The sequence below is a fragment of the Tiliqua scincoides genome, chromosome 5 (genome assembly GCF_035046505.1).
Source record: "Tiliqua scincoides isolate rTilSci1 chromosome 5, rTilSci1.hap2, whole genome shotgun sequence".
Lineage (NCBI taxonomy): Eukaryota > Metazoa > Chordata > Lepidosauria > Squamata > Scincidae > Tiliqua > Tiliqua scincoides.
Genome location: NC_089825.1, coordinates 90,948,581 through 91,088,278, shown reverse-complemented (window position 1 = coordinate 91,088,278; position 139,698 = coordinate 90,948,581). Strand labels below are relative to the sequence as shown.

Sequence of the window (139,698 nt, the reverse complement as noted above, 5' to 3'; positions counted from 1 at the left end):
GTCATATAATAGAAGACCCTATTTCTGACTGTTCCTCCCCACTAAGCCTCACTAGTTTTTCTGCTAATAGTTAAAACAACAGCAGAGCTAGTAAAAAAAGTTTCAAAGAAAACAAAGTTACTTACAATTTTAAAACATGCCCTTCTCTCTGAGAAGTACAGGTCTTACACTTGGAACAGGGAATCCCAGAGCTATTGCTTTTGTATTTGCGTGTGAGACCCTGAGGCATGGTGAATTCCATGCAGCTGGTCAGAGATCACAGAGAATGATCTTGCAACTTGGGAGATCAGGAGGAGGAGGAGGAAGGAAGCCAGGTAGGAACACACCTGCATGGTCAAAGAGGACAAGAATAAAGGTCTGAGGGCCCAATCCTATCCAACTTTCCAACTTGGGTGTAGCCACAATGCAGCACTGTGTAAGGGAACACATGATCCCATACTTTAAGAAGGCCCCAGTGATTGCCTCTCCACCACAGGATGCAGCACCATCCCACTGGCACAACTGCACCAGCACTGGGAATTGGATAAGATTGGGTCCTGAGACAGGTAGCCTCCAAGACATTTCCCTCCTGAGCAATAGACTGCCTCCTAGTGTCCTCCAGGCAGCATTGCATCAATTTTCCCACAATACTTAGGGTCTCCTTTCCAAGCCCTATCTCACCCCAGACTTGCTTAGTTTCAGGGGGAAAGAAGCCAGTTTTATGGGCCCTCAAACCTGAGATGCTGAAACTTCTCTTATATTTGATCAAAATATAAAGGTGGCACACAGAAAAGCAAAACAATTTAGACATGTTACAGTACACTCATGTAAAGAAAGAAGTAAAAAAAAATAAATTAGATAATGTAACTATAGATCACTCCCGCTAATAATCCCCCAAGATTCATGCATTTGTCACCTATATTGGAAGCCAAACCCAAGAAAGCACCCAGTACATGACGGATCACTGGCTGCAAGTCATCAGTGTTATTTGATTGCTGCTATGATTATCAGCTTTTTAAAAATAACCGTTCTACTTCCTAACATTTCACTGTTGCTTTCCAGGGTCTTGCACAGATTGAGTAACATCCACGAAATGTACAAGCATATATACAGTATAAGTATATAGATAAGCATGTATACACCGTTCCATTGTATATGCTCATCTACATTCAGCATGTTGTTACTGACCTATGTATCCTTCTCTCCCTCTCTCTATCCTCTCTTCATGTGTGATTGAAGATGAAGTAATGTGTGCATGTGCAGCACACAGAAACCAGTGCGCCTGTGGTATGCAGACTGGGATTGCCCATGCCTGCCATGTCTGAATAACCTCCATTTGATTACATACAGGTGTTGGGCATTTTACAAGGGCTGATTGCACTGTGTGAGCTCATCCGGGACCTGCAAATGCCTCTATTTTAATCTGATAGTTTGGGGACTTAGGGGGTGAAAAGATCTTTTCCATACATGGAATCCGTGGAATTTTCAGCGACCCTTTCAGTACGGCGCAACCTAGGGAGAGCCCCTCTGGGCTTCCATTTCCTTCCTCCCTGTCTGCCCCTGCCAGCGCTGATATGATATCACCTCAACCATTAATTGATACTCCTTGCTATGTGGAAAGAGTGTGTGGGGAGGGAGGAGAGGGGAGGGAGATTAGGTCCACCATCCTTGAGAAATATTAAACATTTTCTTCCATGAGCCAGGGTGCACAGGCCAAGGTCTCTATAAGCCTGTGGAAAATTCCATCTTTCCCCCTCTTTTTCATAGTTTACCAGTATAGAGGTTTCCCTTCTGGCTCTAGAACTTGCCAGAAACTTCTGTAAGCCACCCCCCCCCCCCGGGCTACCCCAATGGCTTGTTGATTTGCAACAGAAGAATGTCTGAATCATAACAAACCTGTTTGCCATATCCATTGTGAGGTTGAGCGCAGTCAGGTGGACTAAGCCTTGTGGTTTCCTGTCTTCCTCCCGCAGGGACACAGTGTTTTAATTTAGCTGTATAAAGGAGCAGCTTTGAGTTGGTTTTGGGTGTCCTTGCCTCCACTTCATCTCACCCCAAATGAGGTCCATGGCTCTCAACAGCTGGCCTTTGGGGGTTTGCCCTGATCCACCCAACACAATCCACAGGGGGCAATCAGCTTCTTTTACATGGGTCCGCTGTGCATGTTTGTGTGGGGGCATCCCAGAGTCCGTGGCCCTTGACACAGAACCACAAGCACTTACCTATACACATCCTTAAGGGGCAGCCTCTGCAGTTGCTTGTAAACCAACCACCACTGTATATCCATGACAGCTCCATGCCTGTGTCCTGCTGCAGAATGGTTGGCTCTCTAGGCTGGGGGTGCAGATTTACTAAAAAGGGCCAGTAGGTATAGTCTTTAAAATGTTGGATTAGGATTGGAAAGAGCTGTGATCAAACCCCCACTTTGGCCATGATTTGGGGCCAATTCATTATTTGTCCCTCAGCCTATCCTACCTCTCAGGATTGTTGTGAGGATAAATGCAAGGGCAGGAGTGTCAAACCTGTTTCATACAGAGGGCTGAAGTTAGCATTCATGGTGCCTGCTGAGAGCCAGAAGTGACATCATTAAGCAGATGATGGCCAGAAATAAGCACTTTGTTCTCATACAGAAACTCATTAAATCCAAATGACAGAAGAGAAAATGTGCAAATCTTATTCATAAGAACATAACAGCCCCACTGGATCAGGCCATAGGTCCATCTAGTCCAGCTTCCTGAATCTCACAGCAGCCCACCAAATGCCCCAGGGAGCACATCAGCTGACAAGAGACCTCATCCTGGTGCCCTTCCTTGCATCTAGCATTCTGACATAGCCCGTTTCTAAAATCAGGAGGTTGCACATACACATCATGGCTTGTAACCCGTAATGGATTTTCCCTCCAGAAACTTGTCCATATTTCCATGTGCCATGGAACTTGTCTATGTTCATATTTCCAAGATATGAGAGAGCCCAATTATCACACTGGGACAGCCCAATTATAATAGGGGTCAGATAAATTGCTTCTGGGGTTTGCATTCTGCCCACGGGCCATATGTTTGACACCCCTGTCTTAGGGTATATGCTGCTCTGAATATGTTGGAGGAAGGCTGGGATTTAAAATGCCATAAATAAAAAAGACCTAAAGGCAATCCAGGCACTTGCCTCAGATGCAGGACTGCCTTCAGGTTTCAGGGGCACCTCGGCAAACTGAGTGGCCCTTATAAGATTTATAGTAGCCCCTCCAAGCTTTGGGGGGGGCTTTATCCCGACAAATGGGATGTGTAGGTGAGGTGATGGGAGTCCCTTTACTAGCACTGGACAAAGCCAGTAGACACAGAGATGGTCTCCGGGATTGGCAACAGGCCTGTTGGAGTGTGTTCAACTCTGGGGAGCTACCCCACAGTGCAGAGCCCTGACTCCACCCTCAGATCTGTAGGGCTTCCGAATATTCTGCAAGAAGATTCAGGGGGCAATCCCAACAGTGCCCCAGGCCAAAGCTCGTCCCTTGCACAGCCTGAGATGGTCGTGAAAGTGCCATAAAGCACTTTCATGGCAACTTAAGAGGAGAGAGGCCAACGCAGGACCCACTTGGCCGGCCTAATTGGGGTCTGGGGGGAGGGAAGTGTTTTGGGACAGAGGGAGGACAGGCAGTGGGTGTGCCTTTGGGTGGGAGAGAGGTAAGCAGGGACTGGCGCCAGGATCCGACACTTGTGCTGGATCCTATCCCTGTTCCCAGGCAGCCTGGGGCAGCTCCAGGCAGCTCAAATCTCCGCCACTTCTTGAGGTGGCACAGATCCAAATAGCCCCACTGGGGCTGCTGCAGTGTCACATGGGGTAAGGGGAAGTGATTCCCCTTGCCCTGGGCTGCGCCAATTTCAGCCCCAACCCTGCCTTGGATGTGGGGCTGGTTAGGATTGTGCTGTCAATTAGCTTCAACTCTACCCCCTCACCACCACCACCACTGTAGTCTGGATCTGAATCGGGTCACTGGTGTTTGTTATCCCAGGGCAAATAGCAGGCACAGGGAATCCAGATTAGACTCCAGCAGCCTTTGCACTCTTAGCCAGACCTGGAGAGAGAAGGACAGTGTTACGTGAACCCCCACCCTGTACAACCCTGACTGAAAATCGACACACCAACAAACTCTGAAATAACTTTATTAACTTGTGCACAAGCAATAGGTTACAAAAGTATCTGCAGAGAAGCCAACTTCCCCTTCAGTGCCTGCATGTCCCTTTTATAGGTTCAACAGCTCCTCCTTCTCTTTCCTTATAGGGGCACGTTCACATGTTCTCAGACTGCCATATGTTCCCTCAGACTGGTTCCAGCTGTTGAGACCAGTCTCAGCTGTCCATTCCCGCTCAGTAACACCTCACTCAGACCTTTACTTGATACAATATGGCTGACATTTCCAAGATGGATTCACTTGCATCAATTTTTTCAACCATTTCCAAGACGACTCTGATGCTTAACCAGAGTCACTTGTCATCATCTCTCCTCTCCTGCCCTCCAGAGAGTGGGCATTGCAGGGACCTCTAAGGTAGCCCAATTCTTGAACTTACAGCTGCTACGATGCCCTCAGAACAAGGAAGTGAATGTTGATGATGATGACATGAAACGCATCATGCAGTGATGTCACCGCCATTCACTTCCAGGTTCTGATGCCTAAAGTGACCCTAATGGTGGTAAGAGAGTCGGGATGGTGGGATGGCTTTTTGCATGCGTGGTTTTTGTGTGCTTCAGTTCTGTCCGCCACGCTAAGCCTCCTGCCACTGTCTGAAGGCTTGTGCCATGGTCTTGTTGCTGGGCAGTGGGCAGCCCCCAATGCCCTGGCAAGTATCTCACGATGCCCCAGAGCATCAGGTTGCAGATTGTGAACCGCTGCCTTATGAGGAAGTGGGGAGAAGGCAGTGATAATGCACGATGCTCAGTTGAATCACTTCCCCTCGCCCTGGGAGGCACAGGGTGACTGGTGAAAAGGCTCCTTTGTCATTGTCCTGCAGAAGAAGCCAGCAAAAACCTCATAGCTTATGAAATATTTTGTGACATACACAAAGGTGAATCCAGTTGTCCCTTGGATTTCTTTCATCAAGTGACAACATTCAAAATAGCATTTTGGTCTCTTTTGCTTTAGGCAGATTTTTTTTTTTTTAAGCCTCTACCAGTTGCACATCAAAATAGCAGATGGAAAGGAGTTAAAGTATGTGGGATGCTCTAGAAACCACAGCTTGGATAAAGACAAGGCCCTGGCCTTGACGGCTGCTCCTGCAGATGTTCAAGGGAGTTCTTTGTTGCTTTGCCATCTCTTACGCATGCCAGGAAAAATAAAGGGATGTAATACAGCACTTGAAATACCAATGTTGGATTCATAGCATTGGATCTGGACACAGTCTGAAACCAGGAACCTGGAAAAGGAACCAGTCACTGGCCTGAGACAACTCAACGAGCATCATTCTAGGGAGCAAATGCTCTTTCCATAATATGCCACCACCACCATCAGCTTCTCCATACAGCCCAATCCTAATGAAATCCCCGTGCATCCTGCAGGGGATTTTTGGCTGCTGGAGGTCATCTCAGGGTAAGGGGACATTTGTCCCCTTGCCCCAGGGTAAGCCCCAGCTGCCTCAGTGGGTCAACTTGGACCTGTGCCAGTAACTACATTGATCCATGCAGGCAGATCAGGCCCAGCACTGCCCACAAAACCCACCCCCCCTCCCGGGTCTGGGTTACAGTGCCAACAATATAAATCTTGGTGCACTTGCACCAGATCAAAGTGTTGACTTAGGACCACATGACACATTATGTTAAAAGATGAGGTGCTGGGTTTGTTTTGTAAGTTTATCTCCTCGATAACAGCGATCATCTAGTTTGGCCCTTGGTTAAGATCGACTTGGCAAGCTCCATTTTGTCACTGGAAATCCTAAACCAGCTCCATGTCTCAACCTCAGCCTGCTGGTATTTGGCTCTCCTTCAACACATTCCGCAAGGCCAAACTGATATCGGCTCCCACTAGAGGCAGGTGGGTGTGACTCACATTTCAGATGCTCGGGACAATCTGCTGCCTATTCGTTCCTACTGTCCTCCGTCAAAGCCAACCTATCAAAGTCATCTTGTATATTGATTGTCTCACAGTCATCACAAGGTCTGCGGCGGAAAGGCAGGGGTGAGCTATGTTGCTCCATAGAAAAGCAAGAGGCAGCAACATGTATTCTATTGCATTGCTCTGAAGGTAATGTGGGTAAATGGAATGCCAAACATGGCCAGGAAAGGAATGGAGGAAATTGCCCCATGGTTAGAAGCCAATCTAAATAGGAATGTACGATCATTAGAGGCAGGTGCAGCTCTGCCTCACCTGATCCTGCCTGCCCTCCCCCATGCAGCCGTGTTCCTAGGGCCGGAGAGGCCGTGTGTGGTCGGAGAGTTTGCACCCAGAGGTACACTGGAAGTGACACCACTTCCAGGTCACGGGGCACTGTGATGTCATGTGCCTTACCGGCACAAGACATCACTGCACGTCCCTGATTCTAAATGAGAGGTGTGTGTTTGTGATCTCCCTCCCTCTTTGCCAAGCAGCCCTGCTGCTCTCTGGAGGAATATGGTGACAATGGTAGCGAAAAAGCTACCATTTCGATCTTGCAGGGGGGCTTCCTTCTGTCCCTGATCCTGCTAGTGAACGGGGATGTTATTTCAAGAAAGCAGCTTCCCCATATTCCCATTGGCTAGTGGAGATAAGGGGAAGAAGGAAGCCCCCCCCATGACTCCCACATGGGCTCTTCCTCTTTCCCTTCATTTCCATTTATCAACTGTGTATCCACATCCAGTAGTGAGCCCTTTTAAGGCTGTGCACTTCTTCCACTTGCTCTGGTAGACCCACCCATTGACACCATCCTGATTGTGAGGGTTGTCAAATTAGATGAATTCCAGAATTTGAGATTTCAGAGGCCGGGCCCTCTAAAGTGCGTCCCCAAATATGATGACAAATCCAATTGATGTTCAGAGGTTGCACAGAACACATGTGCAATTTATGCAAAGCAGCTCTCCACATACCCTTGATGGAGAGCATGTTCGGTGTTTCTCAGCCAGCCCTCTGTGTTTGTGAGGCAGCTTGAAAAGTACAGACCAAGGTCTTCATGCGTCAGCACCCAGCCAAATCCCATCAGCTTCCTCAAAAATCTCCACAGCCCATCTTTCCTGTTGGATTCCAGATGGATGACATTTTCCTGGCGGTCTTTGCTCCTGGCAGCAGAGCAGCACCTCTTCCCCTGAATCACAGTAAATCAGGGCTTGAGGTTGATTCCTCCCCCACTCCCACCTCCCAATTTAAGACAGTCCTTGCACTCTCAGGTCAGTGGCTTCCTTAGAAGAAAAGTTGGCATCTACCAAGTGGAGGGCATGACGATGACTTCACTCATAGGTTGTACAACCCCAATGGAAAGTCCCTTGTTTTCTGGGCTCCTTGGGAGAGATAGTCAATAAAGAGAGAGGTCAATGGGAAAATCCTTGGGAGAGAAACAACACCACCAGTTCTCCTTTGAACGAAAAAAGCAGGAGCACTTGACAGTGTTTTGAAAAGCCGAATGCTGCTGTCTTACACTCAACTTCTGTGTCGCCAGATAATCAGTTTGGATGCAAAATTCACAGAAATTCTCATGGAAGGGAAGGGGGGGGATGACATCCAAATTCATGTAACAATTTTATTCTTCCCCCACCCCCGGCTGATGCAGCCACACCATGGAGGCTTGAATCTTGTGGGGAGCAGGGAGTTGCCATGATGCAACGGGAAAAGGAAGTGGTTCTACTTACCCAGTACAGACTCACTTGTGACACAGGTAGCTAGATACAGTAAAATGGAAAACCAAGCACACTCCTAAGTCTCTCTAAAATTTTTTAAATATAGAAAATCACTGCAGAAAATTAGCATTGTCCTATTTAGGGTCACACTAGAATGGAAAGTGTCCTGTGTGTTCCAAAATGTACTTCTGCGGCAGCTGTAGCCCCGCAGCTGCGTCTCTGAGCTCCTATACACTCCTTCATGGTAAGCGGATCCATAAGCCAAAGAGCTAATGTAGTAGTCCAGATTCCTTCCAGGTCTGACACTGTGTTAAGGAGAGTCATGTATGCATTCCTCAAGTGGCTCGTATGGCTTGCGGCAATCATATATCCACAGTAGTGTCCCCAGTGTCCCATGTGGGCAGTGAGTTTGGAAAATGTAAGATCCCAGGAAATTTCTAGGTCCCCTCCTTTGGCTCCTGGGCCCCCATTTTAACCCTGCGCCCGGGTACAAATTACCTCCTTTACCCCCCTCTCATGAACCCTGGGTGGGAGGGCTCACTGGACACTGGGTGGGTCATGACCCACAGTTTCAAAAACCCTGCTTTGGGGGATTTAACTCCTTTCCTGAATGACTGCCAGGTACCTTATAGCAATTTCATTATACGGAGCACAGCCCAGTAACGCAGAACCACAATTGTAGGGTTGACTCTCAAATATTGGGGGGGGGGGGGGAATGGAATGCATTGCAAATTTCAGGTTTCTGCCCAAGGAGGAACATCTGATAAAGTTTGTAAAGCGTGTGAAATGTCTCAAGAGGTTTCTGCATACTCTTAAATGGGCACATATCCTGGGTATTGTTTTGCATCACTGAATAAACTCACCTAGCTGCACTACAAGTGAGAATCTTCCCTTGGGACTGGAAGCAGAGCTTCCAAATCTAACACGAAGCCTTTTCCCACCCCATCCTCTGTAGCACCCAGCCTTGCTCTTGGCAGCATTCAATCACGCTGACTACAGGCTGCCCCAAAGAATAGGAATGAAGGGATATATCAGTGGTGATGCGCCTTTCTTTCCGGTATGTCCCGTGCTGCAACTACAAAGACCTTCTCACCCCACATCTCTGTTGATGTGTCCCTCTGGTCTGTTTTCATAACTCCAGTTCCACCCCTTGGCCTGGCCCAGCAGGCAGGATACCTGTTTATTCAGCTGCCTGCTCTGGGATCATTAATCATGTTGGTTTTGCTCTCCAGGGAATAGGAGACACTGCGGGGACTGGCCGGGAAGGGCTGTCTCTATGAGAGTTCCCTAGCTGGGATTGGATTCTGGGGGAAAAAAGAAAAAAGCAGGAGGTCTTGTACAAGCCACAGTCTCCCTGCAGTTTTTAGTGAAAATCTGCTCTCCTGTTGTTGCCTGCAAAAAACAGTAGGTAAGGGAGCCGTCACAAAAGGTAAGGGGGCCAGGCCCCTTCTGCCCCATATAATTCAAGCACTGTTGACGCATTTCTTTCAACTCTCAGAGAGAATTCCACGGGGTCCTAGAGCAGTGATTTTCGACCTTTTTCATTTCATGGCACACTGGCAAGGCACTAAAGTTATCAAGGCACACCGTGGGTTTTTTGACACTTGACAAGGCACACTGTGCTGTCAGTAGGGGGCTCACATCTCCCAATGGTCCTATTGATAAATGACCCTCTCCCAAATTCCCACGACACACCTGAGAACCATTCGTGGCACACCAGTGTGCCACGGCACAGTGGTTGAAAACGGCTGTCCTAGAGGCACGCACCCAGGGCATTTGCCCCATAGACTGAATGGGAGATCTGCAACTGCCCCCCTGCCCCTTCTTCTCAGGCCTGCTCTCTCCTCCCCCTGCCACCATCTCCTGTCATGTATTGGCAACATCCTAGTTAGGTAAAAAAACAGCTACATGTATCACCCCAACCACAAACAACAGCTTTGGGTTCAGAATGCCTGAACACAGTATATGTTAAGATGGCTTGTGGGGAAGGATAGTTGTTTATGTTTTTTACATCAGCCGTTCAATTTGAGCAATGAACTTCGGTGTAAGAATAAGAACATGAGTTTCTCAGAAGTGAGGCTAATAGCCCAATCCCAAGCCAGCTCCAGCCGGCAGGATAGGAGCGTGCTGTCACAAATATGCCGTAAGGCACGTTTGACTGCATGAAGGATAGTGCTGCCAACAGAGAGGACTGGGCCGACAGATCTCCACCAGTGTTGGAGCGGCGACCACCAACCGAGGTTAGTGAAGGGAACGGAGGGAGGGAGGGAGGGTTTTGGGGAAGGTAAGGGTGGGAAGGATGTGGTTCAGGCCCAGGAGGGAGTAAGGATGGTGGAGAAGGCCTCTGCTGCATCCTAACCCAGATCCTGGACCAGAAAGCCCTACACGGGACTTCTCCATTCTGCACCAGCAATTTAAGTGGCATGGATCTGAGCAGACCCATAGAGGCTGCTGGGGCAAGTCACTGGATAAGGGAATAAATGGTCCCTTATCCCAAGGAGACCTCAAGCTGCTTCTTTACCCATGCAAGATACAGAGGCAGCCGTTTCAGTCCCACTGTATCATGGGAATTATCAGAATTATCCCATTCTGATATTTTTCTTTCATTTAATTTCCATCTTGCTCATGCGAAGTTAAAGCTATCAATTAAAAATCTGTAGTATCATCTGGTTTGTAGGAAGATTTTAGGAAGGGGAGGGAGGCAAAGCAATCAGGCATCTTGCCCTGGGCCCAATGCCAGCTCTCAGCGGTCCTGGGAAAGAGTAAATATTAGGATTTATGTAATAGACTTTTCTGTTTTATTTTTAGGCATTCATCTTATTAGCTGCCTTGTACAGCTTGTGCTAGAAATGTGGGATCAAAGTATTTTTAATAAATAAAGAGGGGGTCACAATTATACCCAATTTACAGATGGAGAACTGAGGCTGTGACTTGCTTAAGGTCACCCATACAGTGTCCACTACCCCAGGTCTCTCCTGGGTTAAGCTCCCTGTTGCCTGCATCTCTACTGCGGGCAACAGTGCAGTGTGGGGGATGACTGCAGTGTGGGGGATGACTTCAGGGTGGGAAATGCAGTATGCGAAAAAGTCTCAAGGCAAAGCACTATATATATATATACTGTGTGCGCAAAAATGGCTTCAGTCCTTGAAGGCTTCCTGCTGCTTCTGATACTGCCACCTAGTGGCTCTATAACACCTTGCACTATAATGTAGCAGAACACTGTATGACACTCCTAACTGAAGTCTGCAGGAGTGTGATGGTAAAACTAGATGAAATGTGTATTATTAAAAGCTGAGAGAGGGCAGGGATCAGATTGGCAGGAGGGATGCAGGTTAATCCTTCCTTCATACCATTGTCCTTATTTAAATTTCCTGTGGAGAGATTTAGACTAGGAAAATGCACTGGGGAAAGGTGACCCCCTACTTTCTCCCCAATGTCACAGCCACTATACAATTTGTCTCCACCTCCATCCAGGGCTGGCCTATCCAAATATGCCGTAAGGCACGTTTGGCTGCATGAAGGATAGTGCTGCCAACAGAGAGGACTGGGCCGACAGATCTCCACCAGTGTTGGAGCGGCGACCACCAACCGAGGTCCACCAACCGACCACCAACTGAGGCAGACATCTCAGGGAGCATATTGATAAGGAATGTCCACCTCCGTCCACCCGTTCACCTCTGCTGCCCCTCCTCCTCCCTGAATTGGAAAAGGATCTGCTGGATCCAGAGCTCCGTGTGAGACTGCATGGCCGGACACAGGACTCCTTGATTCTGCGCTGGCAAAAGAGCCGCTGCAGAATCAAGTAGCCCCATTGCAGGGCTACTTCCCTTACCTGGGGACAAATGCCCCCTTCCCCCAAGGAGCAGCCAGAGACTCACTGGTGCATGCAGGATACCACAGCAGCCATTTTTGGCACTGCGCAACCCCACGCGATGGGCAGCCCAGGATTGCGCTGCCCATTGGCCAGAGAATCAAAACTAACAGTATCAGTGGGCCAAATTTCTCTGACTTTTTCATCTGTGTTTCTACCATACTTCATTCCAGGACTTTGCCAATGTGTTCCTCTCTGGCCATGACCAGAGAGAGAGAGAGAGAGAGAGAGAGAGAGAGAGAGAGAGAGAGAGAGAGAGAGAGAGAGAGAGAGAATGTCTCCTGTGTAAGAAGCAGTCCAGCAGCCAGGGTATTCAAGAACCAGGACAGTATAGTGGTTCAAATCCTAGGTGAGCTTCCTGGGTGACCTTGGGCCAGTCCCTATCTCTCTGCCTCACCTACCTCACAGGGTTGTTGCGAGGGCAAAAGGAGGAACTATGTATGTATGTACACCACCCTGAGCTCCTTGGACGAAGGGCAAAATAAAAACACACACAAAAATAAAATAGTTAGGTCACTAGGTGACAGACTCAAGCAAGGGCCCACCAATACCTGTTTGGATTAGTGTCATTTTGTGATTCAGCCACTAGGTGGCACTCGCAGTTGTATCAAGTGTTTGGTCAGGAGTTGCCTGTTTGCTATTTTTTCCCTGTTACTAGATAATAAAGTTGCATTCAGCATTCCTGATACTCCTCCAGAAACCAATCTTTCTCTCAAAGCTTTCTTGCATCTTGACTAGCCATAGGCACATTTTCAAAGCAGCATGATCCCCAACTTAGGCCACTGATTATGCAACATAGGGCACACGCCTAACCAGGTCTACTCAGAAGTAAGTCCTATTTTGTTCAATGGGGCTTACTCTCAGGAAACTGTGGTTAGGATTGCAGCCATCGCCTGTAATGTGCCACAAGCAGAAAACAAGTGCTGAAAGGAGGCAATACTTTCACTTTCAGAGCAAGAGGTGTTTGTGTTGTGTGAGCAAAACACACAGAAGAGAAATAGAGAGAGTCACAATTCATTTAACTTGGGTATAGAAATAACCAGTTAGATAACCTTCCCCATTCCTTGCGGGCTCTGAGTTTCCCTTACAGCACTGTGTCTCAAACTGTGGGTTGGGACCCACTAGGTGGGTCGTGAGCCCATTTCAGGTGGGTCACGTAGCACCTAGCTCTGTCACCATTGAAAATATAGAGTTGAAAATACAGGGTACAGAGCTGCTGGGCAGGATGGACTCCCAGTGGGAAAGAGACATGGTGCTTTGCCCTGAAAAGGTGGGAAGATTCCCACCTATTCAGGGCAAAGTAACAGGCTAATATGTGCAGTATATTCCTTTAACAATGGTAGTCAATGGGTCTTATTCCATGGTAAGTGCGGATAGGATTGCAGCCTTTGGGATGTTTGGGGAATTTTTTTTAAAACAAATCAGCAACTGCTTGGGAATGTTCTTTGTTATTTTGAATACATTTTTTAACTTATAACTATTGTAAATTTTTTTAATTTTTGATTTGATTTTTTTCATATGGGGTTGTTAAAAATTTTCCTGCCATGACATCATTTCCAGGATAATGACATCACTTCTGAAAACAGATTGTCATTCTAAAAAGAGGTTCCCAATGCTAAAAAGTTTGAGAACCACAGTGTTACAGCATGGCATGATATCACTGTACAGGATCACTCTTCCTTTCCAGTGTGAATTTTTCTTTCTTCCCAGTGGAAAATGGACTTGAAGGGATAGCATGGTGAAACATAGCCATTTGGCCAGTGCCCTCTTGTGGACAACACAATGTAATGCACAAACAGGTGTTTCGTCCATGTCTCATCTAGACCAAATGCAGGATGTGCATGAGCCCTGCAAAAGGGTACTCTTAATATTAAATGCAGTTCAATCACATTTTCTTGCCTCCACGATTATTTAGGATGCCCGAAGCCTTTTCTCATATGTAGTGGTGCCAGCATCTCTGAGGCTTTTAGTTAAGGAATTTCCTAGTTCACTATAGTATCAGGAAAGTTGTATGATCAAGGACCAAGAGCTGCCTTTGTACTGGCAACACAGGTGAGTGTATCTTTTCTGGTCTCTCCTAAATCTCTCTGGGAACATCACAGCAGTGGGATTCTTAAAGAACTACATACACACACATTTCACAGCTGCAAAGTGATCGTCCTAGAGCTAAAATGAGGGACTCCTGTTCTTATGAGAGGGAGCCAAAATTTTCGTCCTTGCTCCTTTGAGCTTCAGTTTGGTGTCTTTCCCAGCAAGAGGCCACCATGTCTTTGGCCTGCAATAACTGTGAGACAGGGACCGCATTCGTTTATCAGCTTTCAGTGCTAGAGAACTGTGTTTTTTTCTCCTAGCACACTATGGTTGCATTTGTTTTTCAATTTCTAGCATGCTCACCACACTAGCAATCCACCCTTAGAGCTTGAGGCTAGGAAACATGGTAGCCTCCATGAATAACTTTATCTTTGGCTCTGTTCTGAGCCAAAGCAACTGGACGCAGCCATATTTTACGGCAAATAACGCTGGAGGAGGGGTTTTTGGACTTGGACAAAAGGAGCCATCCATTTTCGAGACTTTAAAAGCATTATGCAGAAGTTAATAACTTTAAGGTGCCTATAATAACTATAAGACAATGATTAAATGTTGCAAAAACACCCTGAAGTACGTTCAACGTCATGCTTGTTTCGTTATTCAATGAAGCATGCTCGAAGCATGCTAGAGGCCTGCTAGTGACATTACCTCCAGCTGTCTTCTAGCCAAAAAAACAAACACAGCCAAGGTTTGACTTTTACTTATGCCCCAAAAGGAGTGCTATACAACAGTAGGTCATGAGAACACTTAACAGTGGCCTGCACATGCCCGATCTTGTCTGATCTCTGAAGCTAAGCAGGGTCAGGCCTGTACTAATACTTAGATGGGAGACCGCCTCGGAATACCAGGTGCTGTAGGCTTATACCATAGTCTTTCGAGATTGAAGGTTGCCAACCAACCTATGGCAAAACTCATGAATATACTGAAGTGAAAGAGGGCTAGAAGCCAAACACTAAAAGATTGGGCCACTATATTCTAGCGCACAGGACATGTTAGGACTAGTCCTTCGGGTGCTAAGACTCTGTGTATGTGTGTGTTTTATACCACTGTCCTTACCTGATGCTCCTGTTCCACCTTCTCATGCTCCTTGAATTCAGAACTGAGGAGGGGAACAGTGGAAAAGGAAGCGTGGTGGAGGGGAGGGGAGAGCTGTGTGCTTGAGTCTTTTGACAGGTGGAGGAGGTGGAGATAGGTACGTAGAGGCAGGAGCCCCCACAAACCTGCCACTCATGCTGGCTCTGCCCGATGTATTAGGGTGCCTGAGGACAACCAAAATAAAACATGAGAATTTTGAGACTCCAGGAGGACTCCTCAAGGATCTCTTTCTCTTCCTCTCTTCCTCTTCACACATACAGACACATTTTTCTGCATGACTGTATATTCAGGGTGGCTGATAAATATTTTAAAGCCAATGCCCTGGAAAACGGTCTGATAATAAAATAATTTAAAGCCTCAATTTTCAACAGCAGTGACAGAGCGGCTGTCGAGTAAAATCTATCTGTTTCATTTAAACCCATTGTACACCCTGCATCTTTTCTCCAGGAGAACTCGGAGCAGCTAACAATTAATGACAATGAAACGACACCGGTACATACAACACAATTCAGGAATGCAAGAAGAGTGAGGGAGCGGGGAAGCAACAGCAGTCAGACAAACTTTCCCCACCCCCATATCACAACCCACGTGATACTAGCTCTCAGCCCCCCCCCCCCAACATATATGCATCAGGCTGGATCCAAACCCACTCTTGTGCAAGTGTTGTCTCCCGCTTATGCAAGAGAGGGGGTACAATTTTCAACTATTCCCTCTTTCCTCTCCTTTACCCTGAACCCCTGAAAATCTGCTCCTAAGAGCTGGGGATAGCGCAGGGACTGGGAAGAAAGGGTGCTTTTTGCTGAGAGAGTAAATAACCCAAAATCATGCCCCTATCCTTCTTGTGTGAGTAGGAGGCAGTGCTTGGAGCCAACCCATTCAACCTAATGCAGTGTATCTCAAACTGTGGGTCAAGAGCCCATTTCAGGTGGGTCACGTAGCACCTAGCTCGGCTGGCAGGGAAAATACAGAACTGAAAATATAGGGTACAGAGCTGCTGGGCAGGGCAGGCACCTGATGGGAGAAAGGCATGGTGCTTTGTCCTGAAAAAGTGGGAAGATGGGACGCTGGAAAAGGGAGAGGGCTGTGTGGTTGGAGAAGGATTCAAGTCGAAATTCAGCTTTTCCAAGCTAGAATGTTTGAATTCTGAGCTATGCAAAATAACAGCGTGAGCGCACCATGTAGGTGATGATGTCACTTCTGGCTATGACATCACTTCCAGGTTAATGACATCACTTCCGGTGGATCCCGACAGATTGTCATTCTAAAAAGTGAGTCCTGGTGCTAAACTGTTTGAGAACCACTGACCTAATAAGTAGTTTGGCTCTCAGCTGATGGGAGAATATGGAACAGTTGATCCATATTGATCGGACTTTATGGGGAGAGAAAAGAATGGGAGAAAGTGGCCCTTAAGAAGAGACTGCAAATCAAATGAGAGGTTGCTCCAGATACAGGCCTCACATCTGTTCTCATCCTGCACCCGAGTCCACCTATAGCTTCAGGGCTGGCCTTAGGAGCTGCCAGGCCCCATCAGAAACCTTTTTTGCGGGGCCCCAGGTTCACAGCCAAGGTCCATAGAATCTTAGAGCTATAAATTAAATTCATTCTAAACTTTATATCTCTACGATAGAATGGAAAGCAATCAAAATGTGTGCCGAAAATGTGCATGCAAGTTAATGGACCAAATAAAGCACAGTTTAACATAAAATAGCATACAAGAGTAGATTACCCAAATGTGGGGGGAACCATAGGTGTGGGGCCCAATCTGGAGCAATTTGTCCAATTGGCTTAAAGCTGGCCCTGGATAGCTTTGTTATCAAAAAGAAAAAGGGAAAGAAATCTTCCATGTCCTGGCAAAATTAGTCATCCTTACCAAAGCATCAGTGCTTCACAAAAACTACAAAACGGTTTGTAGACTAGAGCCCCTTTCCTTAGCTACTTGAAGATAGTCTGCAAAAACGGACGCTACAATATTGTTGCTGATCTTCAGGGCACCACAAGACCCTTGGTCATGTTTGCTGCCACAGACTGTGCATTCTGAGGCAGGTTGACTTGGAAGTCAGGCCCACTACAGTATTTTCAATGGGACTTACAGAGCGCATAGGATAGCACTATAACACACAGCTCCCCCTCCAAACGCTTTGCAAATTTTACATGATCTTGCGTTTTCTGTTCTCCCCTTGGGCTCTCTCTGCTTCTTTCCTCTGTAGGTCTGAGGGCCAAATTTGGTGCAATGTAGTAGAACCAAGACTGGGATTTCCTGCAGTTAATAACACAATAACAGCTGCTGAGTTGAGGGGGATGGAGGAATTGATATCAGTAGCACTGATATGTTTTATCCTGCAGGGCAAAGAGTAAAGGGCATTTTTAACTGGTTCAGGGGAAAGGTTTAAAGGTAATAAAATTGGCTGCTCTTAACATTTCTAGAAAAACAGGAGGTCCTGCTCTTGCTTCTCCCAAGCCATGTTTAGTTATGCCTTCCTCCCAAAGTTGGGTTCATTTACTTGTCTATAAATCATGTTGTTTCTTTGAAGCCAGACTGCATATGCCTGAATCAATTTCTTCGTCCCAGTAAGTTACAGAGGACTGGTGCAGTGTAGCAGCGAAGAAACCGAATTGTGTCAAACATCCCTGATTTGACTCTGCAAAGAACACACTTGGTGGTTTTAGGCAAGTCCTCCTCCCCCCCCAGTGTAAATGGCAGTATGTGACTAGTAATACTGAACTTGCAGGGTTGTTGTGAGAGGGTGACATCAAGATGATGCATATGAAGTGTGTCATACACTCAGAGCACAAGCCTAGGCATGTCTACTGAGAAGTAAGCCCCATTGAGTTCAATGTGACTTATTCCCACGTAAATGAGTTTAGGTTCATAGCCTTAAGGCACAATCCTAGCCTTCCCTGGAACAGGTAGGCCAAGAGACTTGTGCTGTATCCATCACAGGATAGGGGCCAGAATTGGCTCAGCAAGAGGCGAGGGGTAACTCTTCCCCTTACTCCTGGGTAAGGCACCCTGGCCCCAATGGGTTTCCTCGGACTTGCACCACCTCCTGAGGTGGCACAAGTCCGAGGATATTGGAGCGGCTTCAAGCCACTCCAAACTCCCTGGGAACAAGGGTTGGGATCCGGCATAACTGCCAGATCCCAGCCCCGCCTCTCGCTCCCCGCCTGCCCTCAGGGCTGCCCACTGCCTGCCCTCCCCCTGCCTAGGAACGACTCGCTCCTGCCTCCTCCCTACCACCTCCCCGCCCACCCCAGAGGCTTGCGTCGGCCCAGGTGGGCCGACGCAAGCCTCAGTGAGGAAACCAATGTGGAGGCTTGTGTCAGCCTCTAAAGGCCGGCACTACTCTGAGCGCCGGCCCGGCTTCCTCCCAAGGAGGCGCAAAACGTGACTTATGGCACGTTTGCAACCTTCCTAGGCTGGTGCAAGGGATTTGTGTCGGTCCATGTGCACTTCAGGAATGTGCCCTTAAAGAAGGCACTGCAAATACTGTGATTATTTGTTTGAATCACAAGCCATAAAAAGAAAGGTTTGCCTAAGATTCTTGGTTCCTGAGGTGGTGTGCCAAGTGCTGCCTCCCCATGTGTGGTGATGTGCCTTTCTTTGCTCCTCCCTGGATTGGAAAAGGAAGAAAGGGTTTGGGGCAGAAAAGGAAGGAGAGAGGTGGCTAGTGCATCAAAATGCTGTGGGCCCCCCTCCACTTTCTTCCCATACACAGTCTCTTCTGGCCTGTCCCTATCTTTTCTAATTCAGGAAATGAGAGGAGAAGAGGCGAGAGAGGGGACAGGGGTGGGCACCCTTTGCCAATCTGCTGCCTGAAGCGAGAGTCTCAGCTGGCCTCATGGATGGGCCGGCCAAGGTGGCATTGCTTAAGGTTGCTGCTAAGTGATCTCCCACACAGGTAGTGATCCAACCCAGACCTGCTCAGAGACAGCAAGGTTGCTACATCAGGTGCCCAGTTCGTGTTGTGGGACTGTCTACAGCTGCATAAGGGCCTGGGGCATCCACAGTTCCAAATCTGGACTCTTGTCATTCATTTATCACATTTTTTGTACCACCCTTCCTCCAAGGAGCTCAGGGCGCTGTACATAGTCCTCCCCTCCTTTTGTCCTCACAACAATCCTGTGAATTGGTGAGGCTGAGAGAGAGTGACTGGCCGAAGGTCACACAGGAAGCTTCACGGCTGAGCAGGAATTTGAACCTGGATCTTCCAGGTCTACATCCAACTCCCGATCTGCTATGCCATCCTGGCTCTTGATCTCATTCATCTCATAACAGGTGCGGACCTGCCATTGGGTTTGATGGGGCAAATGCCCCAGGCACAAGACGCTAGATCCCCGCCGAAGCCTCTCTGAGGCTCCAGACGGGGTCCGAAACGGCGCTTTCGGTTTCCCAGAAGCACAATTTATAGTGTCAGGGAACCTCAGAGAGGCTTCCCCAACATGGGCTAAGGTCATGCAAGGCTCTGTGAGCCTCAGGTGAATAGGAGGGAGAATTTTCGTGCGGGGGTTGGGGCGGCGACAGCCTGTGGGGGCACCATCATGGACCTTTGCCCCGGGCTGGGGAGGTCTGCTATTGTCTCATAATGAGATTTAGGATCGCATTATGAACACATCACAATCCCAGTGAAATAAAAAGGGTATGCATGTGTTACTGTCCTAAGTAGGCCAGGGAAGGAAGGCAGCTTTCCTAGGCTATCCACACCGGCCCGCAACTCTCTGGGCCTTGCAGAGTTAAAAGCCTGCACACAATTTGGTGGCGTCTTTCCAAGAGAGGTTGCTATTAAACCACAGGTCCCCTCATTGCTTAATCTCGTTAATAGATTTTTCCCATTGACTTCTCTCTTTATTGACTATCACTTCCTTTTTCTGCAGGGGAGCTATTAGCTGGGTCACTGATCCATCGCAACTTAAAAGGCAGTCCATTGATTAGGTTTTATTGGAGGCTTCTCCAAATGCGAGGGGGAAGCATTGCGAGAAAGATCAGTCTCGGTTCCTGCTGAGAGTCGGGTCTTCCCGCCCCTTGCAGCCAGCTTGTGAGTCTCTCTCCAGCAGGAGTGGATCGTCATGCTTTTTGGCAAGGAAATGGGGACAAGTTTCTACACATGCACGAGTGTATGTTCCCTGTCCACTGCATGCACACACCAGCTTCACCCCATGGGACCCAACAAGGCACATGTCTGTTTGAAGATCTATTTGCAGCAACTGGTCTGGAGACCCAGCACACTTTGGAGGGAGTGATTTTTGCAGAGGAAAATCAGCACAGAGGACAAGGGTTCAATACCATAGGAACCTAGCAGAAGCCCTGCTACCAGGCCAAAGGCCCATCTACACATTCTCCTGTTTCCACAGTGGGGCACCAGATGCTTCTGAGAAACCCAGGGCCAGCCCAAAATCTACTGGCACCTAAGACAGCATGCTGAATGTGGTCCTCTCCTTACCTGGTGATGTGTCAATCTCTGCTCCTTTCACTCCATAGAATGGAAAAGGAAAAGGTGGACGAAGAGGAAGTGTGAAGGAGCAGAGTGATGGGCTAGAACAGCCATTCTCACTGGGAGCCATATGGCCCCCTGTGGAACCCTGGTACATTTGAAGTTTAAAAACTGTTAGAAAAGGATTTAATGCTTATCCATTCATGTTGCATCCATGCTTGATGGGAGGGGCCCTGGAACCTAAGAAGCACTCCTAAGGGCCATATCCAAATCAAGGTTGGGAATGGCTGGGCTAGAGCGGGGGGGGGGGGTGGTGGTTTCAAACATAAGGCCCATGGGCCAAATACAACCCGTGGAAGCTCTTTATCTGGTCCTTGTGATATGATAACTGGGCTCTCCCAGCACTAGCGTCAGCTGCTCTAAGCTGCTGAGCTGTGAAGTAACGCATTGGTAGAAGTGACACTACTAAAAGGGTGGCACTGGGAGAGCCCAATTATTATTCAGGCCACGCTTTCAGCAGCACCACTTCCGATGCGTCACTTTGCAGCTCAGCAGCTAAGAGCAGCTGACAGTGGTGCTGGTGTCACTGCTGAAGGGGTGGCCTGCCTGAAAATTGGGCTCTCCCAGCGCTGCCCTTTCAGCAGCACCATTTCTGCTGTAGTGCTGGGAGAGGAGGATGGAAGGAGGCCTCAGAAGGAAGGGAATGGTGTGGGGGAAGAGGTAGGCCACAAGGGGTGAGAAATAGAGAAGCTGTTGAGGTGCTGGGAGAGCCCAATTAGCATGCAGACCACCCTTTCAGCAGCTTCTGAGGCATCACTTTGCAGAGCACCTCAGCTGCTGAGCTGCCAAGTGACGCCTCCTCAGAAGTGGCGCTGCTGAAAGGGCAGCCCATGTGATAACTGGGCTCTCCCATGTCTTGAAACTATGATCAAGATTTGTATATTTCTTTTCTGTCATTTGCAGCCAGTGAGTTCCTAAGTGAGAAAAAGAGCTAAGTATTTCTGCTCATCCCCTGCTTTATGACATCAGTTCCTACTTAATGACATCACTTCCAGCCCTTAGCAGGTGCCATGAATTTGACCAGCTATCCACCAGCTGTATGAAATTAGTTTGACAACCCTGGACTAGAGCATTTCTGACTCTCCTCTCTTTCACACATCCCCTTCGTTGTGCTTCCAGATTTCATGCTAAGCTTTAAAACTGTGAAGACAGCAAAAAATTAAATGTGCAGATACAGAGGAGGGGAGTAAACCATTGCTAGCCATGTTAGGACGCAATCCATACCAGCAGATGGGCTGGTGCAAGTTCCTTGCTCCGGCCCAACAGTGTCATGAAATTGCCGTAAAAAGCACTTTTAAGCCATCAGGAGAGCAGGGAGGCTGGTGCATGAATGTGCGCTGGCCTCCTGAGGCTGGCCCAAGCAGCATTGGGCCGGCGCAAAGGTAAGCCTGCGCCAGGAGGGCAGGATGGAGGCATTTCTCGGTGGGGGAGGGCAGGCAGCAGGCGGGTCTGTGGGCAGGCAGTGGTTGAGCAGGGGGCGCGGCCAGGATCCAGCACTTGTGCCAGATCCTAACCTCAGTCTTGGGCGGCCTGGAGCAGCTCTGGACTGCTTGGAACTGCACTGCCTCCTGATGTGGCGCAGATCCTCTCCATTCCACTTATTCAGCCTGCTGAAGTTTTTTTTTTCTTTTTCTGGAGAACCTGAGAACTTGCTAAGTTTGTTACTGCTTGGTGGTTCCTGATCAAGGTGTTATTATATTGTGGCTTCTTTTACTACAGATTTGAGTTAAAAGGAAAATAACTGGTTTGTCATCTTCAGCCCCTGCCCTCCACTTGTCCTTCAAGAATTGGGTGATGGTTTCAGAGATATCTTCAAGTGACTGTTTTTAGTTCAATTTCCTCCTGTCTAATTGGGCAGTGAGGAACTGGGGCAGAACTGATTTGCAGTACCAGGGATTGTATCACAAACTGCATTTTTCCATAGCCTGGCCTTTTTTTTGTTTGCTGAACCAAAGGGTGGCTGGAAAACCGAGGAAGACTTTTTTTTTTTGTAAATGCTTTTCATTGATGAGAGAGCACTTGATTCTGTATAATTTTGCATCAGAACAAAGCAATCATCCTGAAGAAGAAGAAAAAAGTCTTTGCTTTTAGATTGTGGATATATGCATTAAATTATGGGCGTTATCTATATAGAAGAGATTTTCCCTACTATGCTGAGAGAGAAGAGATGCCACATACCACCTTATGGCTTTTGTTAAGGACTTGTATTAAAATTAATCAGCCATTTTTTTCCTTATTTTTTAAAATGAATATCTCACCAGCAGCATAATTCAACAGGTCAAATACTTTTCAGTATGACCTTTAGCTATCTATTTGTATTTTGCCTTTCATCACACATCCCAAAGCAGGTATACTGTAGTATGAAACCATAAAAAAAAAGAAATAGGGAATATATTAAAACTACAGATAAAAATCATTTTTTTTTAAAAAAAAAGAGACCAGTTACAAAAACAGCAACAGACCTTCACTTCCCCCATCTGTCATTATCTAAAGGCCTGATTGGACAAAAAAGGTTTCAGTGTCCTTCTAAAAGATGAGAAGGAAGGGACCACATGGATCTCCTGCCTCAGGGAGTTCCAGAGCCAGGGGGTCACCACTGAGAAGGCCCTGTACTACATGGACAACAAACGGGCCTCCAACAATGATGGCACACGGAGCTGGACCTTCCATGATGATCTCAATGGAGGGAGAAATGTCATTCTGAAATGTAACAAATAAATCAACATTCTATAAAACACTTTTCAGTTAATCAACCCTCCCAGAGCAAAGTGTTGTTGTTGTTAAGAATACATATATACTGCTTTTCAACAAAAGTCGTTCACAAAGCAGTCTACGTTATAAATAAATCCAGCGTTTCAATGCTATCTATTGATCTATTGATCGATCCTCATCATCCTCATCATCATCAAGTTTTGTTTTGTGCAAAACCATCACTGAACATTCAATCAGGGATTCCTTTCTGAGTGATTAAAACTTGATCAATTAATGTGGCTAGACATTGTGGTTCTACTTCTGAGCATGCACTGAGGCCTTTTCAGGCACAACCTGTCTTATCACTGAAGATTTCTGCATATCTAGAATTAAGGGCAAGAACTCCTAGGAGTTAGCTATACATCACGAAAAAAACACATATCATGGAGCCACCAGGTGGGTGGAGAGCCCATGAAAGGCTCTTTGGAAAGGACCTCTTAAAGCTGGAGCTGGCTGTGAGCAGAGAGTTGAACCCAAGTCTTCCTGGTCCACAGCCAACATTCTATCTGGTAAACCAGGGATGTCCAAACATTTTGGCAAGAGGGCCACATCATCTCTCTCAGAGCCTATGAGATGAATTCTATCAGGGGGTACAAAGTTTCTTCTGGGCACCTTCCCAAAGGGGAAGGGGGGCAATGGGGGCACGCAGAACGAGGTGGGCAAAATAGGACGGGAGAGGGTGCTAACAGCCACAATAGTCTTTGGAGCTCAGGTCTACTAGGCTTCTTGATGCAGAACCCAGGTCTACCCGACCATGCGGTATTGGCAGCTAGATAAAGTAATATGGAAAACCAAACAGTCCTAAATCTCTCTAAAATTTTTGAAATATAGAAAATTGATTGCAGAAAGTTAGCATCATCGTATTTAGGCTCACACTAGAATGAATCAAAATGAACTTCTGCAGCAGCTGTAACCCCACAGCAGGGTCCCTAAGCTTCTATGCACTCCTTCATGGTTATGGGATCCACAAACCACTGTAGCAGGCCAGTGTAATGGAAGATCAGAAGATTACCAGGTGGATGATGTGGTGTTGACAGCTATTCCCATGTGTTGACAGCTCTGGGAAGGGCAGGGCTGGCTCAACAGCAGTAATCAATCAAGGTCAATGGAGACTCTGATGGACACCTGAGCTTCATTTGACCTTGAGGGGACTTTGAATGGACATGGACTGAAGAGATGGCTCACCTGAGCCTAATTTGGACTTAACAAGGGGCTAACAAGGTAGCTCACAGCTGAGCTGCACTTTGAATAATGGGACATCCAGGAATAAGAGGCAGCTTCAGAAGGACACCAAGAGGTACCCTGACCAAGCTACCTGGACCCAGACCTACAGGATACGGATGGACCAGGACCTACAAGAGAAGGGGACTGCCAAGACTTTGCTGGAGGACTCTGCTACAGAGGAAGGGACTCTGCTGCAGTGGACTGCTATGGGAAGGATTGGACTGCAGATGGACTGGACTGGACTATGCTTTGGAGACTGGATTGGACTTTGACTGGAGGCTTTGGACCTTTACCCACTGAGATAAGTGGAGTTTTGGGGAGGGAAAGCCTCTGGACAAGAGGAATTGCAGGGAAGTGTTTGTAGCAATAAAGTTGGTTAATTGCTATAGATAAGGAGTTCTGTGTTCATTCCTTTGCACACCACAGCTGTTGCTTCTTGAGATAAGGACGTATTAATTAGCCAAAAAGCTGTGAAGGGAGTTGGAATATTTGGTTGGCACAGCCAGTTTCCTCCCAGATTTGACACTGTGTTAAGGAGAGTCATGGATGCATTCCTCGGCCTAGTGTGCATGGCTTGCGGCAGCAGTTAACACTGCATGCACGTGGCTGTACCCTAGCATTATGCGCTGGCAGCAAGTTCAGGTGAAATAGAAAAATGTCAAGTCCCAGGAACTTTCTGGGGCCCCTCCTTTGGCTCCTGGGCCCCCTTTCTGACCCTGGGCCTGGGTACAAATTACCCCCTTTACCCCCCCCTCCTAGGCCCTGATCTCTCTGACACTGTGTGAAAAAAAGAATTAATTTACATTTCAAATTTGAATAAATTTACATAAATGAATATATTAGAGATGGAACTTACATGAAAGAATGAAAGTCTTGCAGTAGCTCAAGGCCTATAAAAGGCCTTGCACAAAGCAAGGCTAGCCTTTCCTTTGCTGCCACTACTGCATTGCAGATGTGAAACAGCAAGTAGCGGAAGGAGCCCTCATGACACAGCTCAGTTGAAAGCTGAGACGTTCTCATGCTGAAAGCAGTTGCGTCGGGCCAGCACGGGCTCTAGCAAGTCTCTGGAGGGCCAGAGGCTCATTGGAGACTGGGGGCTTCCCGCGGGCCTGATTGGGAGCCCCCGAGGGACGCAAGTGGCCCACGGGCCGGGGTTTGGGCACCTCTGTGGTAAACCATGCCAGCTGTCAATGACCTAACTCAGCGGTTCTCAAATTGTGAGCCCTATCATTTTTGGTGGGTAAGGAAACTGACAAGCTGATAGCTGAAAAGGAAAATGTAATGAGCCCTGCAGAAAGCAAAACTGAGCCACATGTGCATGTTTACTCATGGATAGGTGAATGTGCCTCAGTCCACTTTGAAGAGCAGGCCAAAGGGAAAGCAAGGCCATCAGAATGGTCCCAATCTGATGAACGTGAAGCTCAACAAATGCTCCAGAAGGTGATCCCTCACCATAGTAAAAATGATGGAAGCAGAGGCCTGAATGACTTTTTTTTTTAAGTCTTGGTGGGTCCTGATTGGTGTTTTTAAAAGTGGGCCCTGGTGCCAAAAAGTTTGGGAACCACTGACCTAACTCTGGCAACAGTGTGGCATGAACTGCTTTTCTATGGGTTTCTCCATGGCATGGCTGAAAAGTTAGACACGCCAAAACAACTGTATCGTAGTGATGGGGACAATTACATGGGTGTTTCTAGTAGAATTGGCATCCCAATATGGGGGGCGGGGAGAGGTGATTCAGTGGGAAAGACCCATGCAGTCAGTTCTACCCACATGGGCCTTCTAACACTGAAGTCCCGTCATGGGTTGGAACCACTGAAAAGCAGCTCCTCTGGCATTTATGGAACATGCGCAAAGTATGTGCACATACTTGTGTATTTCTTAGCATAAATGTTCTTTGGAGACCTCTGGAGTGGGGTGAAAGCTGGTTATTTGTGGTGCAAGAGGAAATCACATGCTCAAATCACACTGTTGTGGCTTGCTGTTATTATATTACATAAATGCAAGCATGGAAAAATAATGTTGCTATTGGATATATGAAAACAGCACACAGCAGACTTCGCTAATGAAACAACTTCTGTTTATTGCTGACTACTCACTTGAAAAGTCCAGTGCATAAAATATAGATCAGGGGCAGGGTTAGGGGAGAGAGTAACCAGATACAATGGATGACAGAGTGCCTATGGCTGTAACTATTATATAGAAGAGGGAATTTTGGCAGGTGCAGCTTTTTCAACCCTTCCATGTTGAGCTGCACCTGCCAAAATTCCCTCTTTTATATGATGGTTAAAAGAGATGGGTACTCTGTTCTCCATTGTATATGGTCACTCTGTTCCCCCATCTATATTTTATGCACTGGACTTTTCAAGTGCATAAACTATAGATTTTACTGGGTAGATGGGACTCGTCAGCCTAGGAAGGCAGCTCATCTAAGAGAAGGAAACTCTGACCTCAAACCTCCACTGCCTTGTGGCTACATCCAGTTGTGGAAAAGGCTTCAGGAGTCAACCTCGAGGCAAAATCAGGAGCCGGAGTCCCTGAGGCAGTTCATGGCTGAACACAGTCACGTTCTGGCAACTCCTGCGACGCCGCTGGAACCAATCGTATTGGCTTCTGCCTTTCCATTGGACCATTCCAGCGACGTGGAGAGGGGGGATTTGCTGCATGGGTAACAGCCTATCCTCCATACCTTCTTTACCCAGGCTTCGCGCACTGGAGAGGACACTCCAACTTCGCCATACGGCTTCGGCACAACACGGGAAGCAGCAGTTTACCGGTTATAAGTCTTTGCTCGATTGGCGTAGAGCATGACGCCAGGGGCTGCTTCCGACGGTGGGAGAGATCATTGCATCTCATTGGGCAGCTACCGCCCGCCTTAAGCTGGGCAGTCCCCAGCCAGTAAGGTGTTGCCTCGCCACGGTCCGTTAACCTCATGGGGTGTGTGGGGTTTAGGGTGAAAACCGACAAGCGGATCGACAACTCTGCACCATGCAACAGAAAACAGAAGTATTCACACTAGACGCTGTGCCAGAACCACCTTTCAGAGCGCGATACCATAGTCTTTCGAGACTGAAGGTTGCCAATACTAAACTATAGATTTTATATATTATGGGGGTGGGGGTGGGGGTGGAAGCCAAACACAACTTGTCTGCAGACCAGCTCTGTTTTGCATCTGGGCCTCAGACTGTACAAACCTAATCACTTACACAGGTTCTCTGCAAGGCCAAAACTGTTTCCTCCAGTGTATCACATGGCCTGTCTCACCCTGAGGCCTTCTGAACTTGGTTCTTAAAGCAACACTTTACAACCTTTGGATATACACTTCTACTGGACCTGGATTTTTGGGTGGGTAGGTGTGACCTGTTCTTTGCCTGACCCACTTGGTGTCCTGCACAAGATGTGTCCCACTTGGTGCCCTTTCCCTTCAGTGTATACATTACTCTCCTTCTATCCATCCCCCGCCCCTGCAACTTCAGCCACAATGATTTTGCGCTGAGCACTTCCTGAGCCTCTGCCATTTACTGCTCCGCCATCCCTGCCCTCAGTCCAATCTTACAAGACAGCAATCAATTAACGGCGCACTCTGTCACAATAAAACCGCTGCCCACTCTTAGATAACTCTTTTTAATTGTTTTCTTACATTATAACATTTTGCAGAAACTTCAGTGGCCATAAGTTATGGCATTTAATCTCTCAAAGTGCTAAGAATTTAATGGCTTCCTTCCTGCATGAAAAGTGCCCCACACGACTCCCTTCTCCCACTCTGAAAATTATAAAAAAGGACTTGTGAGGAATATCAAAAGAAGGCACCCAGGAGTGCGGGGAGGGGGAGATTCGATGAGGAAGGGCTGTAGCAGGTCCCCTTCTTGGAGGGGCCCCCAAATGCTTGATTCTCATGAAACAGAGTCATATCTATTGCCTTTAGTCTAAAGCAGTGGGGCTGCCCAATTGAGTCACATGGGGGGGGGGTTTGCAGCAATCTTTCAAAGCCATAAATCATAAACCTGGGCAAGAGAGGGCTTGGATCCAATCCAATAATGATACTGCCTTATCAAATATAATCCTGCACAGCCTCTTCTTGCTGACGTGCCCTGCAGTTGCTAAGACCAGCCCTGCTTAGGCTGCTACCACACAGGTTATGAAACAAGAGGAAGGGGGAAAGGGGTGGTAGTGGGGATGTGGATTGGGTGGGTTGGGTCCTTGGAGGTGGGCAGGATTTGCAGTGGGTCCCCAGGCTCATGCTTTCTTTATTTATTGAGATCACGGCACAAGAAAAGGTTGAAGGCCACTATTCTAAAGAATATTAACAGTGCAGTCCTATGTGTGTCTCTTCAAAAGGAAGTCTCACTGAGCACAATGAACCTTACTCCCAACTAAGGGCCCAATCCTATCCAACTTTACAGCAGCAGTGCAGCAGCAATGCAGCCCTGAGGTAAGGGAACAAATGTTCCCATACCTTGAGAAGGCCTCTGTAACTGCCTCCCCACCACAGGATGCAGTGCGCACCCTATTGGTACAGGTACACCCCCACTGGAAAATTGGATAGGATTTGGCCCTAAGTGTAGTAGGATTGCAGTAAGTAGGATTGCACCTCAAACTCTAGTTACCCTCCAGCTTTGCTAATATTCAAGACAACCTCCCATTTCTCTTTACTTCTGCTTTTTGCCTTGCAAGTGATCCATGCATTCTGATCAGTGGCGTCACTAGAGGGTGCGAGCTGTACCATGTAACAATACAGTGGGGGGGGGGGTAACACCACTACTGGCCAAAATTTTAAAAATCTTGGTATTGTTATATATCATTCAATGCATAATTTCATGTAGAATGCAACAAATAAACTGCATTTAAATATCTCTATTCTACCAAAAGTTATAGCAAAAAACCCCAGTAGGGTGAAGCAACACTGCATCATCACGCCCGCCGCCCAGGGAGGAGGTCCATCATAGTGGTGATGCACTGGCCTCCTGCACTGGGGTGACACAAGCCCTAGTGACACCACTGGTTCGGATGAATGCTGGAGACAGATTTGGGTAAGTGCTCCATTTTATAGTTCCACCCAGTCAAATGGCATGGGGAACAGTCCATTTTGCTACTTTGTCCATGTAGCTCTCCCTCTTGTATCTAAGGCTGCAGCCCTATACACACTTACCTAGGAGTAAGCCCCATTGAACAGCATGTGACTTACTTCTGAGTAGAAGCAGAGAATGCTGTCATGGAGGATAACTGAATTCAGGATGCAATCCTATGCTCACTTACCTGGAAGTCAGTCCCATTAAACTCAAAGGAGTACGTCTCTGAGCAGATGTACATAAGCAGAGATCAGATGCATACTTTCTTGGATGTAAATTCAACTGAACTCAGGCAGATTTACTTCTGAGTAAACACACATCACTGTAAGCCTGCATAAAACTTCTTGTACTCCACCTTAAAACTGCTGCACAAACTGAAGAACTTGGAGGTTTCCCAGCACACCCAAATGTGTCTCCTCAATCCACCTTTATTATTATTTTTTATTAATATCCAGTCTGAGGAAGAATTCAGGAGCCTGCTACCTATTTGGTTAGACGCTGTTCCAGAACCACCATTCAGAGCGAGATACCATAGTCTTCCGAGACTGAAGGTTGCCAACTGATTAACTATTTGATAACATTTTGCTTGGTCCTAATAAAGGTCCTTACTGTGCAGTGTTCTCTCGGTTTAACGGACCCTGATTTATCAGACTTTAGAAATAACGTGGACTGCTACATATATATAACCCTAGACATATATGCTTCGCGTATGTACTTTGTCATAAATGCAATCTGATTTAACAGATTTTTGACATTAATGAACAACCCATTCCCCAATTAATTTAGTAAATCAAGGGTTCTCTGTTCAGTGGCATAGCTAGAGGGGTGCAAAGCACTAAGTTTTTCTGGGAGCCTCACCACAGTGTGCAAGCAGCCTCTCTCCCTCCCCTTCAGAGCCATGGGGGGGGGGAAATGGAGGTGAATGCAAAACTTAGTGCTTTGCACCCCATCTAGCTATGCCACTGTCTCTGTGCACTACTTTGATTTTTGGATGTTCATCTAATGAACCAAGATGATGATCTTAGATGTTTGTTTATTTTAAAGAAATACTCTTGCTGTGGAAAATCAGGGTGGAGTTTGTTGTTTTCTGCAAGGAAGGAGGTAAAGGAGGGAGGAGCTTACCTGGTAGATACCACAAATGAAAACAGGGAAATGTGTTTAACAATTTGTGATGATCTGGTGGAGCTGCATAACCAAATTAAATGGGTTTATGGCAACCACAAGGAAGCTCAGGACCAAAAGGAATGTCCTGCCTCACTCCACCTCCTATCTGGGACAAACCCTGTTACCAGGCTTCTTTCAGTACAGGAGCCAGTTACTATAGGAGCACCCCAGAAAGCCAGCCCCAACTCCTTAGCACCTATGCTTGTCCTGTGTAGCATTAGCTCTGCCAGGGACTCTGAGAGAAATTTTATCAGGAACTACAAAGTTTCTTTTGGCAGTACAAAGTTTCTTTTGGGCTCCTTCCCTTCTGAATTCTGAATTCACACAATCATCGGATCATAATTTCTACAAATTACAATATTTAAAATCATGTAAGTTTGCACAAAATGTGAATGCTACCCTTCACACAATCTATGCAAACGTGTTCTGAGCTCTCAGGAAATTTCTGGCTCCCCTTCTTTGGCTCCCAGGTCCCCTTTTTGACCCCAGGTCAAAAGACCCCCCATACCTTACCCCAGGTATGATGTACCCCCTGCAATCCCCTCTCGTGAGCCTTGTTGAGACTGGAAAATTTAAGATTCCAGGAAATTTACAGGCCCCCTCCTTTGGCTCCCGGGCCCCATTTTTAACCGTGGGCCAGGGTACAATTTATTCCCTGCACGTCTCTCTCATGGGTCCTGCATGAGCAGCCAGGGAGCGAGAGCAGCAGCCCTGACCTCCAGGCAGAAAGAGACAGGCAAGTTAACTTGTGAAAGAGTTTACTGAGATTAAAGGGAACCAAAAGGTTGAACGGGAAAGGGTCAAAAAGGCAAGAAGTCACACTTGGAATGAGACAAAAACAGCTCCTAGAATGCAAGTCAAAATGAAAACAACAAATTCTGAAGCCTCCACCCTCCACCTCCTCAACTGGCTACTGTTTAAAAAATAAATAAATAAAGTTGGGGCAAATGGCGCGATTACCTTCACATCTACAGGTAGGGCCTCCATAACCGTGGATTGTACATGTCACCCTTGAGCCTATACTCAGGTCTGAGGGCAACAGTTTCTGCAGATCTCATTCAATGCGGGTCCCTCAGACCGACGTTGAGCCAGACTCGGCCCCACCTAAGTGCAGCTCCAGTTGCCTCTGGAGGGCTTCCTGGAGCCCGCAGCAGTCATGCGTGTCCACACATGGCCTCGGTGGGTTTTAGAATGGCCTTTTTGACTAAAAAAGAAAAACGCTACTTCCAGTTTCCCTCCAGGGGTTTCCCAAGGCCTCAGAATGCCTTATATGGCATTTCCAAAGGGAAATCAGAAGTAGTGTGTTTTTTGGCTGAAAAGGCCATTCTGAAGCCTACAGAGGTCACAAGTGGACCCGGGCAGCCTCTACAGGCTTCAGAAAGCCCTCCAGGGGGAACCAGAGCACAACTCCAGTCCCCTTTGGAGGGCTTAAGGGACCAAAGATCACTGATTTGATCATCTGCAATTTTCAGTATCCGCGGAGAGGAGGGGTCCAGAGGTGGGGCCTCAATATCTGCAGGGGATCCGTTTTCTGGACCACCACCCCCCGCAGACTTTTTTTGGAAAAAAAAATTTCTTCAAAATTTGCCCCAAAGGCAAGAATAGAGACAGTGATTTCACACCAGACTGGCCCACCCATGAAGTCAACTGAAGCAGTCGTCTCAGGCAGCAGATTGGTGAGGGTGGTGCACCCATCTCTGTCCGCCCACTTGCCTCCACTGCTTCTCCATCTCCTTCCACTCCCTGGATTGGAAGAGTGAGGGGGGGGGGGACAGAGAAGGAGAGGAAATGGGGAGGGGAGGGGAGGAGAGTGCTGAGCTAGAGTTTTGGAGAGCAGAGGCTGGCACATCATCAGGGAAGGAGGGTAGCATTAGGCATGTTGTCTCAGGTGTTGGGAGCTCTTGGGCCAGCCCTGATTCTGGAACAAGGATCAGACAATTGAGACTGTCCTTGGTAAATAGGGATACTTCAAGGGGAAGAACTTCAGTCCCAGGAGGTATTTGATGAGCCATTCACAGAACCACAGAGACAATTGTTTTGTTAGGCTTGCTTGCTATTTGAGCAGCAGCATCTACATTTTTGAGTGTTCAGGTCTTTGGAACTTTCTGTTCTGCCTTCGTTTTGCAGTAGCAGAGAATTCCTGGTAGTATGTCTACAACCCACACCTTCCTCTTCCGGTTATTACATTCCACAGCTCCTTTGACTTTAGCAGATCAGATGTTGCAAATCGGATGCTGATTCTTATTTGAGGGCTTGCAATACTGTGCTCTACAGGCCATGCAGAGAAGTCATGAACCTTGCCTTGGAAGGATGTAATAGAGTCAGAGGTCAGCGCGGTTGGGCTAGACTAGGACCCTCATCAGAGGGTCCACCCAGGTGAACTGACTCCTGAATATTCCCAGAATTGGTAGTCATGGTGGCACCAGTTGGCCAGACAACAGCAGCTCCTGTTCCTCTATCCACTGCAAATGAGAGAAGGAAGAACTACCAAGCTGCCACCACTGATGGTACCTCCCCCCACTCCATTTGTCAATTGGGAGGGCAGGAGGAGCTGTCTGTAGATAACCCTAGGGAGAGTGTCATCTGCACTTCCTTCTCTCACAAGGCAAATTCTACCTCAAGGGGCCTTGGGAAACTCACCAACATCCCCATCTGGTTTGTGCATACCATACTGGAAGGTCACATTAGATCCGTGGTTCCCAAACCTTTTCGGCTGGTGGCTTCCTTGACCTACTGGGCCACTGGCACTGGCTCCCTATTAGGGCTGCAAAAGAACTCCACAGCTCCCTTGCTGGTTTCTGTGGTTCCCTGGGGAGCCACAGCTCACAGTTTGGAAATCACAGCACTAGACATTCAGAGCTTGTTGGAATCCTGCATTAGAGTTCCATGGTTGTTTTGTTTTGTTTTACAAAAAGCAGCCACAGGGCCTCTCAATCCAATGGGGAGGGGGGTTAGCTCTTTTCCCAGGCTACTTTCCATGCTGAAAATTACACATGCTCTCTCTCTCTCTCTCTCTCTCTCTCCCCCCCCCCCCCCCAAAGCTGCTGATTGACAAAACTTCTGTAAGGGTTAATCTCTGCTCTTGCACTATGATCTCCCCCATCTGAAGTTTCTGAAATTTAAATATATGGGGAGTCCCAATCATATGAACACAGAGTGAGCTGGATGTCACACCCAAGATCAATCAAATCCAGTATCTTGGTTCCCATAGTGGCTAATCAAGCCTCACTGAAAGTTCACAAGCAGGAGTGAAGGCACCAGCCTTGCCCCCTACAAATGGCCTTCAGAGGTATCCCTGGGTTTCAAGGCATTCTAAAAATGCAATCCAGTGCATGTCAACTCAGAAGTAAATTCTACTGAGTTCAAGAGGACTTACTCCCAGGTGTGTGTGTGTATACCCTTTTCGGCCTAAAGGGTATCTTGTTTGGTCCTCAAGAACATCTATCCCCACATATCCACTCTGCAGGATTTTAATACTGAAGACTTTGTGGTGACCCTGATCCAAGAGATGTTCTCAGGAGTGACTCCTGATGTCTAGAACTGACTCCCCACTGCAGCCCTAGAGACTCAGGGCTCAATCCTATCCAACTTTCCAGCACTGGTGCAACCTCAAATGTTCCCATACCTTGAGGAGGACTCTGTGACTGCAGCTGCAATCCTATTCACACTTTCCTGGGAGTAAGCCCCATTGACTATAATGGGACTTACTTCTCAGGAGGCATGCCTAGGATTGGGCTCTGCCTCCCACCACAGGGTGCAGTGCATACCCCATTGGCACAGCACCACCAGCACTGGAAAATTGGATAGGATTGGGCCCTCAGCACCTTATACCCTTTCATCAAGTGGTTAAGACTGTTGCATTCATCCCGGCTGTTTACGCTTCATGTTCCCTTCTCATTATGATGATTTGTTGTGGTTCTTTTATTAAAATTCTTTCTCTCTCCCTCGGAGAATCTCAGATGAGATGCAAGTCATAAGTGCACTAAACAAATAAATCCGTAATCTGGGAGGCCAGTAGAGAGCAACTGTGACAACAGCTCTAAAACTATACTTAAAAATATTGGGGTATTTTTTTTTTTTTTGAGGGAGGGGGGAAATTGAATCTAGAACAAATGCTTATGAAAGTGAGCTTTTAAATCCAGTTGAAGATCTTGTCATGTGTAAAGCCCCCCCCCCCCAAAACTAGCTTTTTAAAAAAAGTTAAATACTCATGTTTCAAACTCATTTCTGCATTTCCAAGGCTTTGCGACCTCCCTTTGGTGTTGATGGTTGGGGGTGCAGGCGATATTAATGCCTTTGTAAATGCAGCAACACATCCAGTTTGAGGCCAGGAGAAAAGGAGAGAGAGAAGCCCAGCCATCGTGTCTACTACCCGTGACATGTTCCCTCCCTCTCAAGCCTTTTATGAATGAACTTTGGGCAGGCTCTGGGTTTTTTTTTTATGAATGGGAGTTCCAGCCTTGAATGAATCCCGGAGCGCCTCGTGCCGATTGGCCGGGAGCACCCGGACCACGCCTTCTCTCGGGTGGCTGAGGACAACGCGGCGCCTTGATTGGCTGGGCGTGTCGCAGCGAACTCAGGGAATCCCCCCCCCCACCTTCTCCATTCACAAAGTCAATGAAACAAAGAGAAACAGAACAGGCTCTGTTTCTGTGAAAGAGGAAACGTCTCCCGGCTGGAGGCGGGAGCAGCTCTGCCCAGCTCCATCCCACGAGAGGCAGCGTAGCCCTGTTTGTCTGGGACCAGCTAGCCTGTTGTGGTAAGATCTGAACTGACCTCCCCTCTCTACTCTCAGGTGAAAGAGCAGAGTTATAAGTTTGCAAGGAGGTGGGGGAGGTATTTTCATGCCTCACTGAAGAAGTTTTGGGAACTGAACACTAAAAGGATCTATGGGGCCTAGTGGGGTGGGGAGCTGATTTTGGACAGAGGGTGAGGATGTAGGAAAGAGGGAGGACAGATCCAAGGATTGAGGTGGGGGGGGGGTCAGTTGGGGGGTGCAATGGATAGGCAGCCAAGTAGATACATGAGTGCATGATCGGGGAGGGGAAAGGCATTAAAGAGGGTGCAGGGTGATAAAGCAGATATAAAAATGAAGTTCAGCTCAGATGGATTTTGGGTGGGTGGATTAAAAAAAAAAAAGGCATCAAGCCAGTGCAAGGAATGGAATATACAACCTTAGCATTCCCTGCAGTGGAAAAGTCAGGAGATCAGGTCATGATTGCACAGGCTAGGAAGGGCTTTGGGGCGGAGGAAGGGGTTGCCGGGGGTGAGAGGGGGCAGGAGCCTGGAGTGGGGGCACCAGATCAGAGCCAGAGCAGCAGGGAAAGTTTCAGGAGACTGGTAAGGCAACAGGGGCCACGTGGTACCAGGACTACACTGGAAACCGGGACTAGGAGGGCTTGAGGGATGTCCTGTAGGCATTTATGGAGATGCAATTTCAGTGCTGCCTCTCTTGGGTCAACTTGCAATCGTAGGAATATGCCCAACTTCCACGAAGCCCCTCATCCCACCTCTGTTTCTTTTGAGGTGGGTGGGCGAGAAAAAGCAGAAACTCAGAGTCTGTGAAACTGACTAACACCCTTGAACCTCCACTGAGAAATTCCATCTTGCATTCTTGAAGTAGGTGCTGCCTGCCCTGCCTGGGAGAGTGCTACAAAACATTTCCCTCTATTTATCGGTGTCCCCTTTCTGGGATTCTCCTCGCAGGGTGTGCTGCCTGCCCTACATGCCAGTGAGGAGTTTGCACCCATGACCGATGGGAGGATGAAAAGGTATCTGGACCAGCAAGTGCCTTATACCTCTGCACAGGTGAGTGACTAACCAGCGCCAGCTCTTGGCCCTCCCCCTTACCATTCAGCTTTGCAACCGGTTCATGATTGAAATGAACCTTCTCTGCATTGGGCTTTGTGTTTTCTTGCAGAAATCATCAGGGAGTAGAATCCTGGAGGGCAGAGTCGTGATGGCTGCACGGAGGAGGCCCATGGACCCAGGTGTGCCCCATGTCCCAGATGCAGAAGGTGTGTGTGTGGGTGGGTGGGGGGGAATGTAGGGGCATGACTGATGAGAGACAAACGTGATGATTTGTGTAGATCACACAAACTGGTCATGCAATGGAGTCTGAAAGGAGATTTTTGACCTGAAGTAGCATCATGACAACTCACTACAGTTGTTGTTCCCATTTTACAGACTGAGGCACCAAGGCTGGAAGAAGGTATGCCTTCTCCAAGGGCACTCAGCATGTCTTGGGTTAAGGTTTCTGGAGTTCAATGGCAGGATTCTACCCACTGGACTGTATTGATTCTCTTCTTTTTGATACCTCTGGAATGGGCCTGATTCATTAGTGATCATGTTTCCAAACTGTTCCTTGTCAGCCATGCAGCTCCCTTGCATTTATCTGCCACTCTGCCTGAAAGGCTGTGAATGATGACTGCAGCTTTTCTTTAACCAACAGCACAATGCTCCTTAGCCTAGCAAGGCCAACAGAGTGAGCAAATGGATCTCCTTTCCTAATGTTCTTACTCCAAAACCGAGTTCCCTGGTCCCATAAAACACTCAGATCACATCTCCTTACCCCTGCGAATGCCCAGTTCTTTCTTTGACGTTTCCTGGCTTGTGCAAGGACCCCACTGTTCTCCATCATTCACTTTTTAAAACACCAACCGTGATTGCTTTCTGTGCCTCACTTCAATGTCGGGCGGGGGAGGTGGAGAGTCCTCACCGGACATTGTGCTTCTCACCTGCATGTCCAAAGATTTTTAGCCTTCTAGGATGGGATTTTGATAGACAGGACCACACTGTAGGAGCTTGTGATGATGTAGGATAGGGATCTGGGATAAAAATAATAATAATCTCTTGGGAAGTGGGGAGCTCATAGGGTTGAGCAGTTGACGGGGGACAATGACACATGACTCTGTTCGATTTTGGCACAGAGTGAATCCCTTCCCCAGCTTCACTGTTGTTGTTCTTGAACCTGTCTTCCTCGTCCTGCTTTCTCTGCTGTTCCAGCCATGATGCTCCTTCTTCCTTTGCAGATCTCTTCCAAGACCTGAACCAGTTTCAGGAAGCATGGCTGACTGAAGGTAAGCCTGCCTTTTGGTCTCTTCTGTTAGCAGTTCCCCTCCTTTTGCTCTTGCCTACAACTGCTTTCCCCTTTGCCTCCTGCTTCTAGACCTTGCATCTGTCTCTGGGCTTGGATAAACTAAGGGATATGAATCACACCATTGTGTTGGTATTTGCTTATGAAAGGAACTTGGCTTGGGGCCGGCTTTTCTCTCCCCAAATGAAAACTTTCTTTTCCAGTGGTTGGTTGGCGACTGTTGCATTGGAAGGCATGTTTATTTCTCTTCACTGGAGGGGAGTGTTCAGTCCCCTTTGCAACTCTGAGGATCGCCCAGCTACTTGAAGTGTTGGGAAGAATTTGAGTTTCTGTGCCTAGTAGCGGCTTGTTTAGTTTCGGTGTCTCTTGGCTGTTTCTCTCCTGACTTCAACCTGGGAAGGGAAACCTGTGGATTCCCCAAGAGCCCAATTAATGTAGATGTAGTTAATTGCAGTTTGAAGCGGGTCTTATATTTTTGTTCTGGCAAGCCTGGATCTAGGGACCTGGCATTTGGAAAAGGTTAAGAAGGGTATCGTTTTGTCTTGTTTACTCCAGTCATAGAGAGAATTGGGTTCAACTGCTAGTCCAGCAAAACAGTGAAATGTTCTGGGCCCATCGCAATAAGTATTAAGTCATAAAGGCCTCCTACTAGCATCAATAGCGAATAAGCAGAGCACATAATAAGCTGAAGGGGGAATTCCACCAGGATGACTCAGAACGATTTTCATGCAAGAGTCGGCTTTTTTATTTTAACTGGAAACTTATTGGCTAATTCGGCTTGTAAGATGAAGTTTTGTGTCCACCACTGATTAAATAGTTGGTTGCCATCCTGTTTTTTGGGTGTTTAATAACTGCAAAAAAAAAGGTGGGGGTTTGCTGGCAATCTTGCATTTTTTTTGCTTTCTTTTAAAAAGCATTGCTTGTGTTAGATTCAGAGAGAGAGAGAGAGAGAGAGAGAGAGAGAGAGAGAGAGAGAGAGAGAGAGAGAGAGAGGTGTTATTTTTATGGGTTGAAACAGAATTATTTGGGACACAGTTTTCAAAAGATTCACAGTTATCAGAGGTCTTGAATCACAGAAACGGAGGATACCAAACCAAGCAAATTCATGGAATCCGTGTGCATAAAGTGTTCTAATTTTCCATGAGGTCTAAATAACATGCTGGTAGGGGATGTGGGAACTGCTGGTATGATCACAGCCTGCATGTTATTGGATATGCCATAAGCAGTGTGATAGTAATGAGGGCTAGAGGCTTGGGTGTTTAAAAAAATGAATGCAGAGTTTGCCAGGAATGTAGTTGCTGGACTTGGGATTCCATGCTTTTAGAGCTACAAATCTACCTATATGCTTGTGGGCACACAGGCAAATATTTATATACCACTTTTTAAATAAAGATTTCACAAATCAATGGCTATTAATGTTGGCAATGATTTGGGGATAAGACATTTGTGAGACGTGATAAGGTGTTCTTGCCTTGTTTTCTGTGCAAGTGGAGAGCTTATAGCATCATAAAGAGAGTGGGCAGTGAAAATAAGTTGCTTTTGGGGGGGGGGGTCTTGTGGCTAGTATGCCCCATGTAGAAAAGAGAGATCAAATGAATATTGGCAATATACTTTTCAAAATGTGAATTCTTTTCCTTTGAGCGTGCATGTTGTTAGGCTTGGATGCTGCAAGCTCAACATGTTGGCGCCTTATAAATCTCAATCCTAAATACTTAATGTTTTCAAATTCGATGTGTACCAGCAGAAGTGATTCAGTCAGGAAATGGACTGATTGGCAGGAGATGCAGGACAGACAAAAGGAAGCTTTGCTTCACCCAGTGCATCATTAATTGATGGAATTTGCTGCCACCAGATGTGGCAATAGGCTGACCGCTTGCTTAGATGGCTTGAAGAGAGGATTGGGCAAATCCACGAAGGACAGTTCCACTGCTGGCTTCTAGCCATAATGGATGTATCTATCCATGATGTTGTCTCTAGGATCATATGCCCCTGAATGCCAGTTGCTGGCAATCAACAGCAAGATAGGATTATTAGTCTACTTGTTCGATTTCTGCATATCCTAGGCATTGTGTGGCCACCATGAAAGACCAGATGCTGGACAACGATTGCCCTTTTGGTCTGATCCAGAAGAAACTTTCTTGGTTCTTAACCAAAGTGAGAGAGTTTGAATTCCAGAAGCCCCAAAGGGAAGAGTTGGAACAGAGCCTGAATTTAGCAACTAGTGAACATGGTGGGAGAACAGGGATATACTACAGTTAGAGAATGTTGTGTGAGAAGGTCAGGGTCACAAAGTGGGCTGAGGGAGAACATGTTTACTACCATTTACTACTGAGCAAACCAGGACAGGTGCAAGGAAAAAAAAATCATTTCTTCGCTGGGCAGGGAGTCTCCAGAGTTTCAGACTGGGATCTTTTCCAGCCCTATGTGGAGATGTCAAAAGATTGGACCTGGGACCTTCTGCACACAGAATATGAGCTGCAGCCCCTTCCAGTCAATTCATAATTTTTAAAGGAGTATGTGTTAGGAACAAACCTCCATCGATTTCGAACAAGGAACCCTATCCTCCAACATCTCCCATAGGAAGATGTGCGTTTCACACCCTGATGCACACATCAAGGATCGGTTCTCCAGTGTCCTCCTTGTCAGTACACCTTGTATGCACGTGCACCAGTGACATGGTATTGGTGCCTGAGCCGGGCTAAGCAAGGATTGCGATGAATTGTGAGGTCCAAACATGCCTCCAGGATGAGAGGGAGGATGCACGTGAGCTGGGATCATCAAATTAAAAAAGACATTGTATAGCATTCTTTAGGTGAATTACTCCATGTGGTTTGCTCAGGATTTGGAGATATCCTTGTGATGAGAACCAGAAGTCTGGTGCTTAGAGCAGCAAAATATGTGAAATAGAAGAATTCCCTTGCTGGATCTGATCAAACATCCATCTGCTTCAGCACCTTCTCCAGCAGTGGCCAACCAGATGCCTCCACAGAAGCTTACAAGCAAGTCATTTTGGAAAATAGACACCCCCCTCTATAATTTGTCTTCAGCATCTGGTGGTCGGAAGCTTATATTGCCTCTGATCATGAGGTTCCAGTTAACCATCATGGCTAATAGCCATTGATATTCTCATCCTCCATGATTTTGTCAATATAAAAAGATGCTTATACCATCTAAGCTAGTGGCTGTCACTGCTTGTGGCCATGAATTTTGTGAGTGATTGCGTTGTAGGAAGATCTTCTTGAGCTTGGTTTCAGCTGACTACATTGTTGATTTTGGGTGCAATCTTAAACAATTTTCCAGCACTGGTGCAGCTTTGCCAGTGGGGCGTGTGCTGCATCCTGCAATTGGGGGGTAGTCATGGAGGCCTCCTCAAGGTAAGGCAGTGTTTGTTCCCTTACCTCAGAGTTGCATTGTCCTTACCTTGGTGCTGGAAAGTTGGTTAGGATTGCACCCTCAGCTCTCCTATAATTTAAAGTGAATACTAATTTTTCCCTTTCCAAACCAATCATAGTTTTAGTACGTCTTGAGTCATCTTCATTTCCTCAGTTACAATCCTTAACTTACTCAAACTCTTTTTCACAGAGATTCTATTTCCTGATTGTTTGGATCTTAAAAATGTTACATTTGTGGGCAAATGGGGATGGGATGGGACAGAAGAAAAGGGAAGGGAGAGTTTAACCCTTCCCCTTCTGGTCATTTTTCTCCTGAAACTTCTCTTTCTCCCTGCTAGCTGTTTTTATTGCTGCCAATGTTCTAGAACTGCTGGGGATGGGATGGGACAAAAGAGAAGGGAGAGCTTAACCCTTCTCCTACCAGTCGCTTTTCTCCTGAAACTCCTCCTCTTACCCCTGCTAACCGTTTTTATTGCTGCCAACGTGCTAGAACTGTTTGCAGTACTTTGCAAATACAGGTCCTGAACCCAGTGTGTGTTGGGGGAAGGTAGCAAGGGAAGAATGGCTGGCACAGGAGAGAATTAAACGTTCCCTGCCTTCCTACTTCTTCTCCGAAGAGGCTTCATAATATAGTCTGCCCCTGAATTTAAAAACGACATGTTCCAATTAAAATGCAATTTCTTTTCTTTTTTTGTGACTTTTAAAAAAAAGTTCTTGGTGTCTTGTAGAGATATTTCAAGTGGACAACCAAATAAAATCTCAATGAGAAAAAAAATAAGTTTAGTAAAAGCAGCCTTTTAATGGTTCTTACTTACTGATGGTGAATTGGAATGGTTGGCATTTCTTAAAACTTCTCTGCCGAAGGACTCTTGAATGTCCTTATTTTGCTAGTGATGAATTGTCCTTCATGAACATCCCAGTGTATTTAAAAAAAAAAAATGCACAGGGGGCAGGGTGGATTGATTTTTATATCAAGGCAATTTAAAAATTGATTTTAAATCATGATTTAATAAGTCTCCCCAAGAGAGGGCTGATGTGAATCATGGATTTAATTCAGGTTTCCAGCTTTCAAATTCCCGCAGTTCCTCAATAAGCATACATATTAATTGGTTGTTTTAATTGGTGGTTTTAACGATTACTGTATATAAAAACTAAGCAGATTCTGCACCTGGGAAGCTATAGGGGAAGACATTTCAAAACTTCTGGTTATGCAGTCTTGTGCACAATGAAATTATAGCTGCTTAGGGGAGCAATTGTGAAACTGAGGATTTTTCTTCACAAAGTGTTTGAGTAGGCAAGATCACTTACTTAGAAACTACCCTAAGTTCCCAGAACTTTCTGAAAATAAATCTGGTGGTTTTTGCATTGAGCAGTGTTTCTTCAATGACACAGAAAGTTGATGACATGCCGTTTGGCTGACGGCGTATTGAATGTACAGGGGTAAATGTCAGAATTTGTGTATTTATTACAATGTCTCATGTCATGCTAGCTCTTAAGGGCCAAATCCCATCCAACTTTCTTGTGCTGATGCAGCCGCAATGAAGCCCTAAGGTAGGGGAACAAGCATTCCCTGACCTTGAGGAGGCCTCTATCACTCCCCCCCCCCGCACAATGCAGCGCACGCCCCATTGGCATGGCTGCATCGGTGTTTGAAAATTGGGTAGGATTGGGCCCCAAGTCACCTATTCTTTCTCTTTTCTTTTCCATTGACAAGCTAGCTTTAGCTCAGGGTGCTTGACAGAAGGATTTGGTTTGATGATATCACCCATTAAAGTATTAGTACGTATGTTTAATACACCAAATATTATTTTTAGGAGATACTTTATACAAGCTAATTTAAAGAATCTAATTAAAATTTAAATCCATTTCATTTTTTAAAAATCTTAACATTAAAAAAAATGATATAATTGTGTGTGTGTGTTTTTACCCACCTGGGATGGAGCTAACATGAGACATGGAGACACTTGAAGTGTGTGATTTGGTAAATTGGAAATGGATCCTGCCTGCTAAAACTATCAATATTCTACTCCTTAAGTTTTCTAGTCTCCTACAGTCTTTGGCCCAATTCAGAGAACAGCCAATGCAAACCTGGAAAGTGGATCCAAAGGGATCCAAAGGGATCCATAGTGGACAATACATATAGCCTGGCATGTATTATTGCAGTGCTTGACATAGCCTGCCATGGAGGTGTTGTTGCCCTTGCAACCTGTGTTTTTACACCTGGCAAAGCAAACCTGCTCAAGGAAGCTGGATGGGGATGTGGGGGGGTGGCTGCATGGTTTATTATGTGTGAGTTGGCATTTAGAAAGCAGATTCTCAGAAATCCATTCATGTCTCCCACATCCATTCAGTGTGTGGGAACAAACATGCTTAGGTGAACTTAGCATGTGAAAATAGGAATTAAGGATTGAACTGGCTACAAATTTCTCTTCTGATCCTAGTTACTGTGATCCTGACATTAAAAAGAGTTAAGATGATCGTCAAGGGCTTAGGCATTACAGAACAGCCATGGCGAGTCAATTTCTCATTGTCCTTGCGCTGGGTCCCTCTAATTGTCCTGGCAATTAGAAACAAGTAATGTAGAAACAAGTTTCTGGTAGCAAGTGTGCACCACAGCGTCTGGTATGCAAAAATCATTTTCATTCAGGGATTTTGCTTTTGTGCCTGGGTGGTTCATCCACTTCTTTGAAAGTACAGTAGTTGGTTTCTTTTTTTCGTTATAAGATCTTGGGAGGGAAGTAATGTATGATGAGCTTCTTGGTCACTGTGCATCACTAGGTGATCTAATTATTTAGATCGTTGGGATGCAGAGGTCAAAGAGAAGTGTAAATTTTTGTGGTTTCATATTTTTGGGAGTTTTGGAAGTGGAAAGTCGTGTATTGATATGGGTACAGTGCAGTCTTGCTGATGCTGTGTTGTGAACCTCATAACTATCTACATCTTGGGTCAAAAGGGAGAGTTTGAATGTCTTGCTTTTCAGCCAACCCAAAGTGTTTGAAATGCCTGTTAGAGAAGGAAGTTCACCATATCTAGGGGGAACCACTGAGCTCACATTGTCTGACTTCATTCAAATGCTTGTTCTAGTATAGATTAAACCAGGGCGTGCGGAATTCTCTCCAATCTTGGTTTCAGGATTCCCCCAAAAAATGAGTTTTGAAATTTGAGTTGAGAAACTTGAATTTTTTTTTAGTTGAATTTGAATTTCGAAATTGCCTTTAAAAAGTTTCTCTCTGGTTTATTTTGTGATTGGGCTGATATGCTCAAACATTTTGACTTGATGACAATTTTTGAAAACCTATGAAGAACTGGCTGGGGGTGAGCTTTTCCATTAAATGTCTATGTTTTTCAAAGGGGGTTCCTGTGAAGGTTTCCTATGAATGGAAAGGTTCACCCAGATTTTTCAGAAACCGTAATGTAAGCAAGATACCAGAATCCCCCCAACTACAGGGCTCTTTCCTGAGAAACTGAACAGGATTTCTGATGCCAATCTCCTTCGTTATTTACTTTTTTTCTGAGAATCAATCCTTTTCCCAAGGAAAAGACTGCATCAGGAGAAACCCTAGGATTCAGCGGATCTGTTTTGCTTCCTAGATTCTTCTCCATAAAGAGCTGCCATGTCAAGATTCCTTCTTGAGATTCAAGATGAATTCTAAACTGATGGCAATAATGTTTGGTTTGGGTTTATTTTTGCAATGCCTGAGATACTGAGACGCTCATACTGTAAATGGTGTAGAAAAGAACCACGTGGATTGGGATGTCTGTATCGTTTGAAAATGTTTCCGTCTCGCATGGGGTGCTGTTCTTCACCACCTTCAGAAGTGACATGCTGAGTGACAGAAAAGGCGTTTTGGGCATGGCTTGGGGAAAATGGCCTTCAATTCACAGTAAGTGGTGTTGATGCCAAATGATCCTCTTCTGGTATGAATTCCTGAGTTTTGGTTTTGCTACTCGGTAGCATGTTCCTGGGCAGTACCAATCAGAGCATGGTTAAGTTCTTGTTGGGGAGCTCAGAAGATGTTTTACTCAGAAGGCCTTTTCACTGTTTGTTACTGCAGTTTAGCAAAATCCTATTGGAAAGTCTATGGCGGGGTGGCCAAACTTGCTTAATGTAAGAGCTACGCACGATAAACTCCAGATGTTTGAGAGCCACAATATTTAAGAAGCATTAAAATTCTTAAGTCTATTTACTCCCTGTGAACATTAAATGTATACTTTAATCCCGTGAACCTCTTGGTTTACACCCGGTAAATAATAGAAAAGCTTGAAAATTTGTTATTTACCTTTTATATTAATTGTGACACAGAAAGGAGCTCAGCCAACATATATCTGAGAGCCGGATGTTATATGTCAAAGAGCCACATGTGAGTTGTGGTTTGGCCATTCCAGGACTATTGTATTCAATCTTGTGTTCCTTATAGGATATAGTATTCACTTTTGCCTAGCCAAGAAGAGTAGGGGGTTTTACGGCTTGTCTGCTCGGATCATAAGGATCCATTGACCCATCGGAATTGGCATTAAACACTCACCCAGTCGCCGCTGGTGAGCGGGAACTGGCTGAGTAGCTTGGGTGGGGATTTGTCACTTGTGGAAATTGTTTTTTGTTGTTGTTGTTTCCGTGCCTCTGTGGGCAGACTTGTGGTAGCTTTAGCAGTGCTTGAAACGTAGGTAAATTTTCCTGCTGTTTGCTATTTTAACCCCCTCTTTAGGTTGTGTCAGGAAGTAACCCTTTGTCATCTTGTCAGTTAATTTCCTGGAGCATTCTAAGGGGGGGGGGAATTGGTGATTGGCAGGAGCTGGTCACCGGGAAAGCCATCTCAAGGGCTTCGAAAGCCTCTCTTGTGTGTGCAAAAGCGTAGCAAAAACTGTTTTGAAACTGAGGAAACCGGCAACACAGTGGTTAAGAAATACTGATAAAGCCACTACTCACAGAAGGGGAGTGTTCTGATACTGATACTGATAAAGTTACTACTCACAGAAGGCTGCTAGATGTAATGGTGAAGATCCATGATTGGATCTCCTGATCTCCTTTAAGGGCTTCAAATCAAGTGGAGAGATAAATTTGATTGACTGGTAGAGGTCCATCCTTTTCTCTGTGCTGGCTCCTTGAAGGAAATCCCGTCCTCCAAACCTGTTGGCTCCACTGGGAGACAAAAACTTCACTCCGCTTTTGTCTCACCACCCCCCACAAAATCAGGGCTAGCAGCATTTTGGTGCATCTTTTATACTTTGGTGTATAGAATGCTCATAATTAGCTGCTTTGTAAGGATCATGTTCTCAAAGGTGGGATCAAAACATGTAAAATGTAATAAAGCAAATAAATTGCAGCAGAAGATTTTGGGAGACAAATTTGAGTGGGGAAATGGTGAAGAAGGGAAGAGTTCCCCCCTTGAACCTCTATACCAGGGGTGTCCAAACTTTTCGGCAGGAGGGCCACATCATCTCTCTGACACCGTGTCAGGGGCCGGGGAACAAAAAGAATTAATTTACATTTCAAATTTGAATAAATTTACATAAATGAATATATTAGAGATGGACCTTACATAAATGCATGAAGGTCTTGCAATAGCTCAAGGCCTTTCAAAGGCTTTGCACAAAGCAAGGCCAGCCTTTCCTTTACTGCTGCATCACAGATGTAAAACAGCAAGAAGTGGAGGAAGCCCTTGTCCCATAGCTCACTTGAGAGGTCAAACAGTTGGCCATCATGCTGATAGCCATTGCATTAGGCCAGCCTGGGCTCCAGCAAGTCACCAGAGGCTCATTGGAGACTGGAGGCTCCCTGAGGGCTGAATTGAGAGTCCTCGAGGGCCGCAACTGGCCCCAGGGCTGGGGTTTGGGCACCCTTGCTCTATACTGATCCAATTCTTCCTCCCCAGTGTATGCTTCGAAGCATTAAAAAAAAAATTCCAAGAAATGTCCACATGGCTAGTAGTTTGGTCCACAACACATTCTAAAGTGGTTTCCTATCCGATTCACTTCAGTGCAAACTGAGTCAGGGGCCAAGGGCTCTTTTAAGCACTCCCTCTCCTGCAGTGTGATTAGCAAGGGAGACTTTGGCACACTGGGGCAACTGAGCTGTTCCCTGATCCTTGGCTTGTGCAGGGGAGTGAGCAGCTGAGATGCGCAATAAGAGGCTTTGGCAGACCCCCCTCCTTAGCAGAGGAGGGGAATTAAAGAGCCCTTTGCCTAGAGAGAGTGGCTAGTTGAATGATTGTGTGTGTGTGTGTGTGTGGGGAGGGGGGAAGTTGGGATCAGAGGGTTTGATAGCACCCCCCTGTTTCCAGTTACAAATATTTTTTTACTCCATTTTTTTATCCTAATGTCCTCCCTGGAACTAAGGAAGGTCTACACGTTACGTGAATCTTCCTTACTGTATTATTTCACGCAACAGCCTGCAGTGTAGGTTAGGCAGAGAGAAAGGGAAGGATTGACTCAGCCCAGGATCATCCAGCAAGTTTCACAACTGAGGAGATGTAGGACCCAATCCTATCCAACTCTCCAGCCCCAAGGTAAGGGAACAAAGTTGAGGAACAAAGTCTGTGACTGTCCTTCCCCCACAGGATGCAGCGCATGCCACATTGGCATGGCTGCATCAGCACTGAAAAGTTGTATCGGATTGGACCCTTAGCAGCGGCATCACGAGGGTTTGTGTCACCCAGTTTGGGAGGCCAGTACATCACCCCCATGATGAACCTTTTCATCATGGGTGGGTGGGGCGGTGACCTGGGCAGTGGGCATGATGATGGACCATCGCCCCGCCCTGCTGGTTTTTTGGCTATAACTTTTGGATAGAATACAGATATTTCAGTGTGGTTGTTTCATTGCATTCTGCATGAAAATACGCATCAAATGACATCCAACACGATGGTATTATTCGAAAATATCAAGATTTTAAAAATTTTGGCCAGCAGTGATATCAAGCCCCCCTGTGTGCATCACCTACTGCAACCCACACACCACCACCCCAGTGATGCCACTGGCCCTTAGATTGGGAAGGCTTGGGTTCAAATTCTGTTTTCTCTCTCCCTGATACTGCACTAGTTCTCAGTCTCTGCTGGACAAGGTTTACAGGACATCCAGAGTTGCTGTCATGTTGAGTTTCATTTCAGCTGGCTCCTTTGCCATCCTGGAACTACTCTTGATGGGTTTGCAGGCACATCTGCTTTCTTCCCAGAATCACAACCTCTGTTTTAATTTTTTTAATTATTATTATCATCATTTTTAAAAAAAAAACAAACTGCTGAATCCGCACAACTTCCCACACCCACCAAACAGCAATATGAAGTCATTGGCTTCCGTTTGAGGAACTTTTGTAAATGACTGCATGGGGTGAACGGATGCAGTTGCATGGATTCAGCACGAAAAGAACAACCTCAAAAGGAGAGACCAGAAAAAAGCACTGATGATGATGGAGGAGGAGCATGACGACAATGGTCTGAAGATGGGATGGCATAAGACTTCTGTCCAGACCACTTGCAGAAAGGTCTATATTTATTTAATGGAATATAGGAATTTAGGGTGGGGGTGGGGGGGAAGGAACTGCTAAAACATTAGACATTCAATAGTTGTGAGCTGCTGGGAGTCACAATGGTATGTGGCTAGGCTGTTGGACAGCCTTCCATTTCATCAATTGCTTGAAGTCATAAGAACATAAGAAGAGCCCTATTGGATCAGGCCAAAGGCCCATCTAGTCCAGTTTTGTGTTTCTTACAGTGGCCCGCCAGGTGCCTCAGGGAACACACAAAACAACAAGAGACCTGCATCCTGGTGCCCTCCCTTGCATCTGGCATTCTGAGAGAGCCTACTTCTAAAACCAGGAGGTTACACTTAACCCATCATGGCTTATAACCTGTAATTGACTCTTCTAGAAGTCTGTCCAATCCCCTTTTAAAGGCATCTAGGTCAGACGCCATCACCACATAATGTGGTAAGAAGTTCCATAGATTTATTTTCTTTCCTGTTGTGGACCTGTTGTCAGACAAGTATGCTTTCTCTAGCAGGCAGCGTGGTGTAGTGGTTGGAGTACACTAGGAATGGGGAGACCTAGACTGAAGTTGCCAAACAGCCGCAAAGTTTACCGGGCAACCTTGGTCCAGCCGGTCTCTCTTCAGCCTAGCTTTTCCACCTACAGAGCCTTACACTCCTCCATATTATACACTATTTCCTGGCAACACTTAATAAGACCAACTGTCCATTTACTGAAAATGCAAACAGCCCAAGTTAAGTTGATGTGTGCCCCGATCCTGAGAACCAAGGACCAGTCTAAAGGCTATGCAATTGCTGTTGCATCCGTAGACAAATGTTGCCTGGTTCTCTCCCACAACCACAAATGGAAGCCTCTTTCTGTACAACAACTGCATGGGTAGGATCAGGGTGATGTGAAGATCCACACTCACCCAGATTGGAGGTATTGACACATTGAGAGGAAGGAATGGGATGGCTCTGGTTGATCAGTTGAGTGTGAAGGCAGACTGCCTAGTTCGAGTTCTGATAATAGTTGCCAGCCAGGTGGCTCTGGCATCTTGCAAGCAAGGCACACGATGGTGATGGCTGCACTTCCTCATTATTCCCAAGCATTTGGTACTTGGAGACATGCTGCATCCAAACATGGAGATAGGCCTGACATGCTGTCATAGGCCTAGATGCAAGGAGCTGCCTTATATTGGCTCAATCTATTGGTTCACCTAGGCTAGTAGTCCTTCAAGGTTTTTACCAACCCTGCTACCTGAGATGAAAAACAATTGAACCCAGGCTTTCTGTGTGCAAACCAGGTGGCAGAGCATGAAGAATGTGCCAATGCATAAGCACGAGTTCCCCCCTTTTTCCAGCCTACCGCCATATATATGTGTCCTGTGGAAGCTTGACAGGAAACCCCAGGATGTTACCCGGAGGAAATGTGTTTTCTTCTGGCAAATGGTTAACTCAGTTCAGCTCTTAAAACATGTCAGGGGATCCATCTTAATTTTTTCTGGCAAGCAGCAGAGCCTCAATTAGAGCCACAATGTACCCCTCTCCCAGTAAATCCTGGGTCACTTGCCCCAAGGAGATAACTGTGCTGTGATTGACAGAGCATTCAAATAAAATGGCAGCTGGGAACTCTGGCCGCTGTGAGATACAGGAAGCTGGACTAGATGGGCCTATGGCCTGATCCAGTGGGGCTGTTCTGATGTTCTTTTGTTCTAATGGAATCCAAGACCTCATGAGGAAGGGTCACATCCTGGCTCCACATTTACCTGGCCCTGCTGTGGCTGGCTAAGTGGGAGCACAAATCCTGTGCATGCCTACTCGGAAGTACGTCCCATCAGAGTCAATGGGGCTTATTCCCAGGACAGTGTGGCTAGGATTGGGCTGTGAGTTTGCCTCAGTTTCTTGGTGAACAGCAGAGCCAGACTGGACAAGGTCATATGGGAACCTCTTCTCCCCCCCTCCCGCCTTTGCCAGTAGTTGTTTGGGGATGATGTGACCCGAGTCAGGGAAACAGTTAAATCTTTCATCTCAGACCAAAATAGCAGGCTGTTCGCTGCCGCCGCCACCACCCCCGCCTGGACTAGCTGTTCTTTTTAACTGCTCTGGACTAGCTGTTGTTTTTAACAGAAGAAAAAAAAAATGTTGGGGCATTTAGTCATCGATCCGGCACATCGCTTTGCTTGGCCTTCCTTTCCTTGGTCTGTCACCTTGAATGCCAGAGAACAGAGCATTCCCCATTTTGGTTCCCTTTCTCGGCTCCTGTTTGAAATTCAGAGCCAGATCGAAGTGGCTTGAATTCAGGCCCATGTGGAAGGCATTAAAAAGCAGTTGCCTGCTAGAGAATCTGAATGTTCTATTTATACAACATAGGCAGGAAACAAGGCATCCAAGTCTTCAGGAAAAAAAATGGTCTAGCTGTAAAAGATGGGGTGGTGCAGGTAAAGGCTCAAAAAAATGGTCTAGCTGTAAAAGATGGGGTGGTGCAGGTAAAGGCTCGCTTGTTACTGTCCAGGATATACAAAGCAAGCGAACCGCTATGAGAATGATACAGTTTTTCTAAGGCACATTGTAGTGATGTTTACTATATTTTTGGTGCCACCGTTATGGTGGGGGGTGGCGGAGAGAAGCTAGAGGATCCCTTCCTTCTACTGCTTATGATCTTAAAGGCGTGATGACACTATATCATGCCATCATTGGATAGACACACTTTTTGCAAGTCAGACCCTTGGTCCGTGTGTATCTCAGTGTTGTATGCCTGATCTTTGAAGCTAAGCAGGGTCAGGCCTTGGATGGGAGACTGCCTGGGAATACTGGGTGCTGTAGGCTTATACCATAGTCTTTCGAGACTGAAGGTTGCCAACCAGCCATCTCAGTGTTGTCCTCACTGCCTGGGAGCCTCTCACCAGGGTTTCAGACGGGGATCTCTTTCAGCCCTATGCAGAGACAGTCCAGGGGTGGAATTAGCATACAAAGGAGAATCCTGACCACTGAGCTGCAGCCATCTCCTTTTGTAGCTTCTCACTTTCGGTGGGCCTGTTCAACCCACGCGTGGACTGCGGCAAACATGTTGATCACTGGTAGCCCAAGCAGGGTCGCCACACATGGGTTCAGCAGCCTTAGTACTTAGCTCTAAGACGAAATCTTCTGGCAGCCTCTTATGTACTTGGGGTACTTGCACATCCTGCTCCCCCTTCCCGTCATCACTGAGGCAATCTCTTGGCTGGATGCAGCCTCTATATTTTACCTTTTGTCCCTCTGTTCTTCCTTTGCTGTCTTTGCCTGTTTTCTTTTTAATTTTATTATTATTAATATTATTAGTAGTAGTATTTATATACTGCTTTTCAACGGAACGTTCACAAAGTGGTTTACAAAGAATATCAAATAACTAATGGCTCCCTGTCCCAAAAGGGCTCACAATCTAAAAAGATCCAAAAGAACACCAGCAGGCAGCCACTAGAAAAGACACTGCTGGGGTGAGGAGGGCCAGTTACTCTCCCCCTGCTAAAAAAAAGAGGAGCACCCACTTGAAAAAGTACCTCTTACACAGTTAGCAGGGGTTGCTAGCAGGAATTTTATTGATTTCCTTTTGTCTTCCCATCTTTTCTTCCTTTATTAGTGAACAGATTTTATTGCTTTCTAGTTTCATGTTATCCTTCTACCCAAGAAGCCCAGAATGGCATGCATGGTTTCCTCCCCAAAAATCCATTAGGAAGGTGAGAGTGAGCGACTGATTGAGCCAAGGTTACCTGGATGGTAAGTTGAGCCCAGGTAGCCAGTGCTATATAAATGTAAGCTGTAGAATAGCGACTGATAAGCAATGTATTGAGAGATGAGGATGCCAAGTAAACATAAATAATAACTAATAATAATTAGATATTTATATACCGCCTTTCTGGTCACCGGATTACTCCTCTGACTTTATTCAAGGCAGTTTACATAGGCAGGCATTTCTAAATCCCTCAAGGGGATTTTGACAATCATAGAGGTTCTCTCTTTCAAGAACCGACAACATTTCAGAATGGATCTTCCTGGTTTGGTCTCGCTTCTGGCCTCCAGTTCTCCCACACAGGCTGACAAGCAGCTCCATCTTTCACATGGAGGGCAACCAAGACGCTTCTTGCTCACACCAAGAGCAGGTGGAATAACTCAGCTGGGCTTGTCAGCTGCTTCAAGGTCTCGCCATTCTCAGCCGTTCAGGGAGCTGCCAGTGTCCTCGAACTGGAGAACTTCTGATGTTATCTTTGGGCTAAGGGAGGCTCTACCCTCTAGACCAGACCTCCTGCCCAAACATGCCAAATCGGAGAACCTATGTCCGAGTAGTTCTACTTATGTGTTGATTTACCAGCTTGACATTTGCGATGAGGTTGTAGTCATTCCATCTGTCCCCCACTCCTACCTCTGAGGCATCAGGAAATGCCATGGACAGAATGTGTGCTGACTTGGAGTGATTGATTATTGTGTAGGCTTTCAAGAAAAATTGTTTTGTCCAAATTTGAGAATGTTAAAAAAATGTGTTTTTTTCTTCTCTTAAAATGAATGGACAGTAAGACAAAAAGCATGTCATTTTTGCTTGTGTTATCAAAGAAAATGTCAGATTTCCTTATTTGACTCTAGTATACTTTCCACAGTTGGGGCAAAGGTTTCTTCTCTATCGCATAAAAAGGACTGGGTGCCCCTCGCTTGTGTGATGCTATCTGGTCGTGTCTATTTCATCAGAGGCCAAAATGCATTGCTTACAGCTTGCTTCCCCTTCCTGAATACCAGAAGCTCTCTTCCCCGGCAATCTAGCTTACAGGGGTGAACTGGCATGGACAGTGCGCTTTCCACAGCTGTGGCTGCCAGTTGGGTGACAGCTCTAATAAAAAATGTAGCCACAGGAAAGTTGCCATCAGTGTAGAGAGATCATTGTCTAATACGGTCTCTGACCAGATCACCTTCTATGCTGCCCAAAGACAGCAAGTGCAGTGGACTGCTGGGTTGGGGAATTGTAAGGCCGGAAACATTTTGACTGTCTCAAAAACAATTTGGCAGAGAGCCACAAAAATCACCCAGCCAAGTTGGTGACTTGGCTCACCAGCTTGAGCAATGGGGGTGGGTGGGTGGGTGGGTTGGGGCTATTTGCTCAGTCTGCAGGCACTTTGGCCCACTTTGTCTTCCCAATTCTTGTGCCCAGCTGTGGCAGTTATTTGGCTTGAGCTGTGGGGTGGGCAGATTGGCCAACTGGCCTTTTGAGGAGGTGGTTAGGTTAGATAGCCTTGGCTGTTATTCCAGTTCCGTGACTCAAATGTGTTCAGATTATCCTTGCATGGTAAAAATGAAAGAGTGGAAAAACACCAGGGATTGTCACTTGAAGAAGAAGAAAGGAAAGGAGCCTGACTTAATGGGTGAATCTACTGGGGAAAACATTACGTCGAAGCGATGGCAGTCCCGAAGGGAAAGCCGGCTCTTGTCTCCTGGCAGTGATCCCTTCTGTCTCTGATGTAGCCAGTTCCTTTCCTCCTGCCTGCTTTTAATAGAGCATCGAACTGGATGCCAAATGTTACCCGTCTTCCTCTCTTGCACTTTGCAGCTCAGGTTCCAGACAGCGATGAGCAATTTGTGCCTGACTTTCATTCAGAAAACTGTAAGTACGGGGAGGAGTGGGAGGGAGAAGTTGCATAGGCAGCATCTGACCTGGATGCCTTTAAAAGGGGATTGGACAAGTTTCTGGAGGAAAAATCCATTACGGGTTACAAGCCATGATGTGTATGTGCAACCTCCTGATTTTAGAAATGGGCTGTATCAGAATGCCAATGCAAGGGAGGGCACCAGGATGCAGGTCTCTTGTTATCTGGTGTGCTCCCTGGGGCATTTGGTGGGCCGCTGTGAGATACAGGAAGCTGGATTAGATGGGCCTATGGCCTGATCCAGTGGGGCTGTTCTTATGAGAAGAGGGGAAGGCAGGGCCTCAGTGGGGGGAGCTTTGAATGGTCTGAACTACTGGAATGATGGACTTGCCAGCAGGTCTCAGCCTAGGACAAACAAGGGGATCACATTGATGCATCTCTGCATAAGGTTGGGCTGTAAGGCTCTTTCTGCTGCAAGCATCAGTTTCCTCTTGAACTGTAATATTTTCTTGAATATTTAGTATTGCTGAATTATTATTTTATTGCTACTCTTATTTTTTCCAAAAAAAAAAATGTTTGTTGCTTTATTTAAAAAAATTCATGGCAACTTTCAAACAAAATGTAAGGCAACAATGAATCTATAAAGCTGCTTTATACTGAGTCAGGGCCCAATCCTATGCAGCTTTCCAGTACCAGTGCAGCCACAGTGCAGCCCTGAGGTAAGGAAGCAAACGTTCCCATACCTTGTGGAGGCCTCTGTGACTACTTCACCACCACAGGATGCAGTGCACACCCCATTGGCATGGCTGCACCGGCACTGGAAAATTGGATAGGATTGGGCCAGACTGTTGTCTGTCTATCTTGGTATCTACCTGCACTGGCCTGGCGGTGACTCTCCTGGGTTTGAAATGGTTCCTCTCTCTCCAGACTAGGAGATGCCAGAGTTCTGCTGCATTTGGAGTAGGTTCTCTGCCATTCGGAGTAGGTTCTATGACCCCATAAAAAAAATAACCTAACAATACAAATCTAAATACCCCTCCCCAGCAGTAAAATAATGAGATCTAAAACAGCAAAGGCAGCTTTAACTGAGCATTACTCCTGCCTACGAGTATTGATTCCCTTTTCAGTTCATTCCCCGCCCCGCCCGTCACACATTTGTTGTCATTGGGTGTGCAGTTCGGGATTGGTGAGGCTGATCTATTTTGTTTTTATCTTTTTAATATCATTTGGTGAATCCAGTCGTGGCTAAATGATGCTGTCTGACTTCACTTAATATAATAAAGGTGGAGTCCTAACTTGGCAGGAAAGTGTTCTTGTTTGTGCACACTGAATTCAGAAGGTACTTACCATGCTTAGATATGTACACATAGTACGCATCATACTTGGATAGCCCAGGGCACGTATTGCACAGAAAAGGAGCTGGTTGGGGGAATTTTTGTAGAACTTGCAACCAATCAAGAAGAGTGGAGAGCAAATCCTTTATTGTAATGTTATTTTTTTTTACCCAACTTTCCCCACAGATAGCACCCTACAATAGTAAAAATGCAAAAACTCCAAAAGATCCACCTCTCAGCCCTTGCCTGTAGAAGCTCTACCTGTCTGTGTCCCCGGAAGGGATCTGCCCTGACAACTGTGTCTCCTTTTTCCAGTAGCCCTTCATAGCCCCCCAGCTAAGATCAAGAAAGAACCTCGGAGCCCATGTTCAGAAGCATCAGGGTCCTGTAGGCACCGACAGCCTTTCCAGTATCGCAATGGGGATCAGTGCCTTTATGCCAGGTAATGCTGTGAGACGGCAGACCCAGCCTGTGTTGGTGATATCCCTTGATGCACATCTCCACTGCTTTACTCTGGCCCTTCTTGCTCCAAATTTGCCTTGGTCACCCAGCAGGCATAGAAACCTGAGGCTAGAAACCTGTGCACATTCTCATAGGAAAAAATCCCCTGGCACACAGAAGACTTACTTCTGAGTCAACATTTCTTATTGTATAGTTATGGTCTCCATGTACCTGTCATTCTACAAGAGATGGGCAGATAGGGGCTCACAATCTCTAGAGCAGGGGTGTCCAAAGTTTTTGGCAGGAGGGCCACATCAGCTCTCCGACACAGTGTCGAGGGCAGAGGGAAAAAAGAATTAATTTACATTTAAAATTTGAATAAATTCACATAAGTTTACATAAATGAATATATTAAAGATGAACTTATATGAATGAATGAAGGTCTTGCAATAGCTCAAGGCTTATAAAAGGCCTTGCACAAAGCAAGGCTGGCCTTTCCTGCTGCATCACAGACATGAAACAACAAGCAGTGGAGGAAGCCCTCATCCCACAGCTCACACGAGAGGTCAAACAGTCACCCTCACTCTGAGAGCAGTTGCATCAGGCCAGTACGGGCTCCAACAAATCCCCAGAGCGCCACAGGCTCATTGGAGACTGGGGACTCCCTGAGGGCCGCATTGAGAGTCCTCAAGGGCCGCATGTGGCCCCAGGGCTGGGGTTTGGGCACCCCTGCTCTAGAGAAACATGCATGGGATTGGGCTGTCAGTATGATAGGCTTGAACTGCATTTGCTTGCAATCATCCCTTGATGCCCAGCAGGGACTTGTCTGCTTTGCTTATGAAACTCAGCAAAGACCGTGGGCGTAAATGGCTATTTATGACCGATGATGATAGCGTGTAATAAATAGTCAGTTTGAAATCTGTTATCATCCTTCAAGGTTATTCTGGGGCAGTGGTATTGCTAGGGGGTGTGGGCCGCACCAGGTGACATGCACGGGGGGGGGGGTGTGACACCACTACTAACCAAAATTTTTAGAATCTTGGTATTTTCGAATAATACCATCATGTTATATAATAATTGGCGTGGAATTTCATGTAGAATGCAGTGAATCAAATCGCATTGAAACATCTCTATTCGATCAAAAGTCAGAGCCAAAAATCAGTGGGGTCAGGACGATGTTACATCACCATACCCACTGCCCCAGAGGAGGTCCTGCTCACTACATTGGAGGAGGTCTGTCATAGAGGTGATGTGCTGGCCTCCCGTACCGGCTGACGCAAGCCCTAGTGACACCACTGTGCTGGGGTAAAGGGAGAATGCGAGTGGGGATGGCAACAGTTGTGTATCCTGCTAAAATTGTTGCCTGCCTATCTCTCTAGGCAAGACTCAAACTTTGTGAGCCCCCATGGCCCGTCCCAGGTTGCACCCAGCCGGGCATACCTTATGGAACACAGGTAAGCCATTGCAGTGAGTAGGTAAGTCTTTCATACTGTATCTCACCCTGCCCCAAAGGCTCAGGGCAGCTAGCAATACGTGAATTTAAAACAACTCTATCCTATTCGGCTCAACTCAAAGCGTGTCCCCCTCTCCCAGGTATAACCTCCAGCTAAATGCCAAGTTTTAGCTGGCATTTAGATAAAGAGAAGTTTTGAGGTTACTTGATGCACGTTTATTTATTTTTATTTAAAAGATCTACACACTTCTTTCTCAATGCTCTTTTGGGCATGGGGGTATAGCTCAGTGGTAGAGCATTTGACTGCAGATCAAGAGGTCCCCGGTTCAAATCCGGGTGCCCCCTTCGGCAAATTGCTTTGGCAGCAACTGTTACCTTGCACACGCCTGATCTTGGAAGCTAAGCAGGGTCAGGCCTGGTTAGTACTTGGATGGGAGACCGCCTGGGAATACCGGGTGCTGTAGGCTTATACCATAGTCTTTCGAGTCTGAAGGTTGCCAACCACCATTTGGGCATCAGCTCTGAAAATAGGATGCTGCCTTATGCCATTGATCTATCTAGCTCAATATTGCCTACACTTTCAGCACCAGGGTTTCAGAAAGGGGTCTCTCCCCAGCTCTGGAACAGACCAACATAGGAAACCCTGGAGAGCTGCTGCCACCCTGTGAAAGCAGTTCTGAGCTCGATGCACAAGTGATCTGACTCAGTATGTCAGCGTCCTACATTCAGTATATCTGGCTTTCCACAGTACTGTCATTTGTTGATCCACGAGCCTTACTGGGATGACCAAGTGGAAATGCATTTCTTAAATCATTAGCTGCCCTCCACAATTCACCGTCTTTCTATTTCCACTCCAGCTCCTTCTACCAGCGACAGAGTGAGACGGGCCAAGCGTTCTCTGCCTCTCACACCTTGGACACCCCTGCGGCATATCAGCGCCCCTTGTCTGCCCCATCCTTGCCCTATTCCCCTCAGGGCATCAAGCAAGAGTTCCACGACCCCATGTACGAACATGCAAACACACTGGGGGCCAGTGGCAGCTCCCAGTACACAGCAGGAGTGGTGATCAAGCAAGAGCAGATGGACTATGCCTATGACACAGGTGGGTCGGGAAAGGGCTGGGTGAAAGGAGCAGGCAACCCATCCTTGCTATCTTAAATGTTTTGTCGATGAGAAACTCAGATGAGATGTTGCATTGATTGACTGTCCTGGCTTCCTCCTTACCAGTGGCATGCCAAGGTCATTTGGTACCTGGGGCCCATACATTTTTGGCACCCCGCATGACAAAATTATTTTCAGTAATAGTTATGACATGAAATGAATAATATTAATGGCCAAAGAAGTGCAGACAGCGAACATTTTCTTTGTGTGTGTGTGTGTGTGTGTGTGTGTGTGTGTGTACAAATTTCATAAGTTTGTATATTTATAGATAACTTGGTAACTTCGTATATATAATATACCAATAAACCTGCTTCTCTTGTGGGCGGCTGCAGCCAGCGCTAGCCAAATCACAGCTGCAGCCAGGGTCACCCTTGCTTCTGCCGCCATCTTGGGGCAGCCTCTTGGACACCCCCAGAGCCTGCCACCCAGGGCTGTGGGAGGGGGGGGTCCCTGGTCACCCTCCTTGTATGCCACTGCTCCTTCCCTATCCAGAAATGCTGAGAATGGCAGTTCTGGATCTCGTTCTTCCAAATGTGTTGTGTTAGAATTTTGCAATGATAGGAAGAAATTAAACTTCCTCTCTGGCTGCCAAGCTTAGGCTTTTGTGGGCCTGTAAATTAAATCCACAGTACTCTGCAAACATCATTTTGCAATCCCAGGTAGAACCTCTCTTGTGCCGCTCTCCCTGCTGGTCTCTTGAGCACCTGGAGAGCAGCAACAGAGCATGTAGATATGTGTGTCACTGGCTTGGAGGCTCTGCTGTGAGACCCTTCAAACCCCCCGCCCCCCAACCTTTTCAGTTGCCAGCCTTGCTCATTTTCCTCTATGTAACTTGCCAGGAAAAAAACACGACTCCTGTAGCTCTTTGGAGATGCTTTTTCTTATTTGTATGCGTTGATGTGACTTTTTTCCCTTCAAATCCAGCTCTTGGCCTTGCCCTAATCTCTCCTGCCCCCCTTCTCCCCCGAAACCCCCTGGAATTGGGTTTCTGCTTCAGTGAGGGAGACGCTGCCTTGCACACTTGGTGACTTTCTGAGCCACATGCGCCTGCGAGAGAGAGAGAGAGAAGTTCTGTTCAGAGCCTGGCATTGCATAACCTTGAACCTCCACCCTCCCTGCAGTTTGGCCCTGAGCCTGCCTGTTCCTGAATGGGCTAGAAAAGAATTTCATTCACAAAATGGAGGCACAGAAACCCGGCTCCAGGCTGGGGTGTCGGATTTCACCGCTCACGCTCTCTCCACACGGACAGCTGACATCAGCATACTGGCTGGTAACACAAGCCCTGCCTTGGCGCACTGCCCAGAGAAAATCCGGGCTTGTGGAGAAAGTGATGACTTCCTAACTTGGGGCATAGAAATGCACTCCTCCTCCGCACACGCACACACACACACCCCATAGCAAATCCTTGCAGCCAACTGCCAAACTGCAAGCTACTTGAACTGCAGGGGGAAAATAAAGTGTTGAGCTCTCCATGAAAGTTTCACTAACTTTAAACGTGGAGTCAGTTTAGTTAAGTGATTTCTATCTCGCCTTTTCTCCTAATAAACAGAGAGCTCAAGGCGGCAGTGGGACTTACTCCCAGGTAATTGTGTAGAAGATTGCAGCCTCAGTCAGTGGGATTAATCCATTTTTAAAATCTTTTGGTGGAAAAGAAACCTCTAGTTAATGGGTCCGTAGATTTAATATTTTTTAAAAATATTTTTAGTACAGATGCTTGTAATGTGGCAGTTGTCAAACAGAAGAGGCATTCCAGCCCCATTTCTTACACAGAAGGGAATGCCTCTTCTGAATCGATGCTCTCTGCAACACATGAGTGCATCCATGAAAAACATAGGAAGGACATTCTGGACTGGACTGCTTTGTATCCATTTAAAATACCATGCAGGGCTAGGGACAGTGATCAGGATCAGAACTGTAGGAGGTGGAGTACTAAAGCACCCTACCCCTGCCACAGTCTTAGCCCATTTTTTGATGTGCGCATACATGCACACAGACGGGATCATGTCATGTATTTACGTTAATATTTAGTTTGACCCCAAGACTGCACTCAGCATGTGCTTACCTGGGGCAGTGCTCATTGAAGGTGAATGGACCTACATCTAATAGACACACCAAAGATTGTGCTGTTAAAAGCTATTTTTTTGGACGACAGTCTTCCATGTTTAGATGTTCAGAGAACGTCATGTGCATGGAACATGGACTTGCACATCAAAGGGTGGTGTTTCCCATGAGAAGGAGGTGTAGCCAACATTTCCCTGCTGCTTTAGCATTCATGCTTCTTAAAGAATGATGCAAATTCCTCTCTATTCAATGACCCTGGCTTTTCCTCTTGTCTTGCAGATGTTCCAAGTTGCCACTCAATGTATGTGAATGCGGAGGGATTTCCAGGTCATTCCATCCCTGATGGCTCACTAGGTGAGAAGTCTTCTGGGATCTTTTTCCTTTGCCTGACAACCCATTTTCCCTGTTCCCTGGGCTCATTAATGGGCTCATGGGGAGGGCTGATTCTATACAGGCCTGGCTGGAGCACCAATGCCATATAGAATTACTGTAGATCAGCCATTTTTAACCACTGTGCCGTGGCACACTGGTGGTCCACAGGTATGCCACAGGAATTTGGGGGAAGGTCATTAATCAATAGGGCCAATGGGGGATGTGAGCCCCCCACTGGCAGCATGGTGTGCCTTGTCAATTGTCAAAAACCTGATGGTGTGCCTTGACAATTTTAGTGCCTTGTCAGTGTGCCATACGACGAAAAAGGCTGAAAATTGCTACGTAGATACTTGCCTATAGGGTGAAAAATTTCTGCCAATAAATCAAGTTTAGCTAATTACCTTGCCTTATTTCTGAGATCACTCAGGGGTTAGGGCTTTTCAAGCAAATCTGCAGAAGCAATGCAGAGATAATTGGAGGTTTGTTAATCTCCAAGGCAACCCCTCCAGGGCAAAGTTCCAGCCAAAGTTAACCTTCCTGCTAATGGCTTCCTTTTAAATCAAGCAAGCCTTGATTCATTTTGCAAATGCTACTGCAGCCTCTTTCCATTTTGCAAATACTTTGCAGAGGTCTGTTTTGTTTTTTTTAAGCACCAGGATGTCATCCTCGTTTCCATTTGAAATAGGCTACAATTCAGTGCACCATTACTTAAGAATAACACCTATGAAAAGCGTTGGGTCTACTTCTGAGCAAATAGGGTTGCACCTACGTACAGCTGAACATGTGCATAGTAATTCCTTGTTGCTTGTGAACTGTTCAATTGAGTGTGAACTGAATTGCACACTCCCAGTTATGTGTCATATGTTGTATGTTATATGTAGAGCCTTTGGCTTACACACCAGGCATCTTAAAGAAGGATTTGATTAATGGTTCTCCTGCAGTGGTTCCCAACCTTTTTCACTTGCATACCCCTTGGCAGCCTATTTCCATAAATTGTACCCCTTATATTAGCAAAATGTTGTAATTAATATTAATAATATAGCCCCTCATCTCCTCTGTATGAAAACACATAATTCATGTATTCATCATAGTATTTTCTCTTTTTATCTGTTTGAAGAACTGCCTTTGCACTGTTTGGCACCAGAAGTGCCTGAGAAATTCTTGCTGTTTGATCACTTTCCATATTATGTTTCAGCTTTTCTCCTGTGCTGGTTTTCAATCATTGATTCATACATGAATTGATGACTAAAAACTAGCTATTGGTGGGGCTTTCATAGCCAACTAGCTACCTCCCTTCCTGTCTTACTGGCCCTGCAAGGCATACTGGAGCACTACCTGCATTTTACTGCCCTTGTTCAATTATTTTTCAAGTACCCCTAAAGGTCTTGTTGAGTACTCCTGGGGGCACATATACCCTAGGTTGAAAACCAGTGTCCTACTGGTATGTTGTTTACAGTGCACTTACTCTGATAGTATTTACCGAAAGGTTGTGAAGACCAGAATTTAAAAAGTTAAAGAATAAAAATGTATCTTATCTTTTACTGCAGTGGTTCTCACACATTTAGAACCGGGACTCACTTTTTAGAATAAAAATCTGTCAGGACCCACCTGAAGTGATGTCATGACCGGAAGTGACATCATCAAGCAGGAAAATTTTTTAATAATCCTAGGTTGCAATCCTACCTACATTTACTATCATTGTTAAAAGAATATACATAGTAATTTGTTAAAAGTACAGAACTGCAACATTTCCCCAAATGCAGTCACATACCATGGTAGCATCAAGTCTAATATATTAAAAATAAAATATTGACATGAATGGGGACCCACCTGAAATTGGCTCGTGACCCACCTAGTGGGTCCTGACCCACAGTTTGAGAAACACTGTTTTACTATATTTTTAATAAATTAGAGACTGTACAGTTCTTAGGTAACAATTACTGGTAGGTTATTTTTCAGAATCTGGCCTCTGGTAAAATCAGACAAAAGTATAGTCAGACACCCCCCTAAGTCTTACCCCCGACTTATCCAAGGTTCACAGAACATTCCATGATTTTTGCTCAAAACCTGCCCTCAATGTAGCTGTGAGATAAACTTATAGGTGAGTATCTACGGTAGTTATTTGAGTTTTCATTAGTTAGTTATAAGCCATTAGTTCAGTGGTTCTCACACATTTAGCACCGGAACCCACTTTTTAGAATGAGAATATGTCAGGACCCACCAGAAGTGATGTCATGACCGGAAGTGACGTCATCAAGCAGGAAAAATTTTAACAATCCTATGCTGTGATCCTACCCATACTTACCCAGGAGTAAGTCCCGTTGTCTATCATTGTTTAAAGAATATACATAGTAGCTTGTTAAAAGTACAGGTCTGTAACATTTCCCCAAATGCAGTCACACGCCATGGGAGCATCAAGTCTAATATGTGAAAAATAAAATATTGAAATGAATGGGGACCCACCTGAAATTGGCCCGCAACCCACCTTGTGGGTCCTGACCCACAGTTTGAGAAACACTGCATTATTTATTTGATTTTTTTTCTGTAAAATACTTTGAACTTTGTTGAAAAGTGGTATATAAATTTTGTTTATACACAATTTCAACTTTGTTGAAAAGTGGTATATCAATTACTGTTAATAATAATGAATATTATGCTACCTCTGAGCACAAACCCCACATGAATCCCTCCCCCGTTGTGGCTGCCTCTACCAAATAAATGATTTGCCTAATGGTGAATGGTTGTATGTAAGCAGGTTTGCTGGGTGCACTGAAAGAAAATATTTTGACAAATGAAGAAATGAGGGGCTTGTTCTTTTCTCCTGATCCCTTAGCTAAGATGGGGTAAAAGGGGGGGGGGAGGCTTTAGAGCCAGAGTTGAAAGCCAGGATGGTATGGTTTGGGAGTTGGATTTAGACCTGAAAGTTCCCTGTTCAGATTCCCCACTCAGCCATGAAGCTTCCTGGGTGACCTTGGGTCAGTCACTCTCTCTTCTACTCAGTCATCTACTTCACAGGGTTGTTGTGATGGCAAAGGGAGGGAAGGAACTATGTACACTACCCTGAGCTCCTTGGAGGAAGGGCAGTATAAAAATGTGAAAAATAAAATAAATAACAAAATACACCCTGAAATGTCTCAATATTTATGATGCGAGAGGAAAATGAGTACCTGAGATCCTGTGCATCTTCCCTGCAAAGGGGCTTCTGGATACATAATCTTCTTATTCACTGTTACAAGGGTGCCAATTGTTCTTTGTTAGTATGCTAATGAAAGCCTGCAATCTATTTGTATATCCATATGGCTCATCCTGGTAGCACCAGGAGTTGGGAAATCTAAATGCAGATGTTTGAATAACTTTAGCAGAGCTTGTCAGTGTTGCACAAGGATACAGATTCCTGGTTGCTGCCAGGATTTTCAAAATCTCACTCCCCTCCTCCTCCAATTCATTACAAGTTCAGATGGAGTTTTCAGCATGACCTGAACCTTAAAGAAAACAGTGCCTAGACTTCATGTTATTCTCCATTGATGCATATAGGTTCAAGAATAGTAGTTCAAAAATGCACTGATGACAACATCTAAGTGGTTAAGAGCAAATGTGGGATATAAATCTTTTTAAAAAATGGATAAGGGAGAGAGTGATGTTGGACTGATGGGGAAGGCGGATGGATGGAAGGTAAGAAGGGGGAAGATAAGGCTGGATTATCCCCCCCCCCGTAAAGGAGTGGGGACTCCTTTCCTTCATTGGCTGGAGGGGCCCCAGTTGATGGGAATAAGAGGAATTTCTTTGTGAATAAAAATGTATGGGGTGGCACTCTATTTTACATTTTTCTGTATATTGATTTGGGATATTTCTGTGTTTCACCTTTCAGTATTTATATAGTTGTACTGAAACTGTTGTAACCCTCTCCAAGGGTTTGGGATGAAATGAGCCACAGCTTTGCATAAAATGTAGTCAGTTTCAAAATAGAAATAGGTAGCAGGAGAAGAAAACACCCCGAGGAAGATATTTGAAGTTGATGTTTTGTTGTTCTGTAGACTATATTATAGTGTGTATTAGTTGGGAATGGCTATTGGGAGGGGAATGGATATCATGGCAAGCTTATGCACTTCAAAATTGTTCTTTGAAACTCTTGAAACATTTTTAGGGCTGAAGGGGTGCTCAAGTGACCAGTCCTAGCGAATCTGGAAGAAATCCTGACTGCAAATCCTAGACGATGGCTTCCCCAGGAGGAGAGTATTCAGGATTCCCACTACAGATCCCTGACATTGTCTTATATTTTTTTCTTTTGCAGGGTACAGTTATGAGAAACAGATGCGGTCGTTTGCTGATGATGTTTGTGTTGTCCCAGAGAAGTTTGAAGGTCAGAGACAAAATTGTGCAGCAGGGGCCAGATTCTCTCCTTGTGCCCTGAGAGTAGGCAACATATTAGAGCTAAAAAGACCTTTTGCCAAAACTTGGTGGGTGATGACATTGGAATGATCTTGAGTTGTAGTCATAGTATTGAGGCAGGGTTTATCCCAGGAATCTGTTTTGAATGTGGGAACACAGCTCTGGAATGTACCAAGTAACAATCAAGGGGGAATCTGAACATGTACGGGGTGCTTTCTCCGAGGAAGAGGAAATGGCTTCCAGCTGGGGCTGGGTGCCAGCACCTTTTTGCTCACCAGTTAAGCTCTGGGAGTTGCACACTAAAAGCAGGTGGGGAGGGGGTTAAAGTGTGCATGGAGATTCCCCTTGTGATTGCCTTTGCTGTGTCTTGGCAGGGGACATCAAGCAAGAAGTGGGTGGATATCGCGAGGGCCACCCTTATCAGCGGCGGGGGTCTCTGCAGCTCTGGCAGTTTCTGGTGGCTTTGCTGGATGACCCGAGCAACTCCCACTTCATTGCCTGGACTGGCCGAGGAATGGAGTTCAAACTCATTGAGCCGGAAGAGGTAAGGAGTCTGTTTTCACAGGAATACATGGAGTTACATTAAGTCAAGTCAGACCCTTTGTCTATTTAGCTCAGTATCATCAGCCCTGATTGGCAGCAGCTCTCCAGGGATTCAGACAGGAGTTTTTCTCAGCCCTTCACAGAGACTGGGATTGAACTTGGGACAGCGGCATTGCTGAGGGGGGCAGGGGTTGCAGGCCGCACCGGGTGACATGCACAGGGAGGTGATGCTCACTAGTGACCAAAATTGCTAAAATCATGGTTTGTAGGAATAATACCATCCTGTATATACCATTCGATGTGGGATTTACAGCAAACTGCAATGAAAAAAAACTGGAGTGAAATATCTCCATTCTGTCAAAAATTATGCCCCAAAACCCAGAAAATGAAAATGCAACTGTGGCTGCAATCCTAACCATACTTTCCTAAGAGCAAGCCGCATTGAACAAAATAGGACTTACTTCTGAGTAGACCTGGTTAGGCTTGTGCCCTGTCTTATGTAACAAAAAAATACATTTCCTTAATTCAAAACAGACCAATGAGACTGATTGTTCGAAGAGCCAATGAGATGTTGTTATGACACAGCATGGATCCAATAAGGTGTTAGTAAGGTGACACCCAAGGTGGGGGGTAATACCACTAGTGACCAAAATAGAATTTGTAGGAGTAATACCGTCATGTTATATACCATTCAATGCATCATTTAGAGCAAAATGTAAAGAAAAAAACCATGTTGAAATATCTGTGTTCTATCAAAAGGTATGGCCAAAAAACCAGAGGGGTGGGGCAATGGTACATCACCACACCCACCACACAGGTCATTGCCCTGCCAACTGCATGGGAGGGGGTCCATCATGGGGGTGACGCACTGGCCTCCTCCACTGGATTATGCAAACCCTGGTGACGCCACTGACTTGGGATGTTCTGTTTCTTCTCCTATCCACTCTTCCATAAGCCCAGCCTTATAAATGTGCATTAGGCTATTGGCTGAAGTTCCCAAAGAGGTGCACCGTGGGACACTCACAGGGGTGCCGCGGGTGTCCTCGGTGGCCCCTCCTACTGGCACTCCTGAGCACTGCCTTCTTGGATCTCATGAGATTTGGGCAACTCCATCTTTTTGCATGAGATTTTGTGAAATCAAGATGGCGGTGCCCAGCTCAGCATTGGGCTATTTCTGATAAGACAAGGCTTTTGCAGAGACTCATAGTTCTGCTTTTCACCACCTCATTTGCAAGAACAGTCCTTGATTCACGTAGAATGAGTTTTCTTGTTGTACCAAGGTCCTGATCATGCCTTTCTTGCATTAAACGTGACACTGATTTTTCTCCTCTCTCTTTCTCTCTTTCCGGATTGGTCCTGCAGGTGGCACGACTTTGGGGCATCCAGAAGAACCGCCCAGCCATGAACTATGACAAGCTGAGCCGTTCCCTTCGCTACTATTATGAAAAGGGCATTATGCAAAAGGTGGGTTTGGCATCAGTGTTGAATTGCTCTCCTTGTGTGGTCTGAGTGGTGGCAGACGGGGGGGTGGACTGTGCAATATAGAACAGCCAGGAAATCATCAGACAGCCTGAGACACCTTTCTTCCGATCTACAACCAGGCCCCTAGGTTAGTGTTTAGAGAACATACTTTGCATGCAAAAGACCTTGGGGTCTATCCTTGGTATCTGTGCAGGACCTTGGAATCTTGTCCCGCTTTTGAAATCCACCAAGCATTGCCCACACACTTCAATTCTAGAAACTATGAAAAATTCTAGAGGGCTAGAAACTTGTTTTCAATACCAATTGAAAAATTCCAATTGAAAAATACCAATTATTTACCAAATACCAATTCTGTGCAGGTATCTGTGCAGGACCTTGGAATCTTACCCCACTTTTGAAATCCACCAAGCATTGCCTACACACTTCAATTCTAGAAACTATGAAAAATTCTAGAGGGCTAGAAACTTGTTTTCAATACCAGTTGAAAAATTCCAATTGAAAAATACCAGTTATTTACCAAATACCAATTATACCAAAATACCAATTGAAAAATTTGAAAAATTCTAGAGGGCTAGAAACTTGTTTTCAATACCATCTTCCATGCTTATGCAATATAATCTTGACTCATGGGTCATCCATTTGGTCACCTGCTGCAGTGCTTGCATTTTCCCCCCTACAGGTGGCTGGCGAGCGTTATGTGTACAAGTTTGTGTGTGAACCTGAAGCACTCTTCTCTCTGGCCTTTCCTGACAATCAGCGTCCATCCTTGAAGGCCGAATTTGAGTGGCATGTCAGCGAGGAAGACACGGTGCCCCTCTCTCACCTGGATGAGAGCGTAGCCTACTTGCAAGATCTTGGGGGCCAGCCCTATGGGAAAGGCTACACTTACTAACTGACTGCAGGCAGGACGAATTGGAAGTGGGCGAATTTGTATATATGCAGTGCTTGTCAGTAATCGCCAATATAGAGTATTGCCTTGGCTCTCCTAGAGCCGTATCAAAATGTACAGTGGGCTGCCTTTGGAAGAGAGGCAGTGGGGTCTTGTACCAGGAGAACAGGGCTTGGACCTGGATTTGAATCCCACCTTAGCCGTGGACTTGCTGGGTTCCTTTTGGGCATCTCCTTCAGTCTCCATTTGCAAGGAGTAGTAACCTACCTCACAGGGGTGTTGTGAGGACAGCAATGATAAAGATTGTAAAGCACTTTGTACATTTTTTTTTAAATGCTATCTTGGTGGTTAGTACAGTCCTGAGGAGAAGAAAGCGGTGACTGAAGCCCCCTTGTGGACACTGGGTAAATATGATGCTGCCAGACCATGGAGGTTGTAATTTGTAGACTCCAGTTTTGGGGCCACCATGTGTTGACTTGATCAGGTCTCTCTGCTTAGATCACAGAATCTTTAGGGAGGAGAGAAAGCTACACAGATAAGTGAAAGCACCCATGATGCAAAGTACTCAAGAGTTAAAAAATACATTAGAGCCTCTGCTATGGTATAACTAGCTTTGTGGTGGGTCTGTGCTTGCCATGGACTTTGGTTGAGTTCAGCCAGGCAGAGCTTACACTGAGCAAATATATCCCCTGTGGTTTACTAACGTTTCATCCTGAAGAATCTAGTGAAGGGGCTGATTTCAGACAATACTTACCAAATCAGTTCCTCTTTGTGCATTTGCGCGGAGAGCACACTGTGAATCTGCCCACTTTCCTCCCACACTTACCAGCATGTTGGTGAATGTTAGCTAAATTGTGTGGGAGAGATTTATCCAGCCTCCCGCTGTGTTTAAGCAAAAAAAAAACTTCAGTGTACCAGTAAGTGGGTGGCACACTGGGTGCTTGTGACACGTTCACCCCCAATCCCCCATCCCCATAAAAAGAGGCTGGTGGACAAGGCATTGTCTGGACTTGCCCACAGACTGATTTCTCATGTGGAGCTTGATGTGCTTTTGAGTTCCTTGCCCCCTATCAATATGCATGTGTGAAAGGCAGGTATGCAGATTTAGGGCCCAATCCTATCCAACTTTCCAGCACCGGTATAGCTGCAATATAACCCCAAGATAAGGGATCAAATGTTCCCATACCTTGAGGAGGCTTCTGTGACTGTCCTTCCTCTACAGGATGGAGCACATGCCCCATTGGCATGGCTGCACTGGTAATGGAAAGTTGGATAGAATTGGGACCTTAAATGCACTTGGATCAGGTTTTTAAACCAACTAATTTATCACAAGGGAAGGTGGATGTATGATCTCCTTTCATCCTTCCTCTTTTTATTTTCCTTTGGTGTCACCTGTAAGCAAGTATGTTCTATATGATGTGCATTTTTAGACCTCTTCAAAGCCATTATTCTCCCATGCCTCCCCTGTAGAATTATGTACATTTGGGAATGACTTTTCCCCACACATTTTAATCACTGCTCTCTCTAGATGATGTGTTTGAAAAAGAGTGTGTTTCTTTGGTCACTATTTACAGGTGCTGCATGGCACCTTTCCCAGACTTGTTCATTTTCCTGATCGTGTCATAGAGTCATTTCCTTTGCACTTTGGGAAAACTGCCAGGATTGCGGAAAGATTTGTCAGTTTCACCATTGTCTCATCTGTTTTTCTTATGTGCTATTTGGTACACTTGGTCTAGGTATACATGGGGGGGGGGAAGATAGGAAAAAACACACACATTGGTGAAGTTGACCTTATCAGCTTCACCTGAGTTCAGAATCCAATATTGGTAAAATGTATAATTTCCCCTAATTATCATAGATTTATGATGGCCGGATCCCAAAGGATCTCCTCTATGGAGAACTCGTGCAAGGAAAGCGCCCTACAGGTAGACCACAGCTGCGATACAAGGACATCTGCAAGAGGGATCTGAAGGCCTTAGGAGTGGACCTCAACAAGTGGGAAACCCTGGCCTCTGAGCGGCCAGCTTGGAGGCAGGCTGTGCAGCATGGCCTTTCCCAGTTTGAAGAGACACTTGGCCAACAGTCTGAGGCTAAGAGGCAAAGAAGGAAGGCCCATAGCCAGGGAGACAGACCTGGGACAGACTGCACTTGCTCCCGTTGTGGAAGGGATTGTCACTCCCGAATTGGCCTTTTCAGCCACACTAGATGCTGTTCCAGAACCACCATTCAGAGCGCGATACCATAGTCTTTCGAGACTGAAGGTTGCCAACATCATAGATTTATTCATGAACTCCTTTGCCTGGAACAGGTTGCTTCTTGTTCTGGCACAATCAAAAGGAATGTGATGCAGGATACAATCTTATACCGAAGTAAACCTCATTGAACACAATAAGATGCTTCTGAGTACACGTGTGTAGGACTGTGTTGGTAATAACCATGCTGAAACTAAGCAGGTCTGGGGCTGGTCGGTGCCTGGATGAGGGACAATCTGAGAATCTTAGTTATGGCCCCTTGAGTTCCCTGATGGAGGAAAGGTAGGATAGAAAAGTAACAGGTACATTATTTCCATCTTTTCCTATAAGACCTTACAATTTATTTATTTTTTTGGGGGGGATGCTCAGAGCTGAATGTTTTGGGGTCTTTTTTAATTAACCAATTTTTGCCCAGCCCCCAGGTGTACACATTGGTCCCTGTTGCATATATGCAACGTTGAGCAGAAATGGCTTAAATTTGTGGTTGGAACAGACACTGGAACATGGATTTGTTAGACATCTGGTAACTCATTGTATTATTTCTATCTAGCTCCCTGAGGAGTTTCAGGGCCCAGTCCTATCCTTTCCTTTCCAGCACTGATGCAGCCATGCCAATGGGGTATGTGCTGCATCCTGTGATGGGAGGGCAATCACAGAGGCCTCCTCAAGGTAGGGAAATGCTTGTTCCCTTACCTCTGGGTTGCGCCGTGGCTGCATCGGCACTGGAAAGTTTGATAGGATTGAGCCCTCAGTGTGTTTGCTTGGGGGGGGGTCTTGGATTCGCATTCTGGGCTGCTTCCCCCTACCTAGTAAACCGTTTACTGACCAGAATTGGCTTTGTAAGGTGGATTTTTCAGAGACTGCAAGCAGCGTCATTTGTGTTTTGGCTGATGTATCATTTTGATGGTGTGAAATGTCTCAGAACTAGGTGTTCTGGGCTCTTTTCCCATTAAACTATTTACAACTCAGAATTGGCACTGCATGGACAATATTTTAAGAGATCTGGTGGTTCATTGCATTATTCTCACCTGATGCTATGCAGCATGCTAATTTCATTGGTTTGGATACCAGTAATGTCCTGGCACTCTGGCCCTTTTTCTACTGAAGGTTTTACTGCCCAGAAAGTGGACTCTCATAGACCTTTGGCAGATCATGTTACTCCCACCTAAGTCAGTGGTGTCGCCAGCGGGGTGTGGGGGGTGCAGGCCACACCAGGTGACACACACGGGTGGGGGGGTGACGCCACTACTGGCCAAAATTTTTTAAAGCTTGGTATTTTCAAATAATACCATCATGTTATATATAATTTGATGTGCAATTTCATGCAGAATGCAATGAAACTGCGTTGAAATATCTCTATTCTATCAAACATTATAGCCAAAACTCCAGCGCATCACCACTCCCACCGCCTGGGAGGAGGAGGTCCATCTTGGGGGTGATGCGCTGGCTTCCCGCATTGTGTGATGCAACCTCTAGTGACGCCACTCGGTATCATTTGCTTGTATGTAGATGCCGTGTACATTCCAAGCTTTCTGTTTCAGTTTTTAACATGGGTTCTGACTGTTGATAATGAAAATGTAATTATTTTTAAAATATGCCCTTGTATGTCTCACATATTCTACTGTGTGTAGTTTTTTTTTTTCTTTGCCATTTTAAACAAATAGCACTTCCAGTTTGTATGTCCACCACAACAGCTGAATGGCAAAGGACCACAGATGACTCAAGGCGACAGGGAATACAAACCTAAAAGTTTTCAGAGGAGTAATTGAAATGGCCCTTAGAGGAGAAATGGTGTATGCGGTACCTTTCCAATAATTTCAGTTGCTAAGTATAGAAGAGGCAGGCAGGATATTAACAGCCCAATCCTGAGCTGCCTACAGCGCCCAGGCCTCTGCAGCTCCACGGAGGGATCCTGCGCCGCCCGTGCTACCATGGGAGGCTTCTCGGGAGAAGGGGACGTTCATCCCCTTCCCCCGAGTAAGGGAAGCAGCCCTGCAATGGGGCTACTCCCTTTAGCGGCGACCAAGCTTACCTTATGGCATGTTTGCGACTGTGGCATGGCTCCGCGCCGCGGACCTCAGGATTGGGCTCTTAGTAAAAGATTAGATCAATAATTGTTATAAGGAAAGATGGCAACGTGTGGTATATGCCTGCAGGTAAGGCTCATGACTCCTTACATATAAAAGCTCTCTCTCAGTGCGAATTTGAAATGTGCCTATATTTACTGGAATTAGCATATGCAAATGAGTAAACAAACCCACATGGGGATCTTCCCTGTATTGCCAGCAGTGGAAAAGGCAGCAGTCCTGGAAACATCACCAGGAAATTTGTCTCAGGTTTTTAAATTTTTTTTAAAACCAATTTTTGCCCGGCCCACAGTTGTACACATGTGGTCCCTGTTTCGTATATGCAATGTTGGGCAGAAATGGCTTAGGCTACAATCCTGTTCATGCTTTCCTGGGAGTAAGCCCCATTGACTATTATTGAGACTTACTTCTCAGTAGACATGCATAGGATTGGGCTCTTAAGCCATTCTTGTTCAACACTGCATATATACCAAAGGGGACAAATGTGTACACTTGTGGGCCAGGAAAAAATGGGTTTTAATCCACTGGAATAAATTGAAGAAAGAAAAGTGGATGTGGATCTGCTATGTCTTCATTTTCATATCTTGATCTGTCCCTGGCTATGACAGTTGCTTCTGTACTTCATTCTCAGCTAGCCAGAGGTCTCCAGTTTCTTAGAAGGTAATACCCCTCCCTCTGCCTTTGCTGCTCCAGGAGTTGCCTTCTTGAACCCCCTCTTTTATTGCCTTTAAATCTCTCCTCTAAGGCCACAATCCTAACCATACTTACGTGGGAGTAAAAGCCAAATTGACTTTAATACAGTTTACGTCTGAGTAGATATGCTCTAGATTGGTGTAAATGTGGTGTAAAACCACATACACCATCTAGATTGGGCTCTAAATTTGCCATTTTGCAGTGTTTCTCAAACTGTGGGTTGGGACCCACTGAGTGGGTCATGAACCAATCTCAGGGGGGTCCCCATTCATTTCTATATTTTATTTTGAATATATTAGTCTTGGTGATGCCATGGTATGTGACTGCATTTGGGGAAATGTTACAGAGCTGTACTTTTAACAGGCTCAGGCTGCAATCCTAACCATACTTTCCTGAGTATGGCCCCATTGAACAAAATAGGATTTACTTCTGAGTAGACCTGGTTAGGATTGTGCCCTAATATGTATATGCTTTTAACAATGATAGACAATGGGGCTTACTCCTGGGTAAGTGTGAATAGGATTGCAGTCTAGGATTGTTAAAAATTTTCCTGCTTGATGATGTCACTTCTGGCCCTGCCACCCCTTCTAGGTTAATGACATAACTTCTGGTGGGACTTGTCAGATTGTCCTTCTAAAAAGTGGCTCCCAGTGCTAAAATGTTTGAGAACCACTGCCATAATGCCTTTGGCTCCTACTCAGTCTAAGTACATGTAACTGAAATAAATACACATTCTCTCCCTCCCCTTCACATCTGCCTTGTTACTCTCAATTGTGTCCCTTGTGTCATATTTTAGATCAGTGATTTTTGACCTTTTTCATCTCATGGCACACTGACAAGGTATTATTATTATTGATGATGCTGATGCTGATAGGATTTTGTACAGCTTTACAAGGAGAAGTTCACAAAGTGGTTTGCACTAAAATTGTACTGAGCTTGTCAAGACCCACCATCTGTTTGCTGGCAATTGACAAGACACACCGTGCTGTTGGTGGGGGGCTCACAACCGCCAATGGGCCTACTAATAAATGACCCTCCCCAAAAGTCCCACGGCACACCTGCAGACCATTCATGGCACCCCAGAGTGCCATGGCCCAGTGGTTGGAAAGGGCTGTTTTGGATGGTAAGTAAGCTCCTCGGGGCAGGGATCTGCCCTCTTGTACTCTGTACAGTGCCTTGCACATATCACCCCAGCAGTTCTTGCAGGAGCCGGGGAAGCAGGGTCCAGGTGGGGAGGTCCTGTGGGCACAGGCCAGGCTTCCCAAGCAAGGCTGCCAGCACAGCAGTCTTGTCTTTGCGCCTGGCTGGTTCAAGTGTAAGGAGAAGCGGCGGAACCTTTGGCGTTGCAGCGCCAGTTCCCGGCCGGAGCATTTTGGACATGTGGCCGCAGTCGGAGCGACGCTGTGTCGGACTGAGGGCAGCCCGGCTTGGTAGGCGGGAACGCGAGAGCAGTTCCGCCCGACAGCAAGATGGCGGCGGGCAACGGGGGTTCCGGGATGCGGCGGCGCGGGGCGCTGCGGCTGCTGATGCGGGTCGGCTCGGTGCTGCTCACGCGCTTCCCTTTCTGGCACTGCCTCAACGGCCTCCTGCTCAACGCCGAGCGCGCCGAAGCCCGCAGGTGGGAGGAGGGCGGGCGGCTCCAACGCTGGAGGGTGGCAAGGGCGCCTCTGAGCATGTGCAGAGCGCCCGCAGGCTTGGGAGCAGGCGGAGAGTAGAGCCTCTCATGGGGAGTGGGGGAGACAGCGGTGGGTGGGAAAGAGCAAGGCTCGTGGTGGTGGTCTGGGTGGGGGAGTTAATTGGTTAATCTGTGGGACTCCTTGCCACTAGATGTGGTGCTGGTACCTGGCCTGTATGCGGGAGTAAACTGGTTAATCTTTGGAACTCCTTGCCACTGGATGTGGTGCTGGTACCTGACCTGGATGCCTGGTTTGGGTGGGGGAGTCAATTGGTTAATCTGTGGAACTCCTTGCCACTGGATGTGGGGCTGGTACCTGGATGACTTTAAAAGGGGGTTGGACAGATGTATGGAGGAAAAGGTCCCAAGTCGTGATGGGTCTGTGCAACCTCCTGGTCTTAGAAGGAGGCCACCTCAGAATGCCAGGTACAAGGGAGGGCACCAGGATGCAGGTCTCTTGTTGTCTTGGGTGCTCCCTGAGGCATCTGATGGGCCACTGTGAGATACAAGAAGATGGACTAGATGGGCCTATGGCCTGATCCAGCGGGGCTCTTCTTATGTTCTTATGTCCTTGGGGTGGGATGTGGGGTTTAGGAGAGAGGTTATGGGGGGATCTTGGAGTAGAAGAGCAGTGTGAGAAGATGGTGTGAGAGCAGGCATTGGGGGGGTGATGTAGTCGTGGGAGGTGACAGCCCTTGCATCCCATTCTGGTACAGGTCGGTTACCTCTTATTCAGGTATCCAAAATCCGGACTATTCCAAAATACAGACGTTTTTGTCCAAGACTGTTAAAAAACTTTCTGTGTGTGAACTCTTAGAACAGCGATTTTCAATTTCATGACACACTGACAAGGCACTAAAATGGTCAAAGCACAGCATCAGTTTTTGAACAGGCGCACCACTTTGCCAGTGGGAGGTTTATATCCCCCAACAGCCCTACTAATAAATAACCCTCCCCCAAACACCCGTGGCGCACCTACAAATGTGTCATGGCACACTGGTTGAAAATGGCTGTCTTAGAAGGTCCTGTGCTCATTCCCATGTACAGTGCAGGTACAAGCTGTAAGTTCTGTTCTCTGCTCTGTATGCATGTGTACAGGCCTTGTTGAAAAATGTCCAAGAGACCAGCAGACACCTGTATGGATAACAGTGAAAAGAGCAACAGAAAACATTTCTCATTACAGGCTGAACCTCATTATTTGAATGGGTTCCCTTCCAAGCACTCACTTGGATGGCAAAAAACTCTCTATAGCAAATCAATTTAAAAAACAAAGTTTCTTTGCTTGGTGATTTAAAAACAGCCTTGTTGACCTTTGTGATGTAAGATAAGAGTCATTAAGAAGACAATCCATCAATCAGTCCTCCTGCAAGCGCTTAACAAAGGCGCTTCACTCAGCCCCTTCCTTCATCAATGCAAAGTGATCACCTTTCTTTCACCTGCTCAGCGGGAAGGGAGGGGTCCGCTGGAGAGAGAAGGACTGATGGATTGTCAGCCAGCTTGCCCCCCCCCCTCTCATTAAGGAGGCTATTGTTAAAGGACTGTTCAGTTTTTTAAACTTTTAAAGGGATGCATTTTCCCCTTCTCCAGGGATCAGCACATTCCTTCTCATTTGCAGGGGCCATTCATGTTGAGTCAAATCCGTGCATAAAAAAATCCGTGTATAAATAAATAGGCTGGACCTGTATATGTATGCAATCATTCCAAAATCCAGACAAATCTGAAATCCAGATGCCTTCCCATCCCAAGCAGTCTGGATAATAAGGGATACTCACCCTGTATCTGGAGAAGGACTGAGGAACATCAGACTGTGTGAATGAGAAATTGAGTCTTAGTAGGTGAAGAAGGAGCATCAGTAGATTGCAAATAGCAGTCCTAGAACTTGAAGGTTCCTGACAGGATCATGGATTCCTACCCCTTGCCAATGCAGGCTGACCACAGCTACAATAAATGGCTACCCAACCTCTATTAATAGACTTCCAAGAGTGGAAAGTGTACTGTCTTCTGAGGCAGACTGCTCTATTGTTCAACAACTTGTAGTCTCAGGAAATTCTTCCTAATGCTGAATTGAAATGTCCCTTGTGGCACTTCAAATCCCTTTCCCTGATCCTACTGTCTTAAGTGACTGAGAACAAATCTGCTCCATTGGTCACTTAGTGATGATCAGAGATTTTGGAGAAGGCAGCTTGTATGGGGGGGGGGGAGAAGTGATATTGGGCAGTGAAAGGTGTTGAGTATGAGGATGGATAAGGGGGAAGTGTACTGTTTCATCTGGGGGAAAACTGCAGAGAAAGGGGGGGGGGAATGTGGGTTGGTAGTTTTCCTTTGTTCACAAAAGTTGCTGGTTTGCTAAAGTAGCCTGCCTGCCTGCATGCATAGACTTGCATTCCTCACCTGTGACATGTTGATAGCCTGAAACAAAAACAGCCTTTCTTTTTCCAAAAGCTTTCATGCCATATTGCCTGGAGACAACTCTTGTTGCTGCAGGCAATTATTGTGGTGGTTGTTTACAAGCCCTTGTGACGGATACCTGAGTAGTTAAATAGATTCCTGAACATATTGGCAAACAGGTGCATTTCTTGTCATACCTGTGACATATCACTGAATTAAACTGGGATATGGGAGAAGGGGCCCGAAGAGAGATGATGACAGAACAAAAGAGAAAAAGAAGCAAAAGAGGGATTATGTTTCTGTGGCTGATGGTGTTTGTTTAGGAGGGAGCATTGGAGTAATTTCTTAAGATCTCTCTGATTTCACTGCTTTATAATAGCATAATGTGGTGGCGAGTTCCACAGTCTGTACAGATACCTGTGTTTCGATGTTTAATTTCTAGTGGCTTTAAAATATACATCTGCTGTACATCTACAACAGGTACTGACAATTCCAGACAATTGGAGTTGTATCAGAATGGAGTCATAAATAAAATAAAATGGGAGGTCTGGAATAAAAAATGGAGTCTGGTTTTTTTCCTCGTGTGGTGTTGATTTCTTTTGCCATGTGCATTAATTGTCTGCATTTATTTCCTTGCCCAGAAAACCAGACATTCCTGTCCCGTTTCTCTATTTTGACATGGGTGCCGCAGTGTTGTGTGCCAGTTTCATGTCCTTTGGGGTGAAGCGACGGTGGTTTGCTCTGGGAGCTGCCCTACAGTTGGCTGTCAGCACGTATGCAGCATATATTGGGGGCCACGCACACTACGGCGATTGGCTGAAGGTGAGAAACCCTGTGGCTCATTGGCTGTCAAAGGCTGATGGTGGATTGCATTAGAGAGCACAGGGTTATTACTTGATTCTTCCCTATGTCTTGGTTTTTTTTTTTTTCAGAAGCCAGTGTGCCAATTTTTGCACTGTTTACCAGTGCTCGGGGTCACAGGGTAACTTTCTGTTGCTTCTTTTCTTAAGTTTTCCCCTTGTCACATTAAGCCATTTCTACCCAATGTTGCATATACGCAACAGGGATCAAATGTATACATCTGTGGGCTGGGCAGAAATGGGTTGAAGGAGTTTTAGCAGCGCATAACCTTTGCATCCACCTTTTTCTTTCGATTGGCTTCCTGCTAAGTTTAGGACAGGAGCAAAAGCACTTCCTTTGGTTGTTTTATACTAGCCAGTGGTTCCTAAACTGTGGGTCGGAACCCACTGGTGAGTCGCAGCCTGATTTTTGGGAGGTTGCCCAAGGGAAAGATCAGATAACTAATTGCTTGAAGTTCTGAGGCTATTCAAAAATCAGATACTGAAGCTGCTAATTATCCTGCAAAGAGCTCAACTCTTGCTGTTTGCAAGCATATGTAAATATAGGGAGATAAATGTTTGGGGATTTTTTTTCTGGTTATTATTACTTATAAATAAATAGATAAAATATTATTATTTTCTAGATCTCCTTTTTAAAAAATCCGGTAAACCTAGGTGGGTCCCAATATACTATCATTTTAAAAAGTGGGTGCCAGTGCTAAAACGTTCGGGAACGACTGTACTATCCAAACTACCTTGCTGGATCAAACCAGAATTCTGCTGCTGCTGATGTACCATCTTTCTGTCAAGGCATTCAAGCTGGTTTACAGTGCCATCAATCAAACAGCAGAATTAGTTCCTGCCACTGGTGGCCCCTTCAAGAGTTGATGATACAAGCACCTTTGGGCTTCTCCTTTTCTGTGGGACACACCATTTCATGTCACCAGCAGAGGCCATCCAAATGTCCTCAACATGCTTAGAGGAAATGGTAGAGACCAACTCAGTGTTTGCCCATAGCACTGCATGATGAGAGAGAGATACTGGATGTGGAAGGTTCATTTCTAGCTTATCACGACTGGTTGCCCATAGACCAATCTTGCATGAATGTAACATATATTTATCTAATTTTTACTCCACCCTTTCCCAAAGCTCAGGACATCATATGTGGATTCTGTGCTGGAGGCCAAATGACAGTGATTACGGTCATGGCTATGCAATAAAAAACAGCATCCCTGGTTCCTGTCTGTTTAGCAAGTCCTGTTTTGCTTTCAGTAACTGTTGTACCTGTTTTGTGGCACCCATACAGATTAGAATGTATTCGCGGACCATCGCCATCATTGGTGGCTTCCTGGTCTTGGCGAGTGGCGCTGGTGAGATCTACCGCCAGAAACCACGGAACAGGTCGCTGCAGTCCACCGGGCAAGTTTTCATTGGCATCTACCTCATTTGCATGGTATGTGCTCTAAAGACTCTTTAGGTAGCCCTCTCTTGCCAAAAACGCCACCAGAAAAAGGAGGGAGAAGGGAAGATATCTGTTGCAAGCTTAAAATTTTTCCAAGTAGCAGTGGTGTTTGTCTAGATTGCTTTCATTTTAAGTAACTTAAGGCGCAGTCCTAACCCCTTATGTCAGTGCTTTCCAGCTCTGGCTTAGCAGTGCCAGTGGGACATGTGCTGCATCCTGCAGTTGGATGTCACTCACTGAGGCCTCCTCAAAGTAAGGGAATGTTTGTTTCCTTACCTCAGAGCTGCATTGCCTTTATGTCAGTACTGGAAAGCACTGACATAAGGGATTAGGATTGTGCCCTTGACCTAGCTGCAATGCATCCCCAAGGTAACAAAAACATGGCTTTACCTTGAGGAGGCCTCCTTGACTGTCTCCCCACTGCAGAATGCAGTCCATGCCACATTGACACAGCTATGTCAGTGTTGGAAAGTTGGTTAGGATTCCGCCCTCAGTTACGTGACGCATTTGAGGAAGGCTGTATACATGCATGTAAAGAAAAAGTTCTGGTTTAAAATAGATCTGCATTTATATATTGGATTTCTGTACCACCTTTCTGGATTCGTAAGGGCCCTCGAGTTTACACAGTTAGCAATTGTCTAGTTGCAGATAGCTTGTCTGAATTTGTGGTTTGCTTTTGGGGGCTCTGCCATAGCACCTAGTAACTGTCAAGTTCATCTAGAGCTGATGGATGGAGCAAAGGATCAACCCAACCATTGCAGCAACCTTCTTTGCTGGCACATTCCCCACCCCCCTCACCTTGGAACAACCCAACCATTGCAGCAACCTTCTTTGCTGGCACATTCCCCGTCCCCCTCACCTTCAGGAGCTCTTTTCTCCCTTACGCAACCAGCATTCAGCCAACCTTTCTGGCATGATTGTAGCTGTTAGAATAGTTTGATGCTGAGCTAGGATATTATTGGGGAATTGTGTGGATGGTTGTGAAGCCAGTGTGTCTGGGCTGTGAAAGAAAAGGAAAGGGAGTGCTGAGCTACACATATTTCCCACTCCCTTCACCCCTTGAAACCCCAACCTAAATGGGACATTGTTACAGCTGTGGGGCAGGTGGAAGGTGACATGGGGGTGTGTGTTACTGGGCATCGGTAACCCAGCCCACCCCTATTCTAAGGTGGGTTTGCATCTCATTACCAAGGGGTGTGTATATTGTATTGGCAACCTTCAGTCTCGAAAGACTATGGTATCGCGCTCTGAAAGGTGGTTCTGGCACAGCGTCTAGTGTGGCTGAAAAGGCCAATCCGGGAGTGACAATCCCTTCCACACCGGGAGCAAGTGCAGTCTGTCCCTGGTCTGTCTCCCTGGCTATGGGCCTTCCTTCTTTGCCTCTTAGCCTCAGACTGTTGGCAAAGTGTCTCTTCAAACTGGGAAAGGCCATGCTGCACAGCCTGCCTCCAAGCGGGCCGCTCAGAGGCCAGGGTTTCCCACTTGTTGAGGTCCATCCCTAAGGCCTTCAGATCCCTCTTGCAGATGTCCTTGTATCGCAGCTGTGGTCTACCTGTAGGGCGCTTTCCTTGCACGAGTTCTCCATAGAGGAGATCCTTTGGGATCCGGCCATCATCCATTCTCACGACATGACCAAGCCAACGCAGGCGTCTCTGTTTCAGCAGTGAATACATGCTAGGGATTCCAGCACGTTCCAGGACTGTGTTGTTTGGAACTTTGTCCTGCCAGGTGATGCCGAGGATGCGTCGGAGGCAGCGCATGTGGAAAGCGCTCAGTTTCCTCTCCTGTTGTGAGCAAAGAGTCCATGACTCGCTGCAGTACAGAAGTGTACTCAGGACGCAAGCTCTGTAGACCTGGATCTTGGTATGTTCCGTCAGCTTCTTGTTGGCCCAGACTCTCTTTGTGAGTCTGGAAAACGTGGTAGCTGCTTTACCGATGCGCCTGTTTAGCTTGGCATCGAGAGAATGAGTGTCGGAGATCGTTGAGCCAAGGTACACAAAGTCATGGACAACCTCCAGTTCATGCTCAGAGATTGTAATGCAGGGAGGTGAGTCCACATCCTGAACCATGACCTGTGTTTTCTTCAGGCTGATTGTCAGTCCAAAATCTTGGCAGGCCTTGCTAAAACGATCCATGAGCTGCTGGAGATCTTTGGCAGAGTGGGTAGTGACAGCTGCATCGTCGGCAAAGAGGAAGTCACGCAGACATTTCAGCTGGACTTTGGATTTTGCTCTCAGTCTGGAGAGGTTGAAGAGCTTTCCGTCTGATCTGGTCCGGAGATAGATGCCTTCTGTTGCAGTTCCAAAGGCCTGCTTCAGCAGGACAGCGAAGAAAATCCCAAACAAGGTTGGTGCAAGAACACAGCCCTGCTTCACTCCGCTTCGGATGTCAAAAGGGTCTGATGTGGAGCCATCGAAGACAACAGTGCCCTTCATGTCCTTGTGGAAAGATCTGATGATGCTGAGGAGCCTGGGTGGACATCCAATCTTGGGGAGAATCTTGAAGAGGCCGTCTCTGCTGACCAGGTCGAAAGCCTTTGTGAGATCTATGAAGGCTATAAAGAGTGGCTGTCGTTGTTCCCTGCATTTCTCCTGCAGTTGTCTAAGGGAGAATACCATATCAGTGGTGGACCTGTTGGCTCGGAATCCACACTGCGATTCTGGATAGACGCTCTCTGCAAGTACCTGGAGCCTCTTTAGTACAACTCGGGCAAACAGCTTTCCTACAACGCTAAGGAGAGAGATGCCGCGGTAGTTGTTGCAGTCACCCCTGTCACCTTTGTTCTTGTACAGCGTGATGATGTTTGCATCCCTCATGTCTTGAGGTACTCCACCTTCTCTCCAGCAGAGACAGAGGATTTCATGCAGCTCAGTGACGATGATCTCTTTGCAGCATTTTAGGACTTCAGCAGGGATGCTGTCTTTTCCAGGTGCCTTGCCAAAGGCAAGGGAGTCCAGGGCCACGTGAAGTTCTTCTAGGGTTGGTTCACTGTCAAGCTCTTCCAGCACAGGCAGGCACTCAATGTTGTTCAGTGCTTCTTCGGTGACTACATTTTCTCTGGAATATAGCTCAGAGTAGTGCTGCACTCCAACTTCGCCATACAGCGTCGGCACAACACGGGAAGCAGCAGTTTACCGGTTATAAGTCTTTGCTCGATTGGCGTAGAGCATGACGCCAGGGGCTGCTTCCGACGGTGGGAGAGATCATTGCATCTCATTGGGCAGCTACCGCCCGCCTTAAGCTGGGCAGTCCCCAGCCAGTAAGGTGTTGCCTCGCCACGGTCCGTTAACCTCATGGGGTGCGTGGGGTTTAGGGTGAAAACCGACAAGCGGATCGACAACTCTGCACCATGCAACAGAAAACAGAAAACTACTGCCCTAAAGCTGGGCACCTGGAACGTTAGGACAATGACACCTGGCTTCTCTGATGACCTGCAAGAAATAGACGACGCACGCAAAACAGCTGTCATCGACATGGAGCTGAGCAGACTGCAGATGGACATCGTCGCCCTTCAAGAGACTAGGCTGCCAGATTCCGGATCTGTCAAGGAGAGAAATTTCTCATTTTTCTGGCAGGGAAAACCACCAAACGAAACCAGGGAACATGGCGTTGGCTTTGCGGTCAGAAATACCCTGCTGAAATCCATCATCCCACCTACTGTGGGAAGTGAAAGAATTTTGTCCCTGCAGCTCCAGTCATCAGCAGGACCTATCACTCTCATCAGTGCTTATGCACCGACTCTGTCGTCTCCAGCAGAAGCCAAAGACAAATTCTATGATGACCTGGCCACCACTGTCAAGAAAATCCCTGTAAAAGAGCCATTGTTCATCCTCGGCGATTTCAATGCTAGAGTTGGTGCTGATAACAGTTCATGGCCCACTTGCTTAGGTCAGTTTGGCACTGGGAGGATGAACGAAAATGGCCAACGCCTGCTAGAGTTTTGCTGTCATCACGGTCTCTGTGTCAGCAACACATTCTTCAACACAAAGCCCCAACATAGAGTCTCTTGGAGACATCCAAGATCAAAGCACTGGCACCAGCTCGACCTGATCCTCACCAGACGCTCCAGCCTTCCCAGCATCAAGATCACACGCAGTTATCATGGTGCTGCCTGCGACACTGACCACTCCCTGGTGTGCAGCAGAGTGAAACTGCAAACAAAGCGACTGTATCACACGAAAAAGGAAGGAAGACCTCGCATTGATACCAGCAAGACCCGGGATCAGAGAAAAGTGGAGGAATTTGCACAAGCGCTTGAGGAATCTCTTCCAGGCCCGGCCGACGCAAACGCATCCAGCAGATGGGAACATTTCAAGAATACCGTTTACAACACCGCCTTGTCCATATTCGGCAAGAAGACCAACAAGGCGGCAGACTGGTTTGAAGCCCACTCTGAGGAGTTGACACCAGTCATTGAGGAAAAGAGGAGAGCTCAAGCAGCATACAAGGTCTGTCCCAGTGAGCGCAACCTGCAGGTCCTCCGAACTGCTCGCAGCAAAGTCCAACAGACTGCCAGGAGATGTGCTAACGACTACTGGCTCCAGCTCTGTTCCGAGATACAGATAGCAGCTGACACGGGCAACATCAAGGGGATGTATGATGGTATCAAGCAAGCCCTAGGTCCAACACAGAAGAAAATTGCCCCTCTGAAGTCTGCCACAGGCGAGGTCATCCAGGATCGGGCGCAGCAGATGGAACGCTGGGTGCAAGGGGTGTGTAGAAGCACACAAATGCTCGGTTTGATGTCCTCCAACTAGTGTATTGAGTTTTGCACCAGGATAGGCAAGAATTTAGAAGATCCAGGACTGTTCTGGATTAACAGATAATTGTGCAGTCCATTAGTATGGCTGTGTATCTCTGGTTGGTTGCCTGGGTTTGGAAGCAGATGCCTTTTTTGGATGGAAGTACATTGTACTGTCCACTTCTTATATATGTACTACATACTTAGTAAATGCTTGTTTACTTATGAGAGAGCCCATGTATTAGCCTTACTGACAAAAGAAGACCATTTTGCTTCCTAAATAGCCTTTCCAGGTATCCTACACTGTGATTGTTCAGATCAACCAATGGGGAAAGAATGTGCATGATATAGTCATCCAACATGAGAGATACACCAGAAAAGAACCACCACTTGATGGAACCGTTCCAGAGAAAGATCTGGTCCAAACTGTGGAGGGAGATGTTCTCACCGATTTTGGGCTCATTGCAAATGACCAAAGACCGATGTAGGTTAATGATGAGGGAGACCGGGTTCCCATTGGTCTGATACAAAGGACCCATAACTCTCCAGCCTGATGGGGCAGGGGATTACAAGGGAGGTGGGAATTGTATAGCAGCTGTTTGCAATGACAGCAGATCTAACCTTTTTGCCCCATTTTTCTGTGTGCATTTTCAGGCCTACTCTCTTCAGCACAGCAAAGAAGACCGCTTGGCCTATCTCAGTGGCATCCCAGGTGGAGAAATCGCCTTGCAGCTTCTTTTTGTCCTGTACGGTGTCCTCGCCCTCTCTTTCCTGTCCGGTTACTACATCACCACAGCTGCCCAGATCCTGTCTGTCATTCTTCCTCTGGTCGTTCTCTTCATTGATGGCAACTTGGGCTACTGGTATGACTCTCGCCGAGTGGAATTCTGGAACCAGATGAAGCTGATTGGACAAAATGTCGGAATCTTTGGGGCTGCCATAATTTTGGCAACTGATGGCTGACTGTAGCCCCACAAGACATGAAAGCAACATGGCTTATTTGCAAATAGGATGGGGCAGGGTGGGGGCTGCAGTGACAGGACTAGGATTTTATTTTATTTTTTAAAGAACTGCATATTTATTTTGTTTTTATGACATTTCAAAAACACTTTGTCCCTCCCCATTGGCAGCTAAATGAACTAGTGGGTTTCTTCAAAATCCAGAGTCATTCCTACATTCATTTTTTGGCTCTCAAGGGCAGTGTGGTGGACCTCATGTGCTCTAGCAATGCAAGGGGCTTGTAAACAGATGATGAAAGACTCTTGGCCACATCTTCAAAGGCTTTGCATCCCATTTGGTCTTGGGCAATTGGTGGTTTGCTACTCTTAGTCCACTTGGTAGAATGTACCCACGGTGGTTGGGTAATGGTGTTCAGCTGTGTTATTACCTTGTGGCAGGTGGTTGAGCTGAACCTCACCCCATGTTGGGCAGCCAAAGGCAGAGTTCAATTTTGACTGGTTTGCTCTGTGTGGAAATGCAGGCATGGTGGTGGAACACGCAGTGCGTTGTAGCCAGCAGATTGACCTGTGGAAGCTCTCGGAGACTCTAACATGGTCCATGGAACCTATGTTTGCCGGGGTGGCTTTCTCTTGACCACAATGCTTTTGTGAGGCTGCATTTTCCTCTTCTGGGATGGGCGTGAAGTGCAGATTGTGACCATTTGGGTGAAATTTGACTTCCTCTGGAGTGGGTGGAGCAGCTTATAGAAAAGGCTCTTTGTCACCATTCTTGCATGACACACACTTGCATGTTCTGGGCCCTGGCTGCTCTCTAATTATGTGGGATGTTTAGCTGGTGGCCTAGCAGAACAGGGAGAGCTGATCCTGTGCTACAGAACACCTGTGCTTGGAGCCTTACAGTTGTACTCCGAACAATGAGAATGGGGCAGAATAGGTCTAGTGAGGAAGAGAAACCTGAAGACCTCTTGGTCGATCTGATGGCGCAAAGCAGTTCTTGATGGCTTAGAAATTCCTGCTGCTCTTTCAACCTTTCAGGCAGTTTGCAATGGATCAGCGCTTCCTATGGATCTCTTATATAGAGCACGAGTCAAAGGGGTGCAGACCATAGCCTGGAGTAGATACCTGAAATATTCAGGTGACATGTTCAGGAAGAAACTCCTGAACAGCCTGCTCTGGGGTGGCAGGGAGGGATAAATAGGAGGAGGAAGATAGATCAAGTGGGGCAATTACAGGCCCTTACGGACAGCGCTTTCTAAAATACTAGGTTTTCTTTTTCATCACGCTTAGCTGTTTGGAGCAAAAATGCAGCTTTTTACATGTCTAAGCGGCAGTTGACCAAATCTAGTGGTGTTTTAGTGCAGGGGATCGGAAGCATTTGTGTCAAATCTGTTTAAATATGGCAAATCTAGCCCAATCCTTAATTTTTCCAGGGGAGGGGTAGAGGGAGCTCTAGCCCCTTACATTCTATGACAGTCTCCATACCTCCCATTGTTAGAAGGCTGTGGAGGGTGGGTGCGATTTGGCTAAATTTGGAGTACTTCAGATGGGGCTTGTGGATAAGCCCATCTGCCCCTCATGATTCAAACTCCGTACTCTGATCTTGCCGAGGGAGTTCTGGTAGTACAGGACCCTGAGACAAGGCAGCATGGAAACAGGCCTCAAGGTGCGTGTCCCTCTCCAGCCTCACTCGCAAGACTTGGATAACACAGAGATTTTTTATTTTACAACGAAAAAAAAGTATCCTTGTTTCTCAATTTTCCCTCTAGAAACATGAGTTCCTTTTATATCATGCAAAGTGCATTTAATTTAGTGTTTCTAAGCCCAGCCATGTAAGAAGACCTTGCTGTCAAGGAATCGCTGTTAAGACTTCTCAGAATGTCTAGTTTGGTTTTTGTTTTTTGTTTTAAACATGAAGAGACCTGGGGAAAAAAAGACCAGTTGGATCTCCCGAGTGTGGCATTTGAAAATGTAACATCTCTGATGGCAGAATCCCAGAAATTGCAAGACGTGTGCCGAAAACAAGTCGCCACAGGTAGTTTACTCTGGTGGGGGCACCAGAGGCCTTTGTAGGCGGGGGCCCACAGGTAGCTATAGCACACACTCCATTCCCTGCCCCATTCCGTTGCCTGCGTTGCTGCTTGCTCCAATTTATGTGTATGGCCATGTGTGTGAACATCTTTCTCCCCATTTCTGTGGTTAAAATGAGATAAATAGATTGCACTTCAGGGGAGAGTGCACTTGAAGTGCTTCTTGGCAGGGCAAGTTTGTTTAAAACAACAAAAACAAAGCAAACACCTTGTGGGAATGGAAGATCTTTTGTGCATATGGATATTTTGTGTGTACATTGGAATATAGGAGTGGATTATGTCATTCACCTGAAGCAGAAGCTCAGTGTGATGCTGCTCAGGAATAATTTTCTGAAACTTCCAACTGCGAGATCTGTTTTGGATATGGTGGGTTTATACAGCTGTGCTTCCTCCACAGCAGTCCTGCCAAAAGCACTCCCATGGGAGGTCCGTGGGGACTGAACCAGCCCTTAAAAGATGCTGCTGTCCTGGAATCAAAAACCATTTAAACACTGACTGTATACCACACTCCTTCTTTCTTCCCTTTGTTGGCAAGTGATGCTGACAGCAGTCTTCCTCGGCTTTCCCAAATCATTTTTGTATTTTGGGAGGATGGAAAGAAATATAAAATAAAATAAACAATACACATGCAAGACAGTTCTTGGTCTCGGTCCTATGTTTTTTCTTTACTTATCCATGTATTTCCTTCCACGCATTTGGCACTCCTCAGTGAAACTGAGCAGGTGTCATTGAGCAGTTTCATAGCCTGGTGAGATTAACACAACCACAGCCCTGATTGGAAGAGCACACAACTTCAGCACAATAGGGGAGAAAGCCAGCATCTTGTACTGACATTGGGGGATGTCATCAGGGACTCAGCTTTGTTTTCTGTACATTCTCAGAGACACTCTTTTACTATGCACCATGTTCAGTGGCTGCCTGGGCCCAAGGAATGTTCTGATGGCACATTATGCACCCAGCTTGCTAAGCTCTCTGGTGTTACATCTGAATGAGACACACCGCCTCGTATATGTTGCCTTGCAGCTCCATCCAGAGAGGAAGGCAGGATAAAATAAATATATTTGCAGACTGAAAGCTCAGCCCTGAAAAGAATTGCTTTTGGTATGTCCCTGTAGTTGTGAATGCATCCCATTTCTGCCTTCCAGTTTCTCATATTGCTCACATGTCAGTGGCCTCCAGGCAATGGATTTTCTTGTCCATTCTAATTGGCAACTACATGCTTGGCGATGTTTTGCGTGGGAACTTAGAGATAAAGCATCTCTTGGCAGGCATATAGCACCATCTGTATGTCATCTGGGCCTAGTAGCTCCTGCTTGTTCTTTCTGTGCTCACAAAGGTAAAGTGAGCTTTCAAGAGGTCAGTTTCAGTTATTTTTTTTCTTAAAAATAGAACTGACAAGCAGAACAAGAAGACAGATTGAACACCACCATGCCATATACTGTAATGCTTTTGATGCATACGCTAGATTTTAAGCAGTATGTTGTTGATTTTTCTGCAGCAACTTTTACCCTGCACATGCCCAATCTTGTCTGATTCTCAGAAGCTAAGCAGGGTCAGGCCTGGTTAGTACTTGGATGGGAGACTGCAGGGGAATACCGGGTGCTGTAGGCTTATACCATAGTCTTTTGAGACTGAAGGTTGCCAACCACCAGAATTGTTGTTTTTTAATGATACCTGGCTAGCTGCTATTGCTTCTCTTTTCAGCTTGGCTCAGGACGTGCATAGAAAAATAGCCTCAAGCAATCTGAGTTTCAGCAAAAAAAAAAAAATCCATGCATTTTGGGCTTCTTACTGTCAAGGATGTACCTTGGAATGCAACCAAGTGGCAGAATGTGGACAGTAGGTGGCCCCCTTGTCTCGTCCTTAGTAGTTTTTTGAGTCAGGAAAAAAAAATGGAGGCATAGGCTTTACGTTCTATGCCTATGTGCCCACAGTTCAGTCAACTACACTATTTCCACTGCTCTATTTCTAAAACATTTTGTTCTTTGTGAGCTACCTTATGACTGATAGGAGAGGGAGGATATAAATATTTTAAATATTGGTGTGAGGTTTCAGATTTTTTCGCAAGCTGGATCTCCTATCTCGGGAGTCCTGTGTCTCCATCCTATTCATGCGGTTGTCATCATCTAGTATTTTTACTAGATTATCTACTATCTAGCATTTCATAATTCCAGCATTCAGAGGCATTTCTGTTTCATACCTTGGAGCAGGGGTGTTCAAAGTTTTTGGCAAGAGGGCCTCATTATCTCTCTGACACTGTGTCGGGAGCCGGGGAAAAAAGAATTAATTTATCTTTAAAATTTGAATACATTTACATAAGTATATATATATATATATATATATATATATATATATATATATATATAGAGGCAACCTTCAGTCTCGAAAGACTATGGTATCGCGCTCTGCAAGGTGGTTCTGGCACAGTGTCTAGTGTGGCTGAAAAGGCCAATCCGGGAGTGACAATCCCTTCCACACTGGGAGCAAGTGCAGTCTGTCCCTGGTCTGTCTCCCTGGCTATGGGCCTTCCTTCTTTGCCTCTTTGCCTCAGACTGTTGGCCAAGTGTCTTTTCAAACTGGGAAAGGCCATGCTGCACAGCCTGCCTCCAAGCAAGCCGCTCAGAGGCCAGGGTTTCCCACTTGTTGAGGTCCATTCCTAAGGCCTTCAGATCCCTCTTGCAGATGTCCTTGTATCGCAGCTGTGGTCTACCTGTAGGGCGCTTTCCTTGCACGAGTTCTCCATAGAGGAGATCCTTTGGGATCCGCCCATCATCCATTCTCACGACATGACCGAGCCAACGCAGGCATCTCTGTTTCAGCAGTGAATACATGCTAGGGATTCCAGCACGTTCCAGGACTGTGTTGTTAGGAACTTTGTCCTGCCAGGTGATGCTGAGAATGCGTCGGAGGCAGCGCATGTGGAAAGCGTTCAGTTTCCTCTCTTGTTGTGAGCAGAGAGTCCATGACTCGCTGCAGTACAGAAGTGTACTCAGGACACAAGCTCTGTAGACCTGGATCTTGGTATACATAAGTATACATAAATGAATATATTAAAGATGAACTTATATTAATGAATTAAGAAGGTTTTGCAATAGCTCAAGGCCTATAGAAGGCCTTGCACAAAGCAAGGCTGGCCTTTCCTTTTCTGCGGCTACTGCATCACAGACATGAAACAGCAAGCAGTGGAGGAAGCCCTCATCGCACACATGAGAGATCAAACAGTCACCCTCACGCTGAGAGCAGTTGCGTCGGGCCAGTGCGGGCTCCAACAAATCTCCGGAGGGCCAGAGGCTCATTGGAGACTGGGGTATCCCTGAGAGCCGCATTGAGAGGCCTCAAGGGCCGCATGTGGCCCCAGGGCCGGGGTTTGGGCACCCTGCCTTGGAGGATCAAGCAAATCGGGTGTGGAAAAGTGGGTGCTGGTGCCCTGCAAAGGACAGCAATTTCAATTTAGTAGAGTGCAAGCTTGTATTCCTTATAACCATACTGCCCCCCTTGCAATTAGTGTGATTAAAGGGTTGGTTTTCCCATATCTGCTTAATGCATGCTTCTGGATGAATGGGGAATTGCAGTCTTGAAAGTTGTGGGCCCTTAGTCCTTGGCCAAATGAATCCAGGGCCTCTCTTCGTCCTGCTCTGAAGTGGTGTTAATTTATTTTATTTTGGCAGCTGCTTGGCATCGCTGCCCTGAGCCTTATGACTGAGCAGGGGGCAAGGAAGTCTCTTGCCGCCTTCTTTTTCCCCTCAAAGCAGAAAAGGGAAGTGCAGGGTTTGCTGGTTTGGCTCTGTTCAGTCAAGATGTTCTGTAACAGAAGTGTCCACATGCTGCTCTTTGACATAAAATGTGTGGCTCTCGAAAATAAGTTAGCTGATCTCCTTTTTACGTCACAACTAACATAAAAGGTAAATAAGACATTTTCAAGCTTTATTGTTATTTACTGGGTATAAACTGAGAGTCACTGGGTTAAATGTAATATGTAATATGTAATATGTAATATGTTAAATGTAATAAATGTAATATGAATTTAAATGTTTAAGTATTGTGGCTCTCAAGCATCTGACATTTATTGTCTGTGCCTTTTCCATTAAGCAAGTTTGGCCACTCCTGTAACCTACTGATACAGTAGGCAGACAATTCTGAGCTTTTCTTCTTATGTTGGGGCAGGGGCAGGAGGGGCAGGAGGTCTGGTCTAGAGGGTTGAGCCTCCATTTGCCCGAAGATAACATCCGAAGGTCGCCAGTTCGAGGCCACCGGCACCGTGCAACCTTGAAGCAGCTGACAAGCTGAGCCGAGTTATTGCATCTGCTCTGAGCGTGGGAGGATGGAGGCCAGAATGTGAAACCAGATCAGAAAGAAACATCTGAATGTTGTGGTTCTTTGGAAGATAGAACCTTCTTTCAATTGTAAAAATCCCTACAGGGATTTAAATTAGCCTGCCTATGTAAACCGCCTTGAATAAAGTTTGAGGAGAAATCTGAGGACCTAGAAAGGTGGTATATAAATACCTGTATTATTATTATATATTTCACCTTTCAGAGCAATCCTCTCTCAGCTCTACACGGAGCTCCAGCACTGAGAATGCACAACCTGAGGGCAGGAAAGTGCTTACCAGGGTGAGGGTGGCAACCAAGATTGTGGAAGCCTGTTTATCACGTACCTGGTTACCAGTGGAGCATTGGAAATTGTGGTATAGGAGACTGTGGCAAAGTCAAAGAAAGGTGGTTTCTGAGGAAGCGTTTAAAGGAGGTGAGAAAGATGGCATCACACAGGTGTTCTGGGAGGTATTTCCCAGGTAAAAGAGGCAGCAAGGGAGGCGGTTTGGAGGTGTTTGAAGGCAGGGCGCCATTGGAAGGCTGAGGGTTGTGGACCAGGTATGGCAAAGGTCATAGATAGGTATGAGGCAGGATACGGGAGCAGAGAGGTGTGGGGTGCAAGGCCATAGTTGCATAGCTAAGGGGGTCGTGGGATGCTGTGAGCCTGGACTGCACTCTGTGGGGATGGCAATGCCGCTCCAGCCATGGCCAGCAGGGTCTTGCCCGCCCCCCTTCGCAGGCAAGCCATTCAGACCAAGGCCACCTGCTTTGGCTGTCTTTGCTGCAAGCAGTTTGCAACCAGGCCGAGAATGACTGCGGTGTCTGCGGCCATTCTCATCACAGCGGCTTGGAGTCAGGTTGCCTGCTTCTTCTCCACTGTGTCACCGCAATTACTTCAGGGGCAGGGGCGGAGAGGGCAGCAAGATGACTGGCATGCCCCAGAGCCATGGAGGGTTTTGAAGGCAAGCCAGTGGCATAGCTAAGTGCGGGCAGGGGAGGTACATTACCCTGGGTACTACACCTTGAGGGGCTGTCTTAGGCCTCTACACACCCTCTCAAGGTGTGGTAACCAAGAATTCAGAAAGCACCCAGTGCTCCCCCCCCCCCCTGCACCTAAGAAGGCCTACTGGAGGCCTCCAAAAGGCACTTCTGGTTTGCAGCAAAAACTGGAAGTGCCTTTGGAGGCCTCTAAGATGTCATATGAGGAGGTATAAAAAAATTTTGTGCCCCCGGGTGTCAGATGGCATAGCTACTCCACCAAGGCAAGGATGAGAAGTTTATGAGAAATTTATCTGGGTCAAGTTTTATATCCACCAACGCAGCTTAGTTCGCAAGAAGGGCCACCAGCTGTGAGCTGGTCTGCAGTAAAGATGCCCAGGAAGCAGATACCTCCTGATGACTCAAATGTGGGAGCCAAGCCACACAGTTCAAAGGAAGCTGGAAGTTTTTAATTTGCTTTAAAGTGGCCAGAAATCTTGGAACGTTTGTTTGGATTAAAAATAAAAACAGTGGCCACGTTTGGTCCAAATAGTAAAAAAGAAATCTTTTTTTCATCAAATGTAGCTGCTGTTTGTCTTCATAGAACAAAATCAAAGCAGAAGTTTCCAGAGTTCTAGATGTTTACAGTGGGAAATTTCGTGCTCTGTGCTCCAAATGCAGCCCGGCAGAAATTCAAATGCGCAGACGATACCTAGAGTTTAACTTTTCAGGGCTATTATGGCGGGCGCCCTTCCACTCAATGATTTGCTTTTAAGGACATCATCAATCCCAGCTTCAGTGATAATGGGACAGCTGGGACGCTGCTAATCAATCTTGCGAGGGCTGTAATTTTATTTAGAAGCTCTCTGAAACATCTGCCGCTTCCCCTCTCAGCCCTGCAAATGGAAGGTGACTTTGCTGTCTTCCGGATTCTCTTTAATTATTATTTTTGTTAAACCATAGGTGCAGGTGAAATCTATGGCTCGCTTAACACCAATTAGCTATCCTGTTTAACAGGTCCTTGGAGGGAGAGCTTTGGACCTGTGAAAACATTTACTGTCTCTACCCCTTGCCCTGCTGGCGGTAATTCATTCATTCAGCCTATTTTTATAGTCACTGTAGAGTCATTGCTTTCTTTTGCGGGCCCTGGAGGAAAAAGACAGGGCAGGTGAGGGGCTGCAGTTCAGAGAGTTTGTAGGGTGATTGGAGGACCTGGTATGTGTCTCACCTGATCTTAGCCAGAGCATGCCCAAACTGCATTTTACTTACATGCACGCGCACACACACTGGGGTGTGCATGATCATTGTGTGGGCCTACCTGGAAATCTTTGGCCATGATGTGATGATGCCATGGTCACATACGGAAGCTAAGCAGGGTCAGGCCTGGTTAGTACTTGGATGGGAGACCGCCTGGGAATACCAGGTGCTGTAGGCTTATACCATAGTCTTTCGAGAACTGAAAGTTGCCAACCATACTTCCATGTTATGAGCCTGCCAAAGTCATTCAGCAGAGGCGGAGGTGGTTATAGTGGTGCTTTGAATCTCCCTGCTGCAGCATTTGGGCTTCTCCTTCTTCCAAAGGAGAAAGAGTGGAATGGTGTGGCAGGAGCTTTTGGGGGGGGGCACAGAAAAGGGCCTTCAGGGTTGCGTGTGGCTTTCAGGCTGCGCATTGGACCATCCTGCTTTAAGGTGTCACTTTTTGTCATGTTGCCTCTTGCTGTCAGTACTGATTCAAGGAAAGTGGTGGAGTGGGGCCATGTTCTATCCAGGAAAGATCTTACATACATTTAAGTGTTGTCCAAAAGACAGTTCTCTCTTCTCTTCCTACAGTGCTGCCTTGATGGACCTTAACCTTGCTGAATATATTTGCTAAATAAGTTTTGCCTAGAGTGGAATTAGGAAGCCAAACTAGAAATGGAGGGTTACGCAGCTGGTATAAAATGCTAAATGGGTTCTAGGGCATGTCTGCTGCTTCATTTTGGAGAAGGGCTTTCTTTTATAAGAACTGGATTTTGCAAACACCTGCCGCCATCAAAAGCTTTTGTATCAAGTACTTTTTCCCCCCTTAGCTGTCCTTGCCGGTGCTAACCAGTTAGTAATTGTGCTGATGACCATGAGAATAATATCTGTGAAGAGAATCCAATCAAAGAGCCCTGAAAATTGGAGGATGGTGCCTGCAGCTGGTTTCTGGACATAAATGGGAACTCAAGCTCTCCCTATGGCATTTGGGAGCTAGTCATTGCTGGCCCAGAAGTGCTGAAACCACCTGCAGCAGCCAGAGATTTGCTTAGATTGGAGTCCCCCAGAGGGTCTCACCTTCACTGTTCTGTGTTATACCATCTGTCAGGCCATTACTGAAGATTAAGTAAAAAAAAATTACTGTGTGTCTGTTTAGGGCTTGATCTGCCTCCAGTATTTTAGATGCTGGGGTTTGGTGTTGCACATACATCCAGAAGGCTGAAATGGACCCAGGAATCACTCTGAATGATGGGAAATGCATTACATAAGAACATAAGAACAGCCCCACGGGATCAGGCCATAGGCCCATCTAGTCCAGCTTCCTGTATCTCACAGCGGCCCACCAAATGCCCCAGGGAGCACACCAGATAACAAGAGACCTCATCCTGGTGCCCTCCCTTGCATCTGGCTTTCTGACATAGCCCATTTCTAAAATCAGGAGGTTGCGCATACACATCATGGCTTGTAACCCGTAATGGATTTTTCCTCCAGAAACTTGTCCAATCCCCTTTTAAAGGCGTCTAGGCTAGACGCCATCACCACATCCTGTGGCAAGGAGTTCCACAGACCAACCACACACTGAGTAAAGAAATATTTTCTTTTGTCTGTTCTAACTCTCCCAACATGCAATTTTAGTGGATGTCCCCTGGTTCTGGTGTTATGTGAGAGTGTAAAGAGCATCTCCCTATCCACTCTGTGCATCCCCTGCATAATTTTGTATGTCTCAATCATGTCCCCCCTCAGGCGTCTCTTTTCTAGGCTGAAGAGGCGCAAACGCCGTAGCCTTTCCTCATAAGGAAGGTGCCCCAGCCCCGTAATCATCTTAGTCGCTCTCTTTTGCACCTTTTCCATTTCCACTATGTCTTTTTTAAGATGCGGCGACCAGAACTGGACATTCCCAACACAGCTGTTGGTTCAAGGCAGAAATGGGCATATTTAGGATGGCAATCTGATTTTTTAAATTTTTTTCTTTTGGCTGGTGGTAGTCCACAAAGTATGCCCCTTTCTTGGATTTTTCTGTTACTACAACTAGCTAGGTTCCTGGCTGTGCACAGTCACTGTAAGGATAAAATATTTTGCATGTGCTCAGAGGCAATTTCTCATCCATCTGGCATACTTGTGTAAGGAAAAAAAAAAGTCTTGCTATAGACCCTTCATTCGCGGTACATAAGAAGAGCCCTACTGGATCAGGCCAAAGGTCCATCTAGTCCAGCTTCCTGTATCTCACAGTGGTCCACCAAATGCCCCAGGGAGCGCACACCCACACCTGGTTTCAATGCTGAACACTTCTGAGTGCCAGGGTCGGGCAAGGGGTGGTATCAGTGGTAGATACCAATATCCTGGTACATTGGCACATGCCAATATCCTATCCCCCTTCCTAGCTTAGATCCTCCAACATAGGTCAATGCTGACTTGCACTTGCTCTATACCCAGCAGGCTGGTACGGTCATAGCCCAGAACAAGGGAACATATGTCCTTTACCCTGATGAAGCTTCCTGAGGCCAAATCTCCCCTGCGGGATTAGTGGGCACTCCACTGGTGCAGATGTATCACTGTGCGGGGAGCTGAGTAGGATTGGGCCATCAGAATCAAAATCCATGCTGTTGACCATTGTGGCAGGAAGGGAAATTATGGAACAGTTTGCACTGCTCATGTGTTGAACTAAAACAAACAGTACCACAGTGAGGCAGAGAAAGGTGAGAACTGACCATATTTAGCCTGAAGAGGTCTACATCCTACTTACATTCTACTACACAGGCCTACAAAATTGAGGGTCAGAAAAATTTGTCCCAAACTTTGTGGTGGTTTGATATGAGTTTGGGGTGCTGATTCAAAAAATGGCATCCATTTTGCTCTATCACATCTAGTTTGGGAGATATAGTATAGCCTCATTAGTGAATGGTTCAGGCAGCTTCCTCATGAGGAAGCCATGGTGTAGGTTTCCTCATGAGGAAGCTTGAACCATTCACTAAAGAGGCTATGCCGTGTCTCCAAAACTAGATGTGATAGGGCAAAACGGATGCCATTTTTTGAATCAGCACCCCAAATATACCCAGGAATTGGTGTAACGTTTAAGGAAGCAAAATGTGTGTTGGCCTGTGTTATCTCTGTATGATACAATGGGTCTTATTCATACTTTCCTCATGTCAGTCATCAACATTTAAAATCAGAAATAAGGATCCCACCAGGTTTGCTTGGCTGGTGACCCTTGGACTCTTTTTTTTTTCCCCTTCCCTGGTAGGATGTGGTACAGTTAATGGACTTATCTGGGACCAGCTGCTGCAGAAGTTTATTTTGATCCATTCTAGCGTGAGTCTAAATATAATAATGCTAATATTCTGCAATCCATTTTCTATATTTCAAAAATTTTAGAGAGACTTAGGAGTGTGTTTGGTTTTCCATATTATTTTATCTAGCTGCTAATGCTGCATGGTAGGTAGACCTGGACTCTGCATCAAGAAGCCTAGTAGACCTGAGCTCCAAAGATTATTGTGGCTGTCAGCACCCTCCCCCTCCCTATTTTGCCCCCCATTTTGCCTGCCTCCATTGCCCTCCTTCCTCTTTGGGAAGGGGCCCAGAAGAAATTTTGTACCCCCTGCTAAAATTCCTCTCCTAGGCCCTGCTTCTTCCATTCTCCATTGGATCATAATTTCTATGAGTTACCATATAAAAAACTATGTAGGCATACACAAAATGTGAGTGCTAGTCTTCACATGTTACGTGCAAACAGTTTCTGAAATCTCGAAATTTCCGGCTCCCCTCCTTTGTCTCCCAGGCCCCTGTTTTGACCCAGGGCCCAGCTATGATGCACTCTCCTCTCATGGGCCCTGCTGCCGGTGGTTATGGAGGCCTTGCTCATGGTTCAGTACACTTGTGAACTCTTCCTCAACACACAAGTCATCAAGGGGCTGACCCTTCCATGACACAGACTGAGATGGCAGACTGGAGGGGGCAACAGCCTCCTCGACAGCTCTTGACACTCCTCCTCCTCCTCTGTTTACCAGATCTGAAAAGAAAGAGAAGGAAGAGATGAGAATGTTGGACTAGAGCGGTTTCTGGCGGATGCTCTAGCTCTCCACTATCTTCTTCTCTACACCTCCTTCACTGTTTGTTTGTATGTAAAATGTATTGTACGTTTGTATCTGTATGTACACATATGTACACATATACATATATTTGTGCACTATTTAGGTTTATATTCTCTCTACGGTTTCCATACAGAGTCTTCACCTACCAAATGTTTATGCCTAATAAAGGTTGACTTGACTTGACTTGACTTGACACTATCTTCTTCTCCACACCTCCTTCACTGTTCCCTCTCTCTTTTTGAATCCAGATGCTTTGATGGTAGACAGGCTAGACAGTGGCTGTCCCTGGTGGGACAGGTGGGTAATATTTGGAGTCTTTAGTTGCCCCAGGACAGCTATTCCCTTCTTCTAGTGAAGAGCTCAGTCTTGCTGTCATGGGTGAAAGTGTTAGAGCCATGGTTCCAAAACGTTTTGACTGGCAGCTCCCTTGTCCTACTGGGCCATTGGTTGTAGATCTCCATTAGGGCTACAATCCCATACATTGTATAGGGTGGTGGGTTTTTTGCAAGGATTCCATGGCTGCCCTGGTTTGTTTCCGCAACTCCCTGGGGAGCCGCAGCTCACAATTTTGGAACAGGGTATGCTAGGAGGAAAGAGGGAATTTGACCTTTTCTCTCTTATGCCCTGAACTCCTTGGAAATGACACTGCATGAGTTTCATGCATTGTTCGTGGAAATGAAATGTGGAAAAAGTGAAAAGCAGCAAACAATGCATTTTACAAAAGGGATTCTCTAGAATGTGTGCCGTAGTTTGGGAGGTGAAGAATAAACGGCTCATTATTTACATGCAGCAGGACTTAAGTGGGTGGCAAACAGACAGCAAGATACGGGGTCTAGATGACAATGGAGTAACAGCTGTTGCTAATGATCAAAGCAAATTAATCATATTTGCTTTGCTTGGTCTTTTGTGTGTGAGGGCAGGGCTCTGGGTTCACTGGGCAAATGCTCAACCCCTTGCACACCTGCTGAGTCTCCTCTGCAAACGTCCCCACCCAAAATGTTTTGCTCACCGCTGAACTCGCTGCAGGTTTGTGAACCCAGGCTGGGGTGCAAAAACCTAAAAGCAAGCTGCAAGAGGGAGATTTGCACAGAAGAATTGAGGGATGGGTGGGGACTGACCAGCCCTTTCCCCCATCAGTTCTCCAAATCCCCCTTCAGTGGCTTACCTAAGGGGGTGGACAGGGGGTTCTTTTGGGCCTGATTTTTGGCCTCCAGAAGGCCTTCGAAGTTCAATACCTCCAGGGTTTCAGACAACCATGCCCAGAGATGCCAAGGAATGAACCTGGGGACTCCTGCACGCAATTTTACCACTGCTCCACAACTCTTCTCTTGAATTTCCTCCCAGAAGTTTAGAGTCCATCAGTTCTGAAAAGAACCAACTAGAGCAGTGGTTCTCACACATTTAGCACCGGGACCCACTTTTTTAGAATGCGAATCTGTCAGGACCCACCTGAAGTGATGTCATGACCGGAAGTGACATCATCAAGCAGGAAAATTGTTAACAATCCTAGGCTGCAATCCTATACACACTTACCCAGGAGTAAGTCGACTGACTATCTTTGTTAAAAGAATATACATAGTAGCCTGTTAAAAGTACAGGTCTGTGACATTTCCCCAAATGCAATCACATACCAAGTGTAATTGATTAAAAATTAAATATTGAAATGAATGGGAACCCACCTGAAATTAGCTCGTGATCCACCTTGTGGGTTCCGACCCCAGTTTGAGAAACACTGAACTAGAGAACAATTGCAGCGATTAGGGATAGGGAAGGCCGGGTCCTTTTTCAGAACCCGAATGGTTTTTTTTCCTTTTTAGTTAAAGACACACTGCAGTTTTTAGCATCACCTGTGTTGGAAGTGATAGAAGTTCCCTGCACAACACCAACTTTCACCCATTCTGCACACCCAATGGGTGCACAACAACCATTCTGTCTCCTCCTCCCGATGCAGTTTTATACTTGGGCAGTATGGGTAAAAAATGACAACTGCCATCTAGAAGCTTTCCAAATGGGTTCCGGAAATGAACAGAAATGAATTTGAATGGGTCAGGATTGAAAATCAAACTGGGCTCTGAAAACGAGTTGCGCGCATACCACACTACAATGTGGCAGCAGAATAATTTAATTCAGCTTTAGTGCCTGGCAGTGTGATCAAAAAGCCAGTCTGGCATCACAGGGTTTCAGAATTTGTCCTACCAGCCTCAACCTCTATATCGTCTACCTTGGGGCTCAGCCAAGAATGGTTTCCATGCCATGCCATAGCAGATTCTGACCTTTGGAAAATGGCTCTTGATTGCTTTCTTAGCAAATGGGTTGGAAACAGTCTTTTGCTCATTTCAGGGGCACTGGCTCCAGGAAGTAGCCCATCCACAGGAGGGGGAAAAAGCCCAGAATAGGAATCTGGATAGACACACCTGATCCATTTCCACAAGCTGTTTAGAACACAGTATTGAGACCACATTGTGACATTTGCAAGATGTTCTGAAAATGATGAAACCACTGAATCCATTAGGACAACAAACTTGCCTGTTTACGCAGTGAAGTGAAAAACACGTAAGAGAGTGCACAAATAGCACATCCCTTCCTCTTACACCCTCTCAAGTGGAAGAACAGAGGAGCTGGAAAAAGCCTGCTGGGGCCACAAGATGGGAGGTCAGGCCTTCTGTCACGGGAAATGCTAGGACCTGGTGAAAGAAACATTCCATTCTGGTAGTGTCCTGAGGATTGAGTGTTGCTGGGAGTCCTGGGACAAAGCCCTGAACTGGGCACCCCATGGATTCCCTGATGGTGCATTGGATTCTACTGCTGTCCACTGTTAAAGAGGGTTCTGGAGTTGGCCCATTAGGTGGCCTGTCAGGTAGTACCTGGCCTCACAGAACACTTATGCCACCCCATGTCCCAAGTGGAACTGGTGCTTCGTCCCCTTTGTCTTCAGTTTCTTCTGCAAGAAAAAGCAGGGAGGATTTTGTACAGACTTGTGTGAGAAAAATCAACTTCTAACCACAGCTGCGCTACACTAGATTGGGGCATCTAAGGCTGCAATCCTAACATAAGAACAGCCCCACTGGATCAGGCCATAGGGCCATCTAGTCCAGCTTCCTGTATCTCACAGTGGCCCACCTAATTAATCCTATTAATTGTGGATCTGACCCTGGTGCCACATGGGGGCAAAGGACTGCAAAATGCATCCCTCCCACCTGAAAACCTCACTTCCAGTTATCCGCAAAAAAGTTATCTGCAGGCAGCCTCCCTGGCCCCCAGAAATGCTGAAAAATGGCACTTCTGGTTTTCTGTGAAAACCAGAAGTGCCATTTTTAGGCATTTCGAAGGCAGACAGCCTCCGTCTCTTAAAAGGCCTTCTAAGCCCTCAAAAATGAGCCCAAAAACAGGTCCAAAAAAGAAAAAAAAAATTGTGGTGGGGGAAGGGTCGTGGCACCACCCAAACCGCAAGGGGCCCCCTGGGGCATTTGCCCCCCATGGCCCCACCCAGGTACACTAGTGAGTCCTATATAAATGCTTACCTGGGGTAAACTCTGCTGAACACTGTGGAACTTACTTTTGTTTAAACATGTGTAGGCTTGCACTAGTGATAGAACCATTGCATCCTGGACAACTGTGTTCCAGCCAAATGTGTCTTCACGGCAGAAGACCTCGGGCAGATACCGCTGCCCGAACGGCCCCTCCTAACGGAGGAGTTAAGTCAGATAGAGGTTAAAAGAGAAGATGTTTCAGACCTCATTGATAAATTAAAGATCAATAAGTCACCGGGCCCTGATGGCATCCACCCAAGGGTTATTAAGGAATTGAAGAATGAAGTTGCAGATCTCTTGGCTAAGGTATGCAACTTGTCCCTCAAAACGGCCACGGTGCCAGAAGATTGGAGGATAGCAAATGTCACGCCTATTTTTAAAAAGGGAAAGAGGGGGGACCCGGGAAACTATAGGCCGGTCAGCCTAACATCCATACCGGGTAAGATGGTGGAATGCCTCATCAAAGATAGGATCTCAAAACACATAGACGAACAGGCCTTGCTGAGGGAGAGTCAGCATGGCTTCTGTAAGGGTAAGTCTTGCCTCACAAACCTTATAGAATTCTTTGAAAAGGTCAACAGGCATGTGGATGCGGGAGAACCCGTGGACATTATATATCTGGACTTTCAGAAGGTGTTTGACACGGTCCCTCACCAAAGGCTACTGAAAAAACTCCACAGTCAGGGAATTAGAGGACAGGTCCTCTCGTGGATTGAGAACTGGTTGGAGGCCAGGAAGCAGAGAGTGGGTGTAAATGGGCAATTTTCACAATGGAGAGAGGTGAAAAGCGGTGTCCCCCAAGGATCTGTCCTGGGACCGGTGCTTTTCAACCTCTTCATAAATGACCTGGAGACAGGGTTGAGCAGTGAAGTGGCTAAGTTTGCAGACGACACCAAACTTTTCCGAGTGGTAAAGACCAGAAGTGATTGTGAGGAGCTCCAGAAGGATCCCTCCAGACTGGCAGAATGGGCAGCAAAATGGCAGATGCGCTTCAATGTCAGTAAGTGTAAAGTCATGCACATTGGGGCAAAAAATCAAAACTTCACATATAGGCTGATGGGTTCTGAGCTGTCTGTGACAGATCAGGAGAGAGATCTTGGGGTGGTGGTGGACAGGTCGATGAAAGTGTCGACCTAATGTGCGGCGGCAGTGAAGAAGGCCAATTCTATGCTTGGGATCATTAGGAAGGGTATTGAGAACAAAACGGTTAGTATTATAATGCCGTTGTACAAATCGATGGTAAGGCCACACCTGGAGTATTGTGTCCAGTTCTGGTCGCCGCATCTCAAAAAAGACATAGTGGAAATGGAAAAGGTGCAAAAGAGAGCGACTAAGATGATTACGGGGCTGGGGCACCTTCCTTATGAGGAAAGGCTACGGCGTTTGGGCCTCTTCAGCCTAGAAAAGAGACGCTTGAGGGGGGACATGATTGAGACATACAAAATTATGCAGGGGATGGACAGAGTGGATAGGGAGATGCTCTTTACACTCTCACATAATACCAGAACCAGGGGACATCCACTAAAATTGAGTGTTGGGCGGGTTAGGACAGACAAAAGAAAATATTTCTTTACTCAGCGTGTGGTCGGTCTGTGGAACTCCTTGCCACAGGATGTGGTGCTGGCGTCTAGCCTAGACGCCTTTAAAAGGGGATTGGACGAGTTTCTGGAGGAAAAATCCATTATGGGGTACAAGCCATGATGTGTATGCGCAACCTCCTGATTTTAGGAATGGGTTAAGTCAGAATGCCAGATGTAGGGGAGAGCACCAGGATGAGGTCTCTTGTTATCTGGTGTGCTCCCTGGGGCATTTGGTGGGCCGCTGTGAGATACAGGAAGCTGGACTAGATGGGCCTATGGCCTGATCCAGTGGGGCTGTTCTTATGTTCTTATGTTCTTATGTGTCCTGGTCATTGGCATCCCTGGACATTTGTGCCCATATTTTTTTTTTTTTTTTTTGCATCATATATGTATATTTATACTAGATATACTTTAATATTTTTAAAATGCAAAGGTAGAGTTAGGGTTACAGCCGGGATAAGAGGCTTAGGATATATAACATGGAGTTTGTTGCCCAGTTGTAGTGTGTTTGTTGCCCTGTTAACAATTAGAAAGAAAATATGTCCAGGGATGCCAGTGACTGGGATGTATTTGACCAAGACACAATTGTCCAGGGTGCAAATATGATAGTACCAACTATACTGTAAGGCTACAAACCTGGGCACACTTTCCTGGGAGTAGGTCCCAATGAATACAGTGGGGCTTAAGTCTGAGAAGACCTGCATGGGATTGGGCTCTCATGGACCCCAATATTTTGCCCAGCAAAGGAAATGAACTATAACAACCCTAATGACATACTGAATGCCCATGGCCAGTCTGGCTACCCTAGTCACAAGAATACTTTTCTTAATGCAACATGTTTCATTGCTGTCTGGTCTCTTTGCCTGAGCAAGGATTGTTTATCCATGAACATGGTTTCCAACTGTTTCTCCCCAACCCTAGAAGGGACAAAGCCCAGGCAATGCTTGTCAGATGTAGCCCCCTCCTGATCAACCTGGGGCACTGGAAGCGAAGCCCACCCTGGGAGATCCTCCTGAATCACAGGGAGGAAGAAGAGAACGAAGCCAGCAGGGTGTTCATGGTGGATGGAAGCTGGATGCGGGCCATCACTTCCAATTAAAGTAGACACACTCAGGGAGAAAAGCCATCACGGGAGAGCTCCTTTCTCGCTGGCATGTTAAAGTATAGGCTGGGCTTGAATTGAGAAGTTCCTATTGATTTACATGCTATGTTTCAGTTTATTTAGTCTGACGTGCACTGACGGTAACAATACAATTAAATAAACCTGGGTATTCAACAATGTACAGGCTGAATGCAGCTTATCAGTGAAGAGTATTTTCCTCCTCTGAAAATTCAATTGTATAACACTTTGATCTGGAAATAAATCCCACTGATTTCCATGAAACGTATTCCAAAAGTAGAATAACAATCAAATGATATATGGCAGAAGCACAGATTAGATCAGGGGTGTCCAAAGTTTTTGGCACATCATCTCTCTGACACTGTGTCGGGGGCCGGGGAAAAAAGAATTAATTTACATTTAAAATTTGCATAAGTTTACATAAATGAATATATTAAAGATGAACTTATATGAATGAATGAAGGTCTTGAAATAGCTCAAGGTCTATAAAAGGCCTTGCAAAGAGCAAGGCTAGCCTTTCCTTTACTGCTGCTACTGCATCACAGACGTGAAACAGTAAAGCAGTGGAGAAAGCCCTCATCCCACAGCTCATGCAGGAGGTCAAACAGTCTGAGAGCAGTTGCATCGGGCCAGTGTGGGCTCCAACAAATCTCCGGAGGGCCAGAGGCTCATTGGAGACTGGGGGCTCCCTGAGGGCCACATTGAGAGGCCTCGAGGATCGCAAGCGGCCCCAGGGCCGGGGTTTGGGCACCCCTGGATTAGATGGATGGATATCGAAAGAGGCTTGTAAGCAATGTGATGCTTAGCTTATGGCCAGATCACAAAAAACCACACAGTTTTCAGTTTCCTGATCTTCATTTCATGAGTTTCCCTCAACTTCCCCAAACTGGCAGGTCAAATTGTTGCTCATTGTCCCTGAGATTAGCTGGACAAAAATCGAGTGTAAAAAATGAGTAAACCTTTCTGCCAAACTATTCTTCACATTACTTGATACAGAAATGGAAGAAGGAAAACAGATATGACGAAAAGGGGAAAAGATGCGCCAAAGAAAAGTCATTAGGTGCTTTTTGTTTACAAAGGACCTCGATTCTCCACAGCGTTAGAGAAATGTTATTTATTATTAATACAAAATATAATTTATAATAATCTAAAAATATAATATTTATTTAAAATGTTATATTTTTAAGCAACTACACTGTGGGAGGGCAGATATAGCTTCTTGGTATGTTCTATGGGGCCTTGCTAGAAAGTATGAAAACATCAAGACTAGCATCAATTTCTGTATGACATCTGTATGATATTGGATCATTCATCATTAGGGGTGAGCAATGGTGTGCTGACTTCAAAGAAGCAACAACCAGAGCACCTAGTTAAAAACCTCATTTTACAAAGGTTCTTTCTAGTTTTAAGGGGGGGGGGGGAGAGCACAGAAGTGTCTTTATATGCCTTGTGTAGTTTGGCTTACTTTCTTGGATCCTCTGGACTGGAGAGCTGTGCTCTGCTGCTAGATCCGTTCTCTGGTATGCCTCATTTTGACATGTGGTCGTCCAAAGCAGGTTGAGATGGGTGGATGCAATGATGATGACCCTGCTTTCAGCAGAGGGTTCCGTCGGACAAAGACGACCCTGTGGCCTTTTGCAACTTGATGGTTGTATGGTGTCCCCAAAACGTAGCCGAACCAGATCGCGTCTGAAAATGCTTCATTGCCCAGCATCTCTCATCTGGAAGCAAATAAAAGGAACGAGACAGCCATTTGCTGAAAAGTGCCACCAATTTAAGTGACAAGATGGGCATGACTCAGTGAAGAGCAGGTGTCCGCTCCCTCCAACATCTCTCTGTCCTTCGCCCCTTGTACCTTATACATACATTAGAAAGGCTAATGCACCCATAGAAGACCATTGGCAAGGTGAACTGGCACCTTTGTGTACACAGAAGATACAAGAAAGCCTGTTTAATTGACTCATTCCACTCAGCCTTATCTTGTTCAAACACACAGTCACCCTCCAATCGATTAGTGGAGGAGGTTCCGGGGCAAACAGCCGGCTGTCCTTTCTTACGATTACATTGATTGCAAATTGACCTCCTGATGTCAAAGCAAGCAAGTGCTGTTTTCTGCATGGCCTGTCTTTTTTTTTTTTTTTTTAAAATTTGTTCTAAAAACTCCTGATCACTTTCTCCATGCATGTTCAAATCAGTTGACCTTCTGGAACTTTGATGTGTGTTGTACTACATGATCGCGGTAGAGTGGATAACCCTTCCAGGAATGATGCAACACTCTTCCAGACTTGTTCCAGACATGCCCAATTGCTGAAAAATCAAGAATGGCTGCCTCATCCTGGGGTTTATATACAGCATCCAAGGGGGTTCTGGGAACGAAACATCCATAGGTGCCCAAACCCTAAGGATAACCAAATCCATGGATTGAGGCCCTTACCTGACTTTCTGGATGTGACTGGAAGCACCTCGTCTACAAGTGTTGGAAAGGCACTTCAGGTTTTTGGAAAAACCCAAAATGCCTTTCTGAATATCCAGGAGGTGTCCTGAGGCCCAGTGAGACACAGTCTTTCTGGGCCTCAGAAAGCCTCCCAGATGCAACTGGAAGGTGCTTCTGGTCACATATGGGAGGTCAGGAGGGGCCCTCCACCACTGAATTCACGGCGAGTCAAATCCATGAGTTCCAAACTTGCAATTAAAAAAGGCCTACCTGCAGTTACTGAACTATCAAAAAGTTTATTTTCCCAGGATATAACGGTTATTGTAAAAAATAATTTTGCTTACCTTATGACTTACTTGCTTGATACAATAAACCAGTATTAAGGAAATATTTTTTTAAAAGCTTCAAACTGATTTTGAACTGAAAGCCAAATGCAACATTTCTGGGGAAAAACTCTGTGTGTGTGTGTGTGTGTGTGTGTGTGTGTGTGTGTGTGTGTGTGTGTGTGAAGGGATGCGATTGGGATAGGAACTGTGGTAGGGGCTAAGAGCAACTCCCCCCACCCCCCGGCTGTAGTTTTACAGCATTTCACAGACCCTTCCTTCACTTTTTCTAAAGAAAAAAATGGTCCAAAACCATATATCTTCTGTAATGTGAGAAGGAACTACTCACTTTTATTTAGGCGACTGAACAGCCACCGGGTAGATGGGACTCTAGTTATTTAAACTGTGTAATAAAAACCTTTTTCAGTTGCTGTATGCTGATGCGCTTAAATACCTGGATTTTTTTTTTCCTTCTCACATTACACAAGTAGCTTGTCTTACGACAAGTACAGCCAAACTGAGGGCCTATTCTTATCCCCAGCCCCCTGGGGAAATTGAGTCAGTATTGCCTGAATTTAAAAGCATATCTTACAACCAAGCTGACAGCTTTGAGCTGGATAGCTAGAATTTGAGGCTAATGCATTCTTATTAGCTGGTGGACTTTACTTTAGTGCTGATGGGACTGAGACGGGCTGATTCCTGGAAAGCAGGGAATGGGGGTGAGAGTGCTCTGTTGCCCAGGTCAATGCACCCTTGTTCAGCGCAGCCATGTCTTCATCACTTCATTGTCAACAAACCAGGAGCTGTTCATTGCAATTAATTACTTACTGACTGTTTTGGCCATCTCCATCGATTGCAAGCTTTTCCCTTGAGTTAGTCCTTAACGACTTCTTGGAAGAAATTAGAAAATAGCATTGATTTTGCTGCAGCAAATAAACTTTCATTCTCCCTTTGCTTACCAAATTATCTCTCCTTTTCTCATCTTCCTTAGGAGTGTGTTTGCATGGGGGCGAGTCTGGATACACTCATAAATGCTTCTTTCACTACAAGTGCCTCGAGTGATTTAAACTTAATTTTGTGCTAATGGTGTGCTAAGCACTGGTACAGAATACAATAGTAACACACTCCCTGCTCAAAAGGAGTACTCCAGGGCACTGGAGTGACTGCTAAAATGTGTTCTGCTAGATCAGGGGTCTCTAAACCCCGGCCTGGGGGCCAGATGCGGCTGCAGTGAGACTCTCTTTGGCCCGCAGCCAACCTCTTGTCCCCTGAAAGCCTCTGGCCCACTCAACTGAACATGACCAGAGCTGTGCTCTGATTGCATCTGGAGGGCGTTCTGGGGGCTGGAGAGGCTGAGTGAATGAGCCCACTCATTCATTTATTCATTAATCTAAGTTCCATCTCTAATTTATTTATTTAAATTTTATATTTAAATTTTTTTCTTGCCCTCAGCCCTGCGCCAGATATTTCATGCGGCCCTCTGGCCAAAAAGTTTGGGGACCCCTGTGCTAGATGACAAAATTGCCTCTCTCTCCTTGCTAATGATGCAATTTTTAAAAAAAATGAAAATTGATATTTTGGCAATCAGGTAGGTGATTGGCCCACCTAGCTCCCAGCTCAACCCCATCCAAAGCTGGGGCAGTGGGGCCACATGGCCTACATTATATCCAGCGCTGACTATTGGCAGGCTGGAGGTAAGCGCAAGGGTAATTTGTTCCCTTACCTCTGTCAAACCCCAGTCTGCCCAACTGAGCTACTCAGATCTGTGCCAGCAAAATTGCTGGTACAAGTCCAAATAGCCCCATGTAGGGCTGGGAGGGGGTTAGGATATGGTGGAGACCTGCTCTACCGTCCCTGCCACCTCCTGGGCCTGAACCAACCCCACCCCAAAACACCCCTCCCTGCCTCCATTCTGTCCTTATGCTACCCTCCCCCCACCCCTCTGCCACCCAGCCTACAGCCTACAGCACCTGGTATTCCCAGGCAGTCTCCCATCCAAGTACTAACCAGGCCTGACCCTGCTTAGCTTCCAAGATCAGACAAGATCAGACATGTGCAGGGTGACCCGCCTCGGAATACCAGGTGCTGTAGGCTTACACCATAGTCTTTCGAGACTGATGGTTGCCAACCAATGGCTAGCAATGGAGCTAGCAAAGGTTAGGACTGAGCTGCCATTGTTATCAACATTGACTGGCAGTGGCTTTCTAGGGTTGCTACCTAACCCGAAGATGCCAAGGATTGGACCTGGGACCTTCCACAGTGCTCTACCACTGAGCTCTGAGCCCAGAGATAGGATTCTGGGCTGAGTTTGTGTGATGATGGCCAGATGAGAGCAGAGCTATGTGCATTTTACGGCATTAGATGGACCAGTTATCTGAGTCAGGATCATGTATGTAAACCGTGTTTGTTCCATCACCAAGACAACCTGAAGCCTCTTGAGCTTTTGGGCTCCCCTGACTTCCTCAGCATTCGCTAAACAGGACTCCTGCACCTTTCATAGTCAGAAGAGGGGTTTTTTTTGAAGAAGAAGAAGAAGAAGCAGCTTTTTCCAACCCTTGAAGACACATGCCTCCTGAAATCCCATCTTTCACAGAAATGCTGATGGTACAGACTGGAGCCAGGCCTTCCATTGCATCTGGTCAACCTTTTCGTGGCAATGTTGAACTATTGCAACCCAGTGAAGAGGATGAAAGGGAAGATTCTCTCCCCAGACCTCATCAGCTCAATGCAAACAAATTAAGCCCTGAAGGTAGCACAGAAAATATTTCTCTCTGACCCATTTTCTCTCAAATACCACAACGTTCCAATTCTCAAAGTGATCCTGGAAGACACTCAATGGGGGACAGCAACAAAAGGCTCTTGTTTTGGCTATGGCACAGTTGAGTCCTGGATGCACCTGGACAGAGCCAGTTGGTCTCTTATGAGTTGTGGCATCCATGCCAGTCCAGCTCAGCCCAGCCAGCCATCTGGTATTGCTTAAAGCATGACAAAGGAGGCGTTGAATAGGAACTTGGAGTGTTTCTGGACAAGGACACAAGTAGAGATCTCATTCACTTGTTCTGAGTCCTGTTGCTCTAGAAAAGGGCACCTATCTAAGCAGGAGGTTGAGTTTTGCAAACCTTTTCATGTCCCTTTGAAAAACTCCCCTCTGTTTTTGCATGTTTCGTGATGTTTTGGAGGAGTACACAAAAGGCACAAAACATGTTCATGGAAAGATTTCCGGATCTAAAAAAAATCCAGGTATTTAAGCACATCAGCATACAGCAACTGAAAAAGGTTTTTATTACACAGTTATTGCACAGCAATGAGCTTAAAAAGGTTTTTTAATGCCTATTAAAACACAATAATCTTTCAAAAAGCCTTTTCAAAGCCACAATGGTTTTGAAAGTCATTTATGCACTGCCTAGAGTGGGGATATTTTTAAAGGGTATGTTTCATGTGCATTGGCACAGCAACAGAGCTAGGAAAAGGCACTGTCTTCCCAAGTAAAAATAAACGGTTTCAAGGCAGCAGAGGTGCCCAAGGGAACTAGGATTGCACACCGGTGTGGAAAAAAATGTAGTGGGTAGTTTTTCCAAATGGATTTTTACACACCCTTTGAAATGTCCGTTTTCATTTATGATGTATTTTAAATTGCAGGAGCTCATCATGTGTCGTCCCCCCCATAGTCATGCCTCATTAAGATTCTACAACAACAGCAACAAAATCAACCTTAAATTTCTTCATTGGAGGGTTTTCGTCAGCCACTTCTTTCTACTTTGAAACCCATTGTACCAGCAGCTCTCAAACCTTTCAGTACCAGGACCCAATTTTTAAAAGGGCAATCTATCGCTATGCACAGATCGATTGCCCCACCCCTTTAGCCATGCCTGTTTAGCCCTACCCCTTCAGTTGCTCCCACAGCTCACAAGGGTCCTGCCCATATCATATTTTCTGCCCTAGTGGTCCACCCCTTCCCACTACCCATCTGGGTGAGAGCCCTGTCAGCTGTGGTTCATCCAGAAGGTCCTGCGTCACCAGGAGAGAGAGAGGCTGCCTCCTTCAACTGCCAAGACTGCCTCACCCTGGTATTCCCGGCTGTGTCAAGTACTGCACCGGCAGAGAAGCACCCCAGCAAGCCTTGCGCGCAGACCCGCCAAAGGCCAGCCATAACCCGCCAAAAATCTGCTTGAGACCCACAGTTTGAGAACCACTATCATTTCATGATCCAACTCACATCATCCCAAACTCATTTACTCTCCAGTGAATTTGCATAGGATTGTAGCCTTAAAGTAGCAGGAACTGCACATTGTCTTTCAGGTAGCTCTTGGTAAAGATGATGGCCTAGATATATAATCCTCTAGGCAAATTTCTGTTTTCCTTCTGGTGGGCTAGGAAAGGAGTCTTTTGAAAAAAGATTCAAAGGCAGCACCTAAGTGCTCCTGGTGGTGATGTTACTGGTCCTGGTGTAGGAAAAGTCCTGGAGCTCTCTCTTCCTTTACTATACACCTGGTTTTTGCACTAAACACTAAACATGAGGAACATTTGATGTAGCACTACCTCTTTGAATAAGCAGTGTGTTGTACTCTCTCAAACAGATGAGACTGCAGGTATCATTTTTATTATACTTGCAGTGTATTGATTATGATTTTATTGTAAGCTGCCTTAGGTGCCCCATTTTGGGGACATCAGGGGTAAAAATGGCTTAAATAAATACATACGGTAATTCAGACTGACATGTCTATATACTGGCATCTTTGTGTTTATCCATTTTTTTCTTAGTTTGTATTTTCACACACGAACACAAATTAATCGTCGTCATCATCCCCCCATGGGTGGTGGGGCTTCCGTGCTTCAGTGAGGCAGGGGGGCTAAGCTGAACAGGACCACACAAACTGGACAGGCTTCTGTTGATAAGTCAGACTAAATGTGCCCCAAACCCATTCTTAATATGGTGCAAAAAATGAATAGAAAGTCTATACCGGCCCAGCAATAATAATAATAATACCAGTATTTATACACTGCCTTTCTTGTCATTGGATTCCTCCTCTGACTTTAATCCAAGGTAGTTTACATAGGCAGCCTTTCTAAATCCCCATATATGGATTTTTACAATTGCAAGTTCTAATCTTTCATAGAACACCTTCATTCCATGTGGAATCCTTCACAATCTAGTATTTATCTGATGGCACTCCGCCACTCTCACTGAAGGAGTCATCCTCTGCAAGTCTCACCAGCTGGGATGATTCATCTCAGCAGCCGCTTGTGGATGTTTCCAGCAGTCTCAAACTGCGTTCCCAGATGCTCTTCAGGCCTCTACCACTAAGCCTGACCTCCTGCCCACACACACACACACACACACACACACACACAGAGGGGAGGGCAGCAGGTGAGTTAGAACTGCCCCATCATTGTCCATGAAAAAGCACCACAGCTGGATAACCTGCTTACACCCAAGGAGCTCTCCTTACACCTGAGGAACCTCTCCTTTCACCCGCTTTCTTGGGTGTAAGGAAGTCCTCCTCAGGTGTAAGCAGGCAGGGGTGCTGCAGTGCTTTTCTATGGTCAATGACGGGGAGGTTCTGCCTCGCCTGCCACCCCCATACCACACATCCCTGACACAGACACATTCCTACCTCTGGACATGGGTCCAGTTCTCATGTTTCTCTAGCTAAGCCTGGCTTAGGGTGACCAAATGCTTAAGAAAACATGTGTGTCACGTGTATATTTCATCGTTCTATAGAAAAAGGAGTTATTTTCAATCGAAAAAGCAGTAGGTAAGCTGCACTGGCCAAATACCTACACACCTATTAAAGGTACAAAAGCCCCTCCACTTAGCAGCTGGTCAGCCTAACCTGGAATGGTTTCTAGGAACAAACTGAATCACAAAGGTTCTGTTTCCCTGAGCCTAGTTTTCATCCTTGATTTGCTAATGAGTTGGGGAGGAGGGGAGGGAAGGTAGAGATGTGTAATACTAGGAGAGTCCCAGCAGTGGTAGAGGAAATTAGCAGGAGAGCCAAGCAATGCTCTGGTTGTCTGCCATTCTTCCACAGTGCCTGGCCTGCACTGCTGCCTGGGAGAATCAGCCTTATTGTTGCCTTTCATTTAACAAATTGCCTGCTATTACTGACACAAATGGTTGGCAACCTTCAGTCTCGAAAGACTCTGGTATAAGCCTGCAGCGCCCGGTATTCCCAGGCGGTCTCCCATCCAAGTACTAACCAGGCCTGACCCTGCTTAGCTTCCAAGATCAAATGAGATCAGGCTGACACACCTGAGTGAGTAAATGGGCTCTCTGCTTTCTGGGCTTATTATTCAGAAGCTGTTGCAATGGAGAAGGCAGGCTCCGTTTTGCCAGTAACGGATGGAGGAGCTCCATATGTAGCCACGCATGGATGGTCTTGTTTACACAGCCTGTTATCCTGGGTATAACAGGAATCCAAGGACTGTGGCAGGCATTGCAGGGTTCTCGGGTTGGGGCTTAACCTCAGACTGAAGAAAGGGGCTTGAATCATTCCTTTCCTCCCCCTTCTTCCCAAGTTCACTTTTTCAACCCCCAGACAATCTCTAGCAAAAGCCTCCTTGACCTGACGTCCACCAAACCAGCGATGGTCAATATTTTTCTTCTCATGGCACACTGGCTTCTATGGTCTTCGCCTCTTGTGATGTCAATTCCAGGCAGCTTCTGAGAGACTCGTCTGGGTTCTGCGGCTCTGTTTCTAGGTTGGTTGGCAACCTTCAGTCTCGAAAGACTATGGTATAAGCCTACAGCACCTGATATTCACAGGCAGTCTCCCATCCAAGTACTAACCAGGCCTGACTCTGCTTAGCTGTAGTGACGAATTGTCTGCCTTCCTCTGCAGAGCCGGTGAAGGAAGAGGGACAGACAATTCATACTATAGACAGTTGCCCTAAAAACAGAGCCACAGAACCCAGAAGCATTTTCCCATGGCACACCTGTGGACCTTTCACAGCACACCAATGTGCCATGGCATGCCAGTTGAAAATCGCTGCTCCAAACCCTAAATGCTCCCAGATTTCTCATACTCTCTATCTTGCCCGACTAGGGGACAAGTTTCCATCACCGGGCAACTTAGCCGGTGCTCCTCTGCAAACGTCCCCAGCAATTTCAAGTTTGTGCCTCATTATGGTTACGGGGGAATCATCATCACAGCCTGCTCTTTTGCCCTGTCGAGGTTCCCCTGCTCCCCATGGACCCCGACTGACCCCGGACCAGGGTAGGGGTCCCAGAAGGCAGAGACCAGCAGCCAGGGCCCCATCCTGGGTCAGTGGATACCAGGGGCAGGGCCAGGAGTGCCTAAGGACCCACAGGTTCTTCTTTTCAACCCCTCAGGCAGGAAGGGGAGGGGCAGCAGAAAGCCCCATAAGAGGCAGGAGGCTTGTGATGACAGGCAGAGCAGAAAAAGAGATGAGGCAGGAGGCTGTGCAGTCAATAGCTCCTGCCCAGGACCAGGGCAAACCAGCCAGACCAGGGTGCCTTAACCTCCTCCCCCTGAAGCAAGTCTGAGGCCTCTCGCTGGGGCATGCCTGCCTCAAACCCCTACAGACCTCTTCGTGATCTGCTTTCCCCTACACTCAACCAAAATTGAGACCTGTGCAAAGCATCTGTGCAAGACCCCCTTGTCCTGTGCAAATCATCTCTTTGCTCACTTCAACCCTGATGTACTTTCAGGTTCAGAGCATGAGAGGTACATTAAAAGAGCCTGGCTTATTTGAGATGTGGAGGAGGAGTGTGGATATACACAATAGGAAGACACCAGCAGCCCCCCCCCCCCACACACACACAACTGGAGTTTCTAAACAGTGAGAAACAACTGAGGGCACAATCATAAGAACATAAGAACAGCCCTGCTGGATCAGGCCATAGGCCCATCTAGTCCAGCTTCCTGTATCTCACAGTGGCCCACCAAATGCCTCAGGGAGCACACCAGATAACAAGAGACCTCATCCTGGTGCCCTCCCTTGCATCTGGCATTCTGATGTAGCCCATTTCTAAAACCAGGAGGTTGCACATACCCACTGTGGCTTGTGACCCGTAATGGATTTTTCCTCCAGAAACTTGTCCACTTTTAAAGGCATCTAGGCCAGATGCCATCATCACATGCTGCGGCAAGGAGTTCCACAGACCAACTACACACTGAGTAAAGAAATATTTTCTTTTGTCTGTCCTAGCTCTCCCAACACTCAATTTTAGTGGATGTCCCTGGTTCTGGTGTTGTGTGAGAGCGTAAAGAGCAGCTCTCTATCTACTCTGTCCATCCCATGCATAATTCTGTATGTCTCAATCATGTCCCCCCTCAGGTGCCTCTTTTCTAGGCTGAAGAGGCCCAAACACCATAGCCTTTCCTCATAAGGAAGGTGCCCCAGCCCAGTAATAATCTTAGTCACTCTCTTTTGCACCTTTTCCATTTCCACTATGTCCTTTTTGAGATGTGGCAACCAGAACTGGACCCAATATTCCAAGTGTGGCCTTACCATCGATTTGTACGGCATTATAATATTAGCCGTTTGTTCTCAATACCGTTTCTAACGATCCCAAGCATAGAATTGGACTTCTTTACTGCCGCTGCACATTGGGTCAACACTTTCATGGAGCTGTCCACTACCAGCCCAAGATCCTTCTCCTGATCTGACACAGACAGCTCAGAACTCATTAGCCTATATGTGAAGTTCTGATTTTTTTTCCCAATGTGCATGACTTTACACATACTTACATTGAAGTGCATCTGCCTTTTTGCTGTCCATTCTGCCAGTTTGGAGAGATCCTTCTAGAGCTCCTCACAATCACTTCTGGTCTTCACCACTCATAAAAGCTTGGTGTTGTCTGCAGACTTAGTCACCTCGCTGCTCAACCCTGTCTCCAGGTCATTTATGAAGAGGTTGAAAAGCACCGGTCCCAGGACAGATCCTTGGGGCACACCGCTTTTCACCTGTCTCCATTGTGAAGATTGTCCATTGACACCCACTCTCTGTTTCCTGGTGTTCAACCAGTTCCCAATCCATGAGAGGACCTGCCCTCTAATTACCTGACTGTGGAGTTTTCTCAGAAGCCTTTGGTGAGGGACCGTGTTGAACGCCTTCTGAAAGTCCAGATATATAATGTCCATAGGTTCTCCCGCATCCACATGCCTGTTGACCTTTTCAAATAATTCTATAAGGTTTGTGAGGCAAGACTTACCCTTATAGAAGCCATGCTGATTTTCCCTCAGCAAGGCTTGTTCATCTATGTGTTTTGAGATTCTATCTTTGATGAGGCATTCCACCATCTTACCTGGAATAGATGTTAGGCTGACCGACCTATAGTTTCCCAGGTCCCTTCTCCTTCCCTTTTTAAAAATTGGAGTAACATTTGCTATCCTCCAGTCCTCTGGCACTGTGGCCGTTTTGAGGGACAAGTTGCATATTTTAGTCAAGAGATCAGCAACTTCATTCTTCAATTCCTTAATAACTCTTGGGTGGATGCCATCAGGGCTAATTTATCAATTAGGTCTGAAACATCTCTTTTAACCTCTATCTGACTTAATTCCTTAGTCAGGAGGGGCTGTTCAGGCAGCAGTATCTGCCGGAGGTCTTCTGTCATAAAGACAGATGCACTCATTTAATTTCTCTGCCATCTCTAAGTCTCCTTTTATTTCCCCTTTCCCTCCCTCACCATCGAGAAGGCCAACTGCGTCTCTGGTGGGTTTCCTGCTTCTAACATATTTGAAGAAGCTTTTATTATTCCCCTTAATGTTGCTGGCCATGTGTTCCTCATAGTCTCTCTTGGCCTCCTGTATCACCTTCTTACATTTCTTTTGCCACAGTTTATGTTCCTTTTTATTCTCCTCATTAGGGCAAGAATTCCATTTATGGAAGGAAGGAAGCTTCCATGCCCTTTACTACCTCTCTAACTTGGCTCGTTAGCCATGTGGACACCCTCCTGGACTTAGTCAAGCCCTTCTTCCTTTGCGGTATACACTTCCGCTGGGCCTCTGTTACTATTGTTTTAAGCAGCCTCCATGCACTCTGGAGAGATTGGACTCTTTTTACCTTCCCTTTCAACCTCCCTCTTACCTTCCCTTTCAGACTCCTTTAACAGCTCAAGAGTTTGTGGGACAGATTGCTTGTCCGAAGTCAAGAGTTTTGATTTGCTGATCGACTTGCCTGTCAAGGTCCGCATGCACTGTCACAATGGCTCAGAATGATCTCTAACCAGGTCCTTACTGCACAATATTAAGGTCCTATGCCAATAAAGAGTCATCTGTCCTCTGGTGGGCTCCATGACTAGCTGCTCTAAGGCACAGTCATTTAACATGTCAAGAAATCTGGTCTCCTTTTCGTGACCAGAACACAAATTGACCCAGTCGATGTGAGGATAATTGAAGTCCTCCATGATTACAACCCTATCCCCCCTATCCCTCCTTGACACCTCCCTGAACTGTATCATCATTTCAAGGCCCCCTTCCAGTTTCTGGTCTGGAGGATGATAGTACGCCTCCAGTATTACATCGCTTCTCAGGCCTGGTAATTTAACCCACAGAGATTCTATTGTGGAGTCAGAACTTACTTCAATCTCTACTTTGCTGCACTCTATCCCTTCCTTAACCTAAATGGACACCCCACCTCCAACACGCCCCTCCCTGTCCCTCTTGTAGAGTTTATAGCCTGGGATTGCAGTATCCTACTGATTCTCGGCATTCCACCAGGTTTCCATTATGCCCACTATATCAAAGTCTTCTCTAGTCACCAAACATTCCAGTTCTCCCATCTTCACTCGGAGACTTCGGGCATTTGCATAAAAGCATTTAAACATGGGATGCCCCAGGATGGGCTGCTTATTAGCTATCCTTGCCACCTCTCATTGTGCCAAACCGTCTATCACATCCCATCATGCTACCATTCCCAATTTCTTCTCCTACTCTGTCTTTATCTTGTTGTTCTCTAACCTCCCCGTCCTAGTCCCATAGGGGTAAGGAGTCCTGAACCGGATGCCCTTTGGCTCCTGTCGGCTTTTCCTCAGGGGTCAGTTTAAAAGCTGCTCTGCCACCTTTTTAATGTTATGCGCCAACAGTCTGATTCCATTCTGGTTCAAGTGAAGCCCGCCCCTCTTGTCCAGGCCCTACTTGTCCCAAAATGTTCCCCAGTGCCTAACAAATCTAAACCCCTCCTCCCTACACCACCATCTCATCCACGCATTGAGACCCCTGATCTCTGTCTGCCTAGCGGGCCCTGCACGTGGAACAGGTAGCACTTCTGAGAATGCTACCTTTGGGGTCCTGGCTTTCAACTTCCTACCCAATAGCCTAAATTTGGCCTCCAGGACCTCCCGGCTACACTTGCCCATGTCATTGGTGCCGACATGCACCACAATCGCTATCTTCTCCCCAGCACTATCTACCAGCCTGTCTAGATGAGAAGTGATGTCCGCAACCTTCACACCAGGCAGGCAAGTCACCATGTGGTCCTCACATCCATCGCAAACCCCCCCTCTGGGTATTAGTGTGTTTTGGTGAGAGGGACAAGACTGGATAGATCTTTGTGTTGAACGGGTGTGGAAATTCCTGTGCCCATGTTCAGTGGGGCAGTGTGAAAAGAAGGGGAATATTTGTGAGAAACTGGGCAATTGTCCATTGTTTGTTGTGTGTGTGTATGTGTATGTGTGTGTGTGTGTGTAAGTGAGTGAGTGAGTGAGTGAGTGAGTGAGTGAGTGAGTGAGTGAGTGAGCAAGCAGTGAGTGTGTGGGAATTAGTGTGCAGCCACATCTTTCTGTGACTCCAAAAACCCATAAACTCATGCATGACTCCACTGCCTGTGGCTGTAGGCACATAGGCCATCCCTCACTGAGCACATTAGGTTCTCTTGGGTGAGAGGAGGGTCACTTTGCACACCATTCTGCTTTCCAAGTTGATCAAAGACAGGGTACGGCTGAAGAAGCAGCTCTGTGGACACCAAGCATGAGGACTCTTCCTCTTTGGGTCAACTGCATCGGAACTTGGTCATATCTTTGTGTTTCCTGTGCTCTTTTAAAAAAGAAAAACAGTGGCAGAGAGGGGACAATCCAGCTCAGGATGGTGATGCCAGGGGAGGGGGGTTAACTCTTTTCTTCTACAACTTTGTCCCTGTGAAAATCCCCCCTCCCAACGCTGCTGTTTGTCCTTGTGGTGAGGTTGCTACTGGAACCAATGGCAGGGCGAATTCACCATTGGTGGTGGAATTCACCCACAGCATGGTCTAAGGGTGGTTCCAGCTTTCTAGTGGCTGCTCTTTAAATAAATAAATTTAAAAAAATTAATAAATAGCAACTTCACAGAGTGAAACATACAAAGAAATAGAATGTTGTGTTTAGTTTGACCCTTTTAAAACTAGCACCATGCAGGCTGAGATCTAAGTAAAGTTTGCTGCAGGAACAAAATGGGTACCTCCATTGTCACAGCGAGACAGGGCAATCAGCTCCTGCTGTGTTTGTTATTCTCCCCCTGGGTGGGGGGTGGGGGGGGGAAGAGAAAACACTCTGGGAAGAAAGTGTATTTTATTATATTTTTATTTCACCCTTTATCCAAGGGGCCCAAGGCAGCATTCATGGTATAGTGCAGGTACGGGCTGTAAGTTCTCTGCTCTGTGGTGTGTACCTATACAAACATTGTTTGAAAAATGTAAAAGAGGCCAGCAGACAGATACCTGTATGGGTAACAGTGAAAAGTGCAGTGAAAAGAGCATTTCTCATATTTAGGCAATTTTCTGAAATCCAGACAAATCCAATATCCAGACACCATTCCGTCCCCAAGCAGGCTGGATGAGAGATACTCAACCTGTACAATAAGTTCTAGATGGCTTGACAGCATGTTTGTACAAAGTTCTGTCTAGCCTGACGCACATTCATTGCCTTATCCCATTCATCATCTCAATTTTGGGGGATGTTAACCTTTGGGATTCTAGCAGTGTTAGAGCCATTCAACCAGATGGGGCAAGTTCAGCAGTGGGTTAGGTCGACAACTAAGCACGCATTTTATTTCTTTTGGTGGGGATGGCTGGAAATGGATTTGTCAGGGCTGTTTGGAGGAGTAAGTGATCTCCGTGATAGGATTTGTCAGACGGGCCTCCGTGTCTCCTCAGATCACACATCTTGCCTATAAGGCTGGCTTTCAATCCATCAGCGTGGCTTGGACCGTCTCTGCCTTCCGAAAAGAACCCTGGGGGCTTCATAAGAGGCAGATTAATATCGGATGATGTCGACTTAAAACGACAGCAGGGGAAATGAAAGATGAACAGGGTGTGTGTGATAACCTGAAGGCCGACCCTCCCCTCAAGGGCCATGTGCACATGTGGCCAGCTTTGAATCATGCCCTGGCTGCCGTAACTATGTTGGCAGAATGAGACCTGAACTGACCGCAAATCCCGTGAGGACAGGCTGAAGGAACTGGGTACATTTTGCCTTCAGAAAAGAACATTTAAGGGGAGGTAATAAGCTGACATATGGTAGGTGTCAAAGAATATCTCCAATCAGACAAACGGCTGTTCTCAAAGAAAGGTGCTGAGTCAGACTGTCTTGCTCAGTACCAGAGGTGTTCCAGAGTTCCAGGCAGACATTTTTCTTCACCCTACCTGGAGATTGAACATGGGACCAGCATTCCCTGAAACGGAAGTCCTGCGCAGCTTCTCTGTCAGGGCTCTGAAGCTCGGTGATGATGATATCACTCCAGAGTTGTCCCTGTGCAGCCACTGTACACCTCTGTGCAGTCCTGGAGGGAATTACAGGGAACATCGCCTGGGACGATCTATATGGGAAACTTATGCTCCGTAACGGAACTACTGTATAAACCTGCCTAGTTTGTCAGTAGACCGCAAAGCAATAGTTTTAAAGTCCAGGAAGTTGATTCAATTTGTGTCTCTTGAGCAGGGTTGTGCAATTAGGGAAGGCAACGCCTCACCTATCATACAAGGAAAATATTCTAATCCTCCCCTGTGATTGTGTGCGTGCTCCACCACTTTTTGAAGGCTCATGCGATCACAGGGGGCGCTGAACTTTCACTGCCGCAGACTAGAGCTGTAGCAAACAAGAGCTCAGGCTCCTGTGATTGCGCAATGCCTCGGAAACTGAGTGGAGCGTGTGCACAATCAACAGGGAACCACATTGCGCATGCACTGCAAATGACTGAGAAATTGCACAACTATAGGGCAGACTGAGCTCTCACCTGCCACAGCTCTTGTCAGTTCCTGTATAGAGACTAGAGCTGTGGCAGCGAGAACTCAGCCTCCATTGCGATTGCACATGCACTGCGTAAAAATAATGCGGAAGCTCGGTGATCCCGATCGATGTCATCGTGCCACAACCATACTTCCGGGTCACCAAGCTCTGTATGCAGTGCCTCTCCAATGTTGGACCTCACCACATGTCACTGCTCTTAAATGGCAACCAGGTGGAGGGGCACACCCTCCAACATCTGACCAACGAAAATAGCAACACCAAGGATTCTCACACCAAGGATTTGTCCCTGGGTGCCCCTTCCTTATGATCACACACTGCCAAAGTCTTCCTGTGTGCTACATTCGTTTCGCTTATTGTAGCCTTAGAGCATGGCATCTGGCCTGGACGCCTTTAAAAGGGGATTAGACAAGTTTCTGGAGGAAAAATCCATTACGGGGTACAAGCCATGATGTGTATACGCAACCTCCTGATTTTTGAAATGGGCTATGTAAGAATGCCAGATGCAAGGGAGGGCACCAGGATGAGGTCTCTTGTTATCTGGTGTGCTCCCTGGGGCATTTGGTGGGGCACTGTGAGATACAGGAAGCTGGACTAGATGGGCCTATGGCCTGCTCCAGTGGGGCTGTTCTTATGTTCTTATGTTCTGAGCTGCTTGGGGCGCATGGCTGCAGTGGCACCGAAAATGGCTGCCGCCACATCCTACGCACCCATGGCAGCCGTGGGCACACCTTGGGAGAAGGGGACTTTTGTCCCCTTCCTCCGGGTAAAGGGAGTAGCCCCGCAATGGGGCCACTCGATTCACCTCTGATCAAAAGGTCGGAGGTGAGGTAAAAGCCTCTGTGTCAGGCGGTGAGCCTGACGCAGAGGTTTTGGATTCCCTCCCTCCCTCCCTGCGGCACACCTCCCCCTGCCCTCTCCCACCTCCCTGTCACGCAGCTGCGCTAATGCGCCATTAGGCGCATGGAGCTCAGTATTGGGCTCTTATCCAGCACTTGCTATGAGAACTTGTCCTTTTGGCTAAAGATCCGTTACTTCTTTTCTACACAGTGGCGTCACTAGGATTTCTGTCCCCTGGTGCAGAAATGGGGCCAGTGCATCACCCCCATGATGGACCTCCTCCCAAGCAGTGGGTGGGGCAATGCCCTGGGCAGTGGGTGTGGTGATGTACCATAGCCCGCCCCTGCTGGCTTTTTGGCTATAACTTTTGATAAACTAGAGATATTTCAATGCGGTTTGTTGTATGGCTTTCTACATAAATTTATGCATTGAATGATATATGACATGATCATATTATTTGAAATACCATGATTTAAATTTTTTTAGCCAGTAGTGGTGTCACCCAGTGCACCCCCTAGCGATGTCACTGATCCTACATTTCTATCCCACCTTTCTGTGACAGAGCTTACAGCAGTGTAAATAGTTACCCCTCCCACTGCCCCAATTCATCCTCACAACAGATCTTTGAGGCTAGCATGGATCTTGCAGAGGAATCAGGAGGAGGAAGAGGAGGGCATTGATCAATCAATTAGTTCTCAACCTTGGCTCCTACTCAAGCCAAACTGCCACAATACTCCAGGATTACATGATGCCTGGCCCTAAGGACACACAGCATTAAATACCTGAAATATGTGTGGGGAACGTTGCCATGTTAATGAAATGAAACCACAAAAGAGCAACTAATCAGTCTATAAAGTGGGGGTTTGGATTACTATTGATCAGGTTGGAAACTTCTCTGATGCAATCAGAGTTTTAATGGGAGACTGGACAGCAAAGCCATGATTAATTTACAAATCACCCACCCTTCTAATTAAGAGGAGTGGGAGGGGGCCGGCTGGCTACCTGCTGACATATACAGCTGCATACCTCACCCTGAGAAAGTATATGAGTATGATGCATATGACTTTGTGTGGGGGAACTTGGGGCACAGAGAGGAACTGGGGAACCATTAGCTAGACAGAATGGAAATGGAGGAGGAGAAGCCATTGGAGGAGGAGGTGATGGCACTGGTAACCAAGGGAGACAGATAAGCCCGCCTCATCCTCCTCTCAGTGAACAGGACTGCCACTGCTGCCTCCTCCTCTGATAACCAGTGAAGGGAATGCCGGGAGCCCAGCATTCCTTCTGGGGCCTTCAGACGAAGTGGTGGCAATGGTGGTGGTGCTGGAGCTGGATGATGAGGGAGAAAGAGAAGCCCCCCGCCCCATCCCTACCTTGGCAGTCATCCTCCTATTTGCCACTCTCCTACATGACCTCTTTTTCTACTGGCCATGAAGAGCTCCTAACATTCCACCCACTGACCATTGGAAGAGGAGATGGCTGCGTTGGTGGTGGGAGATGGCTAAGGAGAGCTACAGTGTGAGAAGAGAATGGGGCTGGTCTGCAGTCCATGGTGGTGGCAGGCTGGGGGAGGTCGTGGATTGGCTCAGGGCCTTCTCCATGAACTTGCCGTCCCCTCCAATTTGCTGCCTGACACGAAGTTCTCAACTTGTCCCTTGGCTGGACAGCTCCTATAGAGGACATGCTGGTTTGTACACGTTCAAGACTGCATGCCACTTTCTGCCTTGCCTCGCCTTCCCTTATTCCAGTGGTTCCCAAACTTTTTAGAGGCCCTGGAGACTGCTGCCTGATTTTTAAATGCCAAGGGATGTAGCTATAAAGGTGAGTGGGCAGCAGTCCCCATCCCCCCGCAAGTAGCTTAACCCTAGATGCACATTGTCTAATCTGCCCTGTCAGTTTTGTGACCAGAGAAAAATTGGGTCACGACCCACTGATTGGTCCCAGACCCACAGTTTGTGAACTGTTGCAAGGGACACCATTTCTCCTCTTTGCGTCCAATGAATGGCAAGGATGTAAGCGGGGACCCCATTAACTCCAAATTGCATCATTTCTTATGGAGGAAAGCTCTCTTCTATAAGCTGTTTTGCTATAAGCCCAAGCTTTCCAGTCCCTAACCCTGACTTAAGCCATATCTGCTCAACGTTGCATATATGCAACAGGGATCAAATGTGTACACCTGTGAGATGGGCAAAAATGGATTAAAAAGGGGACCCCCCCCCCGTAGCAACAAGGTAAAGGCTGTCCCTAAATTAGGCTGCTGAAATGAATGAAGTTGCATGGGATAGGGCAGAGACCAGGATGAATTTCTTGGTGATAGGACTGCAAGGTCAGATCTGGTACTGAGAACAAATTCCTGTGCTGAACATGGATTCAGAGGTACCCTTCTTTATTCTGTGTCTCCCCCTCACTGCCCCAGACCACTCTTTTGCGCCTAGTTTCAGTTATTAGTGGACTGCGGAGTTTTGGTAAAATGCACAGAAAGTCTTGCAATTGTGTCCTTTCTCTCATCTTTCTTAGAACTGGAGTACTTTACTGAGAAGCCCATTTTGTCTAGGAAGCTAAGCAGGGTCAGGCCTGGTTAGTACTTGGATGGGAGACCGCCTGGGAATACTGGGTGCTGTAGGCTTATACCAGAGTCTTTCAAGACTGAAGGTTGCCAACCATTTTTTTATTTGCAACAAGCAGTTCATGTTTGTGACCTGCTGCAATGTCAACCAGCTGCGAGATTGGCAGGTGACTTTTGCTGCTGCTGACTGCCCTTCTTTTTCTTCATCTAAAAATTTCAGCAGATCAGTATCTGTGGACCAGTGGTTCTCACACATTTAGCACCGGGACCTACTTTTTAGAATAAGAATCTGCCAGGACCCACCGGAAGTGATGCCATGACCAGAAGTGACATCATCAAGCAGGAGAATTTTTAACAATCCTAGGCTGCAATCTTACCTGCACTTACCCAGGAGTAAGTCCCATTGGTTATCATTGTTAAAAGAATGTACATAGTAGCTTGTTAAAAGTACAGGTCTGTAATATTTCCCCAAATGCAGTCACATCCCATGGTAGCATCAAGTCTAATAGATTAAAAATAAAATATTGAAATGAATGGGGACCCATCTGAAATTGACCCATGACCCACCTAGTGGGTCCCGGCCCACAGTTTGAGAAACACTGCTGTGGACAATCCTCATTTCTCATATTATTCATTATGAACATCAAGAATATTGATGTGCTGCTTTGTAATGAAAAAACTTTATATAAACAGTATATGTAACAATATAAATGGGGGGAGAATGATTCTCGGTCCCGAAGGGGCTAATAATGTAATGAGGGAGACACACAACAGCAAGATCCAGTGGAAAAGATACTATGCTGGGATGAATGGGAACAGTTGCACTTCCTTCTGCTAAACAGGAGATTTTTAAAAGGTGCCTTTTAACTCAGCAAAGTAGTGGGCAAGGTAGTTTTACTTTCACAGTGCATGAATTCAACCACCTTCACCTTAGGAATGCCTTAATCTCCATCCTCTCCCCTCCTGTCAACAGCCATCAAAAGTTCCAATTGTTTCAGCCTGCAAAGAGCTGAGATCAGGAGCTGAGCTCATGTACCTGCTAATTTCCCCCCAGGGTTCAGCTTGTACACCCTCCTGCTTCCCCCCATCCCCAGTTTCCTTGGAGAGGTAATCAAGGTGGCTGATACGGAATTACATTGATCAACAAGGGATGGGTGGGTGAGTGAATGAATGAGTGGGGAGAAAGCCAGGAGGGGAGGGGGAGGAGCCTCCCCCCTCCTTAATCTACTCATCTACCAAGGATATAAACCCTTGGTTGAGAGAGCTAGTGACAGAGGCTTCAGCAAGAGACAAGTGGAAGATCACAGAAGGCTGGTTGCATCCCACCATCCTGTTGTATCCAGCTTTGGACTTGATCCTACCTCTTCCTCACAGTGAGTACCTGAACAGTCTTGCAGGAAGCCAGTATTAAATAATGAGTCCTTTGGTTTTGCTATGCTTTTTTGGGAGGGTGACAATGTTGCAGACAGTAGGAATAAGTAGAGGGCAGAAACAAAGCTGAATTTCTGAAAAGTGTGCACTGCCTGTGATTGCTCATAGAGGCCTAACTAAATATGATGGCAGCAGTTCCATTGGATTGGGGGCAGGTCTGTGTGTAATCAGGTGGAAAGAAGAGACTGGGGGCATTTGGCTTTAGAGGCATTAGTGGTAGGTCACCTCCCCACAGCCGCTTTCCTCAGGTACTTTCCTCCTACCTGGGCTCAGATACTGGAAGTGACTGTCCTGGAGACAGAAGAAGCTCTTGGGAAGAGGAGCTGCAGGGAGAGGGGGAATGGTTCAGCTCAGTTCATCTCAACCATGCACCCCCTTTGCTTTCAACATTGGATCCCCTCCCCATTTTTCTATGGAACTGGAGCAATTCAATGTTTAAACACATGGAACCGCTGTTATCATGTCAGAGAAAGGTTCACTAAGCACACTTGGGGGGGGGGGCACTGAGTTGAAGCTGCTATGTACGGAGTCCCTCAGATCAATGGTCTATCCGGCTCAGTCTTACCTACATGAGTGGCAGTGGTTCTCAGACAGCCCTACCTACAGATACCAAGAACCGACAGCCCAATCCTATTCAACTTTCCAACTTCAGTGTAGCCACAGTGCAGCCCCATGGTAAGGGAGCACATGTTCCTATACCTTGAGGAGTTCCAAGTGACTGCCCCTCCACCATAGGATGCAGCGCACACCCCACTGGCACAACTGCACCAGCACTGGGAAACTGGATAGGATTGGGCCCTGAATCTGTCAGTGTTCTGTCAGTAACCTATGACCAGCCCCATTGTCTTTGTTACTGCTGCACATTTGTAGGGTTAAGGATTACATGTAACATCAACTATGAGGCTATGACTCACTGGACATCAATACAAATAGGTTGAAATCAAGCACGGGATAAGCAGAAGAGAAAACACTCTAGCAAAGGTTAAACAGGGCAATCCATCAGCTGGCAGAAGCAACAGCCTCGAAAGGGGATTTGGGTTTCCCTGAAATCCGACTCACAGAATCATTGATTACATTTCTGAATGTGTAGATGGCCACATGCCGAGTCAGCAAGATCTTGCCTTCCTTAATCCTTCAAGGCCGTTTGAAGGATGGCCTAATGTGAAGGATCACGTCCGACAGGGTGCATTCCCCCTCTCAGCGTGAATTTTCTTGTTCTCCATGGGGATGCCCTATGGGAAAGGTTTGCCCCAGAACCCAGGAAGCCAGTGTCCACATAAGGCCCCATGTGGCTGAGTGGGGTTTGGACCTGGGGTTCTTCATTCATCTGGGCAGGATGCTTTTAGGAAATGGTTTGAGAAACATTCATTCTTGGACAATTGAGATAAGGCCAATACAACTCCCAGACTTTGCCGTGTTGAACTGTATCACACATCATGAGATAAAATGACAAAATCTATGTTTTAACCATTGTTGTAAGCCGCCTTGGGTCCCTGTGGGGAGAAAGGCAGGATATAAATAAAGTTGATGATGATGATGATGAGATGATGATGATAAGAATAATATGAGTTTTTCCAGAACTGGGCTGGAAGCATTCTTTCCAAGAATGTAGTGCCTTTGCAATGCTGGCCAGCTTTGTACACACTTCTGTGTCTCTCACCTCCCAGATGGTTGCCTCTCTGAAGCCCTGGCCCCTGGTGATCGCAGTGACTCTGTGCATCTTATTCTGTTTGGGAACCTTAGTGGATGCCTATCCTCCCAAGCCAGAGAGTCCTGGAGAAGATGCTTCCCCTGAAGAAATGGCCAAATACTTCTCAGCTCTTCGGCATTACATTAACCTAGTGACAAGGCAGAGGTGCGTATGTGTGTGCGCATAAGCATATGCATGTGAGTTTTTGGGTGGTGGTGGTAGTCCCTGAGGATTTCTATGTGCCTACTGTAAACATTTGCATACTGATTTCAGTTTATGCCCATGTGCATCCCTTGCTTTGGTGTCAGGTGAAATGAAATTAGGCTCACATACATACCCCATACGAACTTTTGACTGTTGCATGTGGGTGCAGAGTGGGTGATCTACTGTTTTTTGGGGGCAGGGCTCCAAAGAAAAAGGGAAAAGGGACTACAGAAGTTTAAAACACAAGATTTTTTTTTTCTTTTTGTGCAACCTGGCTGGCAGCCTTTTTTACATAGTGCAGGCAGAAAACCTAGCCATAAAACGCCTGATTAGACACCCTTCCCATTAGCGTTGGCTGCCTGGAAGAGCCCATTAACTAGGTCTCATCTCCTAGAAACCTAACTGGAAACCAGATCCAGGGCACCATTAGTAAGCACTGTTCTCTATAAGTAGGTTTCTTGTGCCATCATCCCACTTGCCCTTGAACTCCCTAACCTCTCCCCCCCCCCCAGCTGCAACCAAGGGGAAGCTTTAGACTTGGGTTGAGCACCCTTGGAAGATCTAGACCATGAAAGAAGAGAACCTCTGACCCTGCAGTAGTCAACAAAAGACACTTTTTCCTCTGCAGTCACAACCTGGCTCTCTAGGCTCTACCCACACATTTTCAGTTCTGCAATGGCTCTTGGAGTTCAGCGGCATCAGTATCTTCTTCTCCAAGAGTCAATATAAGAGAGCAGCCTGCAGCTGGCCATTGGTAAGCTGCTCACCCCTGGCCAGTTTCTGCTTGGGCAAGGAAGAATCTTGGGTGGCTCAAACACAGATGGAGCCTTCTGGGATGTCCACATGCTGCTTTTCCACATGAAGTCCTTATCCAAACTTGTCTTGACTTGGGCTTTTACCTAAGTGAGAGTGCAACTCAGGCCTGCCTTGCATTCACATCTTGTGCCTGAAAGACCTGACCAGGGATGCATGAAGCCACACTGGAACCCTAAACAATGTCAACTCTAACATATACTTGATTGTCCTTATAGTTTCTCAATTAGTATCTTTCAGGCAGCCCAATTCTAACCTGCCCTGGAGCAGGCAAGCCAGCAGGTCTGCCCTGCAACCAGAACAGGTTGGGATCAAAAGCGGGTCAGCCAGGGGCAAGGGAAATCACTTCCACCTACCCTGGGTTATGCCACAGCAGCCCCAATGGAGCTACTCGGATCTGTGCCACCTAAAGAGGTGGCACAGATCCAAGCAGCTCGGAGCTGCACCGAGCTGCCTGGGAAGGGGAATAAGATCCGGCATAAGTGCTGGATCCTGGCTCCACCTCTGCTAAACCCCTGGCTACCCACAGGCCCACCAGCCGCCCACTCTCCCCCGCCCCCAAACGCCTCCTCCCTGCCCTCCACATGACCCCCCAGACCCCTGCACTGGCCTAACTCGGCCAGCACAAACTTACCCCTTCCCATTGGTGTAGAGGCTGGATTGGGCCTCCATGGGCCTGTGTATCTGCGTGCGCTTGTCTGGCTGATTCCAGAAAATGCATAGATGTGCTTTACAGCACATTTGCAACACTCCCAGGATGATGTAAGGGACTTATGCTGGTCCAGGGCAATCTCAGAATTGTGCTCACAATGTTTTATCTGCAGCAAAAAATTCCTCATAAAGTGGCCTGAAAACAGCTTACTTGGCTTGTGCATAAATTCAGCCCTGCCTTTACTAGTAGCTAATTTGCACATGCTTGGAGCGCTCCTGTTTAGTATTACTTTTATTGATATAAAGATTGGAAAAACCTACAAAACTCTTTAGACAAATAGCAACATGGGCAAACCTATGTTCTAAATTCTTTCTGTTCACCCATTCTAGAACTGAACACTGAAGTCAAATTCTGGGCAAGATGTCTTGGCGAGACCTGGGTTGACTGCTGCTGTAATGGGGCACACAGGGGACACAAGGAAGGCTCTGTTATTCCTTTATTCCAATGGTTCTCAAGCTGTGGGTCTGGGACCTACCAGTGGGTTGTGACCCAATTTTTGACGGTTCATGAGACTGACAGGGCAGATTAGGCTATGTGCATCAAGGGTTATACAAGCTACTGCTGGGGGGAGCAATGCTGCCCAATCACCATTATAGCCACATCTACTGGTATTTATAAACCAGGCAGTGGCCTCTAGGGCTTCTAAAAGGTTTGGGAACCTCTGACCTGTTTCTTTTCTACCACAAGGTACGGCAAGCGATCCAGCCCAGATACCTTGATGTCGGAGCTTCTTTATGGAGACAGCAGCAGCAATAGTGACCACAATGGCAGATCACGGTGAGTCCCTAGTGCTTCAAAGAAGTGGCATGTTTCTGACTTGAAGTCTATTCTTCCCAACCCAAACACACCTCCAATATTATTGACTTAAAAGGGATGGGCATTCTGTACATGCTCAGAGACCACTTCCTTTCTAACCAACATTCTGGTATGAGGAGGGACATTCCCCATGCCTAACATGTTAAAGATGTTTTCGAAGTTAGTCCAAATGGGAAGCTGCACACCACTTATCCAAGTACAGTGCTGTCTCGCCGCAGAAGCCCAAATGAAGATATAGTATTCAACACATGCTCAGAGGCACTTTTTCAAATTAGACTCTAGGCTTTCACTGAATCATCCAAGGAATACAATACAATATCTATTTATTAATATTATATTTATTAATATGTCTAATATTTAACCAATTTATATCCCACCTTTTAACCATTTTTTCACAAGATGGCATACGTTATAAACATAGAAATGCAATTTACAATCGAGTAATTGCAATAGAACCTAGCAGTAAACCATAGCAGTACAATTTTGTTAACCACACAGTTTTGTTAAGGAGCCAGTAAAGGAATCAGATCAATGATTAAACACCCTATGGCCCATTAAAATTTTTTCCCCCAAGCCTATTTGAAAGCAAAAATTAAGGGTTGTTCAGGACTGAACTTCAAATGTATTTGATTTTATGGCATTTGATCAGTTTTAGAGCTCATCACACACCAGAGGCTCAAACATTATGATAATATATTCCTAGCAAATTATTCAAGCTGCATTTCTTTGGTTGTATCACCCTGTATCTCTGGGCTACAATTTGGGCTGAATTACCCCCTGTGTGTGTGTGTGGGGGGGGGGGAGTGGCGGAAGAGGCAGTGTGTAATGAAGTGGTTCTCACACATTTAGCACTGGGACCCACATTTTAGAATGAGAATTTGTCAGGACCCACCGGAAGTGATGTCATGACCAGAAGTGACATCATCAAGCAGGAACATTTTTAACAACCCTAGACTGCAATCCTACCCACACTTACCCAGGAGTAAGTTCCACTTACTATCACTGTTAAAAGAACATACATAGTAGTTTGTTAAAAGTACAGGTCTGTAACATTTCCCCAAATGCAGTCACATACCATTGGTAGCATCAAGTCTAAAATATTAAAAATAAAATATTGAAATGAACGGGGACCCACCTAAAATTGGCTCGTGACCCACCTAGTGGGTCCTGACCCACAGTTTGAGAGACACCAGTGTAGTGTGTGGATCAGAGGTGTCAAACATAAGGCCTATGGGCCGGATGTGACCCCCAGAAGCAATTTATCCAGTCCCCGTAATAATTGGGCTCTCCCTGCTTGATAACCGGGCTCTCTCATATCCTGAAATTACAAACAAGACTTGCACATTTTCTCTTCTGTCATTTGCAGTTAATGAGTTTGTGAGAACAAAGTTTGTTCTCTGAGAGAACAAAGTGCTTATTTCTGGCCATCATCTGCTTAATGATGTCACTTCTTGCTAAATGACATCACTTCTGGCCCTCAGCAGGCGCCATGAATGCTGTTTGGCACACTACATGAAATGAATGAGTTTGACACCCCTTGTGTAGATGGTCTTGGTTTGGGGGCAAGGACGTGGAGCGGACTGCATACTTGCTCTAGTTTAATGATATTATGACTTTGTGTTTGTTTTTGGCAGGTTTGATGATTCCTACATGTGGTGACGACCTTTGACTCCCTGGCCGATGGTCCAACGGCAGTCTTTTCTGAAATGTTCCAATCCTGTGGTGGTGTTTGCATTTTTTTACTATCAAATCTTGATGAGCTGAAACCTTTCTTTCCAGAGGGCCTATCCTCACTCCCCCCCACCCCCAACATTCTCTGGGATACTGAGGCTTGGGAAAGAATCTCTTTGGGGTTCTTTGGGCTATCTCCCCCAAAAGGCATGATGATGATGAGACCATGCTTCCTTCCCACAATCCAGCAGTGGGTGCTGCAGGAAGCCTTTGTGCCCGGGGCAAGATGGGGTGTGCATGTCTCTGGTGGTGGTCTGGGTTGTATTTGTAGTGCCGTCTGTGTTGACCCTGCAGTGCCAGTCCTCCAGATGTCCATTCTGGGTCGGTCTTCATTTTATACATTGTTTTTTGCGTGCGTGCGTGTGTGAGCATGTGCGTGAGTGAATGTGTGTGTACGTCAATGTATGTATTTTCAATGAATTCTCTCTACGTCCACAATAAAGAGCAAATTTAATGGAGACACCTATTGCAAGCTTTCTTCCTTTGGTAACCATCTCAAACGTAACAATCACTCTGGAGTTAGGGAGAATGCCAACAAAAGCTGGGTCCCAAGTGGACCACAGAGTCAAAAATTGGAAAGCGGTATCTAAGGAGACAGCCCATAGAATCCTCCATTCTTGAACAGATAACTCAACGGTGAGAAGTGCCCTCTCCCTCCAGCAGTGATGTGCGGTCAGGGGAGGCAAAACCAGAAGTACCCAACAAGTAAAGAAAAAAGGACTGTACTTGCCTTTCCACACTCTCCTTCCTTCTCCAGCACAGCCAGTGCGTTAAGCAGCACACACACACTACCAGTGGTGGTCCTGGCCTCCTATACTGCTCTGGCTCATTCCTGGAAATGCCGTCCCCCCACTAGAAGTAATAGTGGGCCCTGCCAAACCTCCAGACACTACTGGAGGTGGTCTTTGCTCATGTCCAGAGGTGTTCTGGAGGTGTCCTCTCCAGGCTTCAGGTCTTCTAATGCCTCTGGAAGGCCTTAGAAAGGTACTCCACTTAAAAAAACAAAACACAGTACCTTTCTAAGAACTTTCGGAGGCATTAGAAGGCTTTCTGAGGGTGCACAGTCTCTCCGGCAGTTGCGTACTTCCCATAGACTTCCTTGGGGCAAATGCCCCAGGTGCCAGCTGCTAGGACCCCACAGAAGCCTCTCTGAGGCTCCCAACAGGGGCAGAAACTGTGCTTCTGGTTTGCCGGAAGCACAGTTTATAGCGTTGGGGAACCTCAGAAAGGTTTCCCTGACAAGGAAGAAGGTTGCGTGAGGCTCCGTGAGCCTCTGGTGAGTAGGGGGGTGGATTTCTGCACAGGGGGGCGGCGATAGCCCATGGGGGGGCACCATCTTGGGGCTTTGCCCCGGGCACGGGGCTGCGGAGGTCCGCGGCTACTTTCCGGCCCTGAAAAGGCCTCTGGATGTGGGACAGCTGGTGGCCCTTGGAGCAGCACGGAACCGGGTGGAGTGCTTGAAGGGTGCCACCCTGAAAGCCATGCCACCCAGGAGCACTTGCACCTGCTGGACCCCCTAGTACACCACCACACATTACAATGCACAAGGAAGCAGCTAGCAGCTGATTAGCTGCAATCATGAAAAACAGGCAGGCTGCCTGCTGGGGACACAACAGGCAGAACTGCCTCAGCAGCTTAGGCTGCAATTATGGCTGGCTACCAATGAAAAAAAGGCAAGGTGCCCTCATCAGCAAGCTCTAGGGAGGCAGCAGGCAGAGTTGCCTCTGTTCTGTTCCAACAAAGCCATGCAAACACCAGGGAGCTGGTGTGAATGGACTGGCTCTCTAAAGTACCAGGGGAGGCAGCAATTGAGTTGCCTCGGGAGGGGGTGTCATTGAGTCTCCCTAGCTCTGAGTGGGGGAAGAAGAGGTGAGTTTGTTTTAAATTTATTTCTGGAGCAGGGGAACAAAGAGAGAGAGAGAGAGAGAGAGAGAGAGAGAGAGAGAGAGAGAGAGAGAGAGAGAGTTTCAAGGAAGTTAAGATTCACTGAGAGAGCTTGAGGGAAGGAGGGAGAGCGTACTCATGTGGCTGAGTCTCCCTGGGTCTGGACCTAGCCACATGTGACTGCCCTCCAGCTGTTGCTTCTCCACAGTTCCTAACATCTCTGTCCAGGTGCTGGAATGCTACTCCCTTGAGGCTTCTCCTAGCCTTCCTATGTGTCTATATCTTGGTCAATGTGTTAGGAGAAGATAGCCTGGTCTACACAGGAAGGAGCAATAAGATGATGGACTCCTGAGCTAATGGTAGGTTGTACCACTTCAGAACGGTGGAGGTCATGTTTCATATTCCTCCCTAGAAAACAAGGGGAGTGGTGCACTTGGGGGCTGGGGATAAGAATAAGCCCTCAGTTTGGCTGTACTTGTCGTAAGAGGCGACTAAACAGCCACCGGGTAGATGGGACTCGTGAACCTGGGAAGGCAGCTCATTGGAGAGAAGGAAAACTCTGATCCCAAACCTCCACTGCCTTGTGGCTACATCCAGCTATGGAAAAGGCTTCAGGAGTCAACCTTGAGGTAAAATCCGGAGCTGGAGTCCCTGAGGCAGTTCATGGCTGAACACAGTCACGTTCTGGCAAATCCTACGATGCCGCTGGAACCAACCGTATTGGCCTCTGCCTTTCCATTGCACCATTTCAGTGATGTGGAGAGGGGGATTTGCTGCATGGGAAACAGTCTATCCTCCATATCTACTTTACCCAGGCTTTGCGCACTAGAGAGGGCACTCTGTTCCAGAACCACCATTCAGAGCGCGATACCATAGTCTTCTGAGACTGAAGGATGCCAACAAAAGGTGCACCATAGGCACCTGTCTATGTAAGTTTTTAACAGTATTTTTTTTTAATTTGTGAGGGTTTTTAAAATAAATAAATAAATAAATTTTAAAAATATTTTTATAAATATATATGGGGGCATTCATAAATAGCGCAACTACCCCCACCTGCTGCCCAAAGTGGTACAAGTTCACTTTACCACCTCAAGGTTCAATCACCTTATTCTGGCTGCATCTCTAGACCAAACCTGAGTGGCAAACTCGGAGGTGGTACAGTGGGGCTATTATCACCTCAGGCTACATGTGGGAGGTGCGGTTTTTGAATGCGCCATCACATCAAAATGTTTACCAGGAAGGAAAATAGCATCTTATGGAGAAATATTCTAGCTGAGCCCCCTTCCTTGTGGGCGGGCTGATTTTGCTGGTAGAGCCTCCATTTGCCTGAAGATTAACATCCACAAGGTCACCAGTTCGAGGCCACCGGCACCGTGTGACCTTGAAGCAGCTGACAAGCTGCAGCTGAGCTGTTCCATCTGCTCGGAGCGTGGGAGAATGGAGGCCAGAATGTTAAACCAGATCGGAGTGTAACAGCTTGAATGTGGTGGTTCTTGAAAGAGAGAACCTTCTTTCAATTTGTAAAAATCCCTGCGTGGATTTAATAAGCCTGCCTGTGTAAACCGCCTTGAATAAAGTCTTGAATAAAGACCAAGAAAGGCGGTATATAAATACTGTATATTATTATTATTATTTTTACATACAGGACCATTCAACAATATGAGTTTCTGCTCTGTTCCAAGATGAGTTCTCGGGTGGTATAATCCAGAGACATCAAACTCATTTCCTATAGCAGGCCAAATAGCTTTCATGGTGCTTGCTGAGTGCCGGAAGTGATGTCATTAAGCAGGAAGTGACATCACTGAGCAAATGATGACCAGAAATAAGTATTTTCTTTTTCCTCATCTAGGGAGTCATTGGATGTAAATCACAGAAGAAGAAAAATACGGACATCTTGATTGTATTTCAAGATATGGAAGAACCTATTTATCACACAGGCCAGCAGCTCCATTTCATTTCCATTGCAGCTTAGCAGCTGAGAGCAGCTGATGGTAGTGCTAGCAGAGCCCAATTATCACGCGGGCCAGATAAAGAGTGGAGATGGCCCACGGGCCTTATGTTTGACACCCCTGGCACAATCCATTCTACACTCCTTCTCCCCCCACCGACCCAACTATATAGCATTATACAGTAAGTATAGATCCAGCCCTATAGCAATAGCTAGTGGGACTATCACCCAACTCCCCCCTCCCCCCCAGCATCTTCAAGTGCTTTGGTCAATAACACATTCCCCAAAAATAATACCTCCAACATTTATAAGCTTGCTACCCACCAATACTTTGAGTTGTCTGTTAAACACTGAATATTTATGCCTGTTTTGACTCTCTGTGAGGTCTGAGATGTCTGCTACCTGAGATTTTTCTGCGTGGAGATCCTGAAGATCAAACCTAGCACAATCTATATGCAAAACATGTGGTCTGTCTCTGATTCACCAGGGTCCTCCTGGTGGCTTTGGTGCTGTCTCTTTAGTGATGACCGATTCTGCAAAGGCCTTTTGGAAACATGAATTCTTGGATCTCAAGTATACTGGAGTGCCATCTGCTGGACACATGTGATTCCTCCAAGACCCAGCTCATTGCAGGGATTGCGGTGACAGTGTAACTTTATTAGGATCAATGGAAAAACCGCTGGAATCGATGTGGGTGCATGTAGGCGGAGAAACAGAAATGGTTAGATGTGATGAAATGCCCATATAGAATATGCTTAAAATGGAATGGAGAAAGTGTAATGAGGCTAGGCTGTGCCTGGTGCAGCCATATCTTAGGTTGCACTCAAGTCTACTGGGACGGCAATGCTTGCTCTCGTTTTGCAATGAGAAAGGCTACAATCCTAAACACCCATTCCTAGGAGTAAGCTCCATTGAACGTAATGGGACTATGAGTAGACATTCATAGGATTACACTGAAAAGCTAGCAATTATTTCGATCTGCTACTAACACTGAGTAGTTTTTCATCAGCAGCAGCAGCGATTGCTCTCTCAGTCCCCCTTTGTGCAGGTTCAACATATGAACCTGCTCTCTGCTGCTGGACTGTTGAGCCAGGGCTGACTCTTCTATGAGGTCAACTGAGGCAGGTCAACTGAGGTAGCAGGTTAGTTGGAGGTGTCAATCTCTGTTAGCCCACTTACCTCCACTGCTGCTACTCTCACTACCTGGATTGTAAAAGAAAGAAGGGGGAATGGAGTCAAAAGGGAATGTGGAGACTGGTGGGCTAATATGTTGGAGGCACTCTAGCTCAGCACTCTTCACACTGCCTCTTCCAGCAGGTAGGAGAAACAGAAACTGGCACATCACCAGGTAAAGGAAGGCAACATTTGGCACAGAGCCTCAGATACTGAGAGTTCTGGAGATGGCCCTGAGTCCAACTGAGTATTGCCTGAACTGACTAGTGAGAGTTCTCCAGACTTGGCAATATCAGAGATTGAATATGGGCTAAAATCCACCCTAATGAAGATGTTTGATGAACTCAAGAGCTTAGTTACCACCTTTCTGGGCTGAGTTGGTCCAAATAAAAGTTAAGCTATTTTGATCATCTGAATGTAGAAATGATGACACAAGTCTCTCTCTAAAAGACACATGTGTGAAGTGGTACCAAGTGGCCTCCAACATTCCTGCATTATTTTATCTCAGCCTGCAATTCTATGCACACTTACTCTGAAGTAAGCCCCACTGAACATAATAGGATGGGGTGGCCAAACTGCAGCTCATGAGTTCTTTATCGTATAACGTGCGGCTTGTGAAAATATGCGGCTTGTGAAGAGATACTTTTTGCATCACAATTAATGTAAAAGGCAAATAAAAATTTTCAAGCTTTATAATTATTTACAGGGTATAAATTGAGACGATCAGCCTAAAGAAAACACAGGTCATGGTTCAGGATGTGGACTCACCTCTCTGCATTACAATCTCTGTGCATGAACTGGAGGTTGTCCATGACTTTGTGTACCTTGGCTCAACGACCTCCGACACTCTTTCTCTCGATACTGAGCTAAACAAATGCATTGGTAAAGCAGCTACCACGTTTTCCAGACTCACAAAGAGAGTCTGGTCCAACAAGAAGCTGACAGAACATACCAATATCCAGGTCTACAGAGCTTGTGTCCTGAGTACACTTCTGTACTGCAGCCAGTCATGGACTCTTTGCTCACAACAGGAGAGGAAACTGAACACTTTCCACATGCGCTGCCTCCAGTGCATTCTCGGCATCACCTGGCAGGACAAAGTTCCTAACAACACAGTCCTGGAACGTGCTGGAATCCCTAGCATGTATGCACTGCTGAAACAGAGATGCCTGCGTTGGCTCGGTCATGTCATGAGAATGGATGATGGCCGGATCCCAAAGGATCTCCTCTATGGAGAACTCGTGCAAGGAAAGGGCCCTACAGGTAGACCACAGCTGCGATACAAAGACATCTGCAAGAGGTATCTGAAGGCTTTAGGGATGGACCTCAACAAGTGGGAAACCCTGGCCTCTGAGCGGTCCGCTTGGAGGCAGGCTGTGCAGCATGGCCTTTCCCAGTTTGAAGAGACACTTTGCCAGCAGTCTGAGGCTAAGAGGCAAAGAAGGAAGGCCCATAGCCAGGGAGACAGACCAGGGACAGACTGCACTTGCTCCCGGTGTGGAAGGGATTGTCACTCCTGGATTGGCCTTTTCAGCCACACTAGACTCTGTGCCAGAACCACCTTTCAGAGCGCGATACCATAGTCTTTTGAGACTGAAGGTTGCCAATACACATAAATTGAGAATCCACTGGATCAAAATATAAGTTTTATGTTCATGGTAGGTAAATATATTTAAGATTTTAAATGCTTCTTAAGTATGGTGGCTCTCAAACATTTTGTGGCTCTGAAACATCTGAAGTTTATCGTATGTGGCTCCTATGTTAAGCAAATTTGGCCACCATTGTAATAGGACTTAGTGTGGAGTAAACAGGTATGGGATTGTGCCATTAGAGACTCTTGTGCATATGAGAACATCAGAGCTGGTCCATCCATGAGGCCATCAGAAGCGGTCACCTCAGGCAGCAGATGGGTGGAGAGGAAGAGGGAATGTGGAGGGGTGTCCTGAGTTGAAACATTGGTGAGGGGGAGGAGTGGAGAGGGTCAGAGTTGTGAGGAAGCAGGACTATTGTGCAGGATGAGATATGAAGAACATATACAAAGAAAAATACTCTTGTGAGATTGGGATTGGATGCTGCAAATGAGACAGTGCTTTGCCAGTTGCATGGAATGAACACAAGAGGGTTAATCACTGTTAACCATAAGCATTCAAGGATTTCTCCTCCAAGGAAGATTATGTAATGTCCTGTCACCCCAGGGGGTACCAGGAGAAGCAAAACCCATCAGGGGAACAGAAGGAAAAGGGGTGTAAAGTAGAGAAAAGGGGTATACAGACCCCTGGAAGACCAGGGAAGAGCGAGGAACCTGACAAAGAGGGTGAGACTCCTAAGTCTTGGCGGCAAACAGGCCCCTCTACTCTGGGACAAGGCAGAGGCGTTCTCAGAGCCCAGGTGCAGCTACCTTTGAGGAAAGAAAGGGTGGAGCCGGCAGGGAGAAGGGAGGAGGAGATCCTGAGAGATCTGGGTCCCCGGTGTGGAAAGGAAGGGGCAGGGCTAAGAGGTCTGGCTAGAGGGATAAGAAGAAGGGAAGAGACAGTGGAAGGGGGAGGATGATGCACATTCCAGAGCTCCTGGGAACGGGGGTTAGGTAGGGGCAGAGAAAGGAGGTATCTCTAAGGGAGGAGAGGCCTTCCCAGCTGAGAGAGATCCAGGAGTGGAGAGGAGCCCAATACTCCAGCCCCTGGAGGAAGGGGCTACCCATAGGCTGGGGAAGAGATCCCAG

At 46.5% G+C, this 139,698-nt stretch overlaps 3 protein-coding genes and 1 non-coding gene across 5 annotated transcripts; all 4 read left to right on the top strand.

Moving 5' to 3' along the window:
- Window positions 1–35,200: 35,200 nt before the first annotated feature.
- ETV4 (ETS variant transcription factor 4) lies at window positions 35,201–68,443 on the top strand. Of its 2 annotated transcripts, XM_066627419.1 has the most exons (13): window positions 35,201–35,277; window positions 36,225–36,326; window positions 36,439–36,535; window positions 37,550–37,597; window positions 54,040–54,093; window positions 55,726–55,852; window positions 57,231–57,305; window positions 58,162–58,406; window positions 60,806–60,880; window positions 65,190–65,258; window positions 65,662–65,831; window positions 67,193–67,294; window positions 67,992–68,443. In XM_066627419.1, the coding sequence occupies exons 2-13, from the start codon at window positions 36,267–36,269 to the stop codon at window positions 68,202–68,204; spliced, it is 1,335 nt and encodes a 444-aa protein (XP_066483516.1). In that variant the 5' UTR covers window positions 35,201–35,277; window positions 36,225–36,266; the 3' UTR covers window positions 68,205–68,443. The 2 variants fall into 2 exon arrangements, with proteins under 2 accessions (XP_066483516.1, XP_066483517.1); XM_066627420.1 differs by lacking the exons at window positions 35,201–35,277; window positions 36,225–36,326; window positions 36,439–36,535; ... (3 more) ...; window positions 57,231–57,305; window positions 58,162–58,406 and adding an exon at window positions 59,656–59,735.
- TRNAC-GCA (transfer RNA cysteine (anticodon GCA)) lies at window positions 57,578–57,649 on the top strand. The gene has a single exon. It is a non-coding gene; the product is annotated as a tRNA-Cys (tRNA).
- Window positions 68,444–74,701: 6,258 nt separating the features above from the next.
- Window positions 74,702–88,012, top strand: TMEM101 (transmembrane protein 101). The gene is made up of 4 exons (XM_066628417.1): window positions 74,702–74,851; window positions 77,938–78,118; window positions 79,442–79,588; window positions 84,993–88,012. Exons 1-4 carry the CDS (start codon window positions 74,703–74,705, stop codon window positions 85,299–85,301), a joined length of 786 nt encoding a protein of 261 aa, XP_066484514.1. The 5' UTR covers window position 74,702; the 3' UTR covers window positions 85,302–88,012.
- Window positions 88,013–127,675: 39,663 nt separating this feature from the next.
- Window positions 127,676–131,902, top strand: LOC136652113 (goannatyrotoxin-Vere1-like). The gene is made up of 3 exons (XM_066628991.1): window positions 127,676–127,863; window positions 130,115–130,204; window positions 131,878–131,902. The coding sequence occupies exons 1-3, from the start codon at window positions 127,676–127,678 to the stop codon at window positions 131,900–131,902; spliced, it is 303 nt and encodes a 100-aa protein (XP_066485088.1).
- The last annotated feature ends 7,796 nt before the right edge of the window (window positions 131,903–139,698 follow it).

Excerpts from the sequence above, each read along its gene's own strand:
- ETV4 (XM_066627419.1), top strand. The coding sequence starts at position 36,267 with ATGACCGATGGGAGGATGAAAAGGTATCTGGACCAGCAAGTGCCTTAT. Across the intron at positions 54,094-55,725 it reads TGACTTTCATTCAGAAAACT|TAGCCCTTCATAGCCCCCCA; the intron begins GTAAGTACGGGG and ends TCCTTTTTCCAG. Across the intron at positions 67,295-67,991 it reads AAAAGGGCATTATGCAAAAG|GTGGCTGGCGAGCGTTATGT; the intron begins GTGGGTTTGGCA and ends TCCCCCCTACAG.
- TMEM101 (XM_066628417.1), top strand. The coding sequence starts at position 74,703 with ATGGCGGCGGGCAACGGGGGTTCCGGGATGCGGCGGCGCGGGGCGCTG. Across the intron at positions 74,852-77,937 it reads GAGCGCGCCGAAGCCCGCAG|AAAACCAGACATTCCTGTCC; the intron begins GTGGGAGGAGGG and ends TTCCTTGCCCAG. Across the intron at positions 79,589-84,992 it reads GCATCTACCTCATTTGCATG|GCCTACTCTCTTCAGCACAG; the intron begins GTATGTGCTCTA and ends GTGCATTTTCAG.
- LOC136652113 (XM_066628991.1), top strand. The coding sequence starts at position 127,676 with ATGGTTGCCTCTCTGAAGCCCTGGCCCCTGGTGATCGCAGTGACTCTG. Across the intron at positions 127,864-130,114 it reads AACCTAGTGACAAGGCAGAG|GTACGGCAAGCGATCCAGCC; the intron begins GTGCGTATGTGT and ends TTCTACCACAAG. Across the intron at positions 130,205-131,877 it reads GACCACAATGGCAGATCACG|GTTTGATGATTCCTACATGT; the intron begins GTGAGTCCCTAG and ends TGTTTTTGGCAG.